The sequence below is a fragment of the Pan paniscus genome, chromosome 1 (assembly GCF_029289425.2).
Source record: "Pan paniscus chromosome 1, NHGRI_mPanPan1-v2.0_pri, whole genome shotgun sequence".
NCBI classification, from domain to species: domain Eukaryota; kingdom Metazoa; phylum Chordata; class Mammalia; order Primates; family Hominidae; genus Pan; species Pan paniscus.
In genome coordinates this window covers 174,004,677-174,148,855 of record NC_073249.2, presented here as the reverse complement: position 1 = coordinate 174,148,855, position 144,179 = coordinate 174,004,677, and the positions used below count along the sequence as shown (strand labels likewise).

General features: G+C 42.6%; 2 protein-coding genes, 1 non-coding gene and 3 pseudogenes across 13 annotated transcripts in view; 4 read left to right on the top strand and 2 right to left on the bottom strand.

The window, feature by feature from the left end:
- Positions 1–8,802: 8,802 nt before the first annotated feature.
- On the top strand, positions 8,803–13,396 carry LOC129394972 (NADH dehydrogenase [ubiquinone] iron-sulfur protein 5-like; annotated as a pseudogene).
- An 11,711-nt stretch (positions 13,397–25,107) lies between these two features.
- ZYG11B (zyg-11 family member B, cell cycle regulator) lies at positions 25,108–126,882 on the top strand. Its single transcript, XM_003815029.5, has 14 exons — positions 25,108–26,197; positions 56,210–56,375; positions 70,724–71,478; positions 79,558–79,698; positions 84,600–84,776; positions 89,721–89,785; positions 96,045–96,144; positions 96,487–96,537; positions 101,495–101,656; positions 101,768–101,815; positions 113,127–113,324; positions 113,451–113,503; positions 116,146–116,243; positions 121,003–126,882. Exons 1-14 carry the CDS (start codon positions 26,168–26,170, stop codon positions 121,191–121,193), a joined length of 2,235 nt encoding a protein of 744 aa, XP_003815077.2. The 5' UTR covers positions 25,108–26,167; the 3' UTR covers positions 121,194–126,882.
- LOC112438776 (U2 spliceosomal RNA) lies at positions 54,078–54,219 on the top strand (annotated as a pseudogene).
- On the bottom strand, positions 71,786–72,506 carry LOC100990253 (small ribosomal subunit protein uS15-like; annotated as a pseudogene).
- LOC112438359 (U6 spliceosomal RNA) lies at positions 104,700–104,804 on the bottom strand. Its single transcript, XR_004669269.1, has one exon. It is a non-coding gene; the product is annotated as a U6 spliceosomal RNA (small nuclear RNA).
- Positions 126,883–141,747: 14,865 nt separating the features above from the next.
- Positions 141,748–144,179, top strand: part of ZYG11A (zyg-11 family member A, cell cycle regulator) — a 76,934-nt gene continuing 74,502 nt past the window's right edge. For 5 of the 11 annotated variants that reach the window (XR_008619919.3, XM_055092690.2, XM_055092687.2 and 2 more), the window contains exon 1: positions 141,748–142,149. Coding sequence is in view for 8 of the 11 variants with exons in the window: in XM_055092690.2 (XP_054948665.1) it covers positions 142,060–142,149 (90 nt within the window). In the remaining 3 variants the exon portion in view is untranslated. Of the gene's footprint in view, positions 142,318–144,179 lie in introns of all 11 variants that reach the window. The other 6 variants (XM_055092674.2, XM_034965380.4, XM_055092678.1 and 3 more) reach the window with 3 other exon arrangements.

The following is a 144,179-nucleotide window of genomic DNA, read 5'->3' as shown; positions in this document are numbered from 1 at the left end:
AGCCACCACACCCGGCTGACTTCCCATTCATCTTTGAATTCCAACCAGCCCTACTTTTGAATTCTCAATGGAGCTAAATCCATGGCTTCCCATCGCCTATAACAATGCTTTCCAAATGGCTCCATTATTAAGCTCTCCCCAATGGCAGCAAATAATGGACTATTTCCAACCACTTATTTATTGGAAGGCAGCCAATAATGTCTGAAATCCCAGTTTTATTTTTTAAATTCATAGGATTTTACATTCAATTCCCCATAATACATCTTTCATAGGATAACAGAAGATTGCCTTTTCTCCCCCAAGCCTTTGAGTAAAATTGACATTCCAGGCAATATACCACATTTACCTGTGGTTTCTTATACCCTGATCACCTTAGGGGACTCCTCAGTACACATGGCCCAGGATGGGAATCCTTGAACTTTGGTTTGAGGTCATCTTCTTTAGGATGGCCTTCAAGACCCTGTGCAATCTGATTCTAGCCTTATATTCTGCCTCTCTTCCCCCACATCCCACCAACCTTCTGTTCTCTGAATAGATCCCAAGTTTGTGTCCCTGTTTACCTCTGCTCTTGATGCCTGGACCACCCTTTTTGACACAAATCGGAAATACTCTCCTATGTAAAGTCTTCCCAGACACAACAATTACACACATTCAAATTAGATTTAGATGCTCCCATTTTGGTGTTCCACACCACTTGGTTTATTCTGGTATAGTGTAGTAGGAAAGAAAGAACTGGCTTTGCAGTGGGGACAGATCTTAGTTCAGAATCCATGTTCCATGTTTATTAAATTGTAACCTTAAACCAATCATGTTTGTGAGTCTGAATCCTCTTCTGTAAATGCAGATCCATTTGTAATGGCTGTCAGAAGGACTACAAGTTCATGTATGCAATGTGCTTGGCAGAGCGCCTGGCTCAAAGTCATTCCTGTTCCAGGAATGTTTCTTGTCATGCCAATAATGGCATGAAAGTCTGTGTTCCCCACCAGACTGTGACCTCTGTGTCCTGTATGCTGGTCACAGGGCCAAGAATAGAGCAGGGTGATGTCGATTACTAAAATCTGGGAATGTTTCCCTTTATTTTCTGAGTTGAACTGCATTGAAATGAGATCACCTGAGCGGTAGAGGGCACAAGAGAGTTAGTTGGTGATGAGAGGCTCAACCAAGTAAGAGGTCACTTTTTTTTGTTTTGCTCTTTCATCCAGGCTAGAGTGCAGTGGCACGATTTTGGCTCACTGCAACCTCCGCCTTACAGTTTCAAGCAATTCTCCTGCCTCAGCCTCCCGAGTAGCTGGGATTACAGGCGCCCACCACAATGCCCGCCTAATTTTTGTATTTTTAGTAGAGATGGGGTTTCACCATATCGGCCAGGCTGGTCTCGAACTCCTGACCTCATGATCCGTTTGAACTTACTGTTGCCTCTGCCCTAGAGTGCTTTTCCCCTGTATTTTTTTTTTTTTTTTTTTGGCTTGCCTTCTTAAGTTCTCTGCTTCAATTTGACATCGTCCATGTGGTCTTAGCTCATTCTTGTTATAATCACAGTGTCTTGATTGTGCCCAGCAATATTAGGTGCCCAAGTATTGTTGACTGAATTAAGAAGAGGGATTATCATTCCAAATAATTAGGTTTTCATTAATGGAACTTAGAATATCACTGACTCTTGCTCTTTTGACCCAGGTTTTTCTTAAAGCTATAAGAAACATTAAATGAAGGTCTAATTGACATACAGGAAACTGCACATAACTTTAAAGTAACAATTATGAGTTTCTACATATGTATACACCTGTAAACCATTATCACAATCAAGATAATGAGCATATTCATCACCTCAAAATTTCCTCATGTGCCTTTGTACTTCATTCCCTCCCCAGCAACCATTAATCTGCTTTCTGTCACTGAAGATGGGTTGCATTTTGTAGGATATTATCTAAATAGAATGATACAGTAAGTACTGTTTCTTTTTGTATAGTTTCTTCGATTCAGCATAATTATTTTGAGATTCATCCATGTTACCACATGTATTAATAGTTCATTCTTTTTGTTAGTGAATGACATTTCATGATGTAGATATATCACAATTTGTTTATCCATTTGGGTTTCCAGTTTTTGGCTTACAAATAAAGCTGCTGTGAATATTTGTGTACGTGTCTTTGTATGGGCATTCATTTCCATTTTTGGGGTTCATACCTAGGAGTGGAATGGCTAGATCATATGGTAGGTATATATCTAACTTTAAGAAATGCCCAAACTGTTTTCTAAAGTGATTCTACCATTACATTCTTACCAGCAGTGTTTGACAGTTCTAGTTGCCCTACATCCTCACCATCATTTGAAGTGTGGTCAGTCTTTTAAAATTTTAGCCATTATAGTGAATATAACAGTATCTTATCATAGGTTTAGTTTGTATTTTTTTGAGTGACCAATGATGTTGGCATCTTTTCATGTGCTTATCTGCCATCTGTGTATCTTTGATGACATGTTTGTTAAAATCTTTCACCCCCTTTTTATTGGATTGTTTTTTATTATTGCATTCTAAGAGTTATTTATATATTCAAGTCCGTTATCAGAAGTTTTGCATATATTTTCTCCCAGTTTGGCCTGCCTTTTTTGTTTTTATAACAGTGTCTTTCAAAACCAAAAGTTTTTCATTTTAATGGTGTGTCTAGTTTATTGATTTTTTTCCTCTTGTTAATAGTTTGTGCTTTTTCTTTCGTATTCAAGAAGTCTTTGCCAAACCCAAAGTCACCAAGATTTTATCCTATATTTTCTTGTAGAAATTTTATGGTTTAAATCTTATATTTAGAAAGCCTATGATCCATTTCAGATTAATTTTTGTATGAGGTATGAGATAACAGTTGAGGTTCACTTTATTGCATGTGGGTTTATAATTACTCCAGCACCATTTGTTAGAAAGATTATCCATTCTCGGTCTCCCAACGCGTTGGGATTACAGGCGTGAGCCGCCACTCCAGGCCTCGGGATAGGTCTTAATACCTCCTTTTTATAAAGGAGGTCCAGATAAGTAAAGTGATTTCCACCAGGTCACACAGCCCGCTAAACCTCTCCCAAAGGGTTACACGTTGGTAAAGGAGCCGCCCCGTGAGAGAGACCGGACCAATCACGTTTGCTGTGAGGTCACTTTGGAGGCCTGAGATTGGTGCTCGTGTCTAAACGGACCCGATCTTTCTGAGTGGCTGGTGCAGCTGAGGGAGGTTCCAGGTGGCTTGCCCGGGGGCTGCCCAGCTCGCCGTCCTCTGCAGATCCCCTCGGGACTCTCAGCATTGTGTGGGTTAGCCGTGGAGACGCCCTGCCCTTCCTGCTTTGGCCAGTCAACCCCCTCAAGCCCGTGCCCGTAGAGGCTGCAGCCCTTCCTCACCTCATCACTCCCCATCCCCCCAAGACATGGAAAGGCCGTGACAGCTGCCAGCCCTGCACATGCACTTGTTTCAACAGCGGCGATTGCACATCACGTAGTCCCCACGTGACCTGTCGGGCCTAGGGCAAGCGCAAAGCTTTCGGAAACCCGAATTATTGCAACCTTGACTTCCTGCCTGTCTCTGAGGCTCCCGGGCTGTGCTTTAAGCTGGACAGGCACCTGCTTTACAGGGAAAAGGACCAAGGTCCAGAGAGGAAAGGGGCTTGTCCCAGGATACGCAGCAAGTTAGTGACAGAGTCATACTCTTCCCTCTGGGCAGGCACCTGTAGTCCCAGCTACTTGCGAGGCTGAGGCAGGAGAATTGCTTGACCCCAGGAGGCAGAGGTTGCAGTAAGCAGAGATCACACCACTGCACTCCAGCCTGGGTGACAGAGTGAGATTCTCTCTCAAAAAAAAAGGGCCAGGAGGCCGGTGTGGTAGCTCACACCTATAATCCCAGCACTTTGGGAAGCTGAGGTGGGTGGATCACCCGAGGTCAGGAGTTCGAGACCAGCCTGGCCAACATGGTGAAACCCTGTCTCTACCAAAAATACAAAAATTAGCTGGGCATGGTGGCGGGTGCATGTAATCCCAGCTACGTGAGAGGCTGAGGCAAGAGAATCACTTGAACCGGTGAGGCAGAGGTTGCAGTGAGTTGAGATCGTGCCATTGCACTCCAGCCTGGGCAACAAGGATGAAACTCCATCTCAAAAAAGACAAAAAATAAAATTAAATTAAATTTTAAAAAGGCTGGGCATAGTGGCTCATGCCTGTAAACCCAGCACTTTGGGAGGCCGAGGCAGGTGGATCATGAGGTCAGGAGTTAAAGATCAGCCTGGCTAAGATGGTGAAACCCCGTCTCTACTAAAAAATACAAAAAAATTTGCTGGGCGTGGTGGCATGTGCCTGTAATCCCAGCTACTTGGGAGGCTGAGGCAGAGAATCACTTGAACCTGGGAGGCAGATGTTGCAGTGAGCCAAGATCGTGCGTGCCACTGCACTCCAGCCTGGGCGACAGAGCGAGACTCCATCTCAAAAAATAAAAAATAAAAAATAAAAATAAAAAAAGACATTTGCTGGAAATAAGCACTGGAATAGAAGTTTCAATACTAATTACTGTTCTGCCACTTCCATAGTGTTTGTTCAGCTTTGGCTAAATCCATTCTCTTTTATTCTCTTTTTAGATCCTCAGTCTTCTCATCTGTAAAATGGGACTCCCAATCTCTACCCCACCTTGATGCTGGGAAAAGACAAACCAACCTCAATACCTAAGTTTAAAGGGTGTTTTACATAACCATGAAAGTGTTGTCTTGGCCAGGTGCTGTGGCTCATGCCTGTAATTTCAGCACTTTGGGAGGACAAGGTGAGAGGATCCCTTGAGCCTAGGAGTTTAAGACCAGCCTGGGTAACATAAAGAGACCCCATCTCTACAAAAAATAAAAACATTAGCCAGGTGTGGCAGCATGTGCTTGTAGTCTCAGCTACTTGGGAGGCTGAGGCGGAAGGACTGATTGTGCCCAGGAATTTGAGACTTCAGTGAGCCATGATTGTGCCACTGCACTCCAGCTGGGATGACAGAGTGAGATCCTGTCTCAGAAAAAAAAAAAATTACCTCTCAAGAAGAACTGCTGAAAGCAGTGAAGGAAATAAGGTTTGTATATCTCTTTGCAAACCTTAAAACACTGTAAAAATTAGGTAGCACACTATTTCTAATGAGATAACTTTTTTGGGGTGGGGGGCGGAGTTTTGCTCTTGTTGCCCAGGCTGGAGTGCAATGGCGCGATCTTGGCACACTGCAACCTCTGCCTCCTAGGTTCAAGTGATTCTCCTGCCTCAGCCTCCTGAGTAGCTGGGATTACAGGCATGCGCCACCACACCGGCTAATTTTGTATTTTTAGTAGAGACAGGGTTTCTCTATGTTGGTCAGGCTGGTCTCAAACTCCTGACCTCAGGTGATCCACCCGCCTCGGCCTCCCAAAGTGCTGAGATTGCAGGTGTGAGCCACCGCGCCTGGCCCTAATGAGATAACTTATAGAACATTGTATGACTTACAAACACTGGACCTCAGACTACACTTTGAGTACCCAAGAACTAAATCCTTGCTACTCAAAGTGTGGCTTGAGGAACAGCAGCATCCATATCATTTGAGATCCTAGTAGACATGGAGAACCTTGGGACCCCCACCACACCTACTGAACCAAAATATGCATTTTAAAAGTTATTATTATTTTCTTGAGATGGAGTTTTGCTCTTCTCACCTAGGCTGGAGTGCAATGGCACAATCTTGGCTTACTGCAACCTCCGCCTCCCAGGTTCAAGTGATTCTCCTGCCTCAGCCTCCTGAGTAGCTGGGATTACAGGCATGTGCCACCACGCCCAGCTAATTTTTGTATTTTTAGTAGGGACAGAGTTTCACCATGTTGGCCAGGGTGGTCTCGAACTCCTGACCTCAGGTGATCCACTTGCCTTGGGCTCCCAAACTGCTGGGATTACAGGCATAAGCCACTGCACCCGGCCTAAAATTATTATTATTTTTAGAGACTGGGGTCTCATTATGTTGCCCAGGCTGGGCTCAAGCAATCCTCCCACCGCAGCTTCCCAAATAGCTGGGACTACAGGTGTGAGCCACACTGCCTGGCCAGAATATGCATTTTACTGAGATCCCCAGGTGACACAGATACACAATAAACTTTAAGAAGCAATGCTGTAAATCATAGGATACATGCACTGGAATGATTTTGAAAATAATCTTCAACTCCCTCATTTTACAGGTGAGCGCACTGAGCCCAGGAATGAAAGGAACTTGTCTTTCTAAAAGACCTGTGTCACCCCCATTTGGAAACCAAAGGCTCCACAATGCCCGCATCCTTAGCTCAGCATTTCAGGCCCTCCCATCTGGCCCCCGCCGACCACTCCACTTGCTACTTCCCCACCTATACTAGACAAACCAATCCCTCTGACCCACTCCTCTTCTCTGAACTCCTCAGGCTGTTTTGTCTGTGTGGGCTGCTCTTTCCACCTCTCTCCAGTGTCAGTTCAAACTATGTTGCCCGACCGCCAGTCCTTGTCTAGGATGCCTTCCTAACCCTTACTGGTTGACAGTGGGCTGTGGTTAGCCAGCTGAGGGCTCCTCCACTTCCCGAAGCACTGTGGTCATCGCCTGTTTTACCAGACTGGGAGCACCTTAAGGATAGGAACCAAATATGATTTCTTTATTTGCCTTCCAGGTCCCAACACAGTGAAGCACTTTGTAAGTGCTCCGTTTGTGCTATGTGGTTAATAACTTATAACAATGCCTCCAGATCTAATTTTTTTTTTCTTTTTTTTTGAGATGGAGTCTCATTCTGTCCCCCAGGCTGGAGTGCAGTGGCGCGATCTCGACTCACTGCAACCTCCACCTCCTGGGTTCAAGCAGTTCTCTACCTCAGCCTCCTGAGTAGCTGGGATTACAGACACCCACCACCACGCCCGGCTAATTTTTTCGTATTTTTTTTAGTAGAGAGGGGGGTTTCACCATCTTGGCCAGGCTGGTCTTGAACTCCTGACCTCACGATCCACCTGCATCAGCCTCCCAAAGTGCTGGGATTACAGGCATGAGCCCCCGCGCCCGGCCAACTTTCTGCTTTTAAGACTATGAAATCCCAAAGAGTAGGGACCTGATATTCTCTGCCTGCTCCATCTCATTCATGAGACTCACGTGCCAGAGCACAACGGGCATGCGTTCACCACCTAAGCTGGCTGGCTCGGCTTCTGATTATAGCCATTCCCATAATGTGTGTGTGGACCCAGCTCACTGCAGCATGCTCATGGAAATCCAAATGAGGAAGAAGGGTTGCAACACCAAGGACAAGGAAGGGATCAGGTTTCAGGACAAATCATCTCAAGTCAGGGGTGAGATTTACTGCCTTCTAAAAAAAGCTCACAAGATTTCAAGCTGTGACCCCAAAAGTCTATTCCTGAGCCCTCCTGCCTGCACATAAAAACTGACACAGTGAGGTGCTCAGCCCATGTTGTTGAGTGAAAAAATTAATCTGGACTTCTAAATGTAACCAAATACTGACTGTCAGAAAAAAGCAGTTGTGCCAGTAGAGAACTGGAACTAAATGTCACATGGCATTAAAGTCTACGCCCCTAACCTTTGGCCACAAACCTTGCTATCCACCCCAGCCTGCCTTTCCAGCTTGTTCTCTTCCCTCCCATACACACTCTTTGAACCTCATCCCAAATTATTTGTTGACCCTATAAACATCACCTGCTTTCACGTTCCAGTGCCTTCACACATGTGATTCCCTATGCCTAGAATGCTCTTCCCTCTCCGTTAATTAAGGTAATTATTTTTCCTTCAAAACCCAGGTCAAGGCCAGGCACGGTGGCGCACGCCTGTAATCCCAGCACTTTGGGAGGCCGAAGCGGGCAGGTCACCTGAGGTTGGGAGTTCGAGACCAGCCTGACCAACATGGAGAAACCCTGTCTCTACTAAAAATACAAAATTAGCAGGGCATGGAGGCACATGCCCATAATCCCAGCTACTTGGGAGGCTGAGGCAGGACAATCGCTTGAACCCAGAAGGCGGAGGTTGTGGTGAGCTGAGATTGTGCCATTGCACTCCAGCCTGGGCAACAAGAGCGAAACTCCGTCTCAAAAAAAAAAAAAAAACCACCACCACCACCACCACCACCACCAACAACAACCCAGGTCAAGTAGTGCCTCTTTCAGGAAGCTTGCTCTGACCACTGACTGCCCCCACCACCAGGCTGGTTGCCTCTGTGCTTTAGCAAGTGCTCTGCTTCCTTTTTTTTTTTTTCTTTTTTGAGACAGGGTTTCACTATGTTGCCCAGGCTAGAGTGCAGTGGCTATTTTACAGGCATGACCATAGTGCACTGCAGCCTCAAACTCCTGGGCTCAGTCTATCCTCCCGCCTCAGCTTCCTGAGTAACTGAAACTACAGGCATGAGCCACCACACACAAACATGCTTCTTTTTATAAGAGTACTTACCATGTTCTTTTTCTGTTGTCTTCCTTCCCTTCCTACTAGACTTGAGTACCTTGAGGGCAGGGCCTGGGTTTTATCTATTTCTGTGTCCTCAGTGTCCAGCATACAGCATGACACAAAGGAGAGGTATTTATTGAGCACATGCCCAGTGAAAAGAATGTGCAGTAAAAGAGTTATCATCAGTTAGGGAATTTACTCCCACACCGCCAAGGAATTCCTAGTTTAGGAAAGGCTCTTTTTGTTGGAGAATAAATTATTTACAAGCATCTGACCTCCTAGGAAAAGGCTAGAACAGTGAATAGTAGATGACAGGTGAGAATGACTAGGGAAGTATAATTTTATCACCATTCCAAAACACACATACATTGTTCCTGGTAGATGCATAATTTGTAGGAGATGGACAGAGCACCCTCTTATAGAAGGGTCCCCTGGGCCGGGTGTGGTGGCTCATGCCTGTAATCCCAGCACTTTGGGAGGCCGAGGTGGGCGGATCACCTGAGTTCAGGAGTTTGAGACCAGCCTGGCCAACATGGCCAAACCCCGTCTCCACTAAAAATACAAAAATTAGCCAGGCATGGTGGCACACACCTGTAGTCCCAGCTACTCGGGAGGCTGAGGCAGGAGAATCACTTGAACCCAGGAGGCAGAGGTTGCGGTGAGCCAAGATCATGCCACTGCACTCTAGCCTGGGTAACAGAGTGAGACTCAACCCTGTCTCAGAAAAAAAAAAAAAAAAGTGGGGGGGTGGGGGCCAGAAAAGAGACAAGGGCATGAGCATTGGATCGCCATGCCTTTCTTGGATGTGCTGAAAAGGTTCAGCCTTAACATAGATTGATGGTGGACAATCCAAAGTGCTGAACAGCCCTACAAGATTCCTGCTCGATGTCAGGCTTTTCAAAAAGAATGGATAGAATGTGTACATGGAATCGTTAGTATCCAGGCAGCGAAGGAGTGCAAGATAGAATATGATGATTTTGTAGAGTGTATACTTCAGCAGAAAACGATGAGACGCCTGAGTACCATTAGGAAGCAGCGGGATAAGCTGATAAAGGAAGGGAAGTACACCCCTCCACCTCACCATGTGGGCAATGCGGAGCCTTGGCCCTGAACAGAGCAGCTGCTGATGTCTGGAGGCTGATTTTCCTGTTCTCTGTTCTCCACTGGAAAGGTCGTTTACAGAAAACCTCCTTGTCAAAGTGTGTAAAAATAAAGGATTGCTCCATTCCCCACCCCCCAAAAATATAATGTCTAGCTTGCAGGATTTGCAGGAGGATTTTATAATAATAGCCAATACTTATATAACAGTTATATCTTGCCAAGTCCTATTTTTTTCTTTCTTTTTTTTATTTTATTTTTTGAGACAGAGTCTTGCTCTGTCGCCCAGGTTGGAGTGCAGTGGCACGATCTCTGCTCACTGCAACCTCTGCCTCAGGGGCGCAAGCAATTCTCCTGCCTCAGCCTCCTGGGTAGCTGGGACTACAAGTGTGCAGCACAACGCCTGGCTAATTTTTGTATTTTTAGTAGAGATGGGGTTTGGCCCTGTTTGCCAGGCTGGTCTTGAACTCCTGGCCTCGAGTAATCCACCCTCCTTGGCCTCCCAAGTTCTGGAATTATATGACTAAGCCACTGTGGCTGGCCTTGCCAGGTCCTATTTTAAGAGCCTTCTATATGTAATAGTATAAATATATAGTAACTCAGTTAATCTGCTAGATGCTATGAGTTAAGTAAGATTATCACGCCAATTTTATAGGTAAAGAAACAGACACGGCTGGGTGTGGTGGCTCATGCCTGTAATCCCAGCACTCTGGGAGGCCGAGGCAGGTGGATCATGAGGTCAGGAGTTCAAGACCAGCCTGGCCAAGATGGTGAAACCCCATCTCTACTACAAATAATAAAATTAGCCTGCAATGGCAGGTGCCTGTAATCCCAGCTACTCTGGAGGCTGAGGCAGGAGAATTGCTTGAACCTGGGAGGTGGAGGTTGCAGTGAGCCGAGATCGCGCCACTGCACTACAGCCTGGGAGACAGAGTGAGACTCCATCTAAAAAAAAAAGAAAAGAAAAGAAACAGACACACAGATGTGTCACATAAATTCTCTAAGATCACATGGCTAGTAAATGTGGAGCTGGGAGTGAAACCCAGGCAGAATGGCTTGCTGTAGAGTCCATGCTCCTAACAAGTACTGTACTCCATGTCACCCCTCCAATAAGAAAATTACATAAAAGTGGAGGTGTCTGCCCATAATAAGGCATAACAAATATTGACAATAAGAAATGTAATCCAGTGCCCATAGTTGATGAGATGAAATAAAACGGATTAATATTAAGGAGTAAAATATTACCTTATTGCTCCTTTTTAAAATGTCTTAACTATTACGTACTCTTGCAACTGGAAGGTTTTCTGTCTGAGGTCTGGGTTAAGATGCCTAAAGGTAAGCTGGCTTTGCCTTCTCTTGAGGAAATGAAAAGGTTCTTAGCACTTGAGCCAGAGGGCATTTGAGGGACAACAGGATACCATGAAATTAATGCCTTCCAGTCAGGCCATGTTCTGGGCCCTAAAGAGAGAGATAAATCTAGCCAGGCGCGGTGGCGGGCACCTGTAATCCCAGTTACTCAGGAGGCTGAGGCAGGAGAATGGTGTGAACCTGGGAGGTGGAGCTTACAGTGAGCGGAGATCGCACCACTGCACTCCAACCTGGGTGACAGAGCAAGACTCCATCTCAAAAAAAAAAAAGAAAAAAAAAGAAAGAGGTAAATCAAATCCAGTCAATGCTCCAGAGGAGCTCACAGCCTATTTGGGAAGCAAACGAAAGGCACAATCCCAACAGAGTAGACTCTTCAGAGGGAAGCTCATGAAAGACAATTAACCTAATTATGGAAGGGTGATCAGGAAAGGCTGTGAGGAGGAGATGCCTCAATCTAGTAGTAAATGCAAGTGGAAGGCACATTTGAAGAAAGCAAGAAAGGGTTTCCTGGTGGAAAGAAAGCCATGAGCAAATACACAAAGGCTTAAAGTAGCACTATATATTCCAAGAGCTACGAGTAATTCAGTATAGCTAGAGCAGAGCCAGAAGACATGGAGTGCAAGTGTTGATGCTCAAAGCATAGAGACAGGCCAGATGGAAAAGTGCCTCAATTGTCAGATTAAGAGTGTGGCCCTTGGCCAGGCACAGTGGCTCACACCTGTAATCCTAGCGCTTTGGGAGGCCAAGGTGGGTGCACAGCCTGAGCTCAGGAGTACAAGATCAGCCTAGGCAACACAATGAAACCCCATCTCTACTAAAATATAAAAAATTAGCCAGGTGCTAATTTTTAGCCAAGATGGTGAAACGCCATCTCTACTACAAATAATAAAATTAGCCAGGCGCAATGGCAGGTGCCTGTAATCCCAGCTACTCTGGAGGCTGAGGCGGGAGAATCGCTTGAACCTGGGAGGCGGAGGTTGCAGTGAGCTGAGATTGTGCCACTGCACTCCAGCCTGGATGACAGGAGGGAAATTGCCTCAAAAAAAAAAAAAAAAAAAGGGCCCTTATTCTATAGGAGTTGTAGAGCCATTGAAAATTCCTGAGGCTGGGCGTGGTGGCTCATGCCTGTAATCCTAGCACTTTGGGAGACTGAGGCAGGAGGATCACGAGGTCAAGATATCGAGACCATCCTGGCCAATATGGTGAAACCCCATCTCTACTAAAAATACAAAAATTAACTGAGTGTGGTGGCACGTGCCTGTAGTCCCAGCTACTCGGGAGGCTGAGGCAGGAGAATCATTTGAAGGTTTGAGCCTTGAGAGAGCTTTAAAGCACATTGAAAGATGCTCAACATCATTACTCATTAGGAAAATGCAAATTAAAACCAAAATGAGATACTACTTTGCACCCACTGGGATTACTGTAACAAAAAAGATGAACATTAACAAGTGTTGATGAGGATGTGGAGAAATTGGAACTCTTAGACACCGCTAGTGGGAATGCAAAATGGTACAGCTGTCTTGAAAAACAGTTTAGCAGTTCACTAAAAAGTTAGAGTTGGCAGGGCATGGTGGCTTACACCTGTAATCCCAGTATTTTGGGAGGCCAAGGTGGGCATATCACAAGGTCAGGAGTTTGAGACCAGCCTGACCAACATGGTGAAACCCTGTCTCTACTAAAAATACAAAAATTACCCGGGTGTGGTGGTACACACCTGTAATCCCAGCTACTCAAGAGGCTAAGGCAGTAGAGTCACTTGAACCCGGGAGGCAGGGGTTGTAGTGAGCTGAGATCGTGCCACTGCACTCCAGCCTGGGCGACAAAGCGAGACTCCGTCTCAAAAAAAAAAATAAGTAAGTTAGAGTTACCACCTGACCCAGCAATTCCACTCCTAGGTGTATATCCAAGAGAAATGAAGGTAAATATTCACATAAAAACTTGTCCACCAATGTTCATAGCAGCATTATCCATAGTAGCCAAAATTGGAAACACCCCAAATGTCCATCATCTAATGAATGAATAAACAAAATATGATACCCCCATACAATGGAATATTAGCTATAAAATGGAGTGAAGTTCTGATACATATTGCAACATGAATGAATCTTTAAAATATAATGCTAAATGAAAGAAGGCAGATACAAAAGGCAACATATTGTATAATTTCATTAATATTAAATATCCAGAATCGGCCCTGCGCTAATCTCAGCACTTTGGGAGGCCCAGGCGGGAGGATCCCTTGAGCCCAGGAGTTCAAGACCAGCCTGGGAAACATGATGAAATCTTGTCTCTGCAAAAACCACAAAAAACTAGCTAGGCATAGTGCTGCACAACTAGTAGACCCAGCTACTCAAGACACTGAAGTGGGAGGATCACCTGAGCCCAGGAGGTCGAGGCTGCAGTGAGCCCTGGTCATGCCAGTGCACTCCAGCCTAGGTGACAGAGCGAGCTCCTGTCTTGAATATATATATATATATATATATCTACAGAATAGGCAAATCCACAGAAATAGAGTGTAGGTTAGTGGTTATCAGGGGCCACTGAATTGTACACTTTAAAATATTGAGTTTTTTATGGCATGTGAATTATAAAGACTTGCACCAGAGTGACCCATGAGGAAAGAACAGCAATGCTGTAAGCTCAGGCTTCAAACAGGGGAACCCATCCTCCTGGAGGGTCATGAAGATTTTCGATGGGGTACACAAGCATGAATAATTTTATGGTAATCACTTCTCACAACTCTGATGTGTATACTCTTCCTTAACATTAATCTGCCTGAGAATTTACCTTTCACTTCTCCACTTTCACAATAGCTTTTCCTTTGCTTTTAAAAGAAAAGCTATACCTTTCACTTATCCTGAATACTGTATTACTATGAGGGTATTGTCCTGGGGTTGAAAATGTCTAGAGCCAGCCTGGCCAACACAGAGAAACCCCATCTCTGCTAAAAATACAAAAATTAACCAGGTGTCGTGGTGCGTGCCTGTGGTCCCAGCTACTTGGGAGGCTGAGACAGGAGAATCGCTTGAACCTGGGAGGCAGAGGTTGTAGTGAGCACAGATCACGCCACTGCTCTCTAGCCTGGGCTACAGCGAGACTCTGTCTCAAAAAAAAAAAAGAGAGAGAGGCAGAGAGAGGGTCCAAAGATAAAGATTGTGATGAGCATGTAGAATGTTTTCAGACTTTAGACATGAAATAATTTTTAGTTTGACAAGGTTTAGGGCGCAGCCATGGGAGTGGGTGGCTGAAGTGAAAGGGAGACTCATTAGATTCGAGGATGTCAAGGAGCAGAGAGGCCGGATAGCTGGATGGGTCATTGAGGTGGATGTTCAAGTCACCCAAGCTGTTGTAGGATTGTAATAGCCCAGTTGCTCTCAAACTTTAGTGTGAGTCAGAATCACTTGGAAGGCATATTAAAATATAGTTTAGCCGGATGCAGTGGCATGCACCTGTAGTCCCAGTTACTTGGGAGGCAGAGGCAGGAGAATCGTTTGAGCACAGGAATTCTGGGCTCTAGTGTGCTATGCCAATCAGGTGTCTGCACTAAATTCAGCATCAATGTGGTGATCTCCCAGGAGCAGAGGACCACCAGGTTGCCTAAGGAAAGGTGAACTGCCAGGTTGGAAATAAAAGAGGCCAAAACTCCTGGGCTGGACAGCAGTGAGATCATGCCTGTGAATAGTCTCTGCACTCCAGCCTAGGTTACATAGCAAGACCCCATCACACACACACCTCCCTCACACATACACACATACACCACACACATAGACACACCACACACACACACACACACACACACAGTTTACTGGGCCTTACACCCAGAATTTCTGATTCAGTTGGTCTTGGTGGCCCAGTAATTTGCATTTCTAACAAGCCTCACCTGGGAACAAGGGTCGGGCCCACACTTTAGCAATTATTGGAGTAGAGTGAAGATTGAGGCAGGCATCAAGGTCTTCTATGAATGTATTCAGTTGATGACAGCAATGAAGAGGGAGAGATAGCAACCTTAAATGGTTGATTTAAAATATGACCCTAACACTTGGATGTTTCACCTGGTAGCCAGTTCTTTGCCCACCTTGGCCACATATTTCTCCCTAACCACAGCAGAAGTTTGGGCAACCTTCAGCTCTCCTCCTTGGTTTTAAACTCTGTGTCCAAGGGCTTTAATTTTCTTTTTTTTTTTTTTTTTTACGGATGCTATTTTTTTTTTTTTTGTATTTTAGTAGAGACAGGGTTTCACTGTGTTGTCCAGGCTGGTCACGAACTCCTGAGCAATCCGCCCGCCTCGGCCTCCCAAAGTGCTAGGATTACAGGCGTGAACAACTGCGCCCAGCCAAGGGCTTTAATTTCATATTCTATGGAATACTCTTCACCTTGATGTTTGAATCAGAAATAGCTGGAGCCAGCTTTATTCTAAAACCAGCAACTTCAGGGAGAAAAAGCAGACTGAACTGCCAAACTGCTTTCCACCTCCAGAGATTTCACTATGTGTTGCGGGGTGAGGAAAGGAAAAAAAGCCAGGTGCGGTGGCTCATGCCTGTAATCCCAACACTGTGGGAGGCTGAAGCAGGTGGATCACTTAAGGTCAGGAGTTCAAGACCAGCCTGGCCAACATGGTGAAGCCCCGTCTCTACTAAAAATACAAAAATTAGCCAGACATGGTGGCTTGTGTCTGTAGTCCCAGCTACTCCGGAGGCTGAGGCAGTAGAATTGCTTGAACCTGGGAGGCAGAGGTTGAGGTGAGCTGAGATCATGCCACTGCACTCCAGCCTAGGGTACAGAGGGAGACTCTCTCTCAAAAAAAAAAAAAAGGTAAAGCTAATACTAGAGAGGTCATTTATAGAGTAAACGAATAATAGAAGGCACATTTCTCAAACGAATGTTCTTTCTGACAATAAATATGTTTTGCACATTTATGTAATTTTCTGAAATGTAGTTCACAAGCTATAGAAGTTAACCTTCCTTATTTACATTAAAAGTCAGTAAATTGCTGGGCACGGTGGCTCACGCCTGTAATCCCAACACTTTGGGAGGCCAAGGCAGGAGAATCACTTGAGCCCAGGAGTTCAAGGCCAGCCTGGGCAACATAGGGAGACCCTGTCTGTACAAAAAGTAAAAAAAATTAGCTGGTCGTGTTAGCACACGCCTGTAGTACCAGCTACTTGGGAGGCTGAGGTGTGATGATCATTTGGGTCTGGAAAGTGGAGGCTGCAGTGAGGGTTGTCATCATGCCATTGCACTCCAGCCTGAGAGACAGAATGAGACCCTATCTCAAAAAAAAAAAAAGGTAAAGAAAATACAAGAAGGACTTGTAATTTATAGAAAAGATAGAGCATGGTAAAATGTAATCTTGCTGAAGACCTTAGCATCAGCCTAATCAGTCACATAAGCAGGCCTGGTTTGGCTGGGCGCAGTGGCTCACGCCTGTAATCCCAGCACTTTGGGAGTCCAAGGCAGGTGGATCACCAGGTCAGGAGTTCGAGACCAGCATGGCCAATATGGTGACACCCTGTCTCTACTAAAAATACAAAACTTAGCTGGGAGTGGTGGCAGGCGCCTGTAGTCTCAGCTACTCGTGAGGCTGAGGCAGGAGAATCACTTGAACCCAGGAGGTGGACGTTGCAGTGAGCTGAGATCACGCCACTGCACCACTCCAGCCTGGGTGACAGAGTGAGACTTCATCTCAAAAAAAAAAAAAAAGAAGACCTGGTTTACATCACTGTACATATATACATACACATATAGGTCCAAGGAGTTTGTTTTCTTTCTGTACCAAACGTTCATTTTGTTGTTCCTTTCAATCAAGATAGGTTGAAAAGATACTTAATTGCTTTTTAATCTACCTTTTTCTTCTCTGGGTATATAAGTTCTGATTCCAGGCTGGCATGGTGGCTCATGCCTGTAATCCCAGCACTTTAGGAGGCTGAGGCGGGTGGATCCCTTGAGGCCAGGAGTTGAAGACCAACCTGGCCAACAGGGCAAAACCCCATCTCTACTAAAAAAACAGAAATTAGCCGGGAGTGGTGGCTCATGCCTGTAATCTCAGTACTTTGGGAGGCTGAGGTGGGCAGATCACTTGAAGTCAGGAGTTTGAGACCAGCCTGGCCAACATGGTGAAACTCCATCTCTACTGAAAATACAAAAAAAGTAGCCGGGTGTGGTGGTGCACACCTATAATCCCAGCTACTCGGGAGGCCAAGGAAGGAGAATCGTTTGAACCCAGGAGGTAGAGGTTGCAGTGAGCCAAGATCGCACCACTGTACTCCAGCCTGGGCGACAGAGCAAGATTCCATCTCTAAATAAAATAATAATAATAATTTCTAATTCCATAGTCAGGAGTTCTTACCAGCTCCCCTATGAGGTTTTGGAGCCATCATATCAAGAGGACTTTCCACATATACTCTTAATATCTCAGAATTCTTATGGCCCATGTTAAATATTAGATACTTCCTGTCTACCCTGGAGTCATAGGTGCCTAAATAAATCAAGACTCTAGGGGCCAGGTGCAATGGCTCATGCCTGTAATCTCAACACTTTGGGAGCCGGAGACAGGCAGATCCTTTGAGTCCAGGAGTTCGAGACCAGCCTGGCCAACATGGCAAAACCCCGTCTCTACTAAAAAGACAAAAATTAGCCGGGCGTGGTGGTGCATGACTGTAGTCCCAGATACTCAGGAAGCTGAGGTGGAAGAATGGCTTGAACCCAGGAAGTGGAGGTTGCAGTGAGCTGAGGTCATGCCACTGCTCTCCAGCCCGGGTGACAGAGATTAAGCACAGAGCCAGAATGTTAGAACTGGTGGAGAGCTTGAAGTTCACCCCTCCTGACCACTTACCCCCTCAGGACACTTTACAGATGATCAAACCTAGCCCCTATCCCCAAAGGGAGAGGAAAGATTTGTCCAAGGCCTCAGCATCTCAGGGTGCCAAATGCCTAAAGGTCATCAAATCACACCTCCCCAGTATCAGAGCCAGGGACTAGAATTCAATCCTGACTCCTGGTACAGTGCTCCTTAGTCTTTGTTGTTGTTGTTTGTTTTTTGAGACAGGGTCTCACTCTGTCACCCAGGCTGGAGCGCAGGGGCACGATCTTGGCTCCCTGATTCTAATTAACTCAACAAAAACTAAAAAAAAACAACAACAACTGTACAGACCCTTTTAAAATTAGAACATTAAAAAAAAAATTTTTTTTTTAAGAAGGAGTTTTGCTCTGTCGCCCAGGCTGGAGTGCAGTGGTGCGATCTCGGCTCACTGCAACCTCCGCCACCCGGGTTCAAGTGATTCTCCTGCCTCAGCCTCCTAAGTAGCTAGGATTACAGGCACCCACCACCACAGCTGGCTAGTTTTTGTATTTTTTAGTAGAGATGGGGTTTAGTAGAGATGTGGGCCATGTTGGCCAGGCTGGTCTCAAACTCCTGACCTCAAGTGATCTGCCTGGCTCCTTGGCCTCCCAAAGTGCTGGGATACAGCCTTGAGCCACTGTGCCCGGCAACAACTTTGTTTTACATTAGCCAAGTATGGTGGTTTGTGCCTGTAGTCTGAGGTACTCGGGAGACTGAGACAGGAGGATTGCTTGAACCCAAGAGGTTGAGGCTGCAGTGAGCCATGACTGTGCCACTGCACTCCAACCAGGGTGACAGAACAAGACCTTGTCTTAAAAAAAAAAAAAATTAGAACATCAATAAAGCCATTTCTCATTGTAAAAATTATTTTTACTTGTAGAATAAGTGGCTCTAAATTACTACTTTTAAAATTATTGATTTACTTTAAAAATAGGTTATATATTTTCATGATTAAAAAAAATCAGGTCGGGTGCGGTGGTTCACACCTGTAATCCCAGCCCTTTGGGAGACTGAGGCAGGTGGATCACTTGAGGTCAGGAGTTTGTGACCAGCCTGGCTAACATGGTGAAACCCTGTCTCTGCTAAAAATACAAAAATTAGGCAGGCGTGGTGTCACGCGCCTATAATCCCAGCTACTCAGGAGGCTGAGGCAGGAGAATTGCCTGAACCCAGGAAGCAGAGGTTGCAGTGAGCCGAGATTGTGCCACTGTGCTCCAGCCTGGGTGACAAAGTGAGACTCTGCCTCAAAAAACAAAAACAAAAACAAAAATTAGCCAGGTGTGGTGGTCGGCACCTGTAGTCCCAGCTACTTGGGAGGCTGTGGCAGGAGAATCACTTGAACCTGTGAGGTAGAGGTTGCAGTGAGTAGAGACTGGGCCACTGCACTCCAACCTGGGCGACAGAGCAAGACTCTGTCTCAAAAAAGTAAAAATAAATAAAAAATAAATAAAAAGATACAAAAGATTATATACTATGAAAATCTCCCTCCTACCTGTCTCTGGCCATCCAGTTTTCTTCATTGCAGAAATGATTTAAGTTTCTGTTAAATTCTTCTGGGGATATTTTATGCATAGATAAGCAATTATGAACGGATATTACTATCATCAGTTCTTACAGGAATATTAGCATGCAATACATGCTATTTAGGGCATTGCTTTTTCACTTAACAGTAGATTTTGAAGCTATTTCCCTATTAGTAGACAAAAAGCTTTCTCATTCCTTTTTAAGGCTGTAGATTATGCATTGTATAACTACACTGTTATTTAACCAGGTCTGTATTAATAAACATTTAAGCCAGGTACAGTGGCTCACGCCCATAATCCCAGTGCTTTGGAAAGCTGAGACAGATGGATTGCTTGAAGCCAGGAGTTTGAGACCGGCCTAGAAAACATCAACCAGACCCCGTCTGTACAAAAAGTTAATTTTTTTTTCATTTTTTCTGCCATGCCTATAGTATCAGCTACTTGGGAAGCTGAGGTGTGAGGATGGCTTGAGCTCCAGAGTTCAAGGATGCAGCGAATGATGATTGGGCCACTGTACTCCAACCTGGGCAATAGAGTGAGACCCTGTCTCTATAAATAAATAAAATAAAAATAAAACATTAAGTTGTTTTCAATCTTTTGCTATTACAAATAAGGCTTGAGCATGTGTATAAATTAAACTTTTAAAAGTGAAATTGCTGAAATAAAAAAAGGGAAATTGCTGGGTCAAAGGGAACATGCATTCAGACAAGTTATAAATGCCACCGTTAAATTATCCTCCATAGAAGTTATCCCAATTACACTCCCAGCAACAAAATATGAGCATACCTGTTCAACATCACCCCTCCTTTCCACACAGTATCTTATCAATCATAGATCTTTGCCAATCTGACAGATGAGAAATGGTAATTTCAAAGAAATTCTAATTTGCATTTATCTTATTATTATAAGTAAGAGTGAGCATTGAAGAGCCATTTCTATTTCTTTTTCTGTGAACTATCAGTTCACATCTTTTGTGCATTTTTCCCCTTGGGTTTTGTTCTTACTGATTTCAGCTCTGAATACAAATATAAACATTATTCATTTTCCTATATGAAATGCATATATATATACATATAGTCATTTGTTATCTGACTCTACTTATGGTGACTTTTGCCTTACATTTTTTATTTCTACATAGCTGAATTTATCAATCTTTTCTGTTATGGCATCTTGGTTTTGTTTTGTACTTATTTATTTATTTATTGAGACGGAGTTTCCCTCTTTTGCCCAGGCTGGAGTACAGGCGCAATCTTGGCTCACTGCAACCTCCGCCTCCCGGTTTCAAGGGATTCTCCTGCCTCAGCCTCTGGAGTAGCTGGGATTACCACCATGCCCGGCTAATTTTTGTATTTTTAGTAGAGACGGGGTTTTGCCATGTTGGCCAGGGTGGTCTCGAACTCCTGACCTCATGATGTGCCCACCTCAGCCTCCCAAAGTGCTGGGATTACAGGCATGAGCCACCGTGCCCAGCTCTTGTTTTGTACTTAAGAAGACCTTCCTTACTTTAAGATTCTAAAAAATTCTCCCATGATTCTTTCTTCCAGTATGTTATGGTTTCCTTCTTTCTTTTTTACTTTTTTTTTTTTTTTTTTTTTTGAGACAGAGTCTCGCTCTGTTGCCCAGGCTGAAGTGCAGTGGCGCGATCTCGGCTCACTGCAAGCTCTGCCTGCCGGGTTCACGCCATTCTCCTGCCTCAGCCTCCCGAGTAGCTGGGACTGCAGGCGTCCGCCACCGCGCCCGGCTAATTTTTTGTATTTTTAGTAGAGACGGGGTTTCACCGTGTTAGCCAGGATGGTCTCGATCTCCTGACCTCGTGATCTGCCCACCTCGGCCTCCCAAAGTGCTGGGATTACAGGCGGGAGCCACTGCGCCCGGCCTTTTTTTTTTTTTTTTTTTTTGGAGACGGAGTCTCACTCGGTCATCCAGGCTGGAGTGCAGTGGCTCGATCTCGGCTCACTGCAATCTCTGCCACCCAGGTTCAAGCGATTCTCTTGTCTCAGCCACCCGAGTAGCTGGGATTACAGCCGTTGCCTGTAATTTTTGTAGTTTTAATAGAGACGGGGTTTCACCATCTAGGTCAGGCTGGTCTTGAACTCCTGACCTTGTGATCCACCTGCCTTGACCTCTCAAAGTGCTGGAAGCCACTGTGCCCGGCCTAATTTTGTATTTTTAGTAGAGATGGGGTTTCACCATCTTGGCCAGGGTGGTCTTGAACTCGACTTCAAGTGATCTGCCTGCCTGGGCCTCCCAAAGTGCTGGAATTACAGGCGTGAGCCACCATGCTCGTTCTTCTTTTTTACATTTTAATATTTGATATATTTGAAATTTGTCTTGGTGAATAGTGTGAAGTATAAATCCAAGTTAAAATTTTCTAGATGTCTATCCAGTTATTCTAACACCAAATACAATTCCACCTTTTGCTTTCTGACTTGAAATGCTACCTTCAGTATTATACTAAATTCCTAGGTAATTTGGATGCATTTTTGAGCTGTTTGTGCTTCATTGATTGCAAATCAAGCAAATCAACTGTGACTCCATTCTTTCTTGATGGCAGAACCCTTATTTATTTATTTATTTTTGGAGATAGGGTCTTACTCTGTCACACAGGCTGGAGTGCAGTGGCGTGATGATGCCTCATTGCAGCCTCGACCTCCAGGGCTCAGGTGATCCTCCCACCTCAGTCTCTTGAGTAGCTGAAACTACCACCATGCCCAGCTACTTTTTGGTATTTTTTTGTAGAGATGGGATTTTGCCATTTTGCCCAGGCTGGTCTCAAACTTTTGGTCTCAAACCATCTGCCTGCCTTGGCCTCCCAAAGTGCTGGGATTACAAGTGTGAACTACCTTGGCTGGCTAGAACTCTAATTTTTTTTTCTTTCTTTCTTTTTTTTTTTTGAGAAGGAGCCTCTCTCTGTCGCCCAGGCTGGAGTGCAATGGAGTGATCTTGGCTCACTGCAACTTCCGCCTGCCGGGTTCAAGCGAGTCTCCTGCCTCAGCTTCCCGAGTAGCTGGGACTACAGGTGCGCACTGCTACACCCAGCTAATTTCTTTTGTATTTTTAGTAGATATGGAGTTTCACCATGTTGGCCGGGCTGGTCTTGATCTCCTAACCTCATGATCCACCCACCTCAGCCTCCTAAAATGCTGGGATTACAGGCCTGAGCCACCACACCCAGCCTAGAACTCTAATTTTTAATGACGATTTTCCTCCCTAAGGAAGTCCTTAGGGAAAGTAACTCACAGATCAGACGGAGAGTGAATCATGATTGGTCTAAGCTACTATTGTTGGTCCTATTCTCTTTGGTATTTATTGGCTTATCCATGGTACTTGAGGGGAAGTCTATTGAGTAACTACTAAGAAAAATTGTAGCTTACTAGACATATAAGGGGATATGTTTAGCTGGCAGTTAGATATATAAGTATGAAATTCAGAATGCAGATATAATTTTGGGGTTATCACAGCATAGATAATATTTAAAGTAATGTGTTGGGATAAGATTATCAAGGAGTGTACATGCAAAAGACAAAAAGTCGAAATATTGAGCCTTGGGGTACTACAGTATTTAGAGGTCAGAGAAATGAGGAGAAACTAGGAGCAGCCAGTGAGATAGAAGACCCGAGGGGGTGAAATGTCGTGGTAGCCAAGGAGGGGGAAGTAATGAGCTGTGTCTAGTGATGTTGGTAGGTCAAGTAACACGAGGACTGAGAATTGACTGGTGTCAGCAAATGGACACCACTAGTGACCTTGACAAGAGCATTTCAGTGGAGTGGAGGAGGTAAAAGCTTAACCAGAGAGGATCTCACCGAAAATGAGAAAAAGGAAGTCAAGGCCAGGCGAGGTGGCTCATGCCTGTAATCTCAGCATTTTGGCAGGCCAAGGCAGGCAGATTGCTTGAGCTCAGGAGTTCAAGACCAGCCTAGGCAACATGATGAAACCTCATCTCCACAAAAAATACAAAAATTAGTTGGATGTGGTGGCACATGCCTGTAGTTCCAGCTACTTGGGAGGCTGAAGTGGGAGGATTGCTTGAACCCAGGAGGCTGAGGTTGCAGTGAGCTGAGATCGCACCACTGCACTCCAGCCTAAGCAACAGAGTGAGACCATGTACAAGCCACCTTTGTGAGACATTTTGCAGAAAAGAGAATGGAGAAATGGGGCAGTAGGTGGGGGGTCAAGTCCAGTCAAGAGAGGGTTTTTTTTTTTTTTTTGAGATGGAGTCTTGCTCTGTTGCCCAGGCTAGAGTGCAGTGGCGCGATCTTGGCTCACTGCAACCTAAGGAGGGTTTTTTGTTTGATTGTTTTAAGATGGAAGAAATAAAATCATGTTGCTATAGCAATGAGAGGTAATAGCAGAAAAATAGCGATGTAGGCGAGAGGAAGAATTGCTGGATAGGTGTCTTTGAGAAAGTGACGTGGTATGAGACCTAGTACTTGAGCTTCTCAAAGTGTGATCAATGGACTAGTGACCATCTAGAAATGGTTTTTCACCAGTTTGTGACAGCAATTCAGAATTAATATTTTGAAACTTTTATAACAATTTGACAGAAAAATGTTACGCGTGTTGGGTTTAATAATAAAAATTCTGCCTAGAGTAGTCAAATTCATAGAGATAGAAAGCAGAACAGTGATGGTGAGGGATTGGGGGAAGTTAGGAATGGGGAGTTATTGTTTAACGAGTACAAGCTTTCAGCTTTGCAAGATAAAAAAGTTCTGGAGGCCTGGCACATTGGCTCACGTCTGTAATCCTAGCACTTTAGAAGTCTGTGGCAGGAGGATTACTTGAGCCTAGGAGTTTGAGACAAACCTGGGCAACACAGTGAGACCTTGTCTCTACAAAAAAAAAAAAAAAAGGTAGCCAGGCGTGCTGGTATGTGCCTGTAGTTCTAGCTGCTTAGGAGGCTGAGGTGGGAGGATCACTTCAGCCCAGGAGTTTGAGGCTGAGTGAGCCGTGATTGTGCCACTGTACTCCTGATGGGTGACAGGGTAAGAACTTGTCTCAATAAATAAATAAAAGAAAAAATAAAAAGTTCTGGAGCTTCTTGATGGGGATGGTTGCACAACAATGTGAATGTATTTAATACCTTTGAACTGTACACTTTAAAATGGTTAAGCAGGTCTAAAAAATCTGGGCTTGCATTTTGGATGCTTGTTTTTAAATTTTAATTTTTTCTAGTAATTAATTTTGATTGTATTTTACAGAAATTTAGTTTTGTGATTGGGGATAAAATCTGGGTCTTTTAGCACAGATGCTTGAGAACTGAGGAGGATTTGACGTTAGCTAAAAGACAAATAATTAATTTGTAGTAAGGAAAGGAAGGCAGAGAGAGCATCAAAGCAGAGTTACAGGTTCGTTGGAAGTCATGGTGGGTGCTGGGAACTTGTAGATGTTCTTTTTGGTTTGTTTGATTTTCTTGTGAATTAGAAGCAAAATCATCAGCTAAATGAGATGAGGGAGGAAGTGTCGGAGGTTTGAAGAGACAGGAGACTTGAAATAGTTATGTAGCAAGGTGGGAGAGTGTGTGAAACTGGAGAAATGTGGTAGGGTAGCCACTCATTATGGCCCCTTGAGAATAATGATCTCAAATTTACGGGGAGTCAGTCAACCACTTTTGGCTTTTTCTCCACCCACTCCATTGCTGGAGTTCTGTCAGTACAAAGAAAGCAGAGAACGACTAGAGAAATGAAGGTAATACTGAAGAAATCGACTTCATGTACCTCATGTACTCACTTTCTTCCCCAAACAGCTTAGATTCTATTAGATTCCATTTCATGACGGACGATAGAATCTAAGCTGTTTCAGGAAGAAAGTAAGTACATAAGGCCAGCGTGGGGAGGAATAGCGAAAAGGTAGTTGGATCAATGGATTTGGGGTCTTGGAGTTGAAGTTTTTGGAGTTGGAGTATTATCAGACAGAGTGAGCTATAAAGGAAGAAGGTTGTGGCCGGGCGCAGCGGCTCACGCCTGTAATCCCAGCACTTTGGAAGGCCAAGGCAAGCGGATCACCTGAGGTCAGGAGTTCGAGACCAGCCTGGCCAACATGGTGAAGCCACGTCTCTACTAAAAATACAAAAATTAGCCGGGTGTGGTGCCGGGTGTTTGTAATCCCAGCTACTCGGGAGGCTAAGGCAGGAGAATCACTTGAACCCGGGAGGTGGAGGTTGCAGTGAGCCGAGATCGCACCACTGCACTCCAGCCTGGGCAACAAGAGCGAAACTCCATCTCAAAAAAAAAAAAAAAAAAAAAAAAAAAAAGAAAGAAAGAAAGAAAGGAAGAAGGTTGCAATGGGAGTTAGAGGATTAAAATTGAGATTTTAGAGAAGTTACAATTATTCGTATGAGCATGAGAGTGAGAGGCTGAGCCAAGAATGATCCCTAGAGAAGAATCTGAGAGGCCAGAGGATTGGAAGAATTAAGCGAATTTTGAAATAACCAAGAGTTATGACAATAGTACTAATGAATGACAGTGAACCAGAAGCCCAAATCTTAGAGAATGATGGTGAATGACAGAGGAGTCTATAGGTGACCGAAGTGAGCGATGCTCTAATCTCTCGTCATGATGTAATATTTAAAGCTTTTCATATTTTGAAGGGATGCTAGGATTTGGGGGTGTGTGGCTCCTTTAAGGGCCTGGGAGGGGAGAAGCTGGAGGTCGGGCTGGTGGGGGCGGGACCCCCTCGTCTGAGTCTGCGCATTGAGAGCGGAGGCGGGTCCAGGTGCGGGCTCGCGCGCCCGGGCGGGTCCTCGCGGGGGCGGAGTCTGCGCTCCGGTTCGGGCTGCGGCTGCGGCTGCTACTGCTACGCTTCTAGCTTGAGGGAAAGAGGCCGAGGCCTGGGCCAAGCCCGGAGCCGCCGCTCGCCGGAGCCTCCTGGAGCCTCCGCGCCGGCTCAGCCTGGGGGCGGGCTCCGGTCCGGCCCGCCGCCGCACCCAGGACGGAGGCTGCATGCCCGAGGACCAGGCCGGCGCAGCCATGGTGAGGGAGCAAGGCCTGCCCTAGCCGCAGCCGCCCGCCACCCTAGCCCCCGCCCGTCGCGCTGGCCCCTGCGGTCTTGCCCCTCCCTGTCTCTGGTGTCCCCTCGGGCTCCCTGCCTTTACCTCTCTCCCTCGTTACCGCCCCCTCGGTGTTCAGCTCCTCCTTCCCCGTGCTCCCCCATTCACCTGCTTCGGTGAACCCCTTTAGGTGACACCCCCTGAATCTCCCTTCTCCCCGATGACATCCTTTTTATCACCCCCAGTGACAGCCTTTTTCTCATTCCCTTTGTCGCCCACTCCTTGTCCTTTAACCCTAACCCTTCCTTTCTTTCTCCTCTATCATTTTGCCTTTTTTCCTCTTATGTGATTTTTACTTTCCCCCCTTTCCTCCCTAGTTTTCGCTGCTCTTCCTTGCTCTTCTCACCCCTCTTCACCATTTTATCTCCACTGCCCCCTTCTCTCCGTGTTCCTTCTCCCCTTCGTCCTCTTCCATCCACGTTTCCTCTTCCCTTATCGGATGTCCTCGCTCGGTTCGCCGTCGCAGTTGTCCCCATTTCCTTCTACGGGCTTCAGGGGTCTAAGCAGGAACAATTTGAGGACTGTTGTTTCCCGGGAGCTGTAGGGCGGGCAGATAGGGATTTATAGGCTTGCTTCTTCCTTTTCGTTTTTGGAGGCATTGAAGAGATCCTGGAAGCCTATTCACCTAGTGTCATTGCAAAATCGAAGTGGTGGTGTGTTACAGAGCAGTGAAGTGAGGGCCAGCATGCATACTGTGACCTCAGGAGAGATCTAGTCTTTTGACAGAAATAGCTAAAAAATGTTTTGAATTTTTTTTATTTCGAGCATCTTTTAATGTGGAGGTGCAGTTGGAGAAGTTTAAAAATACTTATTTACAAGCTTGGCTATTATTACTAAAAACAAATGATTTGTTTTCATTTGGAGGCAGAGACCAAGGGCATTTGAGGACTGACAATCAGGTTGGCAGGTTGTGACAGTCTCTTTAAACCTTCTAAAGAGTTCATTTGTTTTGCCCTGTCTGCCTTTAGTTGAGAGAACCTTATATTTGCAAATTTTCTTTCTGTTTGAAAATAGGTTGAGGCTTCAGTTGGTTTTTTCATTGAGTTGGGTTATAAGTGGTTTGCTGTACATTTATTGAAAACATTGCTCCATCATATGCAACAAGCTAAATTTTGGTCTCTGGGAGGAATAAGGCAAAACTAAGTCCTGATAATTATGTTCCCCTAGGAGGTTAGTCAGTTTCTTTTTTTCCCTCCAGCTGTTTTTTGGAAAAGTAATATACTATAAAATTATTTAATCTATGAATTTTCCCTAACTCGCTCCTGCATTTTTAGTCTGTCATTTTCCTGTGTTTGTCTCCTTCACTTTCACACACTGTTGTTGTATGCTAACCTGTTTCTCCCTGTGGAATGTAAGTTCTAGGTAGCAACCGTGCCTTACTTATTATTCCAAGTGCCCAGGCCAGCTAGGTGCTTGAATGATTCACTTTATGGTCTCATTTCCCACCTGACTAATATAAACTTAAACTGAAATTTGAGGTAACTAGTGGACTACACAGAAAGAGTGAGTTTGAGAATTGTTGTTTGGAGACGATCTTGCTCTGTGGCCCAGGCTGGAATGCAGTGGCACAATCATGGCTCTTTGCAGCCTTGAACTCCTGAGGTCAAGTGATCTTCCCACCTCAGCCTCACAAGTAGCTGGTACCACAGGCACGGACTACCGTGCCCCGCTAATTTGTAAAACTTTTTGTAGAAATGGAGTCTTGCTGTGTTGCCCAGTCTGGTCTTGACCTCCTGGATTCAAGCCATCCTCCCACCTTGGCCTCCCAAAGTGCTAGAATTACAGGCATGAGCCATCACGCCTGGGCAGAGAATCTTAATTTTGATGCAAAAATGATATTGAGTGAGGTATGATGATATACTTTTCAGAATAAAGAGCTATCCTACCTAAGACATTACACTGCTAGATTTTTGAAAGTGTGGGCCCTTCCATTGAGAATGAATGTATGAGAGGGAGGAGTTATGAACTCCCCTTTGAGGTATTTAGGATCTAAAAGTGTCCTTTGAGCTGGGCCTGAAAGTTGAATAGGATTTATATAGATCATTTTGGGAAGGGGAAGAATGCCTCATTGTGAATGTGAGTAGCAAGTAGAAAGGATCCCCTCACAGAGATTTTTTTTTTTTTTAAGAAAGAAAGTAGGAAGGAATTAGGATGCATTGTAGGAAGTAGTATTACCCTTATATAGCATGGAAGGATGCAAGAATGAAGATGTGTAGTAGGAAATGAGGGTAGCAAGATACTGTCTTAGCCCATTCAATCTACTGTAACAAAATACCATGAACTAGGTAGCTTGTCAGCAACAGAAATTTATTTCTCAGAGTTTGGAAGGCTGGGAAGTCCAAAATCAGTTCCCCAGTGGATTCAGTGTCTCGTGAGGGCTCTTCCTAAGTCACCTTTTCACTGTTTTCACACATGGTGGCAGGGGCCAGGCAGCTCTCTGGAGTCTCTTTTATAAGGGCACTAATCCCATTCATGTGGGCACTACACTGGTGATCTAATCACCTCCCAAAGGCCCCACCTCCTCATACCATTACCTTGGGGGTTAGGATTCCAACATATGAATTTAGGGAGACAGAAACGTTCAGACCACAGCAGACATATTAGGCATGATTATGTTTTAAACTCTGCATCTAATTAAATTGATTTTTCCTTGCTTGTTAAAACATATACACACAGAGTAACAGTGTATGTATGGGAGAGGTGAGGAGAAGGCAGAATATTAGCTTATTTTGAGCTAGGAATTATCAGTAGAGGCCACTTTCTCGTGCAATATTTTTGTAGATAATAAATACAGTTGAATGAATGATTATTATAAAGCTTTGTATTTTATATTTGTTAAATGTTAGTTAGGTTGTGTTTGAATAGTTGAGATGTTTAAGATGAATTCTTGGCAGGGCGTGGTGGCTCACACCTGTAATTCCAGCACTTTGGGAGGCCAAGGCAGGCGGATCACCCGAGGTCAGGAGTTCGAGACCAGCCTGGCCAACATGGCAAAGCCTCGTCTCTACTAAAAATACAAAAATTAGCTGGGTGTGGTGGCACACGCCTGTAATCCCAGCTACTCGAGAGGCTGAGGTAGGAGAATCACTTGAACCCAGGAGGTGGAGGTTGCAGTGAACTGAGGGCAGGGCCTGAGAGGTTGCAGTTCTTTTTTTTTGAGGCAGGGTCTTGCTCTGTCCCTAAGCTGAAGTGCAGTGGCATGATCACAGCTCACTGCAGCCTTGACTTCCCAGGCTCAAGCGATCCTCTCACCTCAGCCTCCCAAGTAGCTGGGACCACAGGTGCCCATCATCACACCTGGCTAATTTTTATATTTTTTGTAGAGATGGGGTTTCGCCATGTTGCCTAGGCTGGCCTCAAACTCCTGGGCTCCAGTGATCCTCCTGCCTCAGCCTCCCAGAGTGCTGGAATTATAGACGTGAACTACTACAAAAGTTTGCATTTCTGTCAAAACCCACGTAATGCTGATGCTGCTGGTCTGTGAACCACAATTTGAGAACTACTGGTCTAAGACATAGTCCTTACTTTTAATTAATCTAATAATGTTTTTGGAGTGTCTTTGACTGTGTTGACACTGGGGAAATCACAGATAGTAAAATAGATGTGACCTCTGGCATTTTTCATCTCATGTATGTAGAGTAATTTTATTTTATTATTTATTTATTTATTTATTTATTTTGAGATAGGGTCTGGCTCTGCCGCCTAGACTGGAGTGCAGCGGCGTGATTACGGCTCATTGCAGCCTCAAACCCCTAGGCTCAAGCAGTCCTTCCAGCTCAGCCTCCCAAGTAAAGCTAGGACTTCAAGTGTGCTCTATTATGTGCAGCTGATTTTTTGTTTTTGTGTAGAGAAGAGATCTCCCTGTGTTGGCCAGGCTGGTACCAAACTTCTGGCCTCCAGGGATCTTCCCACTTTGGCCTCCCAAAGTGCTGGGATTACAGGCACAAGCCACTGCATCCAGCCTTTATACAGTAATTTTAAATGTGAAGAGTTTTAATATATCTTGAGTGTGCTGAAAAAGGACAAGTTGATAGCTGGGCATGGTGGTGCATGCCTGTAGTACCATCTGCTCTGAAGCCTGAGGTGGGAGGCTCACTTGAGCCCAGCAGTTCAAGGCTGCATTGAGTTATGATCATGCCACTGCACTCCAGCCTGGGCAACAGAGTGAGACCTCATTAAAAAAAAAAAAAAAAAAAAAAGAAAGGAAAGAAAAGAGAAGTTGTGGAATAATGGAATGGAATAGTTAGGAGTAGCTTTGCAGAGGGTCTTACTTTCAAGTAGAGAACTGAGGGATTAAATTGTAGGAGTTATGTAAAGAATAGTCCAGATAGGCCGGGTGCAGTGGCTCATGCCTGTAATCCCAGCAGTTTGGGAGGCCGAGGTGGGTGAATCACCTGAGGTCAGGAGTTCAAGACCAGCCTGACCAATATGGAGAAACCCCGTCTCTACTAAAAATGCAAAAATAAGCTGTGCATGGTGGCAGGTGCCTGTAATCCCAGCTACTCGGGAGGCTGAGGCAGGAGAATTGCTTGAACCCGGGAGGTGGAGGCTGCAGTGTGAGCTGCGATTGTGCCACTGCACTCCAGCCTGGGCAACAGAGTGAGGCTCCATCTCAAAAAAAAAGAAAAAAAAAAAAAGAGTCCAGACAGAAGGAGCAGCATGTGCAAATGACCTGTGGTGATACTCTCTCTTGCCTGCCTAACTCTAACATATCCTGGAGTTCTCCATTCAAGGAACTCAGGGAAACCCTGTCCAAAAAACCTAGGTCACTCTCCTCTTTATTATGTAGCACTTTTTCATAGAGTACATAGCAACAGGAATTTTATATTTCTTACTGTAATTATTTGATTAGAGTCTCTTTCCATTCCAGAATATAAAAATCATTGATAAAGAGATGATTTTTGACCAGCTCCTAAGGGCTAGGTGATGTTCTAGGCACTGTGATTACAGAAGTTAAAAAAAGACATGGGGTACAGGGAGGGGATACACAATAAATACATCTATAAATGTATAATGACAATAGTTATATAATAAATACTAAGAAAAAATAAACCAGGCTAAGATATAAAGTGATATTGTGTGTGTGTGAGAGGGCAACTATTTTAGATAGGATGGTTAAGCAGCAACACTAATAGCTTTTATTTATTTATTTATTTTTGAGACAGGATCTCACTCTGTCACCCAGGCTGGAGTTCAGTGGTGCAACCACGGCTTGCTGCAGTCTCGACCTCCCAGGCCCAAGCCATCCTCCCGCCTCATCCAACTCAAGCAGCTGGGACTACAGGCGTGCAGTACCACGCCAGGCTAATTTTTGTATTTCTGTAGAGATGGGGTTTCACCATGTTGCCCAGGCTGCTCTCAAACTCCTGGACTCATGTGATCTGCCCACTTTGGCTTCCCAAAGTCCTGGGATTACAGGCCTGAGCCATCGTGCCCAGCCTATTTTTTTCTTATGACAGTGACATTTTGAACTAAAAAGATGGAAGTTATTATTAATATCAGTAAATGTGTTCTTGAAACTTGAAAAAGGATGTGTGTAGGGGAATCAATAAATAAGTTAAAATCCCTTCCAAGCTTATGCTTTTGAACCATAAGTCTGAGCAGTCTCAAGCCAGTATGAATCAGAGTTATTCAGAAGCACAAGTGGAGAAATGTCCTACAATAGGAGGGAAATCTTACTAAATTTCCTTCTTGCTTAAAAGAAAATTATATCTTGTATACAGAGATTAAATATTAACACTAGTGGCATTCTGTATCTCCCCCTATTATTAGACATATAATTTATTAGCTGACTAAAATTCTAAATTAATAATTTGGCCGGGCGTGGTGGCTCACGCCTGTAATCCCAGCACTTTGGGAGGCCAAGGCAGACGGATCACGAGGTCAAGAGATTGAGATACTGTGATTACAGAGGTTAAAAAAAGACACCCCGTCTCTACTAAAAATAGAAAAACTAGCTGAGCGTGGTGGCACACACCAGTAGTCCCAACTACTCAGGAGTCTGAGGCAGGAGAATCTCTTGAACCCGGGAGGCAGAGGTTGCAGTGAGCCGAGATTGTGCCACTGCACTCCAGCCTGGCGACAGAGCAAGACTCTGTCTCAAAAAAAAAAGGCCATCCTGGCCAATGTGGTGAAACCCTGTCTCTACTAAAAATATAAAAATTAGCCGAGTGTGGTGGCGGGTGCCTGTAATCCCAGCTACTCCGGAGGCTGAGGCAGGAGAATCACTTGAACCCGGGGGGGGCGGAGGTTGCAGTAAGCTGAGATCGAGCCATTGCACTCCAGCCTGGGCAAAAAGAGTGAAACTCCATCTCAAAAAAAAAAAAAATTATTAATCCAACATAGGAGGTTATTTTCCTTAGATAAAGCTCATGCGTGGAAGCAATTGTATACAAAGACAGAATTATTTCCTATTTCAGTAAAATTTACAAACAAGCCTCAGCTAGTTCTCTGTAGGATCATCATTCTAGTCATTTTCAGAGTATCTTGCATTGAGTTTCTGTACGTAAAATTAAGTTACTGAGAAAGTTTTATCAGATTTTACTCTGTGGTAAAATTTGTATATCAAACCTTTTATAGGTTCCATGATTTCAAAATAATAGTAATATCTCTTAAATAGAATGTTAGTTTTTATTCTTTTTTATTAAATGTGTTTGTTCTAGAGGTCATGCTTAATGATTTCCAAGAGTATATTTTTTGTATAGTTTTTGTGAGGCTGGGCATGGTGGCTCACGCCTGTAATCCACATCTACAATCCCAACACTTTGGGAGACAAAGGTGGGTGGATTGCTTGAGCCCAGGAGTTCGAGACCAGCCTGGACAAGATATTGAGACCCTGTCTCTACACAGAATGAAAAAATTAGCGCACATCTGGGGTCTCAGCTACACAGGATGCTGAGGTGGGAGGATTGCTTGAGCCTAGGAGGTTGAAGCTGCAGTGAGCAGGGTTCACACCACTGCACTCCAGGCTGGGCAACAGAGCAAGACACTGTAAGATCAATCAATCAATCAATCAGAGATATCTTGATGTATCATTTAAGAATCATGATCAGATAAATGTACTCATTCTTGTATTTCATCATCAATGTACTTATATTTCTTGTCTTTAACAGTTTGTTATACAAAGAAAAGCTACTGCATTCAGTGTTCAGATTAAGTTATAACAATGCAATGACTTTATCATGAGCCATTCTCCTAATTCCCACTAATTGACACACATTCAGTAGATAAATTGTTGGATACTCTCAAACTATTCTATTTTTATAAAGGAGAAAATTTTAGATAATTATTAAATATTCAAAAATATACAAATTGAAATAGACATAATTTTTTTTTGTTTTGTTTTTTCATAGTGACAGGGTCTTGCTCTGTGGCCCAGGCTGGAGTGCAGTGGCGTAATCATAGCTCACTATAACCATGAACTCCTGGGCTTAGATGATCTCTTGCTTCATCCTCCTGAGTTGCTGGGACCACAGGCATATGCCAGCATGCCCAGCTAATTTTTTTTATTTTTGTAGAGGTAGGGTCTAGATTATGTTGCCAGGCTGGTCTCAAACTCCTGGGCTCAAGTGATCCTACTGCCTCAGCCCATCAAAGTGCTGGGATGTCAAGCCATGAGCCCAGCAGACATCAATATTGAATGTAATGATGTGAGCCTGTAGATGAATTGGGAAATGCTGGCTAAAACACTGCTTTTTTCATAGGTCCTAAAACTAGCTCTTAAAGTATATTTAATAAGCGGTAGAAATAGTCATTATTAACAATGGAATAAAAGGCTTTTTTTTTAAAGAGTCTCAATCTGTTGCCATCTCAAAAAAAAATAAAAAATTAGCTGGGTGTGGTAGCGCATGCCTGTGATACCAGCTACTCAGAAGGCTGAGGCAGGAGAACCACTTGAACCTGGGAGGCGGAGGTTGCAGTGAGCCGAGATCGCGCCATTGCACTCCAGCCTGGGCAACAAGAGTGAAACTCTGGCTCCAAAAAAAAAAAAGTGATTTGGCAGTATGAGTTCAAGAACCACAAAATTGTACACATTCTCTGACCAATTTTCTTTTTCTTTTTCTTTTATTTTGAGATGGATTTTCGCTCTTGTTGCCCAGGTTGGAGTGCAATGGTGCAATCTGGGCTCAACACAACGTCCACCTCCCGAGTTCAAACGATTTTCCTGCCTCAGCCCCCCGAGTAGCTGGGATTACAGGCATGTGCCACCGTGCTCAGCTAATTTTTGTATTTTTGGTAGAGACAGGGTTTCTCCATGTTGGTCAGGCTTGTCTTGAACTCCTGACCTCAGGTGATCCACCCGCCTTGGCCTCCCAAAGTGTTGGGATTACAGGTATGAGCCACTGCGCCCGGTCCAAATCACTTTTTTTTTTTTTTGAGACGGAGTTTCTCTCGTTGCCCAGGCTGGAGTGCAATGGTGCGATCTCGGCTCACCGCAACCTCCGCCTCCCAGGTTCAGGCGGTTCTCCTGCCTCAGCCTCCCTAGTAGCTGGGATTACAGGCATGTGCCACCATGCCTGGCTAATTTTGTATTTTTAGTAGAGACGGGGTTTCTCCATGTTGGTCAGGCTGGTATCGAACTCCCAACCTCTGGTGATCCGCCTGCCTCGGCCTCCCAGAGTGCTGGGATTACAGGCATGAGCCACCGTGCCCGGCCCAAATCACTTTTCTAAAGCACTTTGAAGAACAATATGTCTTCAGCACTTAAGTATTTCTTTGACAAACTTAATGCTACAAGTATTATTCTCACACTAAGTAATTGTGATTAAGATTTTTCAGGCTCATAAATGAAAGAAAAAGAAATTGTATAGTAACTAGGCAAGGGTGGAATGAGAAAAGACTGGAGGCGTGCCACTCCTCCTATTCAGAATTTTTTTTATTTTGAGACAGAGTCTCTCTCTGCCACCCAGACTGGAGTGCAGTGGCGCGATCTCGGCTCACTGCAGCCTCCGCCTCCCGAGTTCAAGTGATTCTCCTGCCTCAGCCTTCTGAATAGCTGGAACTACAGGCGCCCACTGCCATGCCCGGCTAATTTTTGTATTTTTTAGAAGAGATGGGGTTTCACTATGTTGGCTAGGCTGGTCTCGAACTCCTGACCTCAAGTGATCTGCCTGCCTTGGTCTTCCTACTCAGAATTTTTAAATTCCTCCCTATTGTCTGAGACAATAGACCCTGTGAAGATACCTTTTTAACACTGAAAACCTTGAGAGACAGGACAGTAACATACTTTCAGAACATATTAACTGTGGGGGAGAAAAAGCAAAAAGCAGGTCCAGTAGGAATTCAGTAATATTTTAAAATGATACTCTGTTAAGTCTAACATCTATTATGCATTAAAAATATCAAGATATTATTGTGTACAGAGTGTACTTGATATGCATGGGAATTTGTGAACTCCTTAAGATCCTTGTGGAGCCTGCAGTTTCGGCCCTGCTAGTTTACAGTGGTCTTACAGGGCTGCTGTGCTATACAGATTGTACTGCACAACTCAGCTAACAGCCATTCATATAGACAGCAGTGAATCTACAGAGATCTGTATCCTGTGTACTTGGTGATGTCTAGCACACAGTAGGGACTCAGCAAATAGTTGTTGAATGAAAGTGTTTTATTTATTTATTTATTTATTGAGACAGAGTTTCTCTCCGTCACCCAAGCTGAAGTGCAGTGGCGTGATCTCAGCTCACTAGAACCTCTGCCTCCCAGGATCAAGTGATTCTCCCACCTCAGCCTCCTGAGTATCACAGGCATGCACTACCATGCCCAGCTAATTTTTTTCTTTTTCTTTTTCTTTTTTTTCTTTTTTTTGAGATGGATTCTTGCTCTGTCACCCAGGCTGGAGTGCAGTGGCACCATCTCGGCCTCCCAGGTTCAAGCAATTCTCCTGCCTCAGCCTCCTGAGTAGCTGGGATAACAGGCACCTGCCACCATGCCCAGCTAATTTTTGTATTTTTAGTAGAGATGAGGTTTCACCATGTTGGCCAGGCTGGTCTTGAACTCCTGACCTCAGGTGATCCGCCCACCTTGGCCTCCCAAAGTGCTGGGATGACAGGCGTGAACCACTACGCCTGGCTAATTTTTGTATTTTTTAGTAGAGACGGGGTTTTGCCATGTTGGTCAGGCTGGTCTCGAACTCCTGTCCTCAAGTGATCTGCCCCCTTTGGCCTCCCAGAGTGCTGGGATTACAGGTGTGAGCCGCTGTGCCTGGCCTGAAAGTGTTTTATGTAGTATACTAGGACCTTTATGATCTGATCTTTTTTACTGCTTTAGCCTTATTTCTCATTTTATGAGAAAAAATCTTTACATTTTATGCTCAGTAATACTGCATGAACATTATGCTGTTTTTTGTGCCTCTAAGTTTTGCTTACACTGTTTCTTTTGCCTGGAATGCTGGGGTTTCACCATGTTAGCCAGGCTGGTCTCTAACTCCTGACCTCAAGTGATCCACCCACCTCGGCCTCCCAAAGTGCTGGCATTACAGGCGTGAGCCATTGTGCCTGGTACTACTTCTTAATTATTAAACCTTCAAGTGTCCCTTTATGCCCTATCTCCTTTGTGAAGGCTTTGGTTGCCCCCAGGAAACCTTGGGTTAGGCATTTCTGTATGCCTCTCCTGTACAGTGTATGTGCCCTGGTTATAGCAGTTGTTTTCTGTGGTATTATTATTTGTTAATGAGGCTGGCTGTGTCTCCAGATGTGAGCTCTTTGAGGGCAGGACAGTGCTGTGTTTTTACAGTTTCATGTCATAAGCACTTAGCATAGTGCTTGACATGTAGTAAGTACTTATCAATATTGAACTGAACAATATTGGCTGGGCGTGGTGGCTCACGCCTGTAATCCCAGCACTTTGGGAGGCCGAGGCGGGCGGATCACCTGAGGTCAGGAGTTCAAGACCACCTGGCTAACATAGTGGGAGCCCATGTCTACTAAAAATACAAAAATCAGCTGTGCGTGGTGGCATGCCTGTAATCCCAGCTATTTGGGAGGCTGAGGCAAGAGAATTGGTTGAACCCAGGAGACAGGTTGCAGTGAGCCAAGATCGTGCCATTGCACTCCAGCCTGGGCAACAAGAGCAAAACTCTGTCTCAAAAAAAAACACAACAATACTGAGCAGTACGATGTTTGATCAGTGTGTGTTTGATAGAGAATTGCATAAGGTAATGTTAACTGAGATGTTGTGATAGATGAAAAAAATTGAACACTCTGTACAGGTCCCCTGAGGGGAAAAGAGGTTGGGTAGGTGAGAAATGTTAGATCGGATAGTTTCTTTTACTAGCCTAAATGGCACTTTTGACCTAGGACAAATGTTCTGTCCACAAGGATTTAACAGGAAGAGCTGAGAAGACAGCCTCCTGATTTTGAGATGAATTGCGAAGCAGTATCCCTTTGTATAAACACTTGAAAGTCACTTGTCTATATAATTTGTAGAGGTGTTCTTCCAGAGAGTAGAATGTTTAAACTCAGATAGTAAATAATCAGTTACTGGTAAATCTAGAGGGGTGGTTAATTCTTTTAAAAACTTTTATTAACTTTTTCTTTATTTTTATTTTTTTGAGACAAGGTCTTCACTCTGTCGCCCAGGCTGGAGTACAGTGGTGGCATCTTGGCTCACTGCAGCCTCAGCCTCCTAAGTGGCTGGGACTACAGATGTTTGACACCATGCCCGGCTAATTTTGGTAGTTTTTTAGTAGAGTCTGGGTTTCACCATGTTGGCCAGGCTAGTCTCCAACTCCTAAGCTCAAGTGATCTGCCCGCCTCGGCCTCCCAAAGTGCTGGGATTACAGGCATGAGCCACTACACCTGGCCTTAATAGCTTTATATAAAGATCTTTTGTTTTTTCTGTTATCTTCAGTTCTCCTTTGTATAAATGTTTTTCTTAGCTTTCCAGTGTCTTAATGCCTATTCAATGTCATATTTTTCTTTTCTAAGGACTTTTTTTTTTTTTGAGATGGAGTTTCACTCTTGTTATCAAGGCTGGAGTGCAATGGTGTGATCTTGGCTCACCGCAACCACTGCCTCCCCACAACCTCACCTCCCAAGTTCAAGTGATTCTCCTGCCTCAGCCTCCTGAGTAGCTGGGATTACAGGCATGCACCACCACACCTGGCTAATTTTGTATTTTTAGTAGAGACGGGGTTTCTCCATGTTGGTCTCAAACTCCCGACCTCAGGTGATCCGCCCACCTTGGCCTCCCAAAGTGCTGGGATTACAGGTGTGAGCCACCATGCCCGGCCAGGACTCTTTTTTTTAAAGCTGGAATATTCTTGGTTATATAACATTTATAATTTTCATTTCATAGGCCCTGTAACCTTTTTTTTTTTTTTTTTTTGGAGACAGAGTCTCATTGTATCACCCAGGCTGGAGTGCAGTGACACGATCTTGGCTCACTGCCACCTCCACCTCCGCCTCCCGGGGTCAAGCGATTCTCCTGCCTCAGCCCCCGAGTGGTTGGGATTACAGTTACCCCTCACCACGCCTGGCTAATTTTTGTAGTTTTAGTAGAGACAGAGTTTCACCATGTTGGCCATGTGGGTCTTGAACTCTTGACCTCGGGTGATCTGCCCACCTCAGCCTCCCAAAGTGCTGGAATTACAGGTCTGAGCCAGAGCCACAGTGCCCAGCTGGCCCTGTAAACTTTCACAAGTCATTTTAACTCTCTATGCCTCCATTTTTAAATTTGTAAAATGAAAAGGTTATATTAATCCTCTGTGTGATTCCTTCCATCTCTTAAAGAAAAGGTAGTAAGATTCTAGCAAGTTAAAGGCAAGTACTATAGTAGAGTAGATACATTGTATTAGCTGTAGTACTATGGGATCTGGGCAAACTGTTTTTATAGGCTTAAATTTTGTGTAAACTTGAGCTCTAACCTCTCAATGTATTACCCACCTTTTTCACACCAGAGACCTTTTATTTCAATTAAGTTAATATTTGCAAAGTACTTTGTTTTATTTATTTATTTTAATTTGTTTTTTTTTTGAGAGAGTCTCACTCTGAAGCTCTGGCTGGAGTGCAGTAGCACGATCTTGGCTCACTACCACCTCTGCCTCCCAGGTTCAAGTGATTCTCTTGCCTCAGCCTCCCAGGCGCCCACCCCCGATGCCTGGCTAATTTTTATATTTTTAGTAGAGATGTGGTTTCACCATGTTGGCCGGGCTGGTCTTGAACTCCTGACCTCAAGTGATCTGCCTGCCTCAGCCTCCCAAAGTGCTGGTATTACAGGCATGAGCCATGCTCCTGGCCCTTGTTTTAAAGGTATTTTCATGGATATCCCATTTATTCCTCATTACTATTTTGTGGGATAGTCAAGAGGTTTAGCTTCAATTTTTCAGATAAGGAAACTGAGAAGTTAATTGACTTTCCTAAGGTCACACAGCTAGTAAGTAGCAGAGCCAGAACTGACTGTGCAAGCCCAGTGTTCTTTCCATTATTAACCCCACTTCTCTGTTTACCTTATTATATTTCAAAACTCCTGGTTATTGTAGGTAACAGGAAAATAGTGCTAAAGTATCTCTTTGAGTGGACAATTCCTGTGATCTGCTCAATGGCCACTGACCTGAATTTTTGTTTTGTTTCCTAGAATAGCTTTATCACATGACGTTAGATGAAAGAGGAGGGCATTTATGTAGCTTTCCAGCTCTTGATCTTTTTTAGGTAGAACTCTACCTCCTTGCCCTTTAGCACATATCCACTTGCCATAGTGGCCAGGCCTTAAAGTGATATGTGCAAGAAGCTTGCTTTACTTGCTTTTCAATTTGTCATCTAGGAGTCTCCAAAGAGTAGTTGGTGTTCTTTTAAAAAGAAAAACAATTCCCCATAGTTTATACCAAATAGTTCAATATCTCCATACCCTTAAACACAATGTTATCTATTGTCTGTGATCTATGCCCTTGGTACTACCTTCTTTTTTTTTTTTTTTTTTTGAGACAGGGTCTCTGTCACCCAGGCTGGGGTGCAAGTGGCACCATCTCAGCTTACTGCGACCTCCGCCTCCGGGGTTCAAGCAATTCTCATGGCTGAGTCTCCTGAGTAGCTTGGATTACAGGCATGCGTCACCACCCCCAGCTAATTTTTTGTATTTTTAGTAGAGATGGGGTTTCACCATGTTGGCCAGGCTGGTCTCCAACTCTTGGCCTCAAGTGATCTGCTCACCTTGGCCTTCCAAAGTGCTGAGATTACAGGTGTGAGCCACTGCGCCCTGCTGGTACTACCTTCTTGACCTTCCTCTTTGTCTGTAAAATGATTGCAGTTGGGGCAGGGGAGGGTAAAGGGATTAGATCATCTCTAAGGTTATAGTAGATGTTTATTTCTGGAAGCCTGACTTGGTTGAATTTGTAATAGAAAATAAAAGTTTTTGCTGGGCGGGGTGGCTCATGCCTGTAATCCCAGCACTTTGGGAGGCTGAGGCGGGTGGATCACCTGAGGTCAGGAGTTCGAGATCAGTCTGGCCAACATGGTGAAACCCCATCTCTACTAAAAATACAAAAAGTAGCCAGGTGTGGTGGCATGCACCTGTAATCCCAGCTACTCGAGAGGCTAAGGCAGGAGTATTGCTTGAATCCAAGAGGCAGAGGTTGCAGTGAGTCGAGATTGCACCATTGCACTCCAGCCTGGGGCAAAAGAGTGAGACTTCGTCTCAAAAAAAAAAAAAAAAAAAAGAAAAGAAAAGAAAAGAAAGTTTTTTAAAAACCCAAACAACTAAGAGGAGATTTTCCATGGAGTATTACAATGAGAAGTCAGAGATATCTAACATCTCAATTTCTCATAGGTACCTGTGAACTCAAATGATACTTGAGTGCCTTTCAGTTTCATTTTGGTTTCAAGGCTAGACTTGGGACTTAATATTTCTCTCTGGATACGTAGTCTTTTTCTCTAGAGGCAAATGTGTATTTTATGCTTAACAATAAATTCATGCTTGACTTTTCATTTATTCATGCAATAAACATTTAGTGCCCACTATGTAGTAGGCATTGTTTTAGGCTCTGAGAATACAGTAGAGAAGAAAATGCGGGGTTTTTTTCTATGCAGCTGATATTCTGTGGTAATAACATTTATTGAGCAGGTAGTATATGCCAGTTACTGTTCTTAGTGTGTTGCATTTAGAATTTATTTAATTCTGACAACAATCCTATGACATGGGCACTGCTCTTGTCTTCATTTTACAATCATGAAACTGAGGTTCAGGGAGATTAAGTACTTTGCTTAAGGTTATATAGGTTTGTAAATGGTAGAGGTGGCATTTTAATCCAGGCAGTCTGACTCCCAAGCCCACACTCTTCATCATAGTATTACATAGTCTTTTAGAAAGATATCCATAAAAAATCTATTTCTATCATTAAATTGTCGAGTTTGTAATTTTTGTAGTCACCTGATTTCTGGCCCAATCTTTAGAAAAAAGTCACCCAAAGATACAATAAAGGAGCACTGTGAAAGCCCTTGTGTTCTGTTACAGGAATTGTCAGTCTTAGGAAGCTTTTGGGTAGGACATCTTGAGCCTGATTCTTATGAGTTGAGAGACCAGACATGGTGACTCACGCCTATTACCCCAGCACTTTGGAGGCTGAGGCAGGAGGATCACTTGAGCCCAGGAGTTCAAACCTGAGCAACATAGTAAGACCCCGTCTCTACACAAAAACAAAAAATTAGCCAGACATGATGACACGTGCCTGTAGTCCCAGCTATTCGGATGGCTGAGGTGGGAGGATCTCTTGAGCCTGGGAAGTCGATGCTGCAGTGAGTTGTGATTATGCTATTGTACTCCAGCCTGGGTGACAGAGCAAGACCCTGTCTCTAAAAAAAATAAAAGATAGAAAAAGAGATGTAAAAGAGAGAATTTTTTTTGTATTTTTTTACAGCTGTACAATGTGTTTATGTTTTGTTACTTCAAGAGTCAAAAAGTAGGCCGGGCGCGGTGGCTCACGCCTGTAATCCCAGCACTTTGGGAGGCGGAGGCGGGCGGATCACGAGGTCAGGAGATCGAGATCGTCCTGGCTAACATGGTGAAGCCCCGTCTCTACTAAAAATACAAAAAATTAGCCGGGCGTGGTTGCAGGTGCCTGTAGTCCCAGCTGCTCGGGAGGCTGAGGCAGGAGAATGGCCTGAACCCGGAAGGTGGAGCTTGCAGTGAGCCGAGATCGTGCCACTGCACTCCAGTCTGGGCGACAGAGCGAGCCTCCGTCTCAAAAAAAAAAAAAGAGTCAAAAAGTTAATAAAAAAGTAAAAGTTCTGGGGGGCAGCCCCCGCCCGGCCAGCCGCCCCATCCAGGAGGGAGGTGGGGGGCAGCCCCCGCCCGGCCAGCCGCCCCGTCCGGGAGGTGGGGGACGCCTCTGCCCGGCCGCCCCGTCTGGGAAGTGAGGAGCCCCTCTGCCCGGCCGCCACCCCGTCTGGGAGGTATACCCAACAGCTCATTGTGAATGGGCCATGATGACGATGGCTGTTTTGTCGAATAGACAAGGGGGAAATGTGGGGAAAAGAGAGAGAAATCAGATTGTTGCTGTGTCTGTGTAGAGGGAAGTAGACGTAGGAGACTCCATTTTGTTCTGTACTAAGAAAAATTCTTCTGCCTTGGGATGCTGTTAATCTATAACCTTACCCCAACCCCATGCTCTCTGAAACATGTGCTGTGTCCACTCAGGGTTAAATGGATTAAGGGCGGTGCAAGATGTGCTTTGTTGAACAGATGCTTGAAGGCAGCATGCTAGTTAAGAGTCATCACCACTCCCTAATCTCAAGTACCCAGGGACACAAACACTGCGGAAGGCCGCAGGGTCCTCTGCCTAGGAAAACCAGAGACCCTTGTTCACTTGTTTATCTGCTGACCTTCCCTCCACTATTGTCCTATGACCCTGCCAAAACCCCTCTCCGAGAAACACCCAAGAATGATCAATAAATACTAAAAAAAAAGAAAAAAAAAGTAAAAGTTCATAAAATCGCTAAGAAAGTTACAGTAAGATAATGTTAATTTATTACTGAAGAAAGAACAAGTTTGCTCAGGAGTTCGAGACCAGCCTGGGCAACATAGCAAGACTTTGTCTTTACCAAAAATAAAAAAAAATTAGCTGGGTGCTTTGGTGCACACCTGTAGTCCCACGTATTCCAAAGGCTAAGGTGAGAGGATCGCTTGATTCCAGGAAATTGAGACCGCAGTGAGCTATGATCACACTACTGTACTCCAGCCTGGGTGATAGATTCTGTCCCCACCCCCCCAAAAAGAAAAAACATTTAAATAAATTTAGTGTAGCTTAAGTATTTATAGTCTACAATAGTGTGCAGTAATGTCCTAGGCCTTCACATTCACTATCACTGATTCAACTGATTTATTCCAAGTACCTTCCAGTCCTGCAAGCTCCATTTATGTTAAGTCCCCTCTACAGGTGTACCATTTTTTATCTTCTATGCCTATTCCTACTGTACCTTTTCTTTTCTTCCTTTTTTTTTTGAGACAGAGTCTCGCTCTGTCACCCAGACTGGAGTGCAGTGGCACAATTGATCTCAGCTCACTGCAACCTCCGCCTCCTGGGTTCAAGCGATTCTCCTGCCTCAGCCTTCCCAGTAGCTAGGACTACAGGCACAAGCCACCACACCCAGCTAATTTTTTTATTTTTAGTAGAGATGGGGTTTTACCATGTTGGCCAGGCTGATCTCAAACTCCTAACCTTAAGTGATCTGCCCACCTCAGCCTCTCAAAGTGCTGGGATTACAGATGTGAGCCACTGCATCCAGCCTTTTTCTATGTTTAGATTTTTCAGATACACAAATACTTAACATTTTGTTACAGTTGCCTACAGTATTCAGTACAGTAACATGCTGTACAGGTTTTTGCATCCTATCTACCACCTCTGTGATCACACAATGACAAAATTGCCTAATGACACATTTCTCAGAATGTATTCCTGTTGTTAAGCAACACATGACTGTACTAATATTATCCCCACTCTACATAGGACAGAACTGAGTGTCAGAAGAGCTAGGTAATTTGCCCATTGTGATAACACTAGAATTCAACTTCAGTTCTACTGTTGTTCTTAACTACGATATTTCTAGAGAAGGGCTGGGTACGGTAGCTCACACCTGTAATCCCAGCACTTTGGGAGGCCAAGGCGGGCGGATCACAAGGTCAGGAGATCGAGACCATCCTGGCTAACATGGTGAAACCCCGTCTCTACTGAAAATACAAAAAGTTAGCCGGGCGTGGTGGCACGCGCCTGTAGTCCCAGCTACTCAGGAGGCTGAGGCAGGAGAATCTCTTGAACCCGGGAGGCGGAGGAGGTTGCAGTGAGCTGAGATCGCGCCACTGCACTCCAGCCTGGCAGAGCGAGACTCCATCTCAAAAAAAAAAAAAAATTTTCTAGAGAAGTCATTTTTGTGCCTCAGCTTTCTTAACTGTAAAATGAAAATTTTAATACTTTTTCTTCTACTTTGTAAGGTTATTGTGAGTATCAAATGAAATCAGGATGTGAATATGCTTTGTTTACTGTAAGGCATTGCTACCAGCATAATTCACAAAGGATATTTTTTCTTATAATTAACCAAAACATAAACCTCATTGCTCAGAGATTCTGAAGTCCACAAGTGCTCAGAATGTTGAAATGCTTCTTTGCCATGGCTCTGGCAATACAGTAACAGAATGAAGCTTTTAATACACAAAACAAACTAACCAACAAAACAGATAACTGACTGAGTCTTGGGGAAATTACTGAGAATACCTCTAGTTGAGTGTTGTGTAAATGACTAAATACTTCAAGGCAGGAGCATTTAGGAAGACCAATAAAAACCGGAGTGGGGGTTGTGGGAAGGAAGGGTAGAGATTAAAAGAAAGCTATGAGAAGGTTTAGGAAGAGCTAATGGATTGAGATTCCTTTTTTGCCTTGTCTTCATTGCCCCATGCTCTCTGGTATGCCTTGCTTTTATAAGAAGCTGTGGTTCAAGAGCAGAGGATCTGCTTATAGGTAGTTCATTTATTCATACTTACTTCTTACTCAGTAGACACTGAAACATTTACTCTGTAAGCATAGGGGATAAGGCATGGTTCTAACCTGGTGGTTTTCTTTGTTTTTGTTTGTTATAGAGTCTCACTCTGTTGCCCAGGCTGGAGTGCAGTGGCGCGATCTTGGCTCACTGCAACCTCCGCCTCCCGGTTCAAGCAATTCTCCTGCCTCAGCCTCCCGAGCAGCTGAGATTACAGGCATCCACCACCATGCCCAGCTAATTTTTGTATTTTTAGTAGAGATGGGGTTTCACCATGTTGGCCAGGCTGGTCTTGAACTCCCGACCTCAAGCAATCCACCCATCTCAGCCTCCCAAAGTGATGGGATTACAGGTGTGAGCCACTGCATCCGGCTGTTTTTTTTGTTTTGTTTTGTTTTGACGGAATTTTACTCTTGTTGCCCAGGCTGGAGTGCAATGGTGCAAACAAGGGGAGAATCGCTTGAATATTTAACTTTTTTTTTTTTTTGAGATGGAGTCTCACTCTGTCGCCTAGGCTGGAGTGCAGTGGCACTCGATCTCGGCTCACTGCAACCTCCACCTCCTGGGTTCAAGCAATTCTCCTGCCTCAGCCTCCTGAATAGCAACTACAGGCGCGTGCCACCACGCCCAGCTAATTTTTTGTATTTTTTTTAGTAGAGACGGGGTTTCACTGTGTTAGCCAGGATGGTCTCGACCTCGTGATCCACCCGCCTTGGCGCCCCAAAGCGTTGGGATTACAGGTGTGAGCCACCGCACCTGGCGAATATTTAACTCTTTAAGTTATGACCTGTGTGGTCTAGTCTTAGTGCAGTGTCATAATCCATGGAACACAATCCTGCAACCAAAAAGTCATTTTGAAATAACTCAGAGTCTTTATTTGCATTTCTTGAAACATCATGAAGTAGAATAGAGTTCACAGATACACCAAGCAGAATTATTAACCCTTTCTGTATCCCCCAAACCCAGCATAGTCCCTGATATTTACCTATTAGAAGAACAAAAAGGAGAATGAGTTCAAATTAGGAGAGTGATAAAGGGACTTCCCCAGTTTCTGAAAAATTGTGCCAATTTACACTCCGACCAGCAGTATTTGAGAGGGCCAATCTGGGCAAACTTTACTTGAAAAATTCACATTTATCAGGTTTATATCATGTCCCAAAAAAACACTATATTAACCAAAAAAATAAAGATCGGCCACTGTTTTTTTTTTTTTTTTTGCGGCTGGAATTCTTTTTCCTATTTGCTATAGAATATATTTTCAGCCATTGCTCAGGGACTGTGTCACTCTGCTTGCTGTACTTGAGGTAATTACAGGGCTTCATTATCTCTTCTGACCATAATTAACAGATCTGGGTTAAATCTGGGATTTATTTTTGGAGTTTTTTTTTTTTGGCGGGTAAGGTCTTAACTCCCCCCTCCATCCTTTCCCTCCATCTGAGAGGCTTTATGGGTAAGACAAAGGGCATGATATTTGTCATTGAAGATTGGTTCAAGGTCCAGTTCTGCCACATTCTAAATATATGAACTTGGGTACATTATTATTTCTGAGTTCCAGCATCCTCATATACAAAATGGTATCTAGTATAGAAGTTCTACAAGAAAGTTGTGAGGGGTAAATGATACAATGTGTGTAAGAAATGTGTTGTATGAATGTTGATCAGTCTTTCAAAGAACACTTGCCTGTCTACTAGGGTGCCAGATGTTATACTAGGTTCTGGGTATTAAGAAAAAGTCAGCACTGATTTCCTGTTTGATTCTTTACTACATTTCATCAATTCTTTTCTGCAAAATATTTTTCACTTTTGATTTTTTTTTTTTTGCATTTTCATTGCCTGTACTCTAATCCATAGCATCTTCACCTCCTGTCTGGGCCACTGTTAACTAGTTAGTCCCAAGTTGTATTTTGGCATTTATTTCAAAGCCAGACTAATAATTATTCTGTTTGAGAGATGATATGGTGTAGCAGAAAAAGTATGGACTTCATTATTAACAGACCTGGATTTGTATCTTGGCCCCACTTTCTACAGTATGTGACACTGGGAAAGTTCCTTTACCACTCTCTTAATTTGAACTCACTCTTTTTTTTTCTCTCTCTCTCGTAACAGGTAAAAATCAGGGACTGCATGTGGTTCTAGGGATAAAGGAAGGGTTAACAAGTTACTTCTACTTGAAGAGTTCATGGCTGAGTGGGGTAAACAGATACAGTCATAGATAACCATGGTGTAACATGGAATTGTAAAAGAAAACTAGCTTGGGAATCAGATATAAAGGGCAGTGTATGTAGTGGTAAAAGCACAGATTTAACTCTAGAGTCAGATTGCTTGGGGTCTAATCCTGACTCTACCATTTATTAGCTCTGTAATCTTGAGCAAATTACTTAAACTCTGATAGCCTCAATGTCCTTATCTGTAGAATAGGGATACTGATGGAATTTAATTTATAGAATTCTTATGAGAAATAAATGAAATTATATATGTAAAGCACTTAGCATAGTTAGTAGCATATAGCACATAGCATATATTAGCATATAAGTGCTCTACAATTATAATTATGATATTAGTAGAGTAGTTAAGAACTTAAAAATATAAGCTTTGGCCTCATTCTTGTGTTGAAGTCTGGGTTTAGCAATATATTGGCCATGTGAATATGGGGGAAGATTTAACCTAAGCCTTATTTTCCTCATCTTTAAAATGCAATAATGTAATTGTGCTCGGCTCAGGATGTAGAAATGGAAAGAGATCTGCACCAGGACCTGATACAGAATAAATGCCTTGTAAAAGATAGCTGTCGTGATTTTTATTCTTGCTCTGCCATCTGCTGGCTGTTTTATCTCTGATATGTAAATTAATCTTTCTGAGCCTCAGTTTACTTTTGTTCAAAACAAAGTTGTTTATTGAAGATTGAAAATATTTATGAAGTACATAGATTGGTGGCTGGCACCACACAGTTGTCATTCAGTACACAGTAGCTGTTTTTAATGGTACAATTTAATTTTTCAGGTGCTGAGAATAAAATTAATTCTGCCTTAGAAATTAGGAAAGACATCACAGAAGTAGTGAGCTTTGAATTTTGAAAGATGAGGCTGGCTGGGCATGGTGGCACATGCCTGTAATCCCAGCACTTTGGGAGTCTGAGGCGGGCAGATCACCTGAGTTCAGGAATTCGAGAGTAGCCTGGCCAACATGGTGAAACCCTGTCTCCACTGAAAATCTAAAAATTAGCTGGGCGTCGTGCACGCGCCTGTAATCCCAGTTACTTGGGAATCTGAGGCAGGAGAATCACTTGAACTGGGAGGTGGAGGTTGCAGTGGGCACAAGAATCACTTGAATGGGGAGGTGGAGGTTGTGGTGAGCCAAGATCACACCACTGCACTCCAGCCTGGGCAACAGAGTGAGCTTCCATCTCAAAAAAAAAAAAAAAAAAAAAAAAAAAATGGCTGGGCGTGGTTGCTCACGCCTGTAATCCCAGCACTTTGGGAGGCTAAGGCAGGCAGATTGCCTGAGGTCAGGGGTTCAAGACCAGTCTGGCTAACATGGTGAAACCCCGTTTCTACTAAAAATACAAAAAAATTAGTCAAGTGTGGTGCCGCGTGCCTATAATCCCAGGTACTTGGGAGGCTGAGGCAGGAGAATCGCTTGAACCCGGGAGGTGGAGGTTGCAGTGACCCGAGATCGTGCCATTGCATTCCAGCTTGGACAACAAGTGCCAAACTATCTCCAAAAAAATAAACAAAATACATAAATAAAAAAAGAAAGATGAGTGAGATTTTTGCTATAAAAGGACTAACAAAAGCTCTGAGATGTGAAAATATCTGTTACAGTACTTAAGGAACAGTAAGTGCTAGGTTGCTTAAACATGCAGTTTAGTGTATCTGGCAGGTAGCTTGTTTGGGGCAGGGAGAGGGGAACAGTGAGAAAGGCTAGAGAGGAAGATTGGAACTAGCTAGGAAAATGTTTCGAATACCTTGCTAAAGTGTTTATACTTTATAGGTCTCTCTTTTTCCAACTTTTACTTGTAACAACTGAAGAAACTAAACTTGGCTGGGGAATAGAGGAGGGAATTACTTGAAGCCAGTGTTCAAACAGGAATTTCTTGGTGATCTTGTGGGGTTTATTTTTTTTTATTTTTTATTTTTTTGAGATGGAGTTTTGCTCTCGTCACCCAGGCTGGAGTGCAATGGCGCGATCTTGGCTCACCGCAACCTCCGCCTCCCGGGTTGCCACCACGCTTGGCTAATTTTTGTATTTTTATTAGAGACGGGGTTTTGACATGTTGGCCAGGCTTGTCTTGAACTCCTGACCTCAGGTGATCCGCGTGCCTCAGCCTCCCAAACTGCTGGGATTACAGGCATGAGCCACCGTGCCCATCCTTATCAATTTTCAAAATACAGAGTTGATATTTCCCTGGTGTCCTTCAAAGATAACTAGTTGGTTTTTATTTTGTATCATTATGAACTCATGAATTGAACATATTTGAGGTGCAATTCAATGTAGTTTTCAGCCGTTTTCCTGATCTTTGAAATGTGGAGTTTGGATAAGATGACCTCTAACCATCATTAGCATTTTGATGTATTTATTTCTAGTCTTGTGTTTACACTTGTTTAAACTATTTATTTTATTTTAATTTAGTTTTGAGACAGAGTCTTGCTCTGTCACCCAGGCAGTAGAGCAGTGGCACAATGTTGGCTCACTGCAACCTCTGCCTCCGGGGTTCAGGCGATTCTCCTGCCTCAGCCTCCCAAAATGCTGGGCTTACAAGTGTGAGCCACTCTGCCTGGCCCCCAGCAACTATTTTTTTTTTTTTTTGAGACGGAGTTTCACTCTTGTTACCCAGGCTAGAGTGCAGTGGCGCAATCTCGGCTCACTGCAACCTCTGCCTCCCAGGTTCAAGTGATTCTCCTGCCTCAGCCTGCTGAATAGCTGGGATTACAGGCATGGGCCACCATGCCTGGCTAATTTTTGTATTTTTAATAGAGACAGAGTTTCACTGTGTTGGTCAGGTTGATCTTGAACTCCTGACCTCAGGTGATCTGCCTGCCTTGGCCTCTCAAAGTGCTGAGATTACAGGTGTGAGCCATCGTGCCTGACTCTGGCAACTATTTTTAATAACAGCTTTATTGAGATATAATTCACATACCATGCATTTCACCTATTAAAGTGTACCCAGTTCAGTGGTTTTTAGTATATGCAGAGTGGTGCAACTATAGCCACAATCAATTTTAGAACATTTTCATCACTCCAAAAAGAAGCCCTGTGCCCACTAGCATTCACTTTCCATTTTCTTCTAACCCACCTTCCCTCTAACCCTAAGCAACCAATAATCTCCTTTCTGTCTCTGTAGATTTACTTCTTCTGAACAGTTCATACAAATGGGATCATACAATATGTGGTTTTTTTGTGACTGGCTTCTTCCACTTAGCATGTTTTCAAGGCTCATTCATGTTGTACAGTACATCAGCATTCCTGTTTTGCTAAGTAGTATTCCATTATGGGGCTGTACTATATTTTGTTTATCCAGTCATCTGGTTTTTGTTGTTTTTGAAATAGAGTCTTGCTCTGTCACCCAGGCTGGAATGCAGTGGTGCCATCACGACTCACTGTAACCTCCCACTTCAGCTCCTGAGTAACTAAGACTACAGATACCTGCTACCACACCCAGCAAATTTTTGTGTTTTTTGTAGAGATGGGGTTTCGCCATGTTGCCCAGGCTGGTCTCAAACTTCTGGGCCCAAGTGATCCTCCCAAAGTACTGGGATTACAATTGTGAGCCATCACGCCCACCCCATCCCACCCTACCCATTTATCAGTTTTGATGGATATATTTGGGTTGTTTCTACTATGATATAGTTAAAAAAAAAAAAAAATAGCCAGCGCGGTGGCTCACACCTGTAATCCCAGCACTTTGGGAGGCCGAGGCGGGCAGATCACTTGAGGTCAGGAGTTTGAGACCAGCCTGGCCAACATGGTGAAACCCCGTCTCTACCAAAAATACAAAAATTAGCTGGGCGTGGTGGCATGTGCCTGTAGTCCCAGCTATTCTGGAGACTGAGGCAGGAGAATCACTGGAACCTGACATGAGGCAGAGGTTGCAGTGAGCCAAGATTACACCACTGCACTCCAGCCTGAGTGACAGAGCAAGACTCCGTCTCAAAAACACACAAAAAAACCCCCCAAAATTTGGTCTTCATACCCTGTTTCTTGCACGTTAGCTCCCAAACCCCTTGGAAGCTCTGAAGTGAAAAGAGTTTTTGTATGCTAATGAGTTGACTGGTGTCCAGGAGCCCCTAGATAACTTCTTTCTGGGCTGGTTGCCAGAAGGACCAAGGCATGTGTTAGGAAAAACAACATTTTTTCCTTCTTTATACTCCTTTAATTCACACCACTCTCAATATTTTTGATACCAAACCATATAGTAGGAGAAAACAAACTGTTTTCTCCTACTGTACTCTCAACACAGAACACTTCTGTGACCAGATGTGTGGTTTTTTTTTTTTTCCCTATACGGAGCAATTCTCCTATTCTCAGCAGACATCAATTGGGTGCCCTAAAATTTACCTCAGTTCTGACAGTAACCAGCGTTAACAGAGACCTCACAGGTGAGGGGCTCACTTCCACAAGATGGCCTCCCTCAGATGCCAATTCAGGTAGTAGGTCTCTGGATTAACCACAACACCTGTCAGTCTTGGCTACAAATTGGAGGTTCCCACACCTCCCTCCCTGGGTTTGATAATTTGCCAGAGTGCTCACAGAACCCATGAAAAGTTTACTTACTTTAATACAAAGGATATTTTAAAGGATACAAATGAACAGCCAGATGGAAGAGATACATAGGGCAACCTATGGGGGAAGGAGCTTGAAGCTTCCATGCCTTCTCCAGCACACCCTACCCCACCCCTAGCACTTCAATGTGTGCAGCAGCCTGGATACTTTCCAAACCCCATTTTTGGGTGATTTTGTGGATGCATTATTACATATGCATGATTGATTAAATCATTGGCCATTGGTTATTAACAACTTTGAGTCCCTCTCCCCTCCCTGGAAGTTAATGGCAAGTGAAGTGCCTTCCTGAATTCTGTGAGTCATATTAGCAGATTATCAAACATGAGGCCCTCCTCAGGGGATCTTGGATTCCCACAGTTTATAGTTCATTGGTCAGAAGTACAAGTGGAAATCTGGGACTTGTGACTGGCACCTGCAGTGGGGACAGTGGCCTAAACTGTAGTGCTATGCTAATTCTGGGTAGTTAGTGTCAGAATCGAATTGAATTGTAGGATACCCAGTTGGTGTCAGAACTGGTTGTTGGCGTGGGAAAAGCCCAGAAATTTGGTGTCAGTAGTGTTGTGAGTAAAAACAATTCGGACCATTTTTTTTTTCTTGGGGAGGGGACAGAGTCTCGCTATGTCGCCCAGGCTGGAGTGCAGCAGCATGATCTCAGCTCACTGCAACCTCTGCCTCCTGTGTTCAAGTGATTCTCCTGCTTCAGCCTCCTGAATAGCTGGGATTACAGAAGTGCACCACCACACCCAGCTAATTTTTGTATTTTTAGGAGTGACGGGGTTTCACCAAGTTGGTTAGGCTGGTCTTGAACACCTGACCTCATGATCCACCCACCTCGGCCTCCCAAACTTCTAGGATTACAGGTGTGAGCTGCCGTGCCTGACCTCAGACCACTTTTTAACTATTATGAACAATGCTTCTGTAAACATTCATATACAAGATTTTGTGTGGACATGTTTTTATTTCTGGGTATATACTTAGGAGTAGAATTGCTGGATCGTATTGGTAACTGTTTAATTTTGTAATAAACTGCTAAGCTGTTTTCCAAGGCAGCTGCAACATTTTTATTTCCACCAGTAATGTATGAGGTTTCCAACTTTTTCTCCCATCAGCAATTATTGTCCATGGTTGTTCTTCTTCTGGTTGTTGTTGTTGTTGTTCTTTTTTTTTTTTTTTTGACAGAGTCTCGCTCTGTCACCCAGGCTGGCGTGCAATGGCGTGATCTTGGCTTATTGCAATCTCCACCTCCCAGGTTCAAGCAATTCTCCTGCCTCAGCCTTACCCTAGTAGCTGAGATTACAGGTATCTGCCAACATGCCTGGCTAATTTTTTGTGTTTTTTTGTTTTTTTTGAGACAGAGTTTCGCTCTTGTTGCCCAGGTCGGAGTGCAATGGTGTGATCTCGGCTCATCGCAACCTCTGCCTCCCGGGTGCAAGCGATTCTCCTGCCTCAGCCTCCCAAGTAGCTGGGATTACAGGCATGCACCACCACGCCCAGCTAATTTTGTATTTTTAGTAGAGATGGGGTCTCTCCATGTTGGTCAGGCTGGTCTTGAACTCCCGACCGCAGGTGATCCACACGCCTCGGCCTCCCAAAGTGCTGGGATTACAGGTGTAAGCCACTGTGCCTGGTCACTTTTTGTATTTTTACTAGAGACGGGGTTTTACCATGTTGGCCAGGCTGGTCTCGAACTCCTGACCTTAGGTGATCTGTCTGCCTCGGCCTCCCAAGTATTACAGGTGTGAGCCACTGTGCCTGGCCCCCTTTGCCTTTTTTTTTTTCTTTTTTTTGAGATGGAGTCTGGCTCTATTGCCCAGGCTTGAGTGCAGTGGCACCATCCTGCCTTACTGCAACCTCTGCCTCCTGGGTTCAAGCGATTCTCCTGCCTCAGCCTCCCAAGTAGCTGGGACTACAGACACCTACAACCACACCAGCTAATTTTTGTATTTTTAGTAGAGACGAGGCTTCACCATGTTGGCCAGGCTGGTCTCGAACTCCTGACCTCAGGTGATCCGCCCACCTTGGGCTCCCAAACTGTTGGGAGGCCACTGCACCTGGCCTACCTTTGACTATTTCTCGGCCTTTTGGCTAAGATCAAGTGTAGTATCTGTTCTTATCAGTTTATTTTACATTTATTTATTTTTTGAGATGGAGTTTCCCTCTTGTCGCCCAGGCTGGAGTGCAATGGCGCAATCTCGGCTGACTGCAACCTCCGCCTCCCGGGTTCAAGCGATTCTCCTGCCTCAGCCTCCCAAGTAGCTGGGGTTACAGGCATGCGCCACCACACCTGGGTAATTTTTGTATTTTTTGTAGAGATGGGGTTTCACCATGTTCCTCAGACTGGTCTCAAACTGCTGGGCTCAGGCAATATTCCTGCCTCAGCCTTTCAGAGTTCTGGCATTGCAGGCATTAGCCACCGTGCCCTTTTCACTTTCTTTATGGTGATCTTTGAAGCACAAAAGTTTTTAATTTTTTTGAAGTTTAATAGATATACATTGGTGTCATATCTAAGAAACTTTACTGAACTAAAGCCCGGACTTTTTACACCTGTGTTTTCTTCTAAGAGAAACAATCTTAGCTCTTCTATTTAGGACCTTGATCTATTTTGTGGTAATTTTTCTATATGATGTGAGATAGGACTTTGTCTTTATTCTTTTGTATGTTGATGTCCAGTGGTCCCAGCATCATTTGTTGAAAAGCCTATTCTTTTTTTTTTTTTGAGACGGAGTCTTGCTCTGTCGCCCAGGCTGTGGAGTGCAGTGGCATGATCTCGGCTCACTGCAAGCTCCGCCTCCTGTGTTCACGCCATTCTCCTGCCTCAGCCACCGGAGTAGCTGGGGCTACAGGCGCCCGCCACCATGCCTGGCTAATTTTTTTGTATTTTTAGTAGAGATGGGATTTGACCGTGTTAGCCAGGATGGTCTCGATCTCCTGACCTCATGATCCGCCCACCTCGGCCTCCCAAAGTGCTGGGATTACAGGCGGGAGCCACTGCGCCCGGCCAAAAAGCAAGCCCGTTGAATTATCCTGGCATTCTTGTCAATATCAATTGACCACGAATGTAAGAGTTTATTGCTGAACTCTGAATTCTAGTTCATTGATCTATGTGTCTATCCTTATGCTGGTGCCATACAGTTTTGATTACTTTAGTAATCAAAGTCTTTCAACTTTGTTTTTCTTTTCCAAGATCGTTTTGGCTATTCTAGGTGTTGCATTTCCATATGAATCTTAGGATAAGCTTGTCTTTTTTGTTTGTTTTATGAGACGGAGTTTCGCTCTTGTTGCCCAGGCTAGAGTGCAATGGCATAATCTCAGCTCACTGCAACCTCTGCCTCCCAGGTTCAAGCAGTTCTCCTGCCTCAGCCTCCCAAGTAGCTGGGATTACAGGCATGTGCCGCCACACCTGGCTAATTTTGTATTAGTGTTTAGTGGAGACAGGGTTTCTCCATGTTGGTCAGGCTGGTCTCGAACTCCCGACCTCAGGTGATCCACCTGCCTCGGCCTCCCAAAGTGCTGGGATTACAGGCGTGAGCCACCACACCCGGCTTTGTTTGTTTTTTGAGACAGAGCCTCACTCTATCACCCAGGCTGGAGTTCAGTGGCATAATCTCGGCTCACTACAACTTCCGCCTCTTGGATTCAAGTGATTCTCCTGCCTCAGCCTCCTGAGTAGCTGGAACTACAGGCGTCCACCACCATGCCTAGCTAATTTTTGTATTTTTAGTGGAGATGGGGTTTTGCCATGTTGGCCAGGCTGGTCTCGAACTCCTGGCCTCATGTGATCCTCCCACCTCGGCCCTACCCTATTTTTAAAAAATAGCTCTCTCAGCTTCATACTCATGTCTGAACAGCATATTGTGATGCTTTAGTTGGTTACAAGCTTCCTAAGCTCTGAGGTCTTCCGCTCACCATCCCTGACTGATTAGAACCCCCTGCTGTGTGCTTACTTAATACCCAGTGTGTCCTCTATTTTAATACTAAAGGGGCTGTATGTAAATGTTTGTTTCAGTGTTTCACTTCTATTGCTTCTTGAGAACATAGATCACAGATTGTATTCCACTGCCTTACACAGTGTCTAGCATATGATAGACACTAAAGAAATACTTGTGAAATGAGTAAATGAATGTTTTGTTCTCTGCTTTTCTGGAAACTAACTAGTTGGTTTTTGTGTTTCTTTTATATTTTTCCCTGGGCTCCAAGGAGGAGGCGTCTCCCTATTCCTTACTTGATATCTGCTTGAATTTCTTGACTACTCACCTTGAGAAGTTCTGTTCAGCCAGACAAGATGGAACATTGTGTCTGCAGGAACCTGGAGTATTCCCACAGGAGGTGGCTGATCGACTGCTTCGGACCATGGCTTTTCATGGTAAAAAAATAAACAGAGGAAACAAAAATTATGTGCTGTTAATTGGATTTGATTTTGAAGTGCTACAGTAGCCATTTAATTATTTTCTTAGAAATAACTGAGAAGGCCAAATGAGCCTGATTCCAGGACTATGAATTCATTTATTTTTACCTATCTTGCCTCTTACTGTGTAATTTATAATAAATATTTTTCATTTTTTTTTTTTTTTCCTTGACAGGGTCTCACTCTGTTACCCAGGCTGGAGTGCAGTGGTGCAAACACGGCTCACTGCAGTCTCAACCTCCTGGGCTCAGGTGATCCTCCCAGCTCAGCCTCCCGTGTAGCTGGGACCACAGGCTTGTGCCACCACATCTGGCTAATTTCAACATTTTTCATTTCTAATGGGGCAAACCTTTTTTTTTGACTTTGAGAAGTCTTTTTTTTTTTTAATTTTTTTAAATTTTTTAAGAAACAGGGCCTTGTGCTGTTGCCCAGGCTGGAGTACAGTAGCACAAAACTCCTGGGCTCATGTGATCCTCCTGGTTCAGCTTCCTGAGTAGCTGGGACTATAGCTTGGCTAATTTTTTTATTTTTATTTTTATAGAGATAAGGTCTCACTCTGTTGCCAAGGCTGGCCTCACACTCCTTTCCTCAAGCAATCTTCCAACCTTGGCCTCCCAAAGCACTGGGATCATAGGCATGAGCCACCATGCCCAGGTGAGAAGTCATTCTTATGTCAGAAATAACTCCTATAACTTGTATCCATTTGGAGGTTTGCCAGTATAAAATACCTTACATCGGGCCGGGCGTGGTGGCTCATGCCTGTAATCCCAGCACTTTGGGAGGCCGAGGCAGGTGAATCACCTGAGGTCAGGAGTTCGAGACCAGCCTGGCCAAGATGGCGAAACCCCATCTTTACTAAAATACACAAATTAGCTGAGTGTGGCAATACGTGCCTATAATCTCAGCTACTCGGGAGGGTGAGACAGGAGAATTGCTTGAACCCAGGAGACAGAGGTTGCAGTGAGCCGAGGTTGTACCACTGTACTCCAGCCTGGGCGACAGAGCAAGACTCTGTCTCAAAACAAACAAACTAACAACAACAAAAAGCCTTATGTCTTCATTTGGCAGTGGGAGGATTATTACTGTTATGGAAAAACTAATTTCTGATTTTGACCTTTGAGATGGGAAATCACAGCCAATTTATACTTTGGTTTTCAAAAACCAATGCTGAAAATCAACTGGGAAGCTCTTATCTGTGTAGTTTTGCTTATGTATGGAGTATTTTTGTTACTTCAAGTTTTAATTTGAAAGAGATATATCTTGGCCGGGCGCAGTGGCTCACACCTGTAATCCTAGTACTTTGGGAGGCCAAGGTGGGCGGATCACGAGGTCAGGAGTTCGAGACCAGCCTGACCCACGTGGTGAAACCCCGTCTTTACTAAAAATACAAAAATTAGCCGGGCGTGGTGGCGCACACCTGTAGTCCCAGCTGCTCAGAGGGTGAGGCAGGAGAATCGCTTGAATCCAGGAGGCGGAGGTTGCAGTGAGTCGAGATTGTGCCACTGCACTCCTGCCTGGGCGACAGAGCAAGACTCTGTCTCAAAAAAAAAAAAAAAGATACACCTTTATATCTTTACAGTTGATAAACTCATAAGTATGGAATATGATTTGTCCACAGCTATAGAATAGAATGTAAATTTGTCAATAATAATAGCTGTCATTTATTGAATGCCTATGTGCCAGGGATTTTACATGTATTTTCGTGGAATTTTCGCAAAAACTCTTTAAGGTAGCTATTATCATTCCCGTTAACATATAGATAAACTGAGGTTCAGAGAAGTAACTTCCTGAGGGTCATACTGCAAGTAAATAGTGGAGTCCTAATTCATGTGCAAGTCTGTCCAATTTTAAATGTATGCTCGTTCCACTGTGCCACACAGCCTTCCTACACATATATTAAAGGTATCCCTGCTCCTGGATGCCACATACTGGTTTATACTTTTGCTGTGGCTTTATATATATAAAACTATTAAGTATAAGTGCCAATAATGTGTTCCAAGAAAGAGTAGGATGAAATGAGGCTGTAACTGAGGCATTTTGGAATAATTTAGGAAAGAAGAAGACCTCTACATTGCTTGTTTTTCACAAAGTTTCTCATGCCTGCAGTCTCTTTGAATTTTTCCAACCTGTCATAGGAACTAGGGTAAATTTCTGTATTATATATGTTAAAGTTAAAAGTCCCTTACACAGCTGCACAACAATTTAAGAGATTATGCCAGTGCTAGCATTTCTTTCTAATCTCAATTTAATGATTATGCTCAGTATATTATTATTATTATTATTTTGAGATGGAATCTCGCTGTGTTGCCCAGGCTGCAGTGCAGTGGTGCAATCTCAGCTCACTGCAGCCTCCACCTCCTGGGTTCAAGTGATTCTCCTGCCTCAGCCTCCTGAGTAGCTGGGACTACAGGTGCCCACCAACACGCCCAGCTAATTTTTGTATTTTTAGTAGAGACGGGGTTTCACCATGTTGGCCAGGTTGATCTTGAACTCCTGACCTCAAGTGATCCACCTGCCTCGGCTTCCCAAAGTGCTGGGATTACAGGCATGAGCCACTGCACCCGCCAGTGCTCAGTATATTAGATTAAAAAAAGAAAACTCATCTTGTAAATCAAAAGAACAAATGCTAAGGCCTTAACTTTGCCAGATTGGGTTATCCTTTGGAAATGTAACTACTGCTAGCTAATAGTAGTAGTTAACATTTATTAAATGCTTATTATTATGTCAGGCACTATAGCGAATGCTTTATACAGATAAGATAATAGGAGTGGGTTTTAAGCAAGTCTAACTAAATATTTGTCCTCAGAGTAATGTCTTTGAGAGGCTACATGCTTGAAATGTATTTTCTACCTCTTCTTTTCAGACTGCCTTCAGATGAGGAAACTGAGGGTCAGAAAAATAACTTGTTGTCCCTAATTGTGTTACCCTAGTGTGATTACCTGTCTTCTTCATCAAGAAGGGTTCTGAATTATTTAATCTCTTTATACAAATCATTTCCATCTTTAAACAGTCAAGATTTGATACTACTGAGAATATGCAAAGAAACATGTTGCCAGTTCTTGTCTCAATTTGTAAAAGTTGCTTTATACATTTTTCTTCGTGTTTGAAAATATTCATACTGGGAAAAAAGTTATTCAGTTGATACTTTTATTTTTTATTTATTGCTGTTACTATTTTTTCCTTGAGACAGAGTCTTGCACTGTCACCCAGGCTGGAGTGCAGTGGCGCAATCTCGGCTCACTACAACCTCTGCTTCCCAGGTTCAAGCAATTCTTGTGCCTCAGCCTCCGGAGTAGCTGGGGTTACAGGCATGTGCCACCACACTTGGCTAATTTTTGTATTTTTTTTAGTACAGATGGGATTTCACTATGTTGGCCAGGCTGGTCCTAAACTCCTGACCTCAAGTGATCTACCGCCTAGGCCTTCGAAAGTGCTGGGATTACAGACATGAGCCAGTGCTCCCGCCTTGTGAATACTTTTAAAATTGGTAATATCAGCCAAGGGCAGTGATTCACGCCTGTAATCCAAGTACTTTGGGAGGCCAAGGCAGGCGATCCGCCTGAGGTCAGGAGTTTGAGATCAGCCTGGCCAACATGGCAAAACCCTGTCTTTACTAAAAGTAACAAAAATTAGCCAGGCGTGGTGGTGGGCGCCTGTAATCCCAGCTACTGAGGAGGCTGAGGCAGAGAGAATTGCTTGAACACGGAGGTGGAGGTTGCAGTGAGCCAAGATTGCACCATTGTACTCCAGCCTGGGCGACAAGAGTGAGACTCTTAACAACAACAACAACAACAAAACCAAAAAACTGGTAATATCATACTGTTTCTAATAGCATATTGATTTTAGAAAATGTTTAACATATACATTTAAATTTTTTTTACTTATTTACTCAATTCAAAGGATCAATGATATTGGTAGCAGTCTTTTTTGTGTGTTAAAAAATTTTCTTTTTCTTCTTTTATTTTTTGTAGAGACAGGGTCTTGCCATGTTCCCCAGGCTGGTCTCGAACTCCTGGCCTCAAGTTAGCCTCCTGCCTCAGGCTTCCAAAGTATTGAGATTACAGGCATGAGCCAACATGCCTGGCCTACTTTTTTTTTTTTTTTTTTTGAGATGGAATCTCACTCTGTCGCTCAGGCTGGAGTGCAGTGGTGCAGTCTCAGCTCACTGCAGTCTCTGCCTCATGGGTTCATTTGATCCTCCTGGCTTAGCCTCCCAAGTAGCTGGGACTACAGGTGCCTGACACTATGCACAGCTAATTTTTGTATTTTTAGTAGAGACAGGGTTTCACCATGTTGGCCAGGCTGGTCTCGAACTCCTGACATCAAATGATCCACCTGCCTTGGTCTCCCAAAGTGCTGGGATTACAGGTGTGAACCACTGTGCCTGGCCCTGGCGTATTTTTAAATTGACATATAATAATTGTACATATTTATGGGGTATGTAATGATGCTTCAGTACATATACTGTATAGTGATAAGATTGGAGTAATTAGCATATTCATCATCTCAAATATTTGTTTTGGAAATATTCACTATCATCCTTGTAGCTATTTGAAACTATGAATTATTGTTAACTGTAGTCATCATACAGTGTGTAGGACACTAGAACTGACTCCACCTGTCTAGCTTAATTACGTATCCTTTAATCAATCTCTGCCTATCCTCCTCTTCTCTCTACAAGTCTCCAGCCTCTGCTAACCTGTTCTACTTTTACTTCTATGAGATCAGTTTTTTAGCTTTCACATATGAGTGAGAACATGCTGTGTTTAACTTTCTGCTCCTGGCTTATTTCACTTAACATAATGTCCTCCAGTTTCATTCATGTTGCTGTGAATGACAGGATTTTATTCTGTTTGATGGCTGCATAGTATTCCATTATGTATGTACACCACATGTTCTTTATTCATTCATCTGTTATTGGACACATAGATTGATTCTGCATCTTGCTATTGTGAATAGTGCTGCAGTAAACACAGGGGGTACAGATGTCTCTTTGATAATTTTGATTTCCTTTCCTTTGAATAAATGTCCAGTAGTGGGATTGCTGGATATGGTAGTTCTATTTGTAGTTTTTTGAGGAACCTTCACACTGCTTTCCATAGAGTCTGTACTAGTTTACATTCCCACCAACAATGTATAAGAGTTCTCTTCTCTACATCCAGTATTTGTTATTTTTTTGTCTTTTGTTAATAGCCATCCTGAGGTGAGATAATACTTTGTTGTTTTGATTTGCATTTCCTTGATGATTAGTGATGTTTAGCAATTTTTTTATATATTTGTTGGCCATTTGTATGTCTTCTTTTGAGAAATATCTATTCAGGTCATTTGCCCACTTTTAAATTGGATTGTTTAGTTTTCTGTTGAGCTGTTTGAGTTTCTTATATATTCTGGATATTAATCCCCTGTCAGCTGAATAATCTACAAATATTTTCTCTCATTCTGTAGGTTGTCTTTCCACTCTGTTGATTGTTTCCTTTGCTGTGGTGTGCAGAAGCTTTTAGTTTGATATAATCCCATTTGTCTATGTTCGTTTTTGTTGCCTGTGCTTTTTTTTTTTTTTTTGACAGGGTCTCACTCTGTTACGCAGGCTGGAGTACAGTGGTGTGGTCATGGCTTACTGCAGCCTTAACCCCCCAGGCTCAAGCAGTCCTCCTGCTTCAGCCTCCCAATTAGCTGAGACTATAGGCATGTACCACCCTGCCCAGGTAGTTTTTAAAATTTTTTGTAGAGGCAGGGCCTTACCATGGTTCCCAGGCTGGTCTTGAACTCTTGAACTCAAGTGATCCTCCTGCCTCGGCCTCCCAAAGTGCTAGAATTACAGGCATGAGCCACCATGCCTGGCCTGTGCTTTTGAGGTCTTGTTCATAAAATCTTCTCAGATGAATGTCCTGAAGTGTTTCCACTATATTTTATTTTTTTCATTTGTTTTTTTGAGACGAAGTTTTGCTCTTGTCACCCAGGCTGGAGTGCAGTGGCACCGTTTCAGCTCACTGCAGCCTCCGCCTCCCAGGTTCAAGCGATTCTCCTGCCTCAGCCTCCCAAGTAGCTGGGAGTTACAGGTGCCCGCCACCATGTCCAGCTAATTTTTGTATTTTTAGTAGAGACAGGGTTTCACCATGTTGGTCAGGTTGGTCTCGAACTCCTGACCTCAGGTGATCTGCCAACCTCGGCCTCCCAAAGTGTTGGGATTACAAGTGTGAGCCACTGCACCTGGCCCTCTGCTGTATTTTCTTCTAGTAGTTTTATAGTTTTGGGTCTTACATTTAGGTCTTTGATTCATTTTGAGTTGGTTTTTGTAAAGGTGAGAGATTGGGGGTGGGGGGTCTAGTTTCATTCTTTTGTCTGTGGATATCCAGCCTTCCCAGCACCATTTATTGACCAGACTGTTCTTTTCCCAGTCAATGTCATTGGTGCCTTTGTCAAAAATCAGTTGATCGTAGATACGTGAATTAATTTCTAGGGTTTCTCTTCTGTTTCTGTGTGGTCTATGTGTTTATTTTTATGTTGGTAATTTGCTGTTTTGGTTACTATAGCTTTATAGTATATTTTGAAGTCTGGTAGTATGATGCCTCCAGGTTTATTCCTTTTGCATAGGATTGCTTGGGCTATTCATGGTCTTTTGTGGTTCCATACAAATTTTAAGATATTTTTTCTATTTCTGTGAAGAAAGTCATTGGTATTTTGATAGGAATTGCATTGCATCTGTAGATTGCTCTAAGTAGTAGGTATAAAAGCAGTTTCTTTTAGAATTATTTTTTATTTTAAGAGGCAGGGTCTCGCTTTGTTACCCAGACTGGAGTGCTGTGGTGTGATCTTGGCTACTTTGAAATTTTTTTGTAGAGACAGGGTCTCACTGTGTTGTCCAGGATGGTGTCAAACTGCTGGGCTCAAGCAATCCTCCTGCCTCAGCCACCCAAAGTACTAGTATTATAGTTATGAACCACCACACTCAGCCAGTAGCAGTCTTAATTAAAATAAATCTGATGTTAGAGTTCTACTTATCGGGGTCTGTGATTCTCTTGTCATAATCTTTTCTCATTGTATCTGTGTCTGCATGCTAAAAATTTTCCAGGAAATATGGGCATAAGAGCTAGAAATCAGAGTGAGAATTTTAGCATCTAATGATAATGTTTCTGTGTCATACTGTCAATCTAATCTAAATTTATAAATCTTGACATGTTCAGTCTTCTGGTCAGGATAAAACTGAAAATTTGAAACATTATGAATTGCTTCCTTGACTAGCCAAATAGACTTTCTAGGTGCTTGAAAGCTTACACTCCCAGACTAGCACCCCACTTATTTGTAGATCACATTGCTGGTCACTTCAGCTGTCTGTCCTAAATCAGAAAGAAAGAAAAAATGCTTTGGGGCACAATCCTTGTATTTATGCATCTGTATTTTACTCCTTGAAAGAAGCCCTTGGGTTATCATTTAGAGCATGTTGATTTCTTTATTTTATTTTATTTTATTTTTGAGATGGAGTCTTGCTCTGTTGCCAGACTGGAGTGCAATGGCACTATCTCGGCTCACTGCAACTTCCGCCTCCCAGGTTCAAGTGATTCTCCTGCCTCAGCCCCCTGAGTAGCTGGGATCACAGGCATGCACCACCATGCCTGGCTAATTTTTTTTTTTTTTTGTATTTTTAGTAGAGATAGGGTTTCGCCATGTTGACCAGGCTGGTCTCAAACTCCTGACCTCAGGTGATCCACCTGCCTTGGCCTCCCAAAGTGCTGGGATTATAGGTGTAATTTACCACACCCAGCCAAGATTTTTTTAAAATAAGAAAAGAGCATGAGTTCTATAAATCGGTCCTAGGTCTGAGTCCTGGTTCCAACATTAATTTGCTATTTGACCCTGGATAAGTTACTCTGCAAGTCTAAGATTCCTCATCTGTAAAGTGTTGATAATTATAACTCCCTCACAGGGATTACTGTGAATATTTAAATAAGACAATGAATGCAACATGAATCTTGCTTTCATGGAGCGTATAGTCCAGTGGGAGACACAATTAGGAAGTAAACATATAGAATTACAGCTTGTGCCAGGTTCTCTGAGGGAAAAAGAACACTGTTCTCTTAAGAAGAATAATAAAGGAAGGGAGATGTTTTAACTTGGATGATCAGAGAAAGCTTCTAAAGTGGTGGTACTAGACTGAGACCTGAATGACAAGGAGGGAAGTCAGTAACATAAAGGCGGGCTCCTCGGCACTGCCCAGGAATTCTGGAGTATTTCCCCAGTTAACTAGTGTTCCTAACAGTAGTTTCAGATGTTCTTTGCTCTTCTCAGACTTTCTACCATTTATCTTAGGAAGAAAATTGAAGCCATCAGATAAAATTCCCTTAACTCCATGTAAACCACTGCTTCCAATTTTTCTGAGTGATTTTTTTTTTTTTTAATAGAGATGGAGTCGCACTATGTTGGCCAGGTTGGTCTTGAACCCCTGGCCTCAAGGAGTCCTCCTGCCTTGGCCTCCCAAAGTGCTAGGATTATAGGCGTGAGCCACCACATCCAGCCTATCTTTTTTTTTAATTAAAAAAAATTATTTTTTGAGACAAGTTCTGATTCTGTTTCCCAGGCTGGAGTGTAGTGGCATGATCATAGCTCACTGCAGCCTTGAACTCCTGGACTCAAGCAATCCTCCTGCCTCAGCCTCCTAAGTAGCTGAGATCACAGGTGCATGCCACCAACATCTGACTAATTTTTAAAAATTTGTAATGGAGATGATGTCTTTCTATGTTGTGCAGGCTGGTCTTGAACCCCTGGGCTCAAAGCAGTCCTCCCACCTCAGCCTCCCAATTACAGGAATGAGCCACCACACTCAGTTTTTTGTTTTTTGTTTTCTCCCAGTCAGGGTCTTACTCTGTCACCCAAGCTAGAGTGCAATCATAGCTTACTATAATCTCAAACTCCTGGGCTCAAGCGATCCTTTGACCTCAGCCTCCCGACTAGCTAGCTAGGACTACAGGTATGTACCACCATGCCCGACTAATTAAAATTTTTTGTTGTTGGGATGGAGTCTTGCAATGTTGCCCAGGCTGGTCTCAAACTCCTGGCCTCGGGTAATCCTCTTGTCTCATCCTCCCAAAGTACTGGGATTATAAGCATGAGCCACTGTGCCTGCTCATTATTTCTTTAAGTACTTTTTCAGCCACACTGTCTTTCTCCTGTCCTTGAGATATTCCAGTGACACAAATATAGCTTTAGGTTTTTGGTTTTGGTTTTTTTCCCATTCTGTTCTTGTTATTTAAATTAGGTAATTTATGTTGTTTTATCTTCTAGTTCACCAGTCTTTTTTCTCTGTTCTCTATTTTACTGTTGACCTCAAGCATTATTATATTTTTCACTTCTAAAATTTTTATTTGATTCTTCTTTATATCTTCTCTTGCCTTGCTGAGTCTGTTTTCATTTTTTTCTTTTTTTTCCTTATTAAATTTTTTTTTTTAATTTTTTTTTTTTTTTTGAGATGGAGAATCTTGCTGTGTCGCCCGGGCTGGAGTGCAGTGGTGCGATCTCGGCTCACTGCAACCCCTGCCTCCCAGGTTCAAGTGATTCTTCTGTCTCAACCTCCTGGGTAGCTGGGACTACAGGCATGTGCCACCATGCCTAGCTAATTTTTGTATTTTTAGTAGAGATGGGGTTTCGTCATGTTGGTCAGGCTGGTCGCGAACTCCTGACCTCATGATCTGCCCGCCTTGGCCTCCCAAAGTGCCACCGCGCCTGGTCTGTTACTCATTTTTTTTAAGCATGTTTGTTTACTTTTGAAAATTTAATTGCATTTTTTTATGGCTCCTTTAAAATCGTTGTCAAATAATTTTAACATTTCTGTTACCTTACTGTTGGCATATATTGATTATCTCTTTTTGAGTTTGAAGTCTTACTGGTTCTTAGTATGATTCAGAGTAATTTTTTATTGAAACCAGGACATTTTAGGTGATATGAGACTTCTGTTTTAGTTTGAGTCACTGACGTCACTCCAGCAGTGGAAGGTAGGAGCACTGCCTTGTTACTGCCAGATTGGGGTTAATGTTCTTTTTAAAAATTTTTATAGGCCAGGCACAGCGGCTCACGCCTGTAATCCCAGCACTTTGGGAGGCCGAGGCGGGCAGATCACGAGGTCAGGAGATCAAGACCATCCTGGCTAACATGGTGAAACCCCGTCTCTACTAAAAATACAAAAAATTAGCTGGGCATGGCAGCGTGTGCCTGTAGTCCCAGCTACTCCAGAGGTTGAGGCGGGAGAATGGTATGAACCTGGGAGGCAGAGCTTGCAGTGAGCCCAGATCGCGCCACTGCACTCCAGCCTGGGTGAAAAGCGAGACTCCGTCTCAAAAAAAAAAAAAAATTATTTTATTTTATTTATTTTATGTTATTTTATTTTATGTTATTTTTATTTTTTATGTTATTTTATGTTATATTATTTTGTTATGTTTTATGTTGTTATTTTATTTTGTTATTTTATGTTGTTTTGTTATTTTATTTTGTTATGTTATTTTGTTACGTTATGTTATTTTATTTTGTTATTTTGTTATTTTATGTTATTTTGTTATTTTATTTTATTTTATGTTATGTTGTTATTTTATGTTATGTTATGTTATGTTACGTTATGTTATATTTGAGGTGGAGTTTCGCTCTTGTTGCCCAAGCTGGAGTGCAATGGTGCGATCTCAACTCACTGCAACCTCCGTCGCCTGGGTTCAAGTGATTCCCCTGCTTCAGCCTCCCAAGTAGCTGAGATTACAGGCAGGCACCATCAGGCCTGGCTAATTTTTTGTGTTTTAGTAGAGACGGGGTTTCACCGTGTTGGCCAAGATGGTCTCGATCTCCTGACCTTGTGATCCATCCACCTCGGCCTCCCAAAGTGCTGGGATTACAGGTGTGAGCCACTATGCCCAGCCAGATTAGGGTTAATGTTCTTTCTGGTTCCCCACTTGGCTTCTCTTGACACCCAAGGTGCAGGGCTATGCAGAGGTTGGAATTCTGACTGCCCACTAGGACTCTATTGATACTTCCCTAACTGAGAGGGGTATGGGTATGTCATTTCTGCTTCCCAGTTGGCTTCTACTGACACCATGTTGGGAGGAGGTGGCCTCATTACTGTTGGGCAGTTGTGAAAGTCCTGACTTTCCACTAGACTTCCTATGACAGCACCCCAGCAGGGAAGCAGGTAGAGAACTTCATCGCTGCTTGATGAGTGTTGAAGTTCAGGCTCCCCAGATGGTATCTACTGACATCGTGGTGGGGGATAGTTCTTACTACCCAGCAGGAATGAAAGTCCTTGCTCTCTACTCAGACTTCTCTAACACCTCCCCTGTGGGCAGATTGGGGCAAGTAATTACAGCCTGGCAGGGGTAGAAATCTAGGCCCCTATTGGCATTTGCTGGCATGGGTGGGGCCACAGTTTTTTCTGTCGTGTTTGGCTGAAGTAGAGCAGTTACTGTCTACTAGCTGTTTCCTGTCTTACTAGTTGCTCCTTTCCTGGTACGTTGGCTAGAGAGAGCAGATTTTGGGGGAGCTTTTTTGTCTGTGCCCATTGGTGTTTCCAGGCTGCTGGCTCCTTCAACTTTAGATCTGGGATATATGAGCAGAAAAAAACCAGGAACTTTTCTGCGTTGTTCCATGGGTCCCAAGGTCCCCCCTAGCTGATCTGCTTTCATCTCTTCACCTTTCAGAGTGATCTAGCTCCAGCTCACCTTCAGCCTCATTTCTTCTGTCCCATTTGCATGCTTATATCCCCAGAAATGCACTCCATCTTATGGCTCTAGCTATTTCTTATGTTCAAGCAATATAGAAAGAACTACTTGCCATTTCCTAACCCCGTGATATGCTTTCACATCTTTAAGACTTTGCTTATGTTGTATATTCTTCCTTTAATATACCTAACCTTCTTCCTCTTTTTTTTTTTTTTTGAGATGGAGTCTTGCTCTGACGCCCAGGCTGGAGTGCAGTGGCGCGATCTCGGCTCACTGCAGCCTCCGCCTCCCAAGTTCGAGTGATTCTCTGCCTCAACCTCCCAAGTAGCTGGTATTACAGGCGTGCACCACCACACCCATTTAATTTTTGCATTTTTAGTAGAAACGGGGTTTTGCCACGTTGGCCAGGCTGGTCTCGAATTCCTGGCCTCAGGTGAGCCGTCCGCCTCGGCCTCCCAAAATGCTGGCATTACAGGCATGAGCCACTGCACCTGGCCTACTAACCTTCTTTCTCTATCTTTGAATTCTTCCAGCATTTTCAAAGGCCTTACTCAAAGATCACCTCTCCCATCAAATCTTTTCCAGATCTTCATTCATGATGGTTTACTTCCTTTTCTTTGTTTTTGTGATACTTTATACTTGACATTGATATACCATATATCTCATTTTGTTGTGGCTGTTTGTGTCTTTTTTACTCCATGGGATTATGAATCCTTTGACTATAGGGGCATATCTTATTTTTCTTTGTATCTACAACATTTAGAGTACTTGACATATAGTAATTGTTTAATAAACTGTTTGCTGAATGGACCCCATCATGAAATTTACTCTCCTGAAATAGAGTGCAGGTAATTTGAAAGGCTGTCTCTAGAACCACTTTGTTTAATCGAAATGTAATTTTAAATTTACCAGTGGCCACATAAAAAAATAAAAATAAAAAGAAACAAGTGCAACTAGTTTTAATAATTTTTATTTAACCCAATATATTAAAAAATGATCATTTCAACCTGTAGTATATATAAAAAATTGAGATACTTTACATTATTTTGTTGTATTAAGTCTTCACAATCTGGTGTATATTTTGTACTTTATAGCTGACCTCACTTTGTACCACCTGCTTTCCAAGTGCTCTCCAGCTTTGTGGAGCTAGTGACTATGTATTGGGCAGCACAGCTCTAAAATGTAATGGAGTTCTTAATATGTAATTAGTCATTTTTGTCCACTTTGGCAGGTTTTGCACAGGCCTTTCTTGATTTTAACTGTGTGACTGTAATTAAGTCTGCAAAACTCATTAGAGAATAGTGCTCCCTTTTAAAAACACCTCATTTCTAATTTAAGGGTGACTGGCTGGCAGCCTAGCTGCATTTTGAGTATGGGCCAGCTAAGATGCCGCCTTAGAGTTCCTCTCATGACTTCAGGCTATTTATTTACCTGTCCTCAACTGCTCATTCACCCCATACTATTCTTAGACTACCTGTTTTTGGCATGATTGTTACTTCTTTCGCAGTCAATGTTGTTTAGTTGATATGTGATATGTTGATGTGCCTCCAGAGTATCATATGCTTGTGACACTGTTGATTGGTAGACAGGTAGATCTCGAAGGCACTTCAAGAGGTTACTGTGTCGACTTCATTTACATTCATCTGCAGGAGGGGGGGTGTGGGGGGAAGCTGTAACTACTATATATATATATATTTTTTTTTCAGAGACAGGGTCTCACTCTGTCACCCAGGCTGGTGTGCAATGGTGCAATCATAATTCACTATAACCACGAACTCCTGGGCTCAAATGATCCTTCCATCTCAGCCTCCCTAGTAGCTGGGACTATAGGCATGCACCACTGTGCCCAACTCGTTTTCAGTTATTTTGCAGAGATGGGGTCTTGCTATGTTTCCCAGGCCTAGATCGCTTTAATAAGGTTTGAGATCTGGCTAGTGGTTTATTAATGAATTACAAGGCATTAAGTGCATGCTAAATATATTACGTGTATATGTGTTTGTATAATAATATGTTAAGGTGAATTTAAAGGATAGGCTAGAAATGTATTGGTAACAAATCAAATACCTTAACACAAGGTTTATACCTCACTTGTGGTACATAAACTCTGCAAGTCCACAGAGGATTCTGCTTCATGGTCACCCTAGGGTCCAAACTGATGGAGGATTTCTCCTCATATAACTATACTCTCTAGAACGTGAAGGTTCCTCGTTCGTCATAGCAGGAAAAGACAGCATGGAAAATCATGCACTGGCTCTCAGGTGCTTCAGCATATAGTCCATTGGCCAGAACTAGGCACATGGCTCCAGCTAACTCCAGGGATGGGCTGGGAAATGTAGTTGTCTGGTAAGGTAAGAACTAGATGTTAGTGGATATCAATAATGTCTGCCACAGTCCTGATTCTGCCACTTGCTAGCCCTGTGATCTTGGAAAGCCACTCTCTGAGCCCCAGTTTACTCATCTACAAGTTGTAAACAATAATAATCTCACCTAAATGAATTGTGATTATCAGACGAGATACTGTTACATGGGAGCGCTTTGGAAATGTAAAGTGTGATGGAAATTTTGGCTATTCTTTAACTGTTTTTTGAAGTTAAAACGCTGCTTGTTTTTCCACAGGTCTATTGAATGATGGAACTGTGGGTATTTTTAGGGGCAACCAGATGCGCTTAAAGCGAGCCTGCATTCGCAAAGCAAAGATCTCTGCTGTTGCTTTCCGGAAAGCTTTCTGCCACCACAAGTTAGTGGAACTTGATGCCACAGGTGTGAATGCTGATATCACGATTACAGACATTATCAGTGGGCTTGGCAGTAACAAATGGATCCAGCAGAATCTCCAGTGCCTGGTGCTGAATTCATTAACTCTCTCCCTCGAGGATCCTTACGAGCGCTGCTTCAGCCGGCTTTCTGGCCTTCGAGCTTTAAGCATCACGAATGTTCTCTTTTACAATGAAGACCTGGCTGAAGTTGCCTCATTGCCAAGATTAGAGAGCTTGGATATTTCTAACACCTCAATCACAGACATCACTGCTCTACTGGCCTGCAAAGACCGACTCAAGTCTCTAACCATGCACCACTTGAAATGTTTAAAAATGACAACTACCCAGATACTGGATGTAGTTCGGGAACTCAAACATCTGAATCATCTTGATATCTCAGATGATAAACAGTTTACATCAGACATAGCTCTTCGCTTACTAGAACAAAAAGACATCCTACCTAACCTTGTTTCTCTGGATGTTTCTGGGAGAAAGCACGTGACAGATAAAGCCGTTGAAGCCTTTATACAACAACGTCCAAGCATGCAATTTGTAGGTTTGCTGGCTACTGATGCTGGTTACTCTGAATTCCTCACAGGCGAAGGACATTTGAAGGTTAGACTTTAAAAATGTATTATTTTGTCAGGCTGACCAATATCTTAGTTGCATAAGACTCTATTAATGATGAATGTCTATAATATATGGAACATGTTCATGAAACAGGGCCGCATATAGTTGAAAGGCTTAGAGTCCTAATTAAAATCTCAGCTTCATGACCCAGAACAAGCTATGATGTCACTTCGAGTTTTTATTTATTTGTAGAATAGATATTATTCTTACCTTGCAGAATTCTGAAGATTAATAATAATCTATGTAAAGTGCAAGTCACATAGTAGGTCCTGGCTAAACAATAGGTTGTCTTATGATGATAATGTTTAGCTATTTTGAACCATTTACATATACAGTTTTTTTGTTTTTGTTTTTGTTTTATTTTAGTTAAACAATCATTTTATTGCTTGAGTACACAGACAAATTTATGCGACCAGGGCAGAGGCTGTAGATGATTCATATTTCCAACTGGGAGGGAGGACTCGCTTGGTCTTATAATATCGAGCCACACGGTGAATCTGGCTCTCTATCAGAATCAGATGGAATTTAGCATCCTTATCCTTTCTGTTCCTCTCAAGATGCTTTGAACAGCAACTGCTTTCTTAATTAAATGGTAGAGATCTTCAGGAAGATCAGGAGCAAGTCCCTTAGACTTAAGAATTCTTAAAATTTTATTGCCTGTCACAAAACGTACTTGTGCAACACCATGTGAATCTCTCACGATTACACCGATCTGTGAAGGAGTAAGGCCCTTCTTGGCCAGTTTGTAAATCTGCTCCTTCACGTCGTCAGATGTCAACTTCAACCAAGTGGGGACGCTGCGTCGATAGGGTAAAGCCGACTGGGACAGGCCCTTCTCAGGAGCATGCATACGACCCATGATGGCGGCGATCAGGCAACGAAAGGCTTGTTTTTTTTTTTTCTTTTGAGACAGAGTCTCGCTCTGTCGCCCAGGCTGGAGTGCAGTGGCGCTATCTTGGCTCACTGCAAGCTCTGCCTCCCAGGTTCACGCCATTCTTCTGCCTCAGTCCCCCGAGTAACTGGGACTACAGGCGCCCGCCACCACGCCTGGCTAATTTTTTGTATTTTTAGTAGAGACAGAGTTTCACTGTGTTAGCCAGGATGGTCTCAATCTCCTGACCTCATAATCTGCCCGCCTCGGCCTCCCAAAGTGCTGGGATTATAGGCATGAGCCACCGCGCCCAGCTACATATACTGTTTTTAATGGATAACTTCAGAGAAACTAAGGACACCCCTTGTTGAATTGAATACCTAGTGGAAGATCAAGTTTTCTAAGGAGATCTCTACTGTAGAAATGGTAGAATTTTGCTTTTCCTAAGATTTCTCATGCCTAATGGTTTAAATTTAGTTTAACAAACATCAGTTGGATTTGGTAGAGCTTGGGATTCAAAAATGAAAATGAGACTGGGTGCAGTGGCTCACACCTATAATCCCAACACTTTGGGAGGCAGAGGTGGGCAGGTCACTTGAGGTCAAGAATTCAAGACCAGCTTGGCCAACATGGTGAAACCCCGTCTCTACTAAAAATACAAAAATTAGCCAGCCATGGTGGCATGTGCCTTTTTCTAGCTACTCAGGAGGCTGAGGCAGGAGAATCACTTGAATCCAGGAGGCGGAAGTTGCAGAGAGCCAAGATTGTGCCACTGCACTCAAGCCTGGGTGACAGCGTGAGACTCCGTCTCGGAAAAAAAAAAAAAAAGAAAATGATATAGGATCTGCCTCCAAGGAGCTTAACCTAATGGGAGTGGTGATTATATGATTAGAAATACATTTTTATATTTATACCTTTTATAGATGTATGCTTTAAACTAGATATATATATATATTTATATATATATATATATATTTTTTTTTTTTTTTTTTTGAGATGGAGTCTCGCTCTGTCGCCCAGGCAGGAGTGCAGTGGTATGATTTTGGCTCACTACAACCTCTGCTTCCCAGGTTCAAGTGATTCTCCTGCCTCAGTCTCCCAAGTAGCTGGGACTATAGGCACACACCACCACCCCCGGCTAAGTTTTTGTATTTTAGTAGAGACAGGGGTTCACCATGTTGCCAAGGCTAGTCTCGAACTCCTGAGCTCAGGCAGTTTGCCTGTCTTGGCCTTCCAAAGTGCTAGGATTACAGGAGTGAGCCACCACCCTCGGCCTGGTTTCTCTGAGAAATTGATGGATGAGTGGAGATCTTAAGGGTGAGTAGCTCAGTAGAGAGCATTCCAGGCAGACAGAATAATATGTGCAAAGACTGCGTTAGGAAGAGAGGTGAGACCCAGGCATCAGTATTTTTTAAAGCTTAGATGATTGCAGTGTCCAGCCAAACTCATGAATCACTGTTTTACAATAACTTTTTTTTTTTTTTCCCCTCAGAGGCAGGGTCTTGCCCTGTTACCCAGGCTGGAGTACAGTGGCATGAACAGACTCACTGCAGCCTCTACCTCCTGGGCTCGAGTGGATCCTCCTGGCTTAGCCTCCTGAGTAGCTGGGACCACAAGCATGTGCCACCATAACTGGCTAATTTTTTTTTTTTCTTTTTGAGATGGAGTCTAGCTCCGTCACCCAGGCTGGAGTGCAATGGCGTGATCTCGGCTCACAGCAACCTCCACCTCCCAGGTTTTGACGAATTTCCTGCCTCAGCCTCCTGAGTAGCTGGGATTACAGGTGCCTGCTATCATGTCCAGCTAATTTTTGTATTTTTGGTAGAGATGGGGTTTCACCATGTTAGCCAGGCTAGTCTTGAACTCCTGACCTAGGTGATCTGCCTGCCTCGGCCTCCTAAAGTGCTGGGATTACAGGCGTGAGCCACTGTGCCTGGCCTAATTTTTTTTTTTTTTTTAGTGTTTTTGTAAAGATGGGTTCTTGCTCAGCGATCGTCCCACCTTGGCCTCCTAGTTTTGGGATTATAGGTGTAAGCCCCTGAGCCTAGCCTGGCTTTCTTACCATAGAATTTCCAGCTCTGTCATCAGTATTTCCCCACTCGATTTTCTCTTCTCACTATTTCCCTACTCAGTTTTCTCTTCTGTTACCATCAGTTTCCTGAACCTTCCATTTCTCCAGAACTAGAATTCTTACATTTGTTGGCCACCTTATCCCATACTTGGATTATCTACCATGCTGTAGCTCCCAACTCATGAGAACATTGAAAATCTGCTAAACCCAGTGTTAGTTCTTAGTCTTCATTTTATTTGACCCAAAGTAAAATGGTATTTGTCATAATTGATCTTTGCCTCTTCCTTGAGATACCTTTTTTTTTTTTTAACTTAGCTTCCAGGATATCATACTTGTCTTGTTTTTTTTTTTTTCCTACTTGTCTTGCTACTAAGCCTCAATTTCCTTTGTTGGTTCTTCCTCATCTTCCAGGCCTCTAACTGTTGGAGAGTTCTGCACCTCAGTCCTTAAATCTATATGCCGATGACTCCTAAATTTGTGTCTTAACTTAGAGCTCTCCCTTGAAGTCAGACTCCTATATTGAACTGCAGTAATCAACATGCAGTGAAGTTACATAAATGTTTTTTGGCCAGGCGTGGTGGCTCATGCCTTTAATCCCAGCACTTTGGGAGGCTGAGGTGGGAGGATTGCTTGAGCTCAGGAGTTCGAGACTAGCCTGAGCAACATAGTGAGACCCCCATCTGACACCTGTAATCCCAGCACTTTGGGAGGCCAAGGCGGGCGGATCACTTGAGGTCAGGAGTTCAAGACCAGCCTGGCCAACGTGGTGAAACCCCGTCTCTACTAAAAATACAAAAATTAGCCAGGCATGGTGGCACATGCCTGTAATCCCATCTATTCAGGAGGCTGAGGCAGGAGAATTGCTTGAACCTGGGAGGCGGAGGTTACAGTGAGCCAGCATTGTGGCACTGCACTCCAGCCTGGGCGATAGAGTGGGTCTGTGTCTCAAAAACAAAAAACAACAACAAAAAGATATCTGTTAATATCCCTGCTCTTGAGGAATTCTAGTCTAGTGGAGAAGATACAGACTAATTTAAAAATAGCTTTAGTCGGCCACGCGTGGTGGCTCACGCCTGTAATCCCAGCACTTTGGGAGAAAAAAGAATATACTTATAATTTGAGCAGCCAGATGTGAGGGTTTGTCACTGGGTAGAGAAGTGTTGTTCACTGAATAAAACATAGAGGCAATGTCTGGATGCAGTGGCTCACGCCTGTAATCCCAGTGCTTTGGGAGGCTGAGGCAGGCGGATCACCTGATGTCGGGAGTTGGAGATCAGCCTGACGAACATGGAGAAACCCCGTCTCTACTAAAAATCCCAAAAAAATTAGCCGGGCATGCCTGTAATCCCAGCTACTTAGGAGGCTGAGGCAGGAGAATTGCTTGAACCCAGGAGGTGGAGGTTGTGGTGAACCAAGATGGCGCCATTGATTTCCTGCCTGAACAACAAGAGCAAAACTCTGTCTTAAAAAAAAATATATATATATATATATATATATATATATATATATATATATATATGCAATAAAGTTGGCTTAGAGCACGCCTATAATCCCAGCACTTTGGGAGACCAAGACATGCGGATCACTTGAGGCCAAGAGTTGGAGACCAGCCTAGCCAACATGATGAAACCTTGCCTCTACTAAAAATACAAAAAAATTTAGCCGGGCATGGTGACAGATGCCTGTTGTCCCAGTTACTTAGGAGGCTGAGGCAGGAGAATCACTTGAACCCGGGAGATGGAGGTTGCAGTGAGCCGAGATTGTGCCACTGCACTCCAGACTGAGCAATAGAGAAAGACTGTGTCTCAAAAAAAAAAAAAAAAATTGGCTTAGAGTCTTTAACATTCCAGTAACAAGAGTTCTTTAATTTTATATTCAAGGTAACTTGAGGATATATTTCGTATAAGAGATTTATAAAGCTGTTGGAACCAACCAAATGTGGGTAAAGGAAGAATAAAGTCTGATTTAGATTATTTTATATTTCCCTCTTAGAGTTTTTTTCATTTCACATTTCAGTGTTTTTTGTTTTTTTCTCAATTTATGAGAAAAAGTTCTGGGTGATTCAATGAACTGAACACTTTGAAAAATTTTATTAAATACCCATTTGTATATGTGAATATGTAGTCCAAACCAGTTTGTGTATGTATGTTATACATAAATAGAAAGTTTAAAAAGGGTTTAAAGAAGTAAAGTAATGGAGGCTGGAAGTGGTGGCTCATGCCTGTAATCCCAGCACTTTAGGAGGCCGAGGTTGGCTGATCATTTGAGGTCAGGAGTTCGAGACCAGCCTGGCCAACATGACGAAATCCCGTCTCTACTAAAAATACAAAAATTAGCCGGGCATGGTGGCGGGCGCCTGTAATCCCAGCTACTCAGGAGGCTGAGGCATGACAGTTGCTTGAACCCAGGAAGTAGAGGTTGCAGTGAGCCGAGATCGTGCCACTGCACTCCCGTCTGGGCGACAGAGCGAGACCGTATCTCAAAAAAAAGGAAAAAAAAGAAAAGATGTAAAGTAATGGAAGTAAAGAAACTTTTATTATTATTTCAACAATCTTAGAAATTCTTCATATGTACCCTTGTGTCATGTGACATATATCAATACTGTAGTCTAATTCATTTCAGACTCTTGTAGCATATCCTATTAATGGTTGAAATGTCAGCCATGATACATCCCTTCATTTCCTGAAAGCTGCATATTCCAATCTGAATGTTTATAGGCTTTTTTTTTTTTTTTGATAGAGTCTCACTCTGTTGCGCATCATGGAGTGCTGTGGCACAGTCATGGCTTACTGCAGCCTCAAATTCGTGGGCTCAAGCAGTCCTCTTCAGTCTCCCAAGTAGCTGGGACTACAGGCATGCACCATCACACGTAACTAATTTTTCTTTTCTTTTATAGAGACAGGGTCTTACTGTGTTCCCCAGGCTGGTTTTGAACTCCTGGGCTCAAGCGATCCTCCTGCTTCTACCTCCCAAAGTGCTGGGATTACAGGCATGAGCCATCATGCCTGGCTGAATATTATATGTTTATATACAACTTAGTTACTGAGTAATATATTTTAAAAATATTTGATTACTTTTGTGTCACACTGTATAATGTTACTGCCAAAAAAGACTAAATCTTCCCCTTATTATGAGATAGTCGCTCCGAATGACGTTTTTTGGCATTTTTAAAAACTTTATTGTAAAATAAAACAGAGACAAAGGCAGTAAATAATTATGTAGCTTAATGAGTTGAAAATAAAGTGAACACACTTGAGAGCATCACTCAGGTTAAGTAACAGAACTTTGTCATCTACCCCAAAGCTCGCTTCGGCCTCCCAAAGTGGTGGGATTACAGGCGCGAGCCACTACACCCAACCATGTCCTTTCATTTCTTTATAATTTTATGACCCAACTATTTAGGCACCTGTATAATCTTGTCTGTTTAAAACAATTTGATGTCTTTTGAGTATCTTTTAGTTTATAGGTTTCTCCTCATCCCTTTCTTTTCCTTATAATTTGTTTATTGAATAATCTATCGTTTGGATTTGTAGAGTTTCCCTCAGTCTGGATTTTATTGTATTTGTTGGTGTTTTGTAGAGACAGGGTCTTGCTGTGTTGCCCAGGCTGGTCTGGAACTCCTGGGGTTAAAGTGATGCTCCTGCCTCAGCCTCCGAAAGTGCTGGGATTACAGATATAAGCCACTCTGCCAGCCTGGATTTTGCTAATTGTATACTAATCGTGCATCTTTCTCTTTGTATTTTCTGCAAATTGGTAGCTGGATTTGGAGGCTTAATTAGACTTACGTTAGATCCCTTTGGCCAGACCCTTAGGTGTTGTATTCTTACGTTATGAGGTACATAAATATCTAGTTGTTTCTCTTTCTGTGATGTTAGCAGTTACTGACACTTAGTAGCTAGATCTATCAATTCATTGGGGATTATGGTGATATTTTAATCATTTATTTTTCACTTACTAGTTGGATTACTTTTATAAAGAGCCACTTTCTGCTACCTATATTTGGTTGCCCAATGGCACCTGAACTACATTTTAAGATAAGTGTATTATCTTAAAATAATATACTTTTATGTTGGGAATCCCTAGAAAGACTTAATTTTAAACAGAACCTCTTGGTGCTGAAAAGGAGCGTGATAAATCTGGGGAAATTAATTGATACATTTATTTGATGAATACTTATGGAGAAAGTATTCTGAGCCAAGCATAATGCTAGCTATTGCGGTACAATGGTGAATGGATCAATGTAGTGGGGGATTATGATAATAGCTCTGAAAGAGATGTTTCAGGGGACCTAACTTAAATCAGTGGCTCAACAAAGACTTCTCTAAGAAAGTGTCCTTAACTTGAATAAGGAAGAATGAGTAGAAATTAGTCAGGTAAAGAGAGAAAGGAAGTTTTCAGTCAGAGAGGACATTGTATGAGTGGTCCTTTGCTGAGAAAAAGCTTGACTTACGGAAAGATGAGGAAAAAAGGTCATACAGCTATAACATTGTGAGCTAGAGGGAGGGGATTAAGAGGCAGATAGGATCCTAATCAAGCAGTAGGGCCTTATAATAGTGTTAAATATCTTGAGATCTATTTTAGGTATAATACAGAAAATTTCGCCCATGTTCTTATGCTAGGTTCTGAGCCTATCTAATATACATCTCTTCAAGACAGATATACCTGTTTAAGATGACTAATCTGGATAGATTGGAAAGTATAGTCATTTTTATTTGATTCCAGCTTTACATAACTATCCAAGATACCATGTATACAAATGATATTTATTTATTTATTTAGAGACAGAGTCTTGCTGTGTTGCCCAGGCTGGAGTGCAGTGGCGTGATCTCAGCTCACTGTAACCTCCGCCTCCTGGGTTCAAGCGATTCTCCTGCCTCAGCCTCCTGAGTAGCTGCAGTTACAGGCATGCACCACCATGCTTGGCTAATTTTTTATTTTTAGTAGAGATGGAGTTTCACCATGTTGGCCAGGGTGGTCTCGAACTCCTGACTTCACATGATCCACCCACCTTGGCCTCCCAAAGTACTGGGATTACAGGCGTGAGCCACCACGCCTGGCCACACATGATATTTAGATAGGGAAAGAGAGAGAATTCTAAAAGCTAATCTGGTTATGTTCACAGGTGTCTGGGGAAGCCAATGAAACTCAGATTGCAGAAGCACTGAAGCGTTACAGTGAACGGGCATTCTTTGTTCGGGAAGCTCTATTTCATCTTTTTAGTCTGACTCATGTGATGGAAAAAACAAAGCCAGAAATTTTAAAGGTAAGAATAAGAAACTGGATATGAAATTTTTGAAATGATCTCCCTGGGCAGATGATTTTTTGAAGAAAATTGGTGAAAATTTGCATTTAGTCTTTTTTATTATTTATAATGTGATTGATGACGTGTGATTTCAATCATTAGCTATAAACGAGAGAGAAGATAGTTGTACAATGTTATTGAAGTTTTACAATAATCTCATTAAGCAATATAAATGTCTTGTAGTACATATTTATCTACCTAAAACCAGTGACCACCATGATATTTTATCACCAGCTACTGTAGAAAATGAAAGTATATGACTGGAATCAGGACACTGTATTGTATATTAACCCTATATTGCTTCCCAAATAGATTTTTTAGAAATACAATATTGCGCCAAATATGGTAGTTCATGCCTGTAATCCTAGCACTTCAGGAGCTGAGACAGATGGGTAGCTTGAGCCCAGGAGTTCGAGACCAGCCTGAGCAAGATGGCAAAACCCCATTCCTACAAAAAGTATTAAAAAAATTTAAAAAAAGAGAGAAGTAAAGACAAAGAAAGCAAATATCGAAATTCTATAAGGTACTTTTCCATGCTGTTTAGAACCTACTATGCATTCTTAACTGATTTACATTACTCTGCAATTAAGTTTTTTTTTTCTTTTTTTTTTTTTAAGACATAGGGTCTTACTGTGTTCCCCAGGCAAGAGTGCAGTGGCTGTTCACAGGCCTCAAACTCCTGGGCTCAAGCAATCCTGTCTCAGCCTCCCAAGTAGCTAGGACTACAGGTGTACATCACAGCACCTAGCTATTTTAACCAAAACAGCTTTTGAAGGGCAAGAAAGGAGATTTCTTAATTTTATTGAATGCTTCGGGCAACATTTATCAAAATGTGGTCCTTTGGGCCAGGACGCAGTGGCTCACACCTGTAATAACTTTGGGAGGCTGAGGCAGGTGGGTCACTTGGGGCCAGGAGTTCTAGACCAGCCTGGCCAATATGGCAAAACCCCATCTCTACTAAAAATACAAAAAATTAGCCAAATGTGGTGGTGCACGCCAGTAATCCCAGCTACTCAGGAGGCTGAGGCATGAGGAACCTGGGAGGCCGAGGTTACAGTGAGCTGAGATCGTGCCACTGCACTCCAGCATGAGCAACAGAGCAAGACTCTCTCAAAACAACAACAACAACCAAAGTTGTCCTTTAACCACTAGAAGTCTAGGATGTTGCTTATTTAAAAAGCTTATATGTGGCCAGGCGTGGTGGCTCACACCTGTAATCCCAGTACTTTGGGAAGCCAAGGCAGGCAGATCACTTGAGCTCAGGAGTTCAAGACCAGCCTGGGCAACATGGCAAAACCCCATCTCTACAAAAATTACAAAAATTAGCCAGCTGTGGTGGCACGCACCTGTAGTCCCAGCTACATAGGACACTGAGGCGGGAGAATTGCTCGAGCCAGGGAGGCAGAGGTTACAGCGAGCTGAGATCATGCTACCACACTCCAACCTGGGTGACAGGAGTGAAACCTTGTCTTAAAAAAGAAAAAAAAAAAGATATTTGTAAACCCCACCCCCAAAAATTTAGATTCAGTAGGGCTAGATGAGGCACAGGAATCTACGTTTTAATAAGCCCCCAAGATAATTCCAAGGTAATTCTTACACACGTTCAATTTTGAAAACCAATGAGCTTAGGACTATTGTATTTGGCACCTCATTTAGTGGGCACAATTCCAAGAGATGGGTTTTATCTTCTGTTTTACAGATAATGAAATTGAGGTTCTGTGACATTAAGTAATAATAAGTCAGTGGCAGAGCCACAACTTGACATCCTACATATCTTAAATTCTGAGAATGAGGTGCTTGGGTAGGAACCAGTAACATTTTAGTCCTTAGGATATTATCACCAACACCTGTCACTCCTTTTATATATATCAGAGGATGTTGGCACTTGGTATATGAATTGTCTTTTTTGTTTGTTTGTTTTGATTACTGTGAACTGAGCAACAGAAGACTAGATCTCTAGTCTTGATCTGAAATATTCATTCAGACATTCAGAGAATGATTCAGAGATAAATGAAAGAATATAGGCTATTTATTTATTTGTTTGTTTATTTATTGAGGTAGCATCTCACTCTGTCACCCATGCTGGAGTGCAGTGGCATGATCATGGCTCACTGCAGCCTCGACCTCCCTCCTGGGCTCAAATGATCCCCCTTCCTCAGCCTCCAGAGTGGCTGGAACTACAAGCTAATAACACCATGCCTGGCTGAATTTTAAAATTTGTTATTATTATTATTGGTTTTTTTGTAGTGATGGAAACCCACTGTGTTGCCCAGGCTGGTCTCAAATTCCTGTGCTCAAGTGATTCTCCCACTTTGGCCTCCCAAAGTGTTGGGATAATAGGAGTGAGCCACTTTTATTTTATTTTTTTAAAGATACAAGATCTAGCTGTATTGCCCAAGCTGGAGTGCAGTGGTGCACGATCATAGTTCACTGCAACTGCAACCTCAAACTCTTGAGCTCAGCAATCTTCTGCCTCAACCTCTCGAATGGCTGGGAGTATAGGTGTGTGCCATCACACCTGGCTAATTTTTCAAATTTTTAAAAATAAATTTATTTATTTATTTTTGAGACAGTGCCTCACTCTGTCACCCAGGCCGAAGTGCAGTAGTATGATCATAGCTCACTGTAACCTCAAACTCCAGGGCTCGAGCAATCCTCCTGCCTAAGTCTCCTGAGTAGCTAGGACTACAGGCCCATGCAACCACACCGGGCTAATTTTGTAGAGACGGGGTCACACTATGTTACACAGGCTAATTTTAAAAAATTTTTTTGTAGAGGCAGGTTCTTGCTGTGTTGCCCAGGCTAGTCTCGAATTCCTGACCTCAAGTGATCCTCCTGCCTTGAGCTCCCAAAGTTCTGTAATTACAGGCATGAGCCACTGCACCTAGCCTAGGCAATTCCTTTTTTTTTTTTTTTTTTTGAGACTGAGTCTCACCCTATTGCCCGGGATGGTGTGCAGTGGTGCTATCTCAGCTCACTGCAACCTCTGCTTCCCATGTTCAAGCGATTCTTCTGCCTCAGCCTCCCGAGTAGCTGAGATTATAGGCACCTGCCACCACGCCCAGCTAATTTTTGTATTTTTAGTAGAGACGAGGTTTCACCATGTTGGCCAGGCTGGTCTCGAACTCCTGATCTCAAGTGATCCACCTGCCTCGGCCTCCCAGAGTGCTGGGATTACAGGCATGAGCCACCATGCCTGGCCAAGGCAATTCTTATAGGGAATTTTGCTGCAAAGGGGAGCAAAGAAAAAAGATGGTAATCGTTTGAGGAAGTGAGATTAAAAGAGGGATGTTTTGATTTTTTTTAATAGGAAAAATATATCTTGTTTGTATCCTGATATGAATGATCCAGTACAGAATAAAAAATTGATATAGGAGTAGGAGGGGTGAACAGCTTCCTTTCAGTAGACAAGAAAATAATTATCTAACATATACATAGAGGGATTTGTTTTACAAAGGACCCCAAAGGATTCCTTATGGTAGCAGGCAGGAAGGTGACATGTATATGTACGTATGCTGGTAAGTAGGATACATGTGGTAATGAGAATCTGAAGTTCTTTTCTGGTTGCTTCAGTTTTCTTTCTTTCTTTTTTTTTTTTTTTTTCTCTTTTCCTTAGAGGCAGGGTCTCACTCTGTCCCCCAGGCAGAAGTGCAGTGGCACAACCATGGCTCACTACAGGCTCTGCCTCCCAGGGCTCAGGTGATCCTCCCACCTCAGCCTCCCAAGTAGATGGGACTATAGGCGTGTACTACCATGCCCAGCTTTATATATATATACACACACACACACACACACACACACACGTATATGTATACACGTGTGTGTATGTACATACACGTGTGTGTGTGTACATACACGTGTGTGTACATCTATACATATATGTGTATATGTACATATATATGTGTATATATACATCTATACATAGATGTATATATACACATACACACACACATATACACACACACACACGTATATATATATATAGAGAGAGAGAGAGATGGAGTTTCGCCGTTGTCACCCAGGCTTGAGTGCAATGGTGTGCTCTTGGCTCACTGCAACCTCTGCCTCCTGGGTTAAAGCAGTTCTCCTGCTTGAGCCTCCCGAGTAGCTGGGATTACAGGCACGTGCCACCATGCCCAGCTACTTTCTGTATTTTTAGTAGAGATGGGGTTTCACCATGTTGGCCAGGCTGGTCTCAAACTCCTGACCTCAAGTGATCCACCTGCCTTGGCCTCCCAGAGTGCTGGGATTACAGGCATGAGCCACCATGCCTGGCCCCCAGTGAATTTTTGTATTGTTTTATACAGATGGGGTTTCACCATGTTGCCCAGGCTGGCAGTTTTCTTAGTGTAGTTGAAAGCAAGATCTTCAGCTGATAGTGAAGAATGGGAAGGATTCGTTGGGGATTTGAGGGCAGAGGAAAAAGTGAGAAATAGTTGTCTAGGCCAGGGGAAGTGAATGGATTTTATTGCACTTTAACCTCAGCAGTGTTCTCAAGGAACTGAAGATTGAAATTTGAGAGCGGAGTGTGCTCTATTCAAGTCAGTGAGAATTTATTCACTGCCTTCCATATAACAGGCACCATAAGTAGGTCTTGGAAATACAAAGATGAGTGACCTGTGTGAAAAAGATTCATTAGCTTTACAGAAAACCCCTAGATATGAATAGCTGAATACCTGCCTTGGTGAGGTAGACTGGAACTATTTGTGAGTAACTGCTATATCCTAGGCTCTTTGCACATGAGGATGAAAAAGAAACTTATGACATCTTTGAAATTACTATAGACCAACAAAATAATTCTGCTCTATGAAGAGGGCTTTTATTTATAAGGTGAATTAAGAGGACTAATTTTTTTTTTCCAGCTTGTGGTTACTGGGATGAGAAACCACCCTATGAATTTGCCAGTGCAACTGGCTGCAAGCGCCTGTGTATTTAACTTAACCAAGCAGGATCTTGCTGCAGGAATGCCTGTCCGACTCCTGGCTGATGTGACCCATTTGCTGCTCAAAGCCATGGAACATTTTCCCAATCACCAGCAGGTAAGCTTATGTGAATTCCTTTTCAAATAGTCCTTGTAGTGTCTTCTACTCATCTCCTACAGTTCAGTTTAATAGACCAAGGCTGGAAATTCAAATGCCTTTGGAGGCTGTGGTATGACTGAGTGTAAGAAAAGAGAGAAGTGGACACCAAAGGAGTATATTCCATGCCTAAAAGCACCTAAATCCATATGTTGGGGGACATAATACAAGCCATACAAAACTCATCTTCCTCCTAGATCTTGAGTTTGTGATCATTTCAGCAGATAGGCACAGAGGATCTGTTCTGGGCTAGGCACTATCAAATGCTGGGATACCTAAATGATTAAGACATGTCTTTTCCATTTCTAGCAGTATGGTAGAAGGTGTAACCTGTCTTATACTCAGGATGAATACTAAAAATGTTGCTTAATTTTTTTGTTTTTTAAACAGAGTCTTGCTCTGTTGCCAGGCCAGAGTGCAGTGGCGCGATCTCAACTCACTGCAACCTCCACTTCCCGGGTTCAAGTGATTCTCCTGCCTCAGCCTCCCAAGTAGCTGGGATTACAGGCGCGCACCACCACACCCAACTAATTTTTGTATTCTTAGTAGAGACAAGGTTTCAACATGTTGGTGAGGATAGTCTCCATCTCTTGTCTTTGTGATCTGCCCACCTTAACTTCTGAAAATGCTGGGATTACAGCCACCTCACCCGGCCCTTAACTTTTTTTTAGGTCATTTGAAATTGACCATTGAGTTGGCAAGTTAGTAAAAAATACTCAGAGGCTCAAAACCAAGTAAAAATGGCAAACCACATTGGTGAGTAGATCATTGAAGCCAGGTTCCCTCATTGAGGGCAGTTGCCAAACTAGATGAAATTTAGGCTTTGATTTTCATGGCCTCTGGAAGCCCGTCAGACAGAAGACTCCTAGCATAAACTATGACTTCCTCCCCAGAGATACATTCTTACAAAAAGGGAGCTATAAATAAGTCTGCCTATGTTAGAGAAACAACAAAAGAATAAGCCCAAAGAAAGTAGAAGGAAGGAATAACAAAGATGAAAGTAAAAATTAATAAAATAAAAAACATACCATTATTTTAGAGAGGATCAATAATTCCAAGAATTGGTTCTTCAAACATATTTAATAGTATTGAAAACTCATTGGCAAAGTTGATCAGGGAAAAATGAGAAAGGATGCATATAAAATAAATAAGGTTAGGAAATGGGGTGGGGGAAATGGGAAGTCACTGTAATGGTTATAGAGTTTCCTTCTGGAGTGATGGAAATGTTTGGGATGATGAAATTGCGATGGTTGCACAACTCTGTGACTCTACTAAAATCCATCAAATTGTACACTTTAAGTAGGTGAATCGTATGGTACATGAACTGTATCTCAATAAAGTCGTTATATATTTTTAAAAACAATGTTCACAGTAGGCCAGGCACGGTGCTCACGCCTGTAATCCCTGGACTTTGGGAGGCCGAAATAGGAGGATCACTTGAGCCCAGGAGTTCAAGACCAACCTGGGCAACATAGTGAGGCCCTATCTCTACAGTTAATAAAAAAATTAACCTGGCATGGTGGCACACCATCTGTGGTCCCAACTACTCAGGAGCCTAAAGAGTACATGCCTAAAAGCATTTAAATCCATATGTTGAGGAATTGTTAGAGCCAGGCACTCAAGGCTGCCATGAACTATGATCAAGCCACTGTACTCCAGCCTGTGCAACAGAGCAAGACCTTGTCTCAAAACAAACAAACAAGAATGTTCGAGCCGGGCGTTGTGGCTCACGCCTGTAATCCCAGCACTTTGGGAGGCCAAGGCAGGCATATCACATGAGGTCAGGAGTTTGAGACCAGCCTGACCAACATGGAGAAACCCCATCCCTACTAAAAATACAATATTAGCCGGGCGTGGTGGCGCATGCTTATAATCCCAGCTACTCGGGAGGCTGAGGCAGGAGAATCGCTTGAACCCGGGAGGGGGAGGTTGCAGTGAGCCAAGATTGCACCATTGAACTCCAGCTTGGGCAACAAGAGCGAAACTCTGTCTCAAAAAAAAAAAAGTGTTCACAGTAGCACTGTGTAACTGTGTATAATGATAACAAATTGGAAACACCAAACACCAAATGTCCATCAGCCTGTGTTTAGTCACACATCGGAATACTTAGAAGCAGTGAATGATGAATGAATTACAATTCCAGATGACAACCTTGATCAATCTCAATTACAAGTTGGGTATTTTAAAAAATGCAGAAGAGTACATACATGTGATTCAATTTACTTACAGTTCAGAAACTTGCAAAACTATATGGCACATTGTTTAGGAATATAAATACATGTTTTGATAAAAAGCAAGGGACTGTTAAACACAAAATTTAGGCTAGTAGTTCCTCTGAGGGGAAATGAGAGGGAAAAGAGGGGGCCAAATGGGGCTTGCTAATAGTACTATTGGTAATAGATTCTTTTTCTGAAACTGAGTGGTAGGTACACCTACACAGCAGTAGTATTCACTGTATTATTATTCCTTACACTTTTGCTACTCAAAGTGTGTTCTGCTAACCAGCTGCGCTGGCATCCCCTGCAAGCTTGTTAGTAAGGCAGAATCTCAAGATAACAGACTTACAGAATCATCTATATCAAGACTCCAAGTGATTTGTATACACATTAAAGTTTGAGAAGCACTGCCTTATGCCTACATATATTTTGTAAATATTTTTCTGTATTTCTTATTTAGTAAAAACATTTAAAAACAACTCAATTAAAAAAAAAACCCTGGGAATTCACCTATTAGTTGGAAATGCAAATACTGTAAACTATTATGAAATTTTTTTAGCTATTTTAACTAAGTGCTACGGAAAGTTGAGAATGATTAATTCTGCTGGCTGGATTGGTGTATGGACAAAGGTACCAGGCAGGATTTCAAAGGGGAAGTGACATTGACTCACATCTTAAAAAATGAATAAGATTTCCCATGGAGAAAAGCAGAAAAACAGTGGACCTATGCCTACATATATTTTGTAAATATATATGTGAATGTGCAGGCATTCCAGGAAGGGCAGGTTGCATGTGACTGGAGTGTAGGAACGGCAGTGTAGGATGAGGCCAGTGATATCCAGGTTAGGGCCAGATTTGATGAATGCCAGCATAGGAAAGTTTGATTCCACATTGAATTCCTTAAAAAAAAAATTTAAAGAAAATTCCTAAATACTTGCATAGTTCAGACTGTAGCCCCCAAAATCAAAACTCTAGCTGGGCGGAAATTGAAGACTACAGCAAAAGTCTTTCTCTTTTCCATTTCTACCTGTGGTGCTTTTCAAATGCAGTAAGGCATAGATTCAGTGAAATTTATCTTCTGTTGTTAAGTTAGCCATTAGTTCAGTTAAGCTTAGCAGCTCTTTGTTGAAGTCAGACTATGTGCACCTGTGCCAAGTTCTAAGCATTCAGATACAGAAACACATAATGTAGCATGGTGTAGCAAGTACTAAGAGAAACAAGTGCTGTTGGGAGCCCAGGAGGAACACTTAGGACAATTTGAAAATTAGAGGCTGTGCACTGTGGCTTGCCTTTAATCCCAGCACTTTGGGAGGCTGAAGCAGGAGGATCACTTGAGTGCCAGGAGTTTGAGGCTGCAGTGAGCTATGATTGTGCCGCTGCATTCCAGCCTGGGTGACAGAGCGAGACCCTGTCTCAAAAACAAACAAACAAACAAAAACTAAGAAGTCTTCCTCAATGAGGTAATATCTCTGCCCTGAGTTGAATTGTGAAGGAAAATTAGGAGTTTTCCAGCTAAAGGAACAGGAGGGATGGGCTTTCTAAGCGGAGGTAATTAGAATAGCATTATTGCCTTTCTTACTTCTATGGATCCTGTACAAATTATCGTGTTTATTTGGGAGGAGAAAAATGGTGAAGGAGGAAAGTTATGCCACTAATCAATCTGCCAGATTGTGATTCAGATTTAAATGGATCCTCAAGCAGTGTCTGTCCTAGCACCTTGACCATCTGTGATGAATATAAAACTTCCTGAGAAACCCTCTTAATTAATTACACTTGTACCTAACCCATTCCATATCATTCACCTGGGATTTACTACCACTTTGCCTTTTCTCTGCCATTTCTTCTATTATGTAATCTTTCTGCATCTTCCATGAAGCAAATAGGGTGTTCATTTTATATCTGTTTTTCTATTTCTTGACTAGCTGTATATATCCCATTAACTGACTTTTGCCTTCTATGATTGAATTCCCTATATTAAGTCTTTTTAGATAAGAAATCTTCCAATCGTACACAAAAACCTTTAAAAAATATTAAAGCCATTTGTCCAAATAAAAAAATTTTAGTAGTATATACACTGTGACTTTTTTTTAAGCCCACACTTATTTTCTTATTTTGCTTCACAGGAATAACTTGAATCACCTTTCTAATATGATGGTGCACCTTGACTGTGTCAATTAATTATTCATATTTTCATTTACTTCTGTTTAATTGTGCTGGTCTAAACTTTATTTAAAAGATAGAGCCAAGTCTGTCAGTCACTCTTTAGAGGCCAGTGTGTAGAACACTACCCACCGTGTACTCTATGTTAGAGTCTTCCAAGCAGGCTCGTCTATATTTGATGCTATGTCAACAGGTAAAACTTTCAGCCACTGTTTTTGTCATGCTCTCTATCTCAAAAAATACAGAAGACAAGGTTACTTCATAGGCCACCAGAAAGGAGATTAGCTGTAATTATCCTATTTATTGCCCTATTTCTCATCTAATGGAAAATAAAAAAAAGGTACAAGTAAACTTGTATGGGTCTCCTGGAACTCAGCCTTTCAATACTAGGGGGGCAGATAAAGATTGTAAGAAATAACTGGTGTTTCATCAGTCTTCTTCTTTTTTTTTTTTTTATGGAAGCTACCATGGTTAAAATATAACAAAGTGATATTTTATTTAGGATTTTTTTCTTCCTTTGATTCTTTAGCTACAGAAGAATTGCCTCCTTTCACTTTGCAGTGACCGGATCCTTCAAGATGTTCCATTTAACAGGCAAGTGATAGCTCTAGAACTTAAAGTGGGGCAAAACAGAATGTTAGAAATCTGTCTTGGGTCATTTCTTACCATTTAGGATATCCCTTTTATAAGATTAATTGAATAGATAGAATTGTGGGTTATTTTATAGAATGCTAAATCTACTTTCTTTAATTTAGTGGCTTTGACATTCATGATAGCAAATTGACCCATGTTTTCTTAGTCCTTTGCTTAGGAATTTATGTTGGTTATAGTTTTCAAGATATCCACATGATATTGTAAGCTATGAACATTATTATCCCCATTCAAAAGATAAAAAAACTAAGGCATATATAGAGATTCATTGTCTTGACTATGGCTTTGTGTCTAATAACTGCAAGGTTAGTAAGATGCAGGTTTGGCCAGGCACAGTGGCTCATGCCTATAATCCCAGCGCTTTAGGAGGCCAAAGCGGGAGGATCCCCATGTCAGGAGTTCAAGACCAGCCTGGTGAAACCCTGTCTCTACTAAAGATACAAAAAATTAGCCAGGTGTGGTGGCGCGCGCCTGTAATCCCAGCTACTCGGGAGACTGAGGCAGGAGAATCGTTTGAACGGAGGCGGCGGTTGCAGTGAGCCAAGATCGCGCCATTGCACTCCAGCCTGGGTGACAGGGCAAGACTGTCTCAAAAAAAAAAAAAAAAGACATAGGTCTTTTAATTCTAGGTCCAGTGTTCTTTTTTTTTTTTTTGTAACATGTCTGTTATTATTATCATTATTTGGTATTGAATTATGGAAGAAACTTTTTGAGGAGAGGTTAAGGGAGGCCATATAACTAGATTCCATTAAATATAAAGGGGTCCTTTGTTTTCTAAGATGTAATTTTGGAGCTTAAATTTTTTTTTTTATTTTACTATTTTAAGATATAATTTTTCTTTTTCTTTTTTTTGAGAAAGGGTCTCACTCTGTCACCCAGGCTGGAGTGCAGTGGTGCAATCTCAGCTCACTGCAACCTCCTCCTCCTGGGTTTAAGTGATTCTCCTACCTGAGCTAACTGAGTAGCTGGGATTACAGGCATGTGCCACCACGCTGGGCTAATTTTTGTATTTTTTGGTACAGACAAGGTTTCACCATGTTGGCCATGCAGGTCTCAAACTCCTGACCTCAAGTAATCCACCCGCCTCAGCCTCCCAAAGTGCTGGGATTACAGGTGTGAGCCACCATGCCCAGTCTTAAAATATAATTTTTTAACAATGGCATTTTGAAAAGGAAACTTATACTTCATTATTTAATGAAAAGTATGTTTCTCCAGCAGCAATTTTTTATTTTATTTTATTTTTTTTTTGAGATGGAATTTCACTCTTGTTGCCCAGGCTGGAGTGCAATGGCATGATCTCGGCTCACTGCAACCTCCACTACCTGGGTTCAAGCAATTCTCCTGCTTTAGCCTCCCAAATAGCTGGGATTACAGGCATGTGCCATCATACCCGGCTAATTTTTGTATTTTTAGTAGAGATGGGGTTTCACCATGTTGGCCAGGCTGGTCTCGAACTCCTGACCTCAGGTAATCCACCCACCTCGGCCTCCCAAATTGCTGGAATTACAGGCATGAGCCACTGCGCCTGGCCTTCAAGCAGCAATTTTACTGTGATTTACTTTTATTTGAGTAACAGAGTACACTTATCTGGCATGGCTAAGGAAAGAGGTTCCATTTTTTATTTGAAATAAACAATTTGGATAAAAATATAACTACGTATATCTCATGTAGATTGCTAATTTTATTTTGGAAATATTGAACCTCTGTGCTCATCATCGTAACAAAGTCTAAGGTAGGAAAGACATAGTCACTCTCCTAAAGATTATATTCTACTCCTTAATATTTTCTTAAAGGGCTAGATTAGAAATACTCTAGGCCTATGGGCTATAGAGTCTCAGTTGCAGCTATTTAACTCTGCCATTGTCCCTCAAAAGCAGCCATAGGTAATATGTAAGCAAACGGATATGGCTGTGTTCCAACAGAACTTTACAAAACAGGCAGCCAGATCCACAGGCTATGTAGTTTGCTTTCCTCTCATCTAGCCAATGCACTCTGCTAGAATTGACCTTCTTTGTGGTCAGAGGCTATGACTGATTCATCTCTTTGTCTCTAGTGCTTGGGTGGATATTTAGTGGATTGATTGATGGATGAATGAATGAATGAATGAATGAATATTACATGAGACAGAATTTTTCATAGAAGAGGTGTTAATGAAATGCATTGTGCCCCCACACAAGGAAGGAAAGATTCTGTCTGACTGATGATCATTAAGGATTTCCTGTTAGTTATGGCACTTGAGATAAAAACGGTAAAAACTAGCATGTATGAAGCACTTACTACTGCCAGGCAGGCATTGTGCTAAAGTGTTTTATGTAAGCTTATTCAGTCCTCAGAACAATCCTGTGAAATTATTACTCTTATGATCTTCATTTTACAGATGAGGAAATAGAGACACAGGAAGGATTAGTAACTTGCCCAAGGTAATAAGATAGTAAGTAGCAGAGTCTAGATTTAAATTCAGTCTGACTCCAGGGCCTCCATTTTTTCATCCATGCTATGTTGTTTTGAAGATGAGAGCTGTTTGAATTGTTTTATGTTGTTGAAACTGCATGAATAAAGGCACAGAGAAAGTCAATTATATTAGTAAAAATTAACTTTTATAAAGAACTTATTTTGTGCCAAATTCTGTACTAAGTCTTAAGCTTCTATGTGATATCATTTAATCCTCATGACAACCCTATGGAATAGGTTTTTATTTTATTTATTTATTTATTTATTGAGACAGAGTTTCGCTCTTGTTGCCCAGGCTAGAGTGCAATAGCAAGATCTCGGCTCACTGCAACCTCTGCTTCCCAGGTTCAAGCAATTCTCCTGCCTCAGTCTTCTGAGTAGCTGTGACTACAGATGTGCGCCGCTACGCAAGGCTAATTTTGTATTTTTAGTAGAGGCGGGGTTTCACCATGTTGGCCAGGCTGGTCTCAAACTCCTGACCTCAGGTGATCTGCCTGCCTTGGCCTCCCAAAGTGCTGGGATTACACGTGTGAGCCAGCACATCCAGCCTGGAATAAGTTTTTGTTACTATTTTACAGATAAGAATGTTGAAGTTCAGCGAGGTTAAGGAATTTGGTCAGAGTCCCAAAGTTAGGCCAGGCGCAGTGGCTCATGGAGAATGTAATCCCAGCACTTTGGGAGGCCAAGACAAGTGGATCACTTGAGGTCAGGAGTTCTAGAGCAGCCTGGCCAACATGGTGAAACGCTGTCTCTACTAAAAATACAAAAAATTAGCCAGGTGTGGTGGCGGCTCCTAGCTACTTAGGAGGCTGAGGCAGGAGAATCCTGGAGGCAGAGGTTGAGGGAGCCAAGATTGTGCCACTGCACCCCAGCTTGGGCAACAAGAGTGAAACTCCGTCTCAAAAACAAACAAAAAGTTAATAAGTGGTGGAGGTGATATTGGAATCCAAGCTGACTCCAAAGTGTATGATGTTCTTAACAACTTGACTGCATTGCCTCACGATAAAATAATTTATTTTATTGTTATCATTAACATTAAGTAGAACTAGAATTCAAACCCAGAACTGACTTGAGAATCTCTACACTTTACCACTAGCCTGTGTTACCTCATACTTGTGGGCATGTGTGAAGACTAATGAACAATCTGCTTTGCAGAAAGCATAGGGTAGGCAGGAAGAAGCTTGATATGGCCCCACGCTAAAGTCCTAGAATGCTTTGAGTATGGGAGTGACATCATACCTAAGTCCTTGGACAGGTTTTCTTTCTTTCTTTTCTTTTCTTTCTTTCTTTCTTTCTTTCTTTCTTTCTTTCTTTCTTTCTTTCTTTCTTTCTTTCCTTCCTTCCTTCCTTCCTTCCTTCCTTCCTTCCTTCCTTCCTTCCTTCCTTTGTTTTCTTTGTTTTCTTTGTTTTCTTCCTTTCCCTTCCTTTCCTTTCCTTCTTTCTTCTTTGTTTTTTGAGATGGAGTCTCACTCTGTCGCCAGGCTGGAGTGCAGTGGCGTGATCTCGGCTCACTGCAGCCTCTGCCTCCCGGGTTCAAGTGATTCTCCTGCCTTGGCCTCCCGAGTAGCTGAGACTATAGGCGCGCACCACCACACCCAGCTAATTTTTTGTATTTTTAGTAGACGAGGTTTCACCATGTTTGCCAGGATGGTCTCTATCTCTTGACCTTGTGATCCGCCCACCTCGGCCTCCCAAAGTGCTGGAATTACAGGCGTGAGCCACTGCTCCTGGCCAGAGGTTTATTTCTAATGTGCAGGCACACATTGATTGGAAACTAGTGGAGACAGGGAAGCCAATTAGGAATATATCGTAGAAGAATGCAAGTAGTGGGCCTAATCAGAAATGGCCTTGGAAACAGAAAGAAGGTAATAGTAAATTTAAGAGAAGTTGTACAGTAGTAATCTACCTGAAGATAATCATTCAGTCAACATATATTAAACATTATTTATGTTTCGATCACTGTATTGAGTGCGTGCGTGGCATAAAGGGCTAAATAGGATATATAGTCCCCGCCCTCAAGGAGCTCACAGGCCAAATGGGGATTCAAGTGAGTGTGCAGATGACTGTGGATCTCTGACAGCTATACCTAAAGTACTAAGGAGCTAAGAAGGCAGTGATCAATGTGTCAAAGAAACCACCTCAAAGGCAGTGATATTTGATCTGAGTCTTAAGGATGAAACTGTGGGTAAGATAATCAGATGTATTCCTTGACCTCATCTTGATTTTTCTCCTTGTATCCCACATTGAGTTCTTTGGCAAATCCAGCTCTATCTTCAAAATTTATCCAGAATTCATCCATTTCTCTTCACTTCCATTTCTATCACTTGGAGTAGACTAAAAGTGATTTCTCTCCTGAATTACTGCAGTAGCCTCAGAACTGCTCTCCTGCTTCTGTCCTTGCCCTCCTGGAGTTTATTCTAAACACAGATGATCGAGTAGTCCTGCTCATGTCATATTCCTGCTCAGAAGCCTTCTGTGGCTTTCCCTCTCATTCAGAGTAAAAGCTAGTTCCTTAATGATATGGTTTGGCCCTGTGACGCCACCCAAATCTCATGTTAAATTGTAATCACCAGTGCTGGAGGTGGGGCCTGGTGGGAGGTGATTGGATCATGGGGGTGTTTTCTAATGGTTTAGCACCATCCCCCGAGTGCTGTCTTGTGATAGAGTTCTCCCGAGATCTGGTCGTTTAAAAGTGTATAGCACCTCCGGCTTTGCCCTTCCATCTCCTTCACCCATGTAGGATGTGCCAGTCTCGCCTTCCACCATGATTGCAAGTTTCCTGAGGCCTTCCCAGGGGTGCTTCCTTACAGCCTGTGGAACCATGAGCCAATTAAACCTTTTTTCTTTATAAATTACCCGGTCTCAGGTAGTTATTTATAGCAATGCAAGAATGGACTAATAACTAGACTCCATGTGATCTGGTGCCTCTGTTACCTCTCACTTTATCTGTCAGAACTCTTCCCTTGTTCTCTCTGCTCTGGCCTCACTGACCTCCATGCTATTTGTTGACATTTCTATGCCCATACCCACTTCAGGGCTGTTGTATTTCTCCTCCCCTCTGCCTGGAATGCTTGTCCCCTAAATGCCCATATGGTTCTTTCTTACTTCCTCAAAAGTTTCAATGAGGCCTTCCGTAGCTACCCTACATAAAATTTCAACATTTCATATCCTCTTTTCCTGCTTTATTTTTTTCCGTAGCATATGGTCAGTACCTAATCATACTATATATTTTACGTATTTATCTGATTTATTACCTGTCTTCCTCACTAGAGTGTAAGCTCTATGAAAGTAGGGACATTTTTCTGTTTTGTTCACTATTCTATCTCCAGCACTAAGAACAATATCTGGCACAAAGCAGGAGTTTAATATATGTTTGTGAATGAACGAATGAATGTTTCTGTTGTGTTAGGTGCTATGAGGAACCCAAAAAATACTTAAATTACAACTATAATATGGAAATCACTATAATTTAGAAATACAGAATAGAAATATGTTATAATTCTAGAAGATGAAATGCCAAATAGTTGGAATCATATTTTCCAAACCCTTCTTTCTTTATGAAATGTTGTCAGAATTAATATTATGGCATCATCTCTAAAACACTAAGTGTAATTGTTACTCTCTACCAGTTAAGAGGAATTTTCCCTTGCCTTTTCACATATTTAAGTTGTAGCATCAGTTCCTAGCTGGAACTCTGAAATTGTGCCTGGGCCTCCACGATTAATTCATGAAACCCTTTTTGTGTTTTCAGGTTTGAAGCAGCCAAGCTTGTCATGCAGTGGCTCTGCAACCATGAGGATCAAAACATGCAAAGGATGGCAGTTGCTATCATTTCCATCCTGGCTGCCAAGGTACCTGAACTCTTGCTGAATAATTTTCTGTAGGCAGCTGTTTCTCACTACATTTACTGTTTCCCCCCAAAATCTGTGTGCCAGAAACATTAGTAAATCTCTCTGCCAGCCTGCTTATTCAAGCTACATTCGATATTGCAGAATTTGGCTGGGCACAGTGATTCACACCCGTAATCCCAGCACTTTGGGAGGCCGAGGCAGGCCTCCCAAAAACCGATACACAGCAGAATTCCAAGTTGATCAGAGATTTTAGTCTCACCTTTGGAGTGAGGTACAGTGAATGATATTAAACTCACATTAATGAGTTCTTGGACATTGAATTTGTTTTTTACTTGCTTGCAGCTTTCTACAGAACAAACTGCACAGCTTGGTACTGAGCTCTTCATTGTCAGGGTAAGTCTATAATCTCCTCCATTCAGGCCACTAGATATTCATGTTTATTGTTTTCAGGCAGTATTGTATATTTTCTGACATTTTTAATATATATATAATTATATATAATATATAATATATAATTATATAATTATATAAATATATAATTATATAATATATATTATATTATATATTATATATAATATTTATATATAATATATATGATATTTTTATATAAATATATTATATATAAATTTATATATTTTTATATATTATATATTATATATATTTATATATTATATATAAATATATATAATATATAAATATATTATATATAAATTTATATATAATATATTAATATATATAAATTTATATATTATATATTTATATATTATATATAAAATATTTATATTATATATAAAATATATTATATATAAAATATAATATAAATATATATATTTATATTATATATAAAATATATAAATATATACATATAATATATAATATATATTTATATATTATATATAATACATATAAATATATATTTATATATTATATATAATACATATAAATATATATTTATATATTATATATAATACATATAAATATATATTTATATATTATATATAATATATAATATATAAATATATATATAATATATAAAAATATATATAATATATAAGAGTCTCGCACTGTCGCCCAGGCTGGGAGTGCAGTGGTACGATCTTGGCTCACTGAAAGCTCCGCTTCCCGGGTTCACGCCATTCTCCTGCCTCAGCCTCCCGAGTAGCTGGGACTACAGGTGCCCGCCACCATGCCCGGCTAATTTTTTTGTATTTTTAGTAGAGTCGGGGTTTCACCATGTTAGCCAGGATGGTCTCAATCTCCTGACCTTGTGATCCACCCGCCTCGGCCTCCCAAAGTGCTGGGATTACAGGCGTGAGCCACCGTGCCCGGCCAACATTTTATATTTTAATAAAAATTTTTTGTGGCTAGACATGTGGTGACCCACACCTGTAATCCCAGCACTTTGGGAGGCCAAGGCAGGAGGGGATCACTTGAGGCCAGGAGTTCAAGAACAGTCTGGGCAATCTAATGGGACTCCTTCTCTACCAAAAAAAAAAAAAGTTGGGACATTGTGGCACATGCCCGTGGTTCCAGCTACTCAAGAGGCTGAGGTGGGAGGATCACTTGAGCCCAGGAGGTCAAGTCTGCAGTGAGCCGTGATCATGTCACTGCACTCCAGCCTGGGTGATGGAGTGAGACCCGTTCTCAAAACAAACAACAAAAAATTTTTTTTTGGTTACTTGTAAAGAAGTGAATTTATTTCTTTTCATATATGCAGCTTTACTCCTTAACAGAAATGGAAAAAGCCCTGACCTAGGAGTCAGATGACCTAGGATCTAGCTTGTAAACTCACTTTGTGAATTTGGGAAAATTACTTGAACCATTGGGGTCTACATAAGTATTAAGATCCTATCTAAGGCCAAGCACAGTGGTTATGCCTGTAATCACAGCATTTTGGGAGGCCAAGGCAGGAGGGTTGCTTGAGCCCAGGAGTTCAAGACCAGCCTGAGCAATATGAGACCCCATCTATACAAATAATTTAAAAATTAGCCAGCCATGGTAGCACATGTCTGTGGTCCCAGCTACGCAAGAGGCTGAGGTGGAAGAATTGCTTAAGCCCAAGTGGTCAAAGTTGCAGTTAGCCGTGATGACGCCACTGCACTCCAGCCTGGGTGACAGAGCAAGACCCTGTCTCCAAAAATACAAAACACCTATCTAATTCTAAAACTCTGTGATTTTTGTTACTTATATAGAAAATGTAGAGACTCTGTTACAGGCATAAGGTTGTGCTGTATGCTTTGGGGAAGCAGATACACGATTTTGCTTGGTTACAATCAGTTGAGGAAATAAGACTAGTAAACCACGAAAACTTTAAAAAGCTTTAAAGGGAGTAGATATAAACAATGTCTTAGGGAAGACTTACAGGCAAAAAGTATATTTAAACATGCCTGTTAAAATCCTGGCATGAGGTGTTTGAATAGTAATACTACATGGAAAAGTCAAATAAGAAACTCCCTTTTTCCATGACATAAATTATGTATGTAATGAGAAAGTAAACCATTCATTTGATAAATATGTATAAAGTACCCATGATATCAAATGAATGATACTTGCTACCTTACTAGATGTTAGGGAATTTACACTGAATTATAATTATGTAATTATAATTCACACTGAGTTATATCTATAAATTCTACCCATAACAGTGCAATAGAAAAAAAATAGCTATGTAGATATGGTTGTAACAAAATCTAAAAAGTATAATAATAGAGATAAGAATGAAAAAAATAGGCCGGGCATGGTGGGTCACACCTGTAATGCCAGCAATCTGGGAGGCCGAGGCGGGTGGATCACAAGGTCAGGAGATCGAGACCATCCTGGCTAACGCAGTGAAACCCCATCTCTACTAAAAATACAAAAAATTAGCCGGGTGTGGTGGCGGGCGCCTGTAGTCCCAGCTACTCGGGAGGCTGAGGCAGGAGAATGATGTGAACCCAGGAGGTGGAGCTTCCAGTGAGCCGAGATAATGCCACTGCACTCCAGCCTGGTCGACAGAGCGAGACTCTGTCTCAAAAAAAAAAAAAAAGAAAGAAAGAAAAAAATAGCTGGGCACAGTGGCCCACGCCTGTAATTTGGGAGGTTGAGGTGGGCGGATCACGAGGTCAGGAGTTCGACACCAGCCTCATGGTGTCGAACATGGTGAAACCCCATCTCTACTGAAAAATACAAAAATTAGCCAGGTGTGGTGGTACGCATCTGTAATCCCAGCCACTCAAGAGGCTAAGGCAGGAGAATTGCTTGAATCGGGAAGGTGGAGGTTGCAGTGAGCCGAGACTGGGCCACTGCACTCCAGCCTGGGCAAGAGAGTGAGACTCCGTCTCAAAAAAAAAAAGAAAAAGGAAAAAAATAATGTTATAAAGAGAGAGAAGGCTATTCGGGAATAATGAAAAGGGTAGGAATTCTGGAGTTGACATATCTGGATTTATTTTCAGTTATGTCTCTTACTAGCCATGTATTTTGGGCAAATCACAATTTTCTTTGGGGTGATAAAAAGTACTTAATACAGTTATTATGAAGATTAAATGAAAAGAAAAGCTCATGCTTGTAATCCCAGAACTTTGGGAGGCTGAGGTGGGAGGATCACTTAAAGCCAGGAGTTTGAGACCAGCATGGTCAACATAGCAAGATTCTGGCTCTAATAAAAAAAAAAAAAATTAGCTGGGCTTGGTGACATGCACCTGTGGTCTCAGCTACTCAGGAGGTTGAAGCAAGAGGATCGCTTGATCTTGGGAGTTCGAGTCTACAGTGAACTCTAATTGTGTCACTGCACTCCAGCCTGAGTGATAGAGTGAGATTCCATGTCAAAAAAAAAAAAAAGAAAAATGATTAACTGAGGTAGTATATGCTAAGTACGTAACACTAAATATAATATACATTAGATAAGTAGAAAAAGATGCTTATTTTGTTTATTTTACTGTTTTCAGGGGTGACAGTTTTAAAAAATGACCTCTTATTGCTATATATGTACCTCAGTAATTTTGGTATCTTTAAACATTTTTTAGGAAATCTACTCATATGCTTTGGGAGGAAATCGAGCTTAAAGAAGGAATTAGTAGGCTGGGCACAGTGGCTCATGCCTGTAATCCTAGCATTTTGGGAGGCCGGGGCGGGTGGATTACCTGAGATCAGGAGTTCGAGACCAGTGTGGCCAACATGGTGAAACGCCATCTCTACTAAAAATACAAAAATTAGCCAGGTGTGGTGGCATGCGCCTGTAATCCCAGCTACTTGGGAGGCTGAGACAGAGAATCACTTGAACCCCGGGGGGGTGGAGGTCTCAGTGAGCTGAGATTGCGCCACTTCACTCCAGCCTGGGCAAAACAGCAAGACTCTGTCCCAAAAAAATTAAAAAAAAGGAATTAGTAATAGTAGTGATACCTAACTATACCTACATGTTTATGTTTCTTCAGTTTTTTTTCCTGAATTGTGTATAGCCACTAGTATTATGTTCATTAATGTTTTCTTATATCTGTTTTAACAGAGCTTCCTTTTTTGCCTCCAAAAGTATAATCTAAAAATTGAATTATGGATGCCTTATGTAGTTTTAAAACCACTTACTTTTCAAACATAAATTTTTTAGGGTAAAGCTATGATAGAACTAATTTACACCTGGAATTTCAAAGCTATTATCTTCTTGTTTTTTTGAAAGGGAGGAAGGGGAAAAGGAAATAAAAAGGGAAGGGGAAAGGGGGAAAAATAAGAAAAAGGAAGACAGAGGTACTGCAGCATCTGCTCTCAGGGAAGGCTGAGGAGGGAGGGGCTATTATCTTATTTATAGTCAACATAGACTAATTCTTTTATTGTATGTAGTTTTTCCTTTCTTTTTTTTCTTAAGGAAAACTTGGAGTTGGATAGATTAGGTCTTCCTATTCTTACTTTCTCTGACTAAATTGACTATGAACAAATTAGTTAATATTTCTCAGACTCAATTTTCTCTCCTAAAAAATGGGAATAACAGTACTACAATATAGAATATAATTTGCTAATCCTTAATAAATGTTAGCTTCATTTGCCCTTCTCTTCCTTTGCCTTTTTAATTCTAGAATCTAAAATAAGTATATGCTGTGACTGAATGAGTAAGATAGTTGACCGAAGTTTTAATCATTTTGCCTATGTTATTTATGGGTGATTACATCATAGGTATGATCAGAATAATATAGAAGTATTTATGAAAATCTTGTACATTTTTCTTGAAGAAAAGTTCAGTCCAAGGGGCTGTTTGTTATAAGTACCTTTACAGGAAATGCTTTAAGCCATGAGACTAATCCTCATGGACTTGGGGTTATTAATCACCACAAATTGTAATAACAGTTCAAAAATGAAAACTTATTTCTGTTGTTTTTTTTTCCAGCAACTTCTTCAAATAGTGAAGCAGAAAACCAATCAAAATTCAGTGGACACTACATTGAAATTTACTTTGAGTGCACTTTGGAACCTCACAGATGAATCTCCAACCACTTGTAGACACTTTATTGAAAACCAAGGGTTAGAACTCTTCATGAGGGTTCTAGAGGTTAGAATGGGAATTTAGCTTACAGTTTTGATATTTATTAATTTATTTACTTTAGCATTTATTTTATATTTGGTTCTTCAGGTAATTATAGGTTTCTTTTTCTTTTTACAGTCTTTCCCAACTGAGTCATCCATTCAGCAGAAAGTTCTAGGACTTTTGGTAAGATATAAGCACTTCCTGCTAAGTTCCAAGCTGTATTTATTTTCTGTCTGAAGTAACACATTGAAAGTTGCAGCTCTGCAGTGGCAGTATCATAGCCCCTTATCTAAGGCACGGTCATTGCTAATTGAGAACTATTCCCAATACCTCACCATGATGACTTGAAATATGGTCTGCAATAGCAATTTCTTTCTTTCTCTTTTTTTTGAGACAGGGTCTCACTTTGTTGCCCAGGCTGGAGTGCAGTGGTGTGATCACAGCTCACTGCAGCCTCGACCTCCTGCTGAGCTCAAGCAGTTCCCCCAACTCAGTCTCCCTAGTAGTTGGGACTATAGGTGTGCACCACAATGCCCAGCTAATTTTTGTATTTTTTGTAGAGATGGGGTTTTGCCATGTTGCCCAGGATGGTCTCAAACTCCTGAGCTCAAGCAATCCTCCTACCTCGGCCTCCCAAAGTGCTGGGATTATAGGCATGAGCTGCCCGGTCAGCAGTGGCAATTTTTGACAATTTCTAGGCGAATGAACAAAAAAAGAAAGAGAGAAAGAGAGAGAGAGAGAGAAAGAAAGAAAGTTGCTGCTATGATACTTGTAAACAATGACATTGGAAAATAAATGTTATTAAATTTAAAAAGACTATAAAAATATATCACGAGGTCAGGAGATCACGACCATCCTGGCTAACACGGTGAAACCCCGTCTCTACTAAAAATACAAAAAATTAGCTGGGTGTGGTGGCACGCGCCTGTAGTCCTAGTTACTCTGGAGGCTGAGGCAGGAGAATTGCTTGAACCCAGGAGGTGGAGATTGCAGTGAGCCAAGATCACACCACTGCACTCCAGCCTGGGCAACAGAGCAAGACTCCGTCTCAAAAAAAACCCTACAACTTTATTTATTTTTTATTTTTTATTTTTTTATTTTTGCCACTATATATATATTGGCCCAGTGCAGTGGCTCATGCCTGTAATCCCAATACTTTGAGAGGCCTAGGTGGGCAAATAACCTGAGGTCAGGAGTTCATGAACAGCCTGGCCAACATGGTGAAACCCCATCTCTACTGAAAATACAAAAATTAGCCACGCTTGGTGGCAGGTGCCTGTAATCCCATCTACTTGGGAGGCTGAGGCAGGAGAATTGCTTGAATCTGGGAGGCGGAGGTTGCAGTGAGCTGAGACCACGCCATTGCACTCCAGCCTGGACAATAAGAGCGAAACTCCATCTCAAAAGAAAAAAAAAAACCACAACACATATATGTGTGTGTGTGTATATATATATTTATATATAAAGATTTTTGCCACATTAAAAGGAAAAATATAATACGCATATGCTTCTTTATATTTTTTGGTATTGTACAAAGTTTCACACTGAGCATGTTTTACTTTTTTAAATTTATTTTTGAGACAGAGTCTGTCACTCTGTTGCCCATTGTGCAGTGCAGTGGCACAATCACGGCTCACTGCAGCCTTGACCTGCCAGACTCAAGCAATCTTCTCACCTTAGCCTCCAGAGTAGCTAGGACTATAGGCATGTGCCACCATGCACAGCTTATTTGTTTATTTATTTTTGTAGATTTGCAGTCTCGCCATGTTGCCCAGGCTGGTCTCAAATTCCTGGGCTCAAGCAGTCTTCCTGCCTTGGCCTCCCAAAGTGCTGGGATTACAGGCATGAGCCACCACACTTGGCCTTGTGTTTCACTTTTATAATTGGTAAACCAGATCTCATTTAAAAATGTTATCAGGCTGGACACAGTGACTCATGCCTGTAATCCCAACACTTTGGAAGGATGAGGTGAGAGAATTGCTTGAGCCTAGGAGTTTGAGACCAGCCTGGGCAACGAAGCACAACCCCATCTCTACAAAAAGTGAAATAAGAAAATTAGCTGAACATGGTGACATGTACCTGTAGTCCCAGCTAGTGGGGAGGCTCAGGCAGGAGGATCACTTGACCCTAGGAGTTTGAGGGCTGCAGTGAGCTGTGCTCATCCTACTGCACTCCAGCCTGGGTGACAGAGTGAGACCCAGTCTCTTAAAAAAAAAAAGTCATTAACCTACAAGTGTTCTTAGAGTCTGTGTTTGATAGTTAATGATTACTACTTAAAGACTGCTTATGAAGGCCGGGCATAGTGGCTCATGCCTGTAATCCCAGCACTTTGGGAGGGTGAGGCAGGCGGGTCACCTGAGGTCAGGAGTTTGAGACCAGCCTGCCCAACATAGTGAAACCCCATGTCTATTAAAAATACAAAAGTTAGCCAGGTGTGCTGGTACATGCCTATAATCCTAGCTACTCAGGAGGCTGAGGCATGAGAATCGCTTGAACCTGGGAGGTGGAGGTTGCTGTGAGCCGAGATTGCACCATTGCACTCTAGCCTGGGCAACAGGGTGAGACGGTCTCAGAAAAAAAAACAAAAAACAAAAGCCTGCTTACAAATCACATATTTCTTAACATATTGGATATGGATTAAAGTAAGCCCTCTAGGATTTTGAGACAAAGGTAAAGATCAAATGTTTTATCAGCTTAATTGCTGTAACAGGCAAAGTGTCTATGTGGCAAAAGCCATTTTATTTTATTTTTTATTTTTGAAAAAAATATTGGTCAGGTGTGGTGGCTCACGCCTGTAATCCCAGCACTTTGGGGGGCTGAGACAGGCAGATCACCTGAGGTCGGGAGTTCGAGACCAGCCTGACCAAAATGGAGAAGTCTCGTTTCTACTAAAAATACAAAATTAGCTGGGCGTGGTGGCGCATGTCTGTAATCCCAGCTACTCGAGAGGCTGAGGCAGGAGAATCACTTGAACCCGGGAGGCGGGGGTTGCTGTGAGCCGAGATTGCACCATTGCACTCCAGCCTGGGCAACAAGAGCAAAACTCTGTCTCAAAAAAAAAAAAAAAAAAAAAATGGAACACTTTGCAAATTTACATGTATCCCTGCACAGGGGCCATGCTAATCTTCACTGTACCGTTCCAATTTTAGTATATATGCTGTCAAGTGAGCACAAAAAAGCAGACCTCTGCTCTCAAGGAATTAGATTATGGGAGGCATAGATTAGTGAGTTAAAAAATGTAAATTGGAGCTTGTTTTCCACATGCAAGCAGTGAGGAGATGGATTTTTAGGAAAGCTGAGGACTGCCATTTAAGGAAGACCTATCTGTTGTTGTAGCCTTCATTATATAAGGTAGAAAATGGAAAACAACCTAAATGTCCAGTAATAGAGGAATTATTAAATAAATTACAGCATTTGATTGTTTTATTCAGGGTTAATATGATTATTTGATACAGAAGTTGGCTCAGGTCATCTGAAATGGAAAGGTGAAATTTATTTTAAATATTTGTGGGTCGGGTGCAGTGGCTCATGCCTGTAATCCCAGCACTTTGGGAGGCTGAGGTGGGTGGATCACGTGCGGTCAGGAGTTCAAGACCAGCCTAGCCAACATGGTGAAACCCCGTTTCCACTGAAAATACAAAAATTAGCCAGGCGTGGTGGCCCATGCCTGTCCCAGCTACTCGGAAAGCTGAGGCAGGAGAATTGCTTGAACCTGGGAGGCAGAGGCTGCAGTGAACCAAGATCACGCCACTGTACTCCAAGCCTGGGCAACAGAGCAAAACTCTGTCTCAGAAAACAAAAACAAAACAAAACAAAAAAGACTTCATCTCAAAAAAAAAACCTATATATTTTTTAAATTTCCAAAGGAATACATGTTGTTATAACTAGTGAAACAGTGCAAAACTGTATTTAACATCCTTAAGGCTCTGTCTCCAACCTTTCGTCATTTTTATCTCCATGAAGTTATTAATATTAATATAACTTTATATGTTTCCTTCCATATTTTTCTCTGTTACCTTGTGATTAAATTTTTTCAATAATTTAATTTGAGATATTTATTCTAATTTAATTATTTATGGTCAGAGAATATGCTTTGTTTGGTTTGAGTCCTGAATTTATTGAGACTTGTGAATGGCCAAGGATATGGTCTATTTTGGTAAATATTCCATGTACACTTGAGAGGAATGTGTATTGTCTTATTGGGTATAGTGTTCTATAAATGACAATCAGGTCACTGATTGTTAATTAGCTTGATTAATTAACACTAATTAATAATTAGATTGTACAGTGTCACAGTTGATACTGTACAATTCTACCACATCCTTTCTAATTTTCTGCCTACCTGTTCTATCAATTATTGACAAAGGAGTTTTGAAATCTCTGACTGTAATTGTAGATGTATGTTTCTCCTTACAGTTCTATCAGCTTTTTCTTCATGTATTTTGAAACTGTATTATTAGATGTATAAACATTTAGAATTATGTCCTCCTGTTTAATGGACTCTTTTACCATTACCAAATGACTTTCTTTACCCTTGCTAATATCCTCTACTTTGAAGTCTGCTTTGATACTGATATAGCCATTTGTACTTTCTTTTGACTAGTGTTAGCATAGTATTTCTTGTTTTATCCTTTTACTTTTAACCTATATTTGTCTTTATATTTAAAATGTATTTCTTGTAGATAGCATATACCTTGCATCCTGCTTTTTCATCTAGTTTGAAAATACCTGTTTTTTATTTGGGGTATTTGGATCATTTACATTTCCTGTGATTTTTAAATTTTTTTAAATAATAAAAATAATAATTGTGTATGTGGAGTACAATGTAATTTTTTTTTTTTTTTGAGACGGAGTCTTGCTCTGTTGCCCAGGCTAGAGTGCAGTGGTGTGATCTCAGCTCGCTGCAACCTCCACCTCCCGGGTTCAAGCGATTCTCCTGCCTCAGCCTCCCCAGTAGCTGGGATTACAGGCGCCTGCCTCTGTGTCCGGCAAATTTTTGTATTTTTAGTAGAGATGGGGTTTTGCCATGTTGGCCAGGGTGGTCTCAAACTCCTGACCTCATGATCTGCCCGCCTCAGCCTCCCAAAGTGCTGGGATTACAGGCTCACGTGAGCCACTGCGCCCGGCCTTTTTTTTTTAAGTAGAGACTGGGTTTCACCATGTTGTCCAGGCTGATCACGAACTTCTGACCTCAAGTGATCCGCCAGCCTCGGCCTCCCAAAGTGCTGGGATTACAGGCGTGAGGCACCATCCCAGCCCAATGTGATGTTGTGATGTGTGTGTTTAATCACTGTGGAATGATTAAATCAAGCTAATTAACATATCCATGACCTTACATACTTACTGTTTTTTGTAGTGAGAGCATTTAAAATTTACTCTTGGCTGGGTGCAGTGGCTCACACCTATAATCCCTAAATTAATAATAATGTATAGTTCAAAATTGCTAAGAGTACTTTTTTTTTTTTTTTTTTTTTTGAGACAGGTTCTCACTCTGTCACCCAGGCTGGAGTACAGTGGCATGATCTCAGCTCACTGTAGCCTCGACTTCCTGGGCTAAAGCAATTCCCCAACCTCAACTTCCTGAGTAGTTGGAACTATAGGCGCACACTACCATGCCCGACTAATTTTTAAATTTTTGTAGAGATGGGTTTTCGCCATGTTGCCCAGGCTGGTCTTGAACTCCTGAACTCAAGTGATCCACCCACCTTGGCCTCCCAAAGTGTTGGGATTATAGGTGTGCACCACCATAGCCTGGTGTCATTTTTCTTCAACCTAAAAGACATCCTTTAACATTTCTTACAGTGTGGATCTGCTGATGATGAATTCTTCAGCTTTTGTCTGACTGAAAACATCTTTACTTAACCTTTGTTTTTGAAATACTTTTACCAGGTATATAATTCTAAATTGACATTGCTTTAAAGATACTGATTAGCTTTTTTCTGACTTGCTTCTTTCTAATGAAAAATCTGATGTCATCATTATCTTTGTACTTACGTATGTACACGTTCTTTTCCTCTGGCTACTTTTAAGATTTAAGATTAGTTGGCCGGACACGGTGGCTCACGCGTGGAATCCCAGCACTTTGGGAGGCCAAGGCGGGTGGATCACCTAAGGTCAGGAGTTCGAGACCAGCCTGGCCAACATGGCGAAACTCCATCTCTTCTAAAAATAACAGAAATTAGCTGGGTGTGGTGGCAGGTGCCTGTAACCCCAGCTACTTGGGAGGCTGAGACAGGAGAATCGCTTGAACCCAGGAGACGGAGGTTGCAGTGAGCCGAGATCACGCCATTGCACTCCAGCCTGGGCAACAAGAGCGAAACTCCATCTCAAAAAAAGAAAAAAAAGATTTAAGATTAGTGACAATTTTGAATATTTGATTATATGTGTCTTGATGTAATTAACTTCATGTTTCCTATATTTGGGATTTATTGAGCTTCTCAGATATATAGGTCTATAGTTTTCATCAAGTTTGGAAAGTTTTTAGCCATTATTTCTTTTTAAAATTTTTTTGTACAGATGGGATTTTGCTGTATTGTCCAGGCTGGTCTCAAACTCCTGGCCTCAAGTGATTCTCCCACCTTGCCCTCCCAAAGTGCTGGGCTTACAGGAGTAAGCCACTGTGACCTGCCCATTTCCCTAAAATAAATTTTGCAGCCCTTTTCCCCATATTGGAGTCCTTTGGAGACGCTAATTTGCACATGTTAAGCTGCTTGACATTGTCCCACATGTTACTGATGCTCTTTAATGTTTTTGTTCTTTTGTATTCTGTGTGTTTCAGTTTGGATAGTTTCCCTTGCTATGCCTTCAGTTCAATATTTTTTTTCATCTGCAATATCTAATCTGCTACAATGCCATCTAGTAGATTTTTTCATCTTAGACATTGTCATTTTCATCTCTACAAGTTCAATTTAGGTGTTTTTTGTGTCTTCCGTGTTACTACTTTTTGAATATATGAAATAAAATTTTAATAACTCTTTTAATATCCTAATCGGCTAGTTTTATTTAGTATCTGTGTCAGTTCAGGGTCAATTTCAAGTGATTATTCTCCTCATTATGAATTATGTTTTCCTGATACTTGGCATGCTTAGGTTTTAATTTACTTTTTAAAAAATTTATTATTTTTTAAATTGTGGTAAACAACGTAAAATTTACCATCTTAACCATTTTTAAGTGTATTGTTCAGTGGTATTAAATACTTTTATAATGTTGTAGAACCATCACTACCACTCATCTCTGTAACTGTTTTCATCTTGTAAAACTGAACGTCTGTAACCATTAAACAATACTATTCCATTCCCCCATTCTGCAGCCCCTGGTAACCACCATTCTATTTTCTGTCTCTATGATTTTAACTCCTTAACTACTTCATGTAAGTGGAATCATACAGGTGATCCGCTTGCCTCTGCCTCCCAAAGTGCTGGATTACAGGTGTGAGCCACTGCGCCCGGCCACAAATATCTCTTTTAAGACTCTACTTTGAATTTTGTGGGGTATAGTTCCAGAAATAGAATTACTGTATCGTGATAATTCTATTTTTAAAATTTGAGAAACTACCATACTGTTTCCCACAACAGTTCTACTGTTTTACATTCCCACCAACAGTGTCCAAGGGTTCCGATTTCTCCACATTCTCACTGCTTGTTATTTTCCATTTTTTTTAATAGTAGCCATTCTAATGGGTCTGAGACAGTATCTTGTAGTTTTTGTTTGCATTTCTCTGATGATAAGTGGTGTTGAGTATATTTGTATGGGTTTATTGGCCATTTGTATGTCTTCTTCGGAGAAATATCTATTCAATTCCTTTGCCCATTTTTAAATTGGGTTGTTTGTGTTTTTGTTGTTGTATTCTAGGAGTTCTCTATATATTCTGGATATTAATCCCTTATCAGATATATGTCTTGCAAATGTTTTCTCCCATTCTGCTTGGTAGTTTTTGATTGAATGCCAGACATTGTGAATTTTTACCTTCTTGGTTGCTGAATATTTTTGTTTTTCTATGAATATTCTTGAACTTTGTTCTGGGATGCAGTTAACTTACTTTTAAACATTTTGATCACTTTGATCACTTGCTTTTTATGATTTATTAGGAGGTTCCAGAGCAGTGGTCAGGCTATGGCTAATTATTCTCTGCTACTGAAACAAGACCTTCCTGAGGACTCTACCCAGTGCCTTGTGAATGAAAGGTTTTTCCATACTGGGTGATAAGAATATGTGAGAACATGCACTATTCCTGGCCCTCTGTGAGCACTGTGCACTTTTCTCTAACTCTTTAGATGGTTCTTTTCCTGCCCTCAGCTTCCTTGTGTTCATTTTATTATCATTACTCTGCTGAATAGAGTGGGACTCTACAGATGGCTGGACTCACTTTATGTACAAATTCCCTTCTCCCTGGTGTTCTGTCCTGTGAGTTACCTTCATCTCTGTGGACTGTTCACCTCATCTCCTACTCCATTCAGTCTACTGAGCTCTGCTTCAGGTCTGTATCCCTGTGCTACAGCCTGGAAACTTTCAAGGCAATAGCTCACTTTGTTTTCCATCCAGTAAAGGACACTGAGAGTCACTGTCCTTTATTGCTTGTGACCAGTATCTTGAGAACTGTTTTTCCATATTTATTTGGATTTTTTAGTTGTTTCAGGCAGATGTATAAATCTGTTTTTACTCCACCTTGGCCAGAAGCAGGAGTGCTCATCAATCCTCAATTTAAAAACAAGAAATTGGCTGGGCAGGGTGGCTCACACCTGTAATCCCAACACTTTAGGAGGCCAAGGCGGGCGGATCACCTGAGGTCAGGAGTTCAAGACCAGCCTGGCCAACATGGCGAAACCCTGTCTCTACTAAAAATACAAAAATTAGCTGGCCATGGTGGTGGCTGCCTGTAATCCCAACTAGTCAGAGGCTGAGGCAGGAGAATCACTTGAATCAAGGAGGTGGAAGTTGCAGTGAGCTGAGATCCTGCCATTGCACTCCAGCCTGAGCGACCGAGCAAGGCTCCGTCTCAAAAAAAAAAAAAAAAAAGAGAGAAATTTATCTTTCATATTTACTCACATTTCTCATTCTATTCTTTTCTTACATTTATTATCCTATAGGTGTGCTAGCAATGACTTCTCACTCACGTGTTGTTTACCTAACAAAGTTTTTTATTTTGCTTTGATTTTTTGAATGATAAATTTTTGGTTGGCTATTGAAGTCTAAGTGGACAATTTTTTTCTGTTGAATCTTTGGGTTTATAATTTTAATCACATTTTGCAAAAATTTGGCCATTATTTCTGCAAATACCTTTTTTCATACCCTCTCTAATCTCTGCTTCTTCTATGACTTCAGTTATAAGCATGTTAGACTTCTCGACATTATCCCACAGGTCCCAGAACTCCACTATTGGCTTTTTTCCCCAGTCTGATTTTTTCTTCTGTGCTTTGATTTGGATGGTTTCTATTTCTTTTTGTGTGTGTGAATAGAGACAGGGTCTCCCTATGTTGCCCAGGTTGGTTTTGAACTCCTGGCCTGAAGTGATCCTCCCACCTCAACCTCCTGTGCTGGGATTACAGGTGTAAATCAGCATGCCCTGCCATGGATGCTTTTTATTTCTCTGTTGTTTAGTCCACTGATTGTTTTTCCAGAAGCATCTCATCTGCTGTTAATCTCATCCAATATATTTTGCTTTTCAGATACTTAGTTTTGTTTTTTTTTAAATTTCTATAATTTACATTTAGGTTGGCCAGGCGCAGTGGCTCATGCCTGTAATCCCAGCACTTTGGGAGGCCAAGGTGGGTGGATCACGAGGTCAGGAAATCAAGACCATCCTGGCTAACATGGTGAAACCCCGTCTCTACTAAAAATACAAAAAAATTAGCCAGGCATGGTAGCGGGTGCCTGTAGCCCCAGGTACTCGGGAGGCTGAGGCGGGAGAATGGTGTGAACCTGGGAGGCAGAGCTTGCAGTGAGCTGAGATCGCCCCACTGCACTCCAGCCTGGGCAAGAGCGAGACTCCGTCTAAAAAAAAAAAAATTTACATTTAGGTCTTTCTTATGTCTTCATTTTCTCCCTTCATGTTTATGTCTGAATTATATTTATAATATTTATAATAGCTGCTTTAAGTCCTTGTCTGCTAATTCTATTATCTCTGTTATTTTTTAGTCCATTTCTGTGGATTGATTTTTCTCCTGGTTATGAATCATATTTTTCTGCCCCTTTGTATGCCTGGTAATTTTTTTATTGGATGCCGGTCCTTGTGAAATGTAACTCGGTGATTGCTAGGTTTTATTATTTTTCTCTAAAGAGTCTTATACTTTGTTCTTGCATGCAGTTACTTGCAGATCAAGTTGCTCTTCTTGAAGCTTGTTTATGTGTTATTTTATTTTATTTTTATTATTATTTCTTTGTGAGACGGAGTCTCACTCTGTTGCCCAGGCTGGAGTGCAGTGACACGATTTCCACTCACTGCAGCCTCCACCTCCCAGGTTCAAGCAATTCTCCTGCCTCAGCCTCCCGAGTAGCTGGGATTACAGGCACATGACACCACGCCCAGCTAATTTTTCTATTTTTTTAGTAGAGATGGGGTTTCTCCATGTTGGCCAGGCTGGTCTCGAACTCCTGACCTCAGGTGATCTGCCTGCCTCAGCCTCCCAAAGTGATGGGATTACAGGCATGAACCACCATGCTTGGCTGTTTTGGGTTTGTTTGTTTGTTTGTTTGTTTGTTTGTTTGTTTGTTTTGAGATGGCGTCTCACTCTGTCTCCCAGGCTGGAGTGCAGTGGTGGGATCTCAGCTCACTGTAACCTCTGCCTCCTGGGTTTAAGTGCCTCAGCCTCCCAAGTAGCTGAGATTACAGGCGTGTACCACCACACCTGGCTAATTTTTGTGTATTTAGTAGAGACGGGCTTTCTCCATGTTGGCCAGGCTTGTCTTAAACTCCCAGCCTCTCAGGTATGAGCCACCACACCCAGCCCTATTTATTTGTTTTGTTAGAGTGGCGTCTTATCAGACTTTACCCTACGGTTCATATATAATTTAGCCCTACTACTATCAAATACTTTGCTTATTATAAGGTCTGTTGAGTCTGGCTAGTGGAAATGTGAACTACTCCTATCCCTGTGTGACTTTGGGATTTATTCATATACTACTTTCTGGTAGTTCTTTCCCTAGCCTCCTGGAGTTTCACCCTTGTCATTACTGAGCCAGAGATTTGGGGTACAGGTCATGTGTGCTCTGTCTCTGAGTGTGGAGCTTTGTCCTTTCCAGCACTCTGTTCTACAGAGTTTTGCTGCTTGACCACCCTAAACTATGATCTCTGTTTCAACAAAACTGTTACTTTGTCTTTGGCTTACTCTTACCTTCATTGCAGTCTGTAAACTGCCCTCATTTGAATACTTTCTCTCAGGGAAATACTTTTCTTTCACCTTCCTGAATTGCCTGTTATCCAGGGCCTAAAAACAGTTATCTTAACCATTTACTATACATATTACATTAATTTTTATATTTTCTTTTTTTTTTCCAGAACAATATAGCTGAAGTACAAGAATTACATTCTGAATTAATGTGGAAAGATTTTATAGACCACATCAGTAGTCTCCTACACAGTGTGGAAGTGGAAGTCAGTTACTTTGCAGCTGGAATTATTGCCCATTTAATATCCAGAGGTGAACAAGCTTGGACATTGAGTCGTAGCCAGAGGAATTCTCTGCTGGATGATTTGGTAGGGTCATTCCATACCAACAAAAGACATTCATAGTGGTTAAACTATCAAAGCCTCATAATGTAGTAAATAATGCAGTGCTAAATAAATATTGTAATCCTTTCTTGTGTGTCTTTTGTCTTCCAGCATTCAGCTATTTTGAAATGGCCAACTCCAGAGTGTGAGATGGTAGCATACAGGTAATTAGTATCATAATTAACAGTAAACCAGCAACCTAGTCTAGAGATCATTCCTAAGAGTCATTCCTACTAGATGCATAATTTTTCCCTCAGGCACCTCAATATTGGTTATTTATTTATTTATTTATTTTGAGACAGAGTTTCACTCCGTCGCCACGGCTGGAGTGCAGTGCATGATCTTGGCTCACTGCAACCTCCACCTCCCAGGTTGAAGCAATTCCCCTGCCTCAGCCTCCCGAGTAGCTGGGATTATAGGCGCCCACGACCACACCCTTCTAATTTTTGTATTTTTAGTAGAGACGAGGTTTCACCATGTTGGCCAGGCTGGTCTTGAACTCCTGACCTCAGGTGATCTGCCTGCCTGGGCCCCCTTAAGTGCTGGGATTACAGGCGTGAGCCACCACACCCAGCCAAAAGTATTGGCTTTAAAAGAAGCAAAGTATTTTGACTTTTTTCTACCACCTGTCACTCTTCATGTTTCCTTCATTTCACATTTGTTGAAGACAAGTGCTAGGAATTTGTTCTATGCTCTTGAAATTCAAAGATAAACAAAGACATGGTGTCTGCACACAAGAATTTTATATCCTTGTGAGGGAGAGTGAATGTGGATCAGATAAAATACCGTTATGCCAAATGTCCATAGAATGTTATGAAATTAAAGGTGAAGCCCAGTGGGGTAGCACATACCTGTAGTCCTGGGAGGATCACTTGAGCCCAGGAGTTTGAGGCTGCAGTGAGTTATGATTGCATCACTGCATTCCAGCCTGAGTGACAGAGCAAGACTCCAAATGTAAATACACACACACACACACACACACACACACCTTTCAGAGGAAGTGAGTTGTGACCTGAGTGTTGAAAGATAAGGAGAGGCAGGAGATTTTTAGGAAGAAAAAGCATCGTATTAATGTAGGAAGGTCTAAAATAAAATGACACATTGAAGGAATTAGAAGTAGCACCGGATTTGGGCCGGGCATTGTGGCTCATGCCTGTAATCCCAGCATTTTGGGAGGCTGAGGTGGGTGGATCACTTCAATCCAGGAGTTCGAGACCAGCTTGGCCAACATGTTGAAACCCCTGTCTCTACTGAAAAAACAAAGTTAGTGGGGCATGGTGGTGCACACCTGTAATTCCAGCTACTTGGGAGGCTGAGGCATGAGAATCGCTTGAACTTGGGAGGTGGAGGTTGCAGTGAGCTGAGATGGCGCCACTGCACTGCAGCCTGGGTGACAGAATGAGACTCTCAAAAAAGGAATAACACCAGATTTGGTTGGGGAAACAGTTTGTAATAATTTATTAAAGGGCATACTGGGCCTGGCATGGTGGCTCACACCTATAATCCCAACACTTTGAGAGACTGAGGTGGTAGTATCACTTGAGTTCAGGAGTTGGAGACTAGCCTAGGCATCATAGTGAGACCTCATCTCTACTAAAAAATAAAAAAACCTGGGCATGATGGCATACACCTGTAGTCCCACCACTTCGGAAGGCCAAGGCAGATAGATCACTTGAGCTCAGCTGTTTGAGACCAGCCTGAGCAACATAGTGAGACCCCGTCTCTACAAAAAATAAAAAATTAGCCAGTTGTGGTGGCACATCCCTGTAGTCCAAGCTGCTTGGGAGGCTAAGGTGGGAGAATCGCTTGAACCTGGGAGGTTGAGGCTGCAATGAGTTGAGATCACCTTACTGCACTCCAGCCTGAGCAACAGAGTGAGACCCTGTCTCAAATAAATAAATAAATATAAAAATAAATAAATAGGCCGGGCATGGTGGCTCATGCCTGTAATCCCAGCACTTTGGGAGGCCGAGGCGGGCAGATCACGAGGTCAGGAGATCGAGACTATCCTGGCTAACACAGTGAAACCCCGTCTCTACTAAAAATACAAAAAAAATTAGCCAGGCGTGGTGGCAGGCGCCTGTAGTCCCAGCTACTCGGGAGGCTGAGGCAGGAGAATGCCGTGAACCCAGGAGGCGGAGGTTGCAGTGAGCTGAGATCGCGCCACTGCACTCCAGCCTGGGCGACAGAGCGAGACTCCGTCTCAAAATAAATAAATAAATAAATAAATAAATAACAAAAATTAAGAAGTGCATACTGGATGCCTAACTCTGTTTGTAATTAGATAACTTGATAATTAAATTACTAATTACCTAAAGTATTTAATTTTTATTCAACTTATTTTTTTTGGTCCATAAATGCTGATGTTGCCAACATTTTTTTTATTTCTCCAACTTATGTTCTACCTATTTTTATTCAGACCAGTAGAAAATAGAAGGGATAATTATACATCTTTTTCATAGTGTTCTACTAGTTAGTTATCACCTAATTTCTCTATTTCTTAGTTTCCAAACCAAGGTCTACTTATCTTCAAATGTGTATCTTTAAGACTAAAAAGTGCTTTTGGAAAAATTTTTTCTCTTTCACTACCATGTTCTAATCACCTTCCATCTTCTGTACTGAGTCATGTCTGAATGCAGTCTTCTCTGAAATGGTTAAGACAAAGAAATGATATTCTATAGCTCATTTATATTAGTCTAAATATAATAGGATAAAATTTTGAAAATGAAAAGTTTAGGAATCACTGCTTTAGGAAATTACGCTAAATATGGGATGTAACTTTGATTCTTTTCTTTTGAACCTTTAGGTCCTTTAATCCATTTTTCCCATTACTTGGCTGTTTCACAACACCAGGAGTCCAGCTATGGGCAGTTTGGGCCATGCAACATGTCTGCAGCAAGAATCGTATGTACCAAAAAAAAAGAACTGTGTTTTTTTTCTTTAAGTGAAATTCTCATTTCCCAGGAAAGATATTTCTAAATTGTGTATTAAAGTGATTTTTAAGAACACTGACTTAAAATGTAAGGCTATCTTAGGTTATAAACTTAAGGTATTCTTTTTTTTTTTTTTTTTTTTTTTGAGACGAAGTCTCGCTCTTGTTCCCCAGGCTGGAGTACAGTGGCGCGATCTCGGCTCACTGGAACCTCTGCCTCCTGGGTTCAAGCGATTCTCCTGCCTCAGCCTCCCGAGTAGCTGAGATATCAGGCACCTGCCACCATGCCCGGCTAATTTTTGTATTATTATTATTTTTTTTTAGTAGAGACGGGGTTTCACCATGTTGGCCAGGCTGGTCTCAAACTCCTGACCTCAGGTGATCCGCCCACCTAAGCCTCCCAAAGTGCTGGGATTACAGGCATAAGCCACTGTGCCCGGCCAACTTAAGGTATTCTTTCAGAATGAGCATGGTGTAACTAGACACTGAATAACAGTGGTGAATGAGACACTGTTCTCACCTCAAGGAATTTAAAGATTAGGAGACTACAGTGAGTCCATTTGTTGAGTAAAAGGTCTTAAGTAGATCCACTGTTTATGGTACATTCCAGTGCCCAATTCTCATTCACCCAAAATTCTGTTGTTCAAGATGTCGCTGCCAGCACCCATGGTTTCTGAAGAAGCAAAGTGTTTGAATCAGGTTCTATATTATTCTTTGAAAGCTACGATGTAACTCTTATTTATTTATTTAGAGACAGGGTCTGTCTCTATCACTGGAGCTGGAGTGCAGTGGCATAGTAACAGCTCACTGCAACCTTGACGTCCAGGCTCAGATGATCCTCCTGCCTCAGCTTGTAGCTAGGACTACAAGTGCACGTCACCATACCTGGCTTTTTTTTGTATTTTTTGTAGAGACGGGGTTTCATCATGTTGGCCAGGCTGGTCTCAAACTCCTAGGCTCGAATGATCTGCCTGCCTCTTCCTCCCAAAGTGCTGGCATTACAGGCGTCAGCCATCAAGTGTGGCCTAATTATTTATTAATATAAACTCATTCCACAAATGATTTGACACAAGAAATACACAGAACCACTTTAATAGTAAAGTGTGCATATATATATATATTTTTTTTTTTTTTTTGAGATGGAGTCTCACTTTGTCACCCAGGCTGGAGTGCAGTGGTGCGATCTCGGCTCACCACACCCTCCACCTCCCAGGTTCAAGCGATTCTCTTGCCTGAACCTCCAGAGTAGCTGGGACTACAGGCCTGCACCACCACACCTGGCTAATTTTCGTATTTTTAGTAGAGACAGGGTTTCACCATTTTGGCTGGGCTGATCTTGAACCCCTGACCTCAGGTGATCCACCGACCTCGGCCTCCCAAAGTGCTGGGCTTACAGGTGTGGGCCACTGTGTCTGGCCTATTTTTAGTTTTAATTAGAAGTAAGGAAAAATAATTTTTCAAAAATTATAGGGGCCGGGCATAATGTCTCATCCCTATAATCCCAGCATTTTCTGAAGTTGAGGTGAGTGGATCGCTTGAGCCCGGGAGTTTGAGACCAGCCTGGGCAACATGGCGAAATCTAGTTTCTATAAAAGATGTAAAAGAAATTCGCCAGGTGTTGTGGTGTGCTCCTGTAGTCCCAGCTACTTGGGAGGCTGAGGTGGCAGCATCATCTGAGCCCAGAAAGCAAGGCTGCAGTGAGCTGTGATGGCACCATGCACTCTGGCCTGGGTGACAGAGTGAGACTCTGTCTCAAAAAGAAAAAAAAAAAAATTCTAGGATAGAGGGAAAATAGTCAAATGTAGACTTGTAGGCCATGCATAGGGATTTTTGTGGCTCTGCTGCAAGTAAAAAGCGACATGGTTCTCCATATAAGAGGGAAACATTCCATATCCTTGTCAGGGGAGATGGGGAGGGGAGAGAATTTTTTACGAGAAGTTAACTATGAATTAAATTTCTTCTATTGGACCTTAATAGGGGACATACTATAAAGGGCCTTATATAGGATATGTGAGAGTTGTTTTTACTAATATCCTTATAGCAGAAGTAGTAACATTTTGTGAGATTTTCGCTTGGGTTTTTTTTTTTTTTTTTGGAGACGGAGTCTCACTCTGTTGCCCAGGCTGGAGTGCAGTGACACGATCTCAGCTCACCACAACCTACACCTCCCAGATTCAAGCATTTCTCCTACCTCAGCCTCCCAAGTAACTGGGACTACAGGAACACGCCACCATGCCCAGCTAATTTTTGTATTTTTAGTAGAGGCTGGGTTTCACAATTTTGGCCAGGCTGGTCTTGAACTCACCCGCCTTGGCCTCTCAAAGTGCTGGGATTACAGGCATGAGCCACCGCGCCCAGCATCTTCTCTTGTATTCTTTGATGAAAACTCACTGCATACCACAAAAAAGCAATGCAGTAAAAGCTCTTCTGTGTCAGATAAAGAAGAATAATTCAATGAATGGGATGTGACCGAGAAAACTGCCTTGTACCCACCTGAACTCCCACCTGGAGGCTTATCTGGTCCTTCCTACTGCATTACCCAGAAGCAGAGTTGTTCACTCATAAATCGAAAACTGCCTCTTTAGCTACATTAAACTGTCTCTGCCCTAAAGTCGTTTTCTTTTTACTGTACCCACAGGTTCTGAGGACTCCCAAATTTCTTAACAGTTGATCCCATCATATTCCCAGTCTCTAATCTATAGGTTCCTTTCCTCATAACTCAAGGAATGGACCTTTCACAGCTCAGTAGGAGAAAATAAAACATAATAAGTAAATAATGGTGCATTTTCGGCTGGGCGCGGTGGCTCACGCCTGTATTCCCAGCACTTTGGGAGGCCAAGGCGGGTGGATCACGAAGTCAGGAGATCGAGACCATCCTGGCTAACATGGTGAAACCCCATCTCTACTAAAAATACGAAAAATTAGCTGTGGGTTGTGGCACACATCTGTACTCTCAGCTACTAGGGAGGCTGAGGCAGGAAAATCACTTGAACTGGGAGGTGGAGGTTACAGTGAGCCGAGATTGCACCACTGCACTTCAGCCTGGGCGACAGAGTGAGACTCTGTCTGAAAATAATAATAATAATAATAGTGCATTTTCATATGAGTATTTATTTTTGTCACTACTTTTAGGTATTAGAGTTATTTAGGTTTTACTCTATGGAATGACAGCCCTGAATAATTTATTTTATTTTATTTTATTTTTTTTTGAGACAGAGTCTTGCTGTCGTCCAGGCTGGAGTGCAGTGGTGTGATCTCAGCTCACTGCAAGCTCCGCCTCCCACTTCACGCCATTCTCCTGCCTCAGCCTTCCAAGTAGCTGGGACTATAGGCGCCTGCCACCATGCCTGGCTAATTTTTTTGTATTTTTAGTAGAGATGGGGTTTCACCACGTTAGCCAGGATGGTCTCGATCTCCTGACCTCGTTATCTGCTCGCCTCGGCCTGACCTCGTTATCTGCTCGCCTTGGCCTCCCAAACTGCTGGGATTACAGGTGTGAGCCACCGCGCCCAGCCCCTGAATAATTTATTCTAAAATGCACTGTAATTTGGGGAATATTAGAATATTTTGTCTCCAACTCAGATAGTTTAGGTTCCTACCTTGTGGGCTTATTTTGTTTATATTTAAATGGAATTCACTTCTATTTGTATTAAAATGTTTTAATGTGGCTGGGTGTGGTGGCTCACACCTGTAACCCCAGCACTTTGGGAGGCTGAGGCAGGCAGATCACTTAAGGTCAGGAGTTTGAGACTGGCCTGGCCAGCGTGGTAAAACCCCACCTCTACCAAAAATACAAAAATTTAGCCAGGTGTGGTGGCTGGTGCCTATAGTCCCAGCTACCCAGGAGACTGAGGAAGGAGAATTGCTTGAACTCGGGAGGCAGAGGTTGCAGTGAGCCAAAATTGTGCCATTGGACTCCAGCCTGGGCAACACAGCAAGCTGCAGTGAGCCATGATCACACCACTGGGCATGAGCCATGATCACCCCAGCCTGGGCAACAGAATGAGACTGTCTTAAAAAAAAAAAAAAAAGGCTAATAAAATATTTCAAAAATTTAAAAATTGTATGTGCAGTATGAGTGCCATTAAGTTTTTAAAAAGCATAGGAAATGCAGCCTGGCATTATGGCTCATGCCTGTAATTCTAGTACTTTGGGAGGCTGAGGCGGGAGGATTGCTTGAGGGCAGGAGTTTGAGACCAGCCTAGGCAACATGGTAAAACCCCATCTCTACTAAAAATAAAAAAATTAGCCAGGGGTGGTGGCATGTGCCTGTATTTCCAGGCTGAGGCACAAGAATCGCTTGAACCCAGGAGGCAGAGGCTGCAGTGAGTCGAGATTGCGCTACTGTACTCTGGCCTGGGCAACAGGGCAAGACTCTGTCTAAAAAAAAAAAAAAAAGCATAGGAAATGCATAAAAATATAACAACACTTACCTGTGATTTTGGGTCAAAGATAAGGTAGTTATGATTGTTTTTATTTTTTTAATACAGATTGTACATGTCTTGAGGTTAGAAAAATCAAGCTAGCTATTTATTGATTGAATGTGTAGGCCTTGCACTGTAGACGTAACATCAGTATAGAGGTTATTATCAAGCTGTAGCATGTTAGTGATCAATAACAAAACAGCTAAAAAAATGGCTCCTAGAAGTCATTTTTTTGTGGAATAATTTTCAAGTGTTTTAAGAAAAGCTATTTCTCCTGTTTTGTGTGTGTGTTTTTTTTCTTTTTCAGCTTCAAGGTATTGCAGCATGCTGATTGAAGAAGGAGGATTGCAGCATTTATACAACATCAAAGATCATGAACATACTGATCCCCATGTCCAACAGATTGCTGTGGCCATTCTGGATAGCTTAGAAAAACACATTGTGCGCCATGGGAGGCCACCTCCCTGTAAAAAACAGCCCCAAGCCAGACTAAATTGATAGCCATAAGTATTGGATAGTTGAATCACAGGAATCCTTTTTGTGATTGGTCCATTTGGAATATCTTACCCTCCCTGATGTTTTGGGGGTTTCTATGACAAGAGTCATAAAATCAGTTTGGGATTGATAATGTGTAGTACTGCCCATGTGAACAGTCTCTAATTTGTCTTGTGATTTTTAACTTATGAGTCAAGAAGGGTCTCTTCCTTTATCATTGCCTTTTAGGAAATTTTCCACATCTTTCAGTGTTTGAACTTACTTGTGCTTGAGATTCTACAGTTTTATGGTAAAGTTTGCACGAACCCTTAGGCCAGACTTTTCTGATCTCAGAGTCCCTTCCAATCAATTTGCAGCTTCACATAAGCTGTTGACCTGATTTCTGACACTGCTTCAGTTGTAAATTTTATACTGCTTCTGTATAAAATGCCTTTCTTCTCTATCTGTGTATCTTTTATAAGATGTCCTTCTTAGTGTGAAAGAAGGGAAATGTGGATCATCTTGTGGAAGCTAATCACTGGCAGGAGCCTGGATGGCTGGCGGAAAGATATATGAGAAAGAAAAATTATGAAGGGAGAACAGAGTGTAGGAACTGGGAATTGCTTTCATGATATAGGTTTTAAAATGAGACAGGCTACCCTTCGGGAGCCCACCTCTCTTGAGGCGGTGAGCAGAAGCTTGTCCTCCATATTTATACCTAGCTGGTTCCTGCACAGACTGCTGGTTATTCACTAGGAATATTTCCCCAAGCACCACAGTATAAAATACTACAGCACTCTGTGTTAAAGACTAACTGTCTACATCTCCATATGTTGTAGTGTTGTGAAAATGTGATTTTAAAAAATTATCGCCAGTTAAAACTGGCTATTCTTTTCCTCTATTTCAAAGTCATTTTTGTTCAGTGGAATAGAGACAACAACATGGTGTTAACCTCTCAATTAAAATACAATTGACACCAGTAAATTTTGCCATAAAAAGTTAAAATCTCTTGTTCAAAATATGTGTATCTTCTTAATGTGTTCATGTTAGAGAAAGTGTCCCCATCTCACTGCCAAAAATGAAAGAAAATAATTAAACTCTTTAAATGATTAAATGTAATGATTCTACTCGCAGTGCATAACAGCACATATTTTTGACAGATTATTTTTTAGGCAATTACCTTTCCTTAAGGTATCTGATACAGTATAGTAAAGAATCACTTATATCAGTAATAGCACTTGAGAGATAGCAAGTCACCAAGAAACTTAATTTTCATTTAAAATTTTATTTTGTGAATAAGGTCAATCTACAATCCCAGATAACTACATTTTTTTCATAGATGGCCAGTGTTTTCAACAGAGATTTAAAATGGAATATTAAAATTATAGTGATTATTCAGAAGCATTTTAATTTAGAAAGGAGCTGGTTTGTTAGTTCACTGATGACATTTTTTGACAAACATTTTATACCATTACCACAATAATCAGACTTTAATTTTTTTGGAGTTCCTTCATGTGAATGAAAACTGAGTTAAAAGAAAGTAGGCATTTAGGTGTGGATGCAGTGGCTCATGCTTGTAATCCCAGTACTTTGGGAAGCTGAAGCAGGAGGATTGCTTGAGCCCAGAAGTTCAAGACTAGCCTGGGCAACATAGTGAGACTCAGTCTCTACCAAAAAAAAAAATTTTTTTTTTTAAATTAGCTGAGTGTGGTGGCACCTGGGAAACAGAGCGAGACACTGACTCAAATAAATATCTAAATAGATATTTAGAATCACTGAAAACCATATTAAATGCTGGGTTAATGCTGACTTAATTGGCTTAAGGAATTTTTATAGGCATAAGATAAATTTTCACAGACTAAGTTTATTTCAGACAAAATAGAGAATTCTTTTAAAAGTTTTTTTTTTTTTTTCCTTTTCTGAATGTTAATGTCTAAGGCAAAGTTCAGAAAAGGAGATGGCCTGTGGTAGTTTGGAAATTGCTAGATATGTTGACCGTTTCCAGGTCTTTTATCTAGTGTAGTTAAGGGAAAGCCTATTTAAGAAGTTTGGCTTCAAGTTTCTGTTTTATAAGACAAAAGTGCATATTTATTTAAAGGCTAATGCTAGGTTTTTGTCTTTACAAATTATTTTCAGAAATGGCTAAAAGTATACAGAAAACAGTAAATCCCTTCTTTACTCAGAATAACTTCTTAATAGGTGAAGCATCCAAAATATTTAAAAGCAAGGGTGGGCGTAGTGGCTCTTGCCTGTAATCCCAGCATTTTGGGAGGCCGAGGCGGGCAGATCACTTGAGATCAGGAGTTCGAGACCAGCCTGGCCAACGTGGTGAAACCCCGTCTCTACTAAAAATACCAAAACTAGCTGGGCATGGTGGCTTTTTTGCGCGCCTATAGTCCCAGCTACTCAGGAGGCTGAGGCACGAGAATCACTTGAACCCAGGAAGTGGAGGTTGCAGTGAGCTAAGATCGTGCCACTGCACTCCAGCCTGGACAACGGAGTGAGACTGGGGAAAAAAAAAATTTAAATTTCCTACTTTTTTTCTTTTTGTAGAGACAGTTTCACTCTGTCGCCCAAGCTGGAGTGCAGTGGCACAATCATACCTCACTGCAGCCTCTTGGGCTTATGTGATCTTACCCCCTCAGCCTCTGGAGTAGCTGGAACTACAGGCTAAATTTCCTACTTTGTAAACATCAGTAGTGGCCAGATACTTCTGAGTCTTAAAAGCATAATAGGCCGGGCGCGGTGGCTCACGCCTGTAATCCCAGCACTTTGGGAGGCCGAGGTGGGTGGATCACAAGGTCAGGAGTTCAAGACCAGCCTGGCCCAAATGGTGAAACCCTGTCTCTACTAAATATACAAAAATTAGCTGGGTGTGGTGGCGGTCGCCTGTAATCCCAGCTACTCAGGAGGCTGAGGCAGGAGAATCGCTTGAACCTGGGAGGTGGAGGTTGTGGTGAGCCAATATCATGCCACTGCACTCCAGCCTGGGTGACAGAGTAAGACTCCGTCTCAAAAAAAAAAAAAAAAAAAAAAGCATTATAATTTATTACATCCCGAATATATAAAAATTTGAGTGCCTTCGCAGTTGGGATGGTTCCTAAAATTGCGTATAGAATTAAGGCACAGAATTGTGTGTAAGGTCCTGAATCTGGCTAAAATACAGTGGATGTATATATTGGAATTATGAGGCATAAGTGGCCAGTATCTATAGTTAGAATCTACAAGGCCTCCCTTTTGCACCTGTAGACTAGAATGTAACTGTTATTGGTGCCTTTGAGTGTTATCTGTCAGTGGCTAGAGGTGCTGTTTCAAGCACAATTTAGACTAGGGTTGAACCACTCATTGTTCAAATCATTGGTGGGCTCCAATGTAAAATATCACTACATCAGTCCACAAGCAACATTAAGGAAATCTAAAGGAAATGGAATTTGACTTTTTAGAGTATAATGATGTTCTAGGGCATAATGAGGAAAATTTTTAAAAAATAGATTATAATGATACATATTGGTATCATTGAGTAAGACAACAGATTTGAGCAAATACAATTAAGGCGTCTTATTTTTTGCATCAAGTAATTATTGCCGTGGTCTTTCTACTCCACAAAATAATTTTTTCTTTTTGCAGTTGAAAATTAACTGCATTATTAACTAATTAATAAATCAAGTGGTATAAGGGATTAGTTTACCCTCAAGCCGATGACTCCATGGCTACTGATCTTAGTTAGTTTAGGATTTTTAAAAAGCATATCAGACCCCCAGTTTCAGGAATTGAGTATAAATATTGCTTCTTGTCACCCCGGGACAGTAATGCCTTATAGTGGCACTAGTCACCTTAAGTAGATTACACATGGTTGAGGTGAATAAAGCTGCATGGGAATTTGCTTTCATGATATATTTCATTTGCAAACTTCTACATAATCAAGTTTTATGTTTAAAACCATCGGTTCTATATATCTAGCTTTAGGAAGTTGCCCTTACAGGTGGGACTTTTTGTGTTAATCTGTTTTCTCCCCAGTCATCTTATTTGGCTATGTTAAAAAAAAAAAAAAAAGCGAGAGAGAGAGATGGTGTCTCACTGTGTTGCCCAGGCTGGTCTCGAACTCCTGGCCTCAAGTGACTTTCCCATCTCAGCTTCCCAAAGTGCTGGAATCACAGGCATGAGCCACAGTGCCTGGTCTTAGCTGTGTTTTTAATTATGCCATGCATCAACATAACACCGGGCCATCTTCCTATCCCTTCCTATCCCATATGTTTAATGAAAACATATTTTATGTGCTAAATTAGGTTAATTTACCAGAGATTTAGCTTAGTGTTTTTAAATGCATTACCCCTATAGAACAATGTACAGCTGCACCCAAGGTTAAAAAGAGGTAGCAGGGAAAGCAAACTTAAACTCTTTGTATATGGTGAAACCCATCCCTCTCCTGCCCTCTAATGGTATGTTTACATTATTTCATTATTATACAATGTTTGTAGTGGTATAAACAGTATTATTAAACTGAAGGCATAAGTTAAAGGAAGTATGTTACTTTGAGCTGATGTAGGCTCTTCCACTTTTATCTGTATTTTACTTATTTGGGGACTTTGTATTGCTAGGGCTTCAGAATACTAACTTTGACTCAGCTCCCAGAGAGGTTTGCAAACTTTTGGTTTCCCTCTCAAATCCATGGTAGTAGTTTCAAATGAGTTTGTGGATAATGGATGTTTAGTCCTTATCATTTGCTGTGTTTTGAGAGTTTTTAATTTGCAGTATTCACTCACAAACTGTTTTATTTTAGGAATAATGCAAAACCAACCTTCGTCCGGTGATGAGAATAGCCGTATGATAAGAGAATTTGCTCATCGTGCTTTAAATGAGTAACTGTTTTACCTTATTTAGTATTTCATAGACTTTGCATGATATGGTACACTCCTAATTATGCATTCTTTGGTTTCCAAATCTTAACCTAAGATACTTTGTTAACTGACTGGTAGCCTAAGAAAGAGACTTTTCTTCCTGTTTTTCTCTCTCCCCATTTTTTGGGGTACGTTTTGCAAAGATCAGTGCTGCTTCTCATGACTCTAAAGTAAAGCTCTTTTGGATAGCACAGCCTAACTTTACAGCTAGACAGAATGGCCATTAAGAATATTTCCAGAATCCAAGTTTATCAAAATTATTTTGTGGGAAATCATAAATCTACTTTATTAATATTATGTGTTTAATTTTGGGGTTATTTTGGGAAAAACTGTTCAAATTGGGTCCTTTTAAGCTTATTTTAAGCAGCCCAGAAGGAAGAAGCTACTTAGCTAATGAAAGCTGAGACACTTTAATAAAAGCAGGATCTTAAGAGCATTGTTTTTCCTTAAAAACTTTATACTCTCAGATAATCTGCAACAACAAAAATTAAGAAATCCCTGACTTTTGTAGAATTCCCACTGTCAAATTCTCACTGACTTATGAGTGTGAGAAAAGTTATCTTTTGTTTGAATTCTGGTAGAACAGTTTAACTCCTTTCTAAGGATATAAAAAATTCATTGGAAAGTGTGTATATTTCAAAGACTCTCAATTATCTGGACTGAAGGCACTGTTCTCACTATGGCCAGATGAATGGGAGTATTCTGTACATGAATCATGCTATATTTTAAATCAGGACATCACTTAAGTATTAATGTTGTGTGTACAGATTTTTGTTTTGGGATTTTTTTTGCCTAAATAAATGTTATAAATTTTATGTAAAGTGTGTCTTGTCTACTTTTATTCTAGACATTTGGCTTTAAAAGTTAATATTAATGCAAACTTCAAATTCCTTAGTGATCCACTTGTAATGATTGCTTTCTGAAAAAGGCTACTTTTACTGGAGAAGTTTTTATTTTTATTTTATTTTTTGAGACAGGGTCTTACTCTGTCACTCAGGCTGGAGTGCAATGGCATGATCGTGGTGCATGCCACCACACTAGGCTAATTTTTTAATTTTTTGTAGAGACAGGGGTCTCCCTATGTTGCTCAGGCTGGTCTGGAACTCTTGTCCTCAAACTATCCTCTCGCTTCAGCCTCCTGAAGTGCTGGAATTACAGGTGTGAGCCACCACGCCCAGCCTGCAGACATTTTTAATACTGGAACATCATCCATTTCCTTTTTTTTTTTTCCCCACTCAGCGATGGCCTTGAACATTCATTTCCTTAAATACCTATGCTAAGAGTTGCAACTTATATAACTTATAAATACTTCAGGGAACTTAAATTTACTGGAGAAGAGTAAATATTAAATAAACAGATAAATATTGCATAACAGTATATTAAAGACCAGTCCTCAATACTTGTAGAGAGACAGAGACCACACCTAATCCAGACTGGACACCCATTAGACAGTCCAAGAAGACTTCCCGGAGAGAAGATTTGAGTTAACATTCACACAAAGATTGAGATAATTAACTGGCATAACATATATTGTTTAAGTGCACTTAGTGAGGGGGGATCCTAAAAACTGAAGTATTATATTCTTATATTAATATAAGGACTCCATGGCTGGGAAGAATCCTTAGTGATTTTAGTTTCAGAACCTTCATTTTACAGTTAAAGAAAATAGGTGTGGCTGGGCATGATGGCTGACACCCTGTAATCCCAGCACTTTGAGAGGCTGAGGTGGGAGGATTGCTTGAGCCCAGGAGTTTGAGACCAGCGTGGGCAACAAAGACCTCATCTTTACAAAAAATAAATAAATTAGGTCTACAGAGTATTTGGGAGCTGAGGTAGGAGGATTGTTTGAGCCTGGGAGGTCAAGTACTCCAGCCTGGGTGACAGAACTAAACCGTGTCTTAAAAAAAAAATTTTTAAAAAAGGTAAAATGTGTTTGTTGAAGTCACATAGCAAGTCAGTGACAGACTGCACTACAATGCTTTTTTTGTTTTTTTGTTTTTTGTTTTTAGATGGAGTCTCACTCTGTCACCCAGGCTGGAGTGCAGTGGCACAATCTCAGCTCACTGCAACCTCTGCCTCCTAAGGTTCAAGTGATTCTGCCTCAGCCTCCCCAGTAGCTGAGATTACAGGCATGCAGCACCATACCTGGCTAACTTTTGTATATTTAGTAGAGACGGCTTCACCATGTCGGCCAGGCTGGTCTTGGACTCCTGACCTCAGGTGATCTACCTGCCTTGGCCTCCCAAAGTGCTGGGATTACAGGCGTGAGCCACCGAGCCCCGCCTGCACTACAATTATTTCCAAATTCTCAATATGGTGGGTTTTCCTCTCCATGTCCCACCACATTGGTGCATAATAATATGAAATTTTTTAGATTTGGGGTAATACTTGATTACGCATCAAATGAATGGTACAGAAAAGAACATGCTCCAAGGAGGAAAGGGGATTGACTGTTCTTGAGGATGGTGTTAGAGGGCAGTGTTAGTGTGTAAATGCTATAGAGCTGGCCAGGCACGGTAGCTCATGCCTGTAATCCCGAGGCAGGTGGATCACCTGAGGTCAGGAGTTGGAGACCAGCTGGCCAACATGGTGAAACCCCATCTCTGCTAAAAATACAAAAATTAGGCCAGGCGCGGTGGCTCACGCCTGTAATCCCAGCACTCTGGGAGGCCAAGGCTGGTGGATGATGAGATCAGGAGTTCAAGACCAGCCTGACCAACATAGTGAAACCCTGTCTCTACTAAAAATAACGAAAAGTAGCCCAGCATGGTGGTGTGCGCCTATAATCCCAGCTACTGGGGATGCTGAGGCAGGAGAATCGCTTGAACCAAGAGGCGGAGGTTGCAGTGAGCCAAGATCATGCCACTGCACTCCATCCTGGGCGACAGAGCAAGACTCCATCCCAAAATAAAAAATAAATGAATAAAAAATGAAAATACAAAATTAGCACGTGGTGGCTCACATCTGTAATCCCAGCTACTGGGGATTCTGAGGCAGGGGAATCGCTTGAACCTGGGAGAGGAGGTTGCAATGAGCGGAGATCACGCCACTGCTCTCCAGTCTGGGCTACAGAGTGAGACTGCATCTCAAAAAATAAATGCATGCTTTAGAGCTGTTAATGGTCACTACAAATACTACTGCTTCACCAATAAAAATGAGATTAGATGTGTTAGGGTGATTGTCAAGTTTGTTTTGTTTTGAGATGGAGTCTCACTCTGTCGCCCAGGCTGGAGTGCAGTAGCGCAATCTTGGCTCACTGCGACCTCCTCCTCCTAGATCCAGCGATTCTCCTGCCTCAGCCTCCCGAGTAGCTGGGACTACAGGCGTGCACCACCATGCCTGGCCAATTTTTCTATTTTATTTATTTATTTTGTTTTGAGACAGAGTTTTGCTCTTGTCACCTAGGCTGGAGTGCAGTGGCACCATCTCAGCTCTCTGCAACCTCCGCCTCCGAGGTTCAGGGGATTCTCCTGCCTCAGCCTCCCGAGTAGCTGGGATTACAGGTGTGAGCCACCACGCCCAGGTAATTTTTGTATTTTTATCAGAGACAGGTTTTGCCATATTGGCCAGGCTGGTCTCGAACTCCTGACCTCATGATCTGCCTGCCTCAGCCTCCCAAAGTGCAGGGATTACAGGCGTGAGCCACTGCACCTGGCCTAGCATAACTTTCACAGATAATTTAAAGTCTGTTGTGTAATGATAGCCTTTAAAGTAGAATTTGCTGTAGAGCCTATTATGAGGGAGACATTTCTAATTATTGCCTCTTTTATTCTAAACCATGGAAAAAGGACCTAACAAATGATGTCCTGGTAGAAGAGTGAAGGCCTCCTGGCAGTGTTCGCTTTAATCCATGACGTGGGTTAAGAGGAGTTTTGACTGATTATGAGGCAATGTATGTACCACTAAAGTTTGTCACCTACACTGGGCCTTCATCTTTTATCTATTAAAGTATAAGGTTATTCACGTATAAGGCTGTCTGCAAAAATCCTTCACAAATAAAAGTATATCCTAAAAGTGCACATAACAGACCCTCTTTTCATTTCTATTATTCATAGAAGCATAAGCAAGGAAAAAATATTCAAAGATAAGAGTCTCGTGATAGTAGAAGTCTTGATCTGTGATCTTGGGAAAAGCTGTTCACATCAAGGATGCCATCTTCTTCTGGGGAGAAACGTTTCTAGTCGGTTTTACCTTAAGGGTTCCAGTGGGTGTACTGTTCCACGAGTATGGAGGGACCCTTTTCAGTTGTGAGATTATGAACCCAAGGTTCAAGGCTCCAGAGTTTTGCTGTAGTGTGGACGACAAGGACAATCTTTCTCTGATGTTCTCAGAAGATCCAATCTTCTAGGCCAGGCACGGTGGTTCATGCCTGTAATCCCATCACTTTGGGAGGTCGAGGTGGGCAGATCGCCTGAGGTCAGAAGTTCAAGACCAGCCTGACCAACATGGAGAAATCCCGTCTCTACTAAAAATACAAAATTAGTTGGGCGTGGTGGCGCATGCCTGCAATATCAGCTACTCAGAAGGCTAAGGCAGGAGAATCGCTTGAACCCAGGAGGCACAGGTTGCGGGTGAGCCGAGATCGCACCATTGCACTCCAGCGTGGGCAACAAAAGCGAAACTCCGTCTCAAAAAAAAAAAGAAAAAAAAAAGAGATTCAATCTTCTGTAATCCCAGCACTTTGGGAGGCCGAAGCAGATGGATCACCTGAAGTCAGGAGTTCAAGACCAGCCTGGCCAATATGGTGAAACCCCATCTCTACTAAAAATACAAAAATTAGCCAGGTGTGGTGGCTCACACCTGTAATCCCAGCTACTTGGGAGGCTGAGGTAGGAGAATCGCTTGAACCTGGGAGGCGAGGTTGCAGTGAGCCAAGATGGTGCCATTGCACTCCAGCCTGGGCGACAAGAGTGAAACTCCCATCTCAAAAAAAAAATATATATATAAAAGAATATCCAATCTCCGGGTTCTAGATTGTGAAGGGATTGTCCTTAGTGACCCATAAAAAGCTTTCTTTACCTGGTGAAAATACACTGTAGCATAATCTACTATTATAATATCTGCCTCATGCATGTGAAAGTTTTTATACAACCAGAAAACATGCATTGAAAATGACAATACAATGAAATCCTTTTATAAATGTTTAAGTAGCCCATCAGGTAGGCAAATACACTTGAAGTTTTGATTGTCTTCCCAGGAATATGGAAGCAAACATTGGTTTTAAACTTTCCACAATTTGTAAGTCACTGCATCAATATAATTTGGATTATTTTATCTTTTCCATGACGAGTCATGGAATGCAGAACCTTTAATAACAAAAGCTTAAGGACTTAGGAAGGACAAGGTGGCCGTCCTGGTTCTTCATGAGTCCATGCTTACCACTGGACTTAGGTCCTATTGAATACCAGTTGTTTCTCCAATATAGGTGCATGGCACTGATAACCAATGGGTTATCACAGGTAATTTGACTTAAACCATGGAGTTCATTCAAATTGTATATTTAAACAATTTGAGTATTGGCTGATTTAGCATGATAATCTAGAGCTTGATTTTGAAAGGTTTGTTAAATAAATACCAAAGGTTTAAAACATTGAACATTGAATATTACAAAATAGAATCTTAAGTTACTGTAAGTCATTTAGCCAAAATGATAACTTGAAAATTTCTTTCTTTTTTTTTTTTTTGAGATGGACTTTCACTCTTGTCACCCAGGCTGGAGTGCAATGGCACGATCTTGGCTCACTGCAACCTCCGCCTCCTGGTTTCAAGAGATTCTTCTGCCTCAGCCTCCTGAGTAGCTGGGATTACAGCTGCATGCCACCACGCCTGGCTAATTTTTGTATTTTTAGTAGAGACGAGGTTTCACCATGTTGGCCAGGCTGGTCTGGAACCCCTGACCTCAGGTGATCCGCCTGCCTCGGCCTCCCAAAGTGCTGGGTTACAGGTGTGAGCCACAGCGCCAGGCCAACTTGAAAATTTTTAAAAGGAAGAAACATTATTCCGATAGCAAGGAGATTCAGCTTTCCAAACAAGACCCAATGAAGATAGCCTGAGGCCGACTGATTGTCTCCTTTCCTTCCCTTCCCCCTTTTTCTTTTGTAGTTTACTTAAATGGTAAACAAAAATGCCGGGCCTTGGAAGAACAGGGCCACGAAAGGGGGTCTCTGGTGCCTCCTGTTTTTCCCAAGGAGTCCAGGGTGTTAGAACTTGAACATTCACTTTTAATTAAGCTGACTTTTAACCATAGCACTCTTTAATAAAATCCTTTTAAAATGTCTTATTACCCAATTTTAGCCAGACCAAAAGGCTGATATTCCTGGCTTTTGAGCTTTACCAAAGGTAAAGTTAAGGACTCAGGAAGGTTCTCAGAGAAAGGAAGATTTAAGATAGTCAGTGGAGAAGAGACTAGAGACGGTCATGCAGTTATTAAACCGGAAAGGACTTACTTCCTAAGCAGGGAATTGAGCTAGTGTGAAAGGGCAAAGCCTTGACTACTGAGCTACAGCACACGGCAGTCTTTTCTTTCCCTTCCCAGAAGGAGTTTAGAATAGTTAATTTTGAGCTTGCGAAGGCTTTTAGTTAAAAGATAATTTTTAGAGCTAACTATGACAGAAACCCTAAAATTCTTGTTCCCTGGAAGGCAAAGACCAAGAGAAAGTATTGCCACATGGTTACAAGGTCAAGCTCCTAAGGACGTAAAACAAGATGGAGACAAACAGTGGTTTTTACAAAATTCATTCAACCATTTGCACAGAGAGAGAGAAGCCAGAAATTTGACTGGTAAGAAATTCCTGGCCGAGCGTGGTGGCTCACACCTGTAATCCCAGCACTTTGGGAGGCCGAGTTGGGTGGATCACGAGGTCAGGAGATAGAGACCATCCTGGCTAACACAGTGAAACCCCGTCACTACTAAAATACTAAAAAAAAAAAAAATTAGCCGGGCATGGTGGCGGGCGCCTGTAGTCCCAGCTACTGGGGAGGCTGAGGTGGGAGAATGGCGTGAACCCGGGAGGTGGAGCTTGCAGTGAGCCAAGATAATGCCACTGCACTCCAGCCTGGGCGACAGGGCGGGACTCCGTCTCAAAAAAAAAAAATTCCTACCCTTTTGCCAGCATGCCAGGCTTCTGGGTTCCCTTTCCCTGAGTGGCCCTAGTGACTCAGCTTGCTGCATCATCACTCTGGGGGCCAAGCCGCATCATAAAAGAAAATTATCTTTCTTCGTTCTGGCCAGAGCAAGATACGTGTGACAAAACAGACATTAGTCACTCTGCTTAGCACCCAATATCAAACTGACAGAGCTCAAACTTGCCTCTGGTTGTGCCCCATCATCGTTAATCCAACCTCCGACCAGGAATTTCAACCTGTGGTCTCTGGGCAAGATGGTCGCCCTGAGTAATAGAAAAGAGAAGCAAGGGAGCCGGGCCAGGCAAGGTGGCTCATGCCTGTAATCCCAGCACTTTGGGAGGCCAAGGCGGGCGGATTGTTTCAGGTCAGGAGTTCAAGACCAGCTTGGCCAATAGGGTGAAACCCTGTTTCTACTAAAAATACAAAAAATTAGCTGGGCATGGTGGCGCACGCCTGTAGTCCCAGCTACTCAGTTGGCTGAGGCAGGAAAATTGCTTGAACCCGGGAGGCAGAGGTTGCAGTGAGCCAAGATCTTGCCACTGCACTCCATCCAGCCTGGGTAATAGAGCAAGACTCCAACCCAAAATAAAAAAAGAAAAGAAAGGGAGAGAGAGAAAAAAGCATTGCCTGCAGCAGGGTTGGGAAGGTGAAATGATCAGGGAAGCCAGAGAAAGACCCACCCATTGCAACGACTCTGAAAAGTTCAGTCAGCTGCTTCTCGGTAGCAAAGGGATCTTTTCCAGCAGTCTCATTAGCTCTCAAGTTTCCCCTTTTAGGGGGGAAAACGCTCCCCCGTCCCATGATCCTGTACATGCCTAATGGCCACTCACAGCCTTCAGCAAAGAGTGCAAGGCAGATTATTCCAAAGAGAATAGCAGTTGACATGCTGTAGTGCCAAACCTGTTCTTAGCCAAAAGGGGCTTTACCAAGAGCCCTCATGTTTAAATGTGCTTCAGTGCATTGTTGTTCATTCGGCACATTCCACTGTAAGTCACCTTTAGTAAGATTTTGCCATTTCTGTAAGACTTCGCTGCCTCCCAGGCCTAATGTATAACCCAAAAAGAACTCAGTTTTCCAGAAATTAAGGATCCCATTTTCCCATTTTTCCCTAGAATGTTGACTTTACTCAGGTTCTCTTGATTAACTTAGCCAATGATTTTTTTCCTACGTAAGCATGCACAAAAAATGAAACAAAGGGGCAGAACACAAAAATCCATGTGAATTTTCAAAAGCCAAATTTGATAACCCCTGCAATATTACTGCTTACCACCAGTTCCTTTCTGACCCAGTCAGATGTAAGAGGCCTCTAACTTGATCCAAGCCAGTTAATTACCAGATCAAACCTGTTCCTGGACCCAGTCCAGTTTCTGTCGCAACTCCAAACCCAGTTTGGATGAGAAATTTTCTCAAACTCCAAAACACAAATCCATGCAGCTCCAAAATCTGAGAGGGAGCTTACGATGATCCCCAGCCACTCTGAGAGATCCATGGACACAAAAATGGGTCCTGCATTGTCTTCACTCAGCACTCCTGGGGTCGCTAGAAGCTCCATTTCAGAACCCGCTTCTGACACCATCTGATAAAAGAAAAACTTCAGCCGAATTAAATTTAAAGAAGTTTAATTGAGCAATGAACCATTCGTGAATCAGGCAGTCCCCAGAATCACAGCAGATTCACAGAGATTCCTGGGGTGCCGCGTGGTCAGAACAAATGTATAGATAAAAAAGGTAAAGTGGCATACAGGAATCAGAAGTGAGGCACAGAAGCAGTGAGATTGGGCCAGGCGCGGTGGCTCATGCCTGTAATTCCAGCACTTTGGGAGGCCGAGGCCATCACTCGAGGTCAGGAGTTTGAGACCAGCCTGGCCAACATGGTAAAACCCCATCTCTACTAAAAATAAAAAATAAAAAAAATTACCCAGGCATGGTAGTGGGAGCCGGTAGTCCCAGCTACTCGGAAGGCTGAGGCAGAATAGCTTGAACCCAGGAGGCAGAAGTGGTGAGCCAAGATCGCGCCACTGCACTCCAGCCCGGGGCGACAGAGCAAGGCTCCATCTCAAAAAAATAAATAAATAAATAAAGGGGGGCTGGGCGCAGTGGCTCACGCCTGTAATCCCAGCACTTTGGGAGGTCGAGGCGGACGGATCACTTGAGATCAGGAGTTCTAGATCAGCCTGGCCAACATGGTGAAACCCTGTCTCTACCAAAAATACAAAAATTATCCAGGTATGGTGGTGCGTGCCTGTAATCCCAGCTACTCTGGAGGCTGAGGCAGGAGAATCGCTTGAACCCTGGGACCCAGAGGTCGACGTTGCAGTAAGCCAAGATCCCACCACTGCCTCCGGCCTGGGTGACAGAATGAGACCCTGTCTCAAAAAAATAATAATAATAAATAAAAATAAATTAAAAATAAAAAGCCATCCTTTATTCTTCCCTTTCCCCTACTTGAAGTTTTTGTTATGTTGATTGACTTAGCCACTTCTTAACTGAAGTGTTCCTTTCTTTCCCCATTACACTTTTATCTTCTAGTCCGGCATCGTCAATCTACATCATAAAAGTCCAGCGAATTGGTCTATCTGCATACCTCCACAAATTGAGAAGTGGGAGCAAAGGGTGGAAACCTTGAGCATTCACATTAATCGTTTTCATCCCTTATAATTTAAGACTCTAATGCAGTCTCAAAATTCAGCCTTTATACAGGCTCCAATTTATGAAAAAGCAAGCCATAGTGTGGAGTAGACATAAGAGCTCTTGGCTTCCAGAAGCCAATCTTTGGGGCTGGCTTAGGGAGGTGATGCCGGTGGCCAGATGTTGAAGACTCCTGTGCTTTCAGTAGGATAGCTGTTTAAAATCATTTTGCATGGAAGCTAACACCTGTAATCCCAGCACTTTGGGAGGCCGAGGCAGGCAGATCACCTGAGGTCAGGAGTTCAAGACCAGCCTAGCCAACATAGTGAAACCCTGTCTCTACTAAAAATACAAAAATTAGCCGGGTGTGGTGGCTCACAACTGTTATTCCATCTACTCAGGAGGCAGAGACAGGAGAATCGCTTGTACCCAGGAGGCAAGAGGTTGCAGCTAAGATCATGCCACTGCACTCTAGCCTGGGTGACAGAGTGAGACACCATCTCAAAAAAATAAATAAGTAAATAAATTCATCTTGCAGTGACTTGGTCAAGGATTGCCTCTGAAGAGTGTCTTCTAGATTGGAATGTAAATCTAAGAGATAAGAAAACAACAACAACAATAAACCTTAGCTCTCTTGTCCCTGAACATTAATACACATTATAAAAGGAACCATTTAAGGCCAGGCGCAGTAGCTCACGCCTGTAATCCCAGCACTTTGGGAAGCTGAGGCAGATAAAATCACTTGAGGTCAGGTGTTGGAGACCAGCCTGGCCAACATGGTGAAACCCCCTCTCTACTAAAAATGCAAAAATCAGCCAGGCAAGGGCTGGGTGTTATGGCTCCTGTGTAATCCCAGCGCCTTGGGAGGCCAAGGCGGGTGGATCACCTAAGGTCAGGAGTTTGAGACCAGCCTAACCAATTTGGCGAAACCCCATCTCTGCTAAAAATACAAAAATTAGCTGGGCTTGGTGGCAGGCACTTGTAATCCCAGCTACTTGGGAGGCTGAGGCACGAGAATCACTTGAACCCAGGAGGCGGAGGTTGCAGTGAGCCGAGATCGGGCCATTGCATTCCCACCTGGATGACAAGAGCAAAACTCTGTCTCAGAAAAAAAAAAAAAAAAAAAATTACCCTGGCATGGTGGCAGGTGCCTGTAATCCCAGCTACTCGGGAGGCTGAGGCAGGAGAATCACTTGAACGCGGGAGGCAGAGGTTGCAGTGAGCTGAGATGGTGCCATTGCACTCCAGCCTGGGGGACCTAGCAAAACTACATCTCAAAAAAAAAATCTTGTAGGGAAGATAATTATCCTCCATTTTTCAGATGAAGGGAAGCCTACTGAGGTCAAATGACTTGCCTCAAATCACACAGGTAGCAAATAGAGCAACTTGTAGATTAAACATCCACACTATTTTTTCTTAATTTTTGTTTAAGATGTGCCTGGCAGGGCACGGTGGCTCATGCCTGTAATCCCATCAGTTTGGGACGCCCATCACTTTGGGAGGGCGAGGTGGGCAGATCACCTGAGGTCGGGAGTTCAAGACCAGCCTGACCAACATGGAGAAACCCTGTCTCTACTAAAAATACAAAATTAGCCGGGCGTGGTGGCACATGCCTGTAATCCCAGCTATTCTGGAGGCTGAGACAGGAGAATCATTTGAACCCAGGAGGCGGAGGCTGCGGTGAGCCGAGATCATGCCACTGCACTCTAGCATGGGCAACAAAAGTGACACTCAGTCTCAAAAAAAAAAAAAAGGATGTGGCGGGGGGGGGGGGGGTCTCACTATGTTGCCCAGGCTGGCATCGAAATCCTGGACTCAAGCACTCCTCCCACCTTGGCCTGCCAATGGGATTAATTACAAGCTTGAGCCACTGCACCCACCCCAAACCTACACACTATCTTGCCATTGGATTTCTACTCTGTGGAAAACATGCAGCTTTGTTTTTGTTTTTTGTCTTTTTTTTTCTCCTTTTTGTGGGAATGGGGTCTCGCTATATTGCCCAGGCAGGTCTCGTATTCCTGGGCTCAAGCTATTCCCCTGTCTCTGTTGCCCTAAGGACTGGGATTACAGGCATGAGCCACTGCGCCTGGCAACTTGCTGCTTTGTATAATCTCAGTAGAAGGGCCGGGCGCAGTGGCTCAAGACGTAATCCCAGCACTTTGGGAGGCCGAGGCGGGCGGATCACAAGGTCAGGAGATTGAGACCATCCTGGCTAACACGGTGAAACCCCGTCTCTACTAAAAATACAAAAAGTTAGCCAGGCGTGGTGGTGGGCGCCTGTAGTCCCAGCTACTTGGGAGGCTGAGGCAGGAGAACAGCATGAACCTGGGAGGCAGAGCTTGCAGTGAGCCGAGATTGCGCCACTGCACTCCAGCCTGGGTGACAGAGTGAGACCCCATCTCAAAAAAAAAAATAAATAAATAAAAAATAATCTCAGTAGAATATGAGGAAAAAAGGATAGCCAGAAGCCCTCCAAAACTGATTCATGAAATAAAACACATAATTGATTTTTTTTCTTAAACACAGAGTATCAAAAGACACAGGACAGGGTGCCCAGATCGACTGTTCTGTGCTCCAAATAATAACAACGATAATTTCATTTTTTAAATTTATTGTTATTTATTTTTTATTTTTGTTTGAGATGGAGTCTTGCTCTGTTGCCTAGGCCGGAATGCAATGGCGCAATCTGGGCTCACTGCAACCTCTGCCTCCCATGTTTAAACGATTCTCCCACCTCAGCCTCCCGAGTAGCTGGGATTATGGGCATCTGCCACCATGCCCGGCTAATTTTGTATTTTTAGTAGAGATGGAGTTTCATCATGTTGGCCAGGCTGGTTTTGAACTCCTGACCTCAGGTGATCCACCCACCTCAGCCTCCCGAAGTGCAGGGATTACAGGCATGAGCCACTGCGCCCAGCCGATTTTATTTATTTATTTTTTTTGAGACACAGTTTCCCTTTTGTCGCCCAAGCTGGAGTGCAATGGCACAATCTCGGCTCACTGCAATCTCCACCTCCCAGGTTCAAGTTATTCTCTTGCTTTAGCCTCCCAAGTAGCTGGGATTACAGGCGCCTGCCACCCCGCTTGGCTAATTTTTGTATTTTTAGTAGAGACAGAGTTTCATCATGTTGGTCAGGCTGGTCTCAAACTCCTGACCTCAGGTGATCCATCCACCTCGGCCTCCCACAGTGCCGGGATTACAGGAGTGAGCCACCACGCCTGGCCAATAACAATAATTTTAAAAGCAAAACCGCTCTGAAGGTTATTTGCCCACAAGCAGCACTTGGCTCCTGGCCTTAAAAATGCCAGGAGAAGACTGACAATCAGGCCACCGCTTTGTGCCCATGACAGAAACGGCAAAGCCTATTTTTTAACTTTTATTTATTTTTTAAGAAAGGGAGTCTCACTCTGTCGCCAGGCTGGAGTGCAGTGGCATCATCTCGGCTCACTGCAACTTCCGCCTCCTGCGTTCAAGGAATTCTCCTGCCTCAGCCTCCCGAGCAGCTGGGACTACAGGTGCACACCACCATGCCCAGCTAATTTTTGTGTTTTTAGTAGAGACGGGGTTTCTCCATGTTGGTCAGGCTGGTCTCAAACCCCGACTTCAGGTGATTCACTCGCCTTGGCCTCCCAAAATGTTGGGATTACGGTGTAAGCCACTGCACCCAGCCACTTTTATTTACTTATTTTTACTTTTTGCAACAAAGTCTCGCTTTGTCACCGGGGCTGGAGTGCAATGGCGCAATCTAAGTTTACTGCAACCTCTGCCTCCTGGGTTCAAGCAAATCTGGCTCAGCCTCCCAAGTAGCTGGGATTACAGGGATGCGCCACCCTGCCCAGGTAATTTTTTTTGTATATTTTTAGTAGAGATTGGGTTTCACTACGTTGGCCAGGCTGGTCTTGAACTCCTGACTTCAGGTGATCCACCCATCTCGGCCTCCCATAGTGCTGGGATTACAGGCATGAGCCACCGTGCCTGGCCTCATGTGTTACGTTTTAAATTAATTGGTTTAATAATAAGAGCTTAAATAAAATATTTTGTCAGAAAAGTGAAAAACATAATGCCTTTTATTTAGTTCATGTGACTTGGGTAATCTTTGGGAAATAAAGATGGGTTTAAAGATTATTGATAAAATACAAATGTCTTCAAAATGTAAACATGTGGTCAAAATTATGTTCAAATATTAGGTTTGCTAAATGCTTTAAGGTCATAAACTGCTTCCTTGGCTTTTGAAAATTGTTTAACTTGCCTGTTTCCAGCTCGGTAAGGCCTGGGACATATGCAGTTGGCCACACCTCTAGGTATGCTGGAAATAGTCAAACCTTATGAGAACATAACTTACCAGGTTCTATATTAAAGTTAAAATTGCTGAAATTCACACTTCAGCTGTAATAGGAAATATCCTCTCCATTGGGCAAAAGCCGAGGAAATGACTGTAACTTTCCTTCATCCTCGTCATTTACATAGGGCATACCCCAAGTAGAGGGTATTTAAACTCCCAAAAATTCTGTAACGGGGTCTTTGAGCCCCAATGCTCGGGCCCACTCCCACATTGTGGCATTGTGGAGTGTACTTTCATTTTCAATAAATCCCTTCATTCCTTCCTTGTTTGTGCGTTTTGTCCAATTCTTTGTTCAAGACACCAAGAAAATGAACACCCTCCACCGTTAACAAAAGCATATTGGCGGGGGCACGGTGGCTCACGCCTGTAATCCCAACATTTTGAGACGCCGAGGCGTGCGGATCACCAGGTCAGGAGATCTAGACCATCCTGGCCAACATGGTGAAACGCTGTCTCTACTAAAAATACAAAAATTAGCCGGGTGTGGTGGCGCGTGCCTGGAGTCCCAGCTGCTTGGGAGGCTGAGGCAGGAGAATCACTTGAACCCAGGAGGCGGAGGTTGCTGTGAGTTGAGATCGCGTCACTGCACTCCAGCCTGGGCAACAGAGCGAGACTCCGTCTAAAAAAAAAAAAAAAGCATATTGATTGGACTTGCAGTAAGAAAACTCAATTTTGACTCCCAGGTTGGCCACTCATCAGCTGGCCAAAAAACGTGTTGTCTATTCAACCTGTCAGTTCTTCAGTTTCCCTGTGAGAAAAATGGGGATGATACCTACAGCACAGGATTTTTTTTCATCTTGTAGTAAGTGGATTAAATAAAAGAATAAATAAATGAAAGAAAAGCATTAGGCAAAGTACTTAAAAATAATTTTAACATCTGAATCCAATCCACTTATCAAGGACTTACTATGTAAAAAGCATTGTGATGTGTTTTACATACATTATTTAATCCTTACTTTAACTCTGTGAGATAAAGCATTCTCATTCTATTTTACTGATGAGGAAGTTGAGCTTCAGAGACATCAAGAATCTTGCTCCAGGTTCTCAAACACTAGATGGCTGAGCGGGCATTCTAATTCAGGATTCAAACTCCAAGGCTCATGCTCTTGAGAACTTTCCTTTTCCAAGGTATTGCTTTCTCTTAAATTAGCTAATGTGTACTAACTTGTGGAGTTTCTTTCCTGGAGAAAGTTAGAAGGGTCTCTCGGGGTTTCTTTCTTGGAGCAGGTTATAAGGGTCTTCTCGAGTACTTTTTAGGTAACAAGAAAGCTAAATAGATTTTTTGGTAGATACTTGCCAATATTTTGTATTCGTTTTATATTTGATTTATCCAGAGACTCTAAGGAGTTGAAACAGAGAGGACCGTTAGAGAGGCGCTGTTGCCAGATTTTCAGGGGCAAAGTCTTTGAAATATATATTTTAATGTATGAAAGCTTTAAAAAATATATACATATATAGAAATAATGAATATATATGTGTGTGTGTGTACACATATATATACAGTATTCCCCAAACCTACACAGCCGGTCCTCGGGGCATATCCTCTCAAGCCCTGAGGTGCAGGGCTGGGAAGGAGTGGGTGAGCGGCTGGGTCGTGGCAGGTTGGTCTGGGGAGGCTGGGGAGGCGGGAGGAGAACGGTTGGCCCCGGCAGCGGCCTGTCGGGGGGCGGGTGGGGCTAGGAGGCCGCCCGGGGGGTGGGGTCTGCGGCGGGCCGGCCCCCGCGTGCGCGTCGCCTTGCCGGGCATTTCAAAAGCTCGCCGGCAGGGCGCGGCGCTAGCTCCGTGTGCCTCGCAGGCGTGGTGGGCGCGTCCTGGCAGCCGCCCGCCTGGTTCTCGCGGGATCCGGGCCCCGGCTCGACGCCGGCTCTCTTTTTGACGCCCCGCCGCCGGGGTTGCCATGGTTCATTTGTTGCACCCGGGCCACACGCCCCGGAACATCGTCCCTCCTGACGCTCAGAAGGATGCCCTGGGCTGCTGCGTGGTACAGGTGAGCACCGGGGTGCGGGCGGCGACGCGGACCTCGGCGCCACGTCCAGCTCCGGCGAGCGCGGCGAGTCTCCTGGGACGCTGCCGAGGCACTTGCTGGGGAGTGTGGCCCGCGCGGGGCTGCGGTCTAGATGCCGAGCCCCTTCCAGGCGCAGGCGTCGCCGCGGAGGTGCGTTGTCGGGGGAGGCGGCCTGGGCGCCGCGGAGCGGGGGGGCTTTTCTGCGCCCGGCGAAGCGCGTGGAACTTGCGCCCTGAGGCAGCGCGGCGAGAGCCCAGTCCCAGAGACCGGGGCGAGCCTCCTCAGGATTCCTCGCCCCAGTGCGGGCTGCTGTGAGCTTAGACGTAGGTGCAGGGCATGCACTCGGCTTGGCCTGTAGTGGACGGTGTTTTTGCAGTCATGAAGCCAAACGCCGCAAACCTTGACCGTTTCCCCACCCGTGTTGTGGACGCGGCGCCCCGCGGAGGCGGTGACCCTTTGGCCGTTACCACCTGAGGCCTTCGGGCCCGGGGCCGGGCGAGTAGCTTAGTCCGGCTGGGGGAACTGGAACCCGAAGTCTGAGATTCTTTCAGTTCCGCGCGTCCGCCCCCGTCCCGCCCCCGTCCCCGTCCCGTCCCCAGCCTTTGCCGAATGCCTGTTACTCTTAGCTCTGGACAAAATGCAAACCCAAAGAATGTGTGTTTAGCGCCTGCTGTGTGTTAAGTGTCGCCTTTCTTTTCTTTCTTTCTTTCTTTCTTTTTTTTTTTTTTTTGAGACGGAGTCTCGCTCTGTCACCAGGCTGGAGTGCAGTGGCGCGATCTGGGCCCACTGCAACCTCCGCCTCCGGGGTTCAAGCGATTCTCCTGCCTCAGCCTCCCGAGTAGGTGGGACTACAGGCGCGTGCCACCATGCCTGGCTCATTTTTTGTATTTTTAGTAGAGACGGGGTTTCACCATGTTGGCCAGGATGGTTTCGAACTCCAGACCTCGTGATCTACCCGCCTCGGCCTCCCAAAGTGCTGGGATTACAGGCGTCAGCCATTGCGCCCGGCCAAGTGTCGCCTTTCTAAAGCAGTCTGGTAACCTCTAGTCTTTTGTAGGCTTTGCTAGGCTCCATTTTACCTATGTAGGGAAGTTGGGAGCTCTGAAATTTGGTTGACTTGCTTGTGAACTTGAATTTCACCTCAGGTGTTCAGACCTCTGGCCCCACTTTGGAAAAGTGGCCCGCCAAGGGCCACCCATGGGGAACTCGAGGGATTGAATGGTGAAGGCTCGACCCAAAATTTATGGAGAGAAGGAAATGTTCTGATTAAGGTTGTGCTTTACATATTAACGCCTTGTTGGAAGACTTTGTGCCCTGCAGTGATCTAGCCTGTAATCTTTTGAACTCATTTAGAAAAGTTATATAATTTGTGGATTTGTAATTAATGGAAAACTTGGATTTTTTACGTGTGTACTAGCATCGTCTCAAGCACATTTTTTCCTGCTTGGAATCGAAACAAGATTTCTTTACAAAAGTACTCACACCCATTTTCTCTGTCTAGTTCTGGGTATATCTCATTTTCTTTGTTAAGGATTTTATTTATTTTTAATTAATTATTTTAATTACACAAATATTGCATGAATACTTTTTTCCCTATGAAACATACATACGATTATTTCCATTTATGTCATTTTAACCTTCTCTTAGCAATGTTTTGTAGTGTTTAATATAAAAGTCTTTTCACATTTTGTTAAATTTGTTCCTGTTCTTGATACTATTGTAAATACTTTTTTTTTTTGAGACGGAGTCTCCCAAAGTGCTGGGATTACAGGCATGAGCCACCGTGCCCGGCCAGCAAATACTTTTTAAAACTTTATATTACCTTGTGTATATATAAGAATACATAAAATTGATTTTTGTATATTGATCTTGTATCCTACAGCCTGGCCAAAGTCACTTAGTTTCTTTATTTTTTTGTAAATTTTTAAAGATTTTCTACACAGTCATGTTATTTTCTTTTTATTCTTTTACTTTTTTATTTTTAATTAAGATGGTGGTTTCCCTATGTTGTC

Bases quoted from the DNA above. Each gene is read 5' to 3' on its own strand.
- ZYG11B (XM_003815029.5), top strand. From the start codon at position 26,168: ATGCCCGAGGACCAGGCCGGCGCAGCCATG. The intron at 84,777-89,720 runs GTAAGCTTATGT...TTGATTCTTTAG, and splicing joins ATTTTCCCAATCACCAGCAG to CTACAGAAGAATTGCCTCCT. The intron at 101,657-101,767 runs GTTAGAATGGGA...TTCTTTTTACAG, and splicing joins TCTTCATGAGGGTTCTAGAG to TCTTTCCCAACTGAGTCATC.